This window comes from Felis catus, chromosome F1 (assembly GCF_018350175.1).
Source record: "Felis catus isolate Fca126 chromosome F1, F.catus_Fca126_mat1.0, whole genome shotgun sequence".
Classification (NCBI taxonomy): Eukaryota; Metazoa; Chordata; class Mammalia; order Carnivora; family Felidae; genus Felis; species Felis catus.
The window spans coordinates 20813428-20957606 of NC_058384.1; the positions used below are offsets into that span (position 1 = coordinate 20813428).

At 39.8% G+C, this 144179-nt stretch overlaps 2 protein-coding genes, 2 non-coding genes and 1 pseudogene across 10 annotated transcripts in view; 3 read left to right on the plus strand and 2 right to left on the minus strand.

Moving 5' to 3' along the window:
* Positions 1-20868: 20868 nt before the first annotated feature.
* Positions 20869-103757, plus strand: SOAT1 (sterol O-acyltransferase 1). 3 transcript variants are annotated; one of them, XM_011291018.4, is made up of 17 exons: positions 20869-21046; positions 23915-24007; positions 35189-35314; positions 63436-63494; positions 80320-80468; positions 81312-81371; positions 83959-84066; positions 84948-85230; positions 85942-86020; positions 86531-86612; positions 86891-86936; positions 87599-87728; positions 90235-90332; positions 91464-91562; positions 92864-92999; positions 100630-100775; positions 102006-103757. In XM_011291018.4, exons 3-17 carry the CDS (start codon positions 35197-35199, stop codon positions 102060-102062), a joined length of 1650 nt encoding a protein of 549 aa, XP_011289320.1. In that variant the 5' UTR covers positions 20869-21046; positions 23915-24007; positions 35189-35196; the 3' UTR covers positions 102063-103757. The 3 variants fall into 3 exon arrangements, with proteins under 3 accessions (XP_011289320.1, XP_011289319.1, XP_044904413.1); XM_011291017.4 differs by lacking the exon at positions 23915-24007 and having other exon boundaries at positions 20870-21046; XM_045048478.1 differs by lacking the exons at positions 23915-24007; positions 35189-35314 and having other exon boundaries at positions 20870-21046.
* LOC111558440 lies at positions 74645-74747 on the plus strand. Its single transcript, XR_002739347.2, has one exon. It is a non-coding gene; the product is annotated as a U6 spliceosomal RNA (small nuclear RNA).
* Positions 103758-110981: 7224 nt separating the features above from the next.
* Positions 110982-144179, plus strand: part of AXDND1 (axonemal dynein light chain domain containing 1) — an 83704-nt gene continuing 50506 nt past the window's right edge. Inside the window, exons 1-10 of one of the 5 annotated variants that reach the window (XM_045048685.1) lie at positions 110982-111506; positions 111942-112392; positions 112817-113022; positions 114789-114961; positions 115778-115881; positions 122361-122481; positions 123057-123142; positions 125079-125135; positions 125926-126028; positions 128384-128505. In XM_045048685.1, coding sequence (XP_044904620.1) covers positions 112929-113022; positions 114789-114961; positions 115778-115881; positions 122361-122481; positions 123057-123142; positions 125079-125135; positions 125926-126028; positions 128384-128505 — 860 coding nt within the window. In that variant the 5' untranslated portion in view covers positions 110982-111506; positions 111942-112392; positions 112817-112928. Of the gene's footprint in view, positions 111507-111941; positions 112393-112436; positions 112562-112816; positions 113023-114788; positions 114962-115777; positions 115882-122360; positions 122482-123056; positions 123143-125078; positions 125136-125925; positions 126029-128383; positions 128506-144179 lie in introns of those variants that run through there. The other 4 variants (XM_045048682.1, XM_045048686.1, XM_045048684.1 and 1 more) reach the window with 4 other exon arrangements.
* On the minus strand, positions 119225-119331 carry LOC111558483. The gene has a single exon (XR_002739384.2). It is a non-coding gene; the product is annotated as a U6 spliceosomal RNA (small nuclear RNA).
* LOC102899914 lies at positions 130967-134065 on the minus strand (annotated as a pseudogene).

Here is a 144179-nt window from a genome sequence, read left to right on the forward strand (position 1 = left end):
TCTCGTGGTTTGTGAGTCTGAGCCCCATGTCGTGCTCTGTGCTGACAGCTAAGAGCCTGGAGCCTGCTTCCGATTCTGTGTCTCCCTCTCTCTCTGCCCCTCCCCTGCTTGTGCTCTGTCTTTCTCTCTCAAAAATAAATAACCATTAAAAATTTTTTTTTCTTTTTTAATGTGAAGCCGTTAGGGAAATGTTCGCCTGAGTTTTCAACTCTTACATAGTATTATAGAAAGCGCTTGATTGAGAAACAAAAATCCTGGTATTCAAAACCAGGCTCTTTCATTAGCAACCTGAATGAAATTGAGCAATCTAATTAAACCTGCTAGTTTTCAGTTTCCTCCTAGAATAAAAGGTCTGAGTGATCTCTGACTCATTTAAGCACTATTATCCTGGGTTGTCAGTCACACGTCATACCTTTTGCTCTAAATTCTACCCCAGAATCTTTGATATTGATTAAAGACCTTTCCGACAGTCTCAGCCGGCGTGGGCATTTACCGAAACGACTCCTTGCATGTCACCGCGTTCACAAATTAAGAAGTGACCACGAATCGTACTGACCTATACACGTTATCTTTCTATGAAGAGTAAGGATTAGATTTATGGACTGTATTAGGATCAAGTTTCCTCAGACTGGCCTGAGGCGGGTGGGGCTTTTAAAACCATGGGGTTTGTTCAGGGTAGCCTCTCGCCTCTTTCTTCACCTCCTCCTACTCCTAATGTTGCCTTTGGTCTGATCCCAGCTGTCCCTGCTTTCTCAATACCCCGCAGCTGCCCAACGCCTACCTCACCTCCTTTTCCTAACTTTCTCATGCCCCAGGCTTTGTGTTCATCCTTTGATAGGGTCCCTCATTGTAAAACTTCTGTCATGCTTACAAAAACCGATGTCTCTTCTTAAAGTTCCCAATGCAGCAGATACATTGAGGAAAACTGTAGGATTGAAAGGGTCAATATTAAGTTATAAACAAATCTGCAGCTCGCTTCAGAAAAGGACAGTTGGTGACATTTCAGATTCAGCGGGCCCTCTCAGCCCTACTAGTCAGAACCTGCATTTTTAACAAGAGAAGGGGACTTGTTCAGATGCACAGCGCAGTTTGAGAAACACCGGTTTACAGGACTCCACATAGGTGAATACCTTCTCCCCTCTGTAGTTTAAAGCCGGCCACCTGTTGCTTATGAGAATCGGTGTTCCAAAGGAGATCCATTTTATGCTTCTAAGCAGCCTTCCTTCAGATTGTTGACCCAGGGACATTATCGCCACAAATAATTTTCCACCGCGACTGAATACATTTGGAGAGGAGTAGGCATTACAAAAAGCTCTCATTTCATACAGCTTCGGAGGGAGGTACAGCAACCAGAAATCAGGAAACCACGTAGGATACTCAAGTTGGAGTAGCAAAGTGGAAGCCAATGGCTGACTGAAAGGTTTTGATCCCTGTGACAATCAAAACAAAGTATTCACAAGAAAACAGTCACTACACGATTGCTGGAACTCCTATTGTCTACAGTGGAGAAGAGGGTTAGCTCTATTTGTGCTACGGGTGTTAATTTATGAGGGTAGCCAATCCAACCCAACTAACTTTACAGGGTCCTTTTCCACTTTCGTCTCTCGTTCTCTACACGGCCTTCTCTGACTCATCCTACGACATTGCCTTTGTTAAGGTGACCAACTGTCCTGTTCGCCCAGCACCATCCTGTTTTCTCTCTGAGGGTTCGGCATCCCAGGAAGCCCCCCCAGCTTCCAGCAAAGCAGGACCGTTGGTCACCCTGCCCCCACTCCACGCTAGCCGTTCGGTTCCCTGCTTTGAACTTCTTTAGCTTGCTCAACTCTCACCATTTATGTGGCACCTGCCATGTTTTGCTTTTCATAGTTAATTTTTTGTGTACAAGAAATGTTTCCCAGAGCTCCTTATGAATTACCTAAGGGCAAAACTTGTCTTTTATCATTTCTTTCACTCTACTCACAGCATGAAACTAGTGTCAGATGCACAGGAACCACTTAACATTTTGAGTGAAAGAAACTATTTGAAACAACAACAACAACAATAACAATATCAACAACTATTGCCACTTCGAAGCACAGCTGGCAGTGAATTTCAATCTATGGAATCACAAAAGTGACAATTTAGAAGGGCAAATATTCTTACGTCTGCATTTAAGACTGCTTTAAATGTGACTGCAGCTTAACTTTTTTTTTTAAAGCAATCCCAGTTTTATTTATTTTTTTTTAAATTTTTTTTTCAACGTTTATTTATTTTTGGGACAGAGAGAGACAGAGCATGAACGGGGGAGGGGCAGAGAGAGAGGGAGACACAGAATCGGAAACAGGCTCCAGGCTCTGAGCCATCAGCCCAGAGCCGGACGCGGGGCTCGAACTCACGTACCGCGAGATCGTGACCTGGCTGAAGTCGGACGCTTAACTGACTGCGCCACCCAGGCGCCCCGCAGCTTAACTTTTAAATCTTATCTTTCACTCCTCTGTGTTCTTTCATCCATGATTGATACAAGAATGTCCAGGGGTAAATGAAATCACAGAATGAATATGGTACATTTTCCCAGAGATTAGTGTTTATTTAAAGTGTTTTTCTTCTCTTTTCTTTTCTTTTCTTTCTTTCTTTCTTTTCTTTTTTTTTTTAAGAATGGGGGTGGAAGGGGGAGTGTGAACTTGTGGACAAATAGGTTTTGTCAGATTTTTCATATTGGGTGTTATGGCGGATTAAGCGTCTAGACAAATCCTCTAGGTATAGAATATCTAAAAATGCTAAAACACACACACGCATACACACATAGAGACATATGTGCATAAGTGCATGGGTGCGTGTGTGTGTGTGTGTGTGTGTCTGTGTACGTATAGCTTTCAAATGTATGGCTGGGCCACCTGGGTGGCTCGGTCAGTTGAGCATCCAACCCTTGATTTTGGCTCAGGTCATGATCCCGGGGTTGTGGGATCAAGTCTGTGTTGGGCCCTGTACCGAGTGTGGAGCCTGCTTAAGATTCTCGGACTCTCAGAGGGGAGGAATGAAGATGGCAGAGACGTAGGGGGACCCTGGGATTCCCTTGTCCCCTACACAGCTGTATTGAGGTCAGGTCACTTGGAACACCCAAAAGTCAATCTGCAGAATGACAGGAGGATCTCCACAGTTTGAGGGAGACCGCACGGCAGCTGTGAGGCTAACTTCAGCCACAAATCAAAGCACGCCTAGTTAACGGTCCGAACACTCCCTCACTGCAGGCAAGGAGGAGCTCTGCAGAGGCCTGACCAGTGGGAAAGAGTAGCTAAAAGGCAACAGCAGAGTGCACACAGCATATGCCAGAAACACTTCCTCGAGTGCCAGGCCCCGGACAGTGTACGACCTCTTTTTAACATAGCGTTACTCTCAGGTACAAGAAACACAACAAGCTTTCAAAACACGCAAAAGATAGAAACTGAACCAAAATGACAAGACAGAGGAATTTTTCCCAAAGGAAAAGTCAAGAAGAAATCACAACCAGGGACTTGCTCAAAACAGATGTAAGCAGGAGCGCCTGGATGGCTCAGTCGGTTGAGCGTCCGACTTCAGCTCAGGTCACGATCTCGCGGTCCGTGAGTTCCAGCCCTGCGGCGGGCTCTGGGCTGACGGCTCAGAGCCTGGAGCCTGCTTCTGATTCTGTGTCTCCCTCTCTCTCTGCCCCTCCCCCATTCATGCTCTGTCTCTCTCTGTCTCAAAAATAAATAAACGTTAAAAAAAATTATAAAAAAAAAAACAGATGTAAGCAATGTATCTGAATAGGAATTTAAAACAACAGTCATAAGGCTGCTAGCCGGGCTTGAAAAAAAGCCTAGAAGAAATGCTTGCTGCAGAGATCAAAGACCTAAAACTTAATCAGGCTGAAATAAAAAATGCTACAACTGAAATGCAAAACTGAATGGATACAGTCACAATGAGGATTGGAGAAGGGTAAGAGATAATAAGGGATATGGAAGATAAAACTATGGAAAATAATGAAGGTGAAAAGAAGAAGGAAAGGAAAATATTAGATCATGAGGGGAGACTCATGAGGGGAGGCTTAGTAATTCCATAAAACAAAATAATATCCATATCATAGAAGTCCGAGAAGGAGAAGAGCAGAAAAAAAGGGCAGAAGGTTTACTTGAACAAATTATAGTGGAGAACTTCCCTAATATGGGGAAGGAAACAGGCATCCAAGTCCAAGAGGCACAGAGAACTCCCATCAAAATCATCAAAAACAGGTCAATACCATGACATATAGTGAAACTGGCAAAATGCAAAGATAAAGAGAATTCTGAAAGCAGCTAGGGACAAAAGGTCATTAACCTACAAGGCTAGACACCTAAGGTTAGTAGCAGACCTAGCCACTGAAACTTGGCAGGTCAGAAGAGAGTGGCAGGAAATATTCAATGTGCTGAATGGGAAAAATCTGCAGCCAAGAATCCTTCATCCAGCAAGACTGCCATTCAGAATAGAAGGAGAGATAAAGCATTACCTGGACAAACAAAAACTGCAGGAGTTCATGACCTCTAAACCAGCCCAGCAAGAAATTTTAAGGAGGACTCTCTGAGCAGAGGAAATAAACAAACAAACAAGACCAAAGCAACTAAGACTACAAAGGACCAAAGAACATCACCAGAAACACCAAGTCTACACAATGGCACTAAATTCATATTTTTCAATAACCACTCTGAATGTAAATGGACTAAATGCTCCAGTCAAGAGACATAGGGTATTTGGATGCATAAAAAGACCAAGATCCATCTATATGCTACCTACAAAAGACTCGTTTTAGACCTAAAGACACCTGCAGATTGAAAGTGAAGGGGTGGGAATTATCTATCATGCTAATGGAGGTCCAAAGAAAGCTAGAATATCTGTACTTATATCCAACAAACTAGATTTTATCTTTTTAAAATATTTATGTTTTAAAGTTTATTTTTGAGAGAGAAAGAGAGGGACAACATGAGTTAGCAGGGGTAGAGACAGAGAGCGAGAAAGAGAGAGGATCCCAGGCAGGCTCTTCACCATCAGCGAGAGCCCGATGCAGGGCTCAAACCCACTAACAACACCAAGATCATGATCTGAACCGAAATCAAGAGCCGGATGTTTGACTGACTGAGCCACCCAGGCACCCCAGACGAATTAGATTTTAAAACACAGAGCGTAACAAAAGATGAAGAAGGGCATTATATCATAATTAAGGGGTATACCCATCAAGAATGTCTAACAATTATAAATATTTATGTCCCCAATGTGGAAACACCCAAATATATAAATCAATTAAAAACAAACATAAACTCATTGGTAATAATATCATAATAGTAGGGGACTTTAATACTCCACTTATAGCAATGACCAATCATATAAGCAGAATATCAACAAGGAAACAGTGGCTCTGCATGACCCACTGGACCAGTTGGACTTAACAGATAATATTCAGAACATTTCATCCCAAAGCAGCAGAATACACATTCTTCTCAAGTGCACATGGAACATTCTCCAGAATAGATCACATACTGGGTCACAAATCAGCCCTCAACAGGTACAAAAAGACTGAGATCATGCCATGCATATTTTCAGACCACAGTGCAATGGTCACAAGAAAAATTTTGGAAAGCCCTCAAATACCTGGAGGTGAAAGAACATCCTACTTAAGATTGAATGGGTTAACCAGAAAATTACAGAAGAAATAAAAAAAATACATGGAAGCAAATGAAAGTGAAAACACGACAGTCCAAACCCTTTCAGATGCAGCAAAGGCAGTCCTAAGAGGAAAATGGCAATTCAGGCCTTTCTCAAGAGGTAAGAAAGGTCACAAATACACAATCTATTCTTACACCTAAAGGAGCTGGAAAAGCAGGCAGCAAATAAAGACTAAAGCCAGCAGAAGAAGGGACACAATAAAGATTAGAGCAGAAATAAATTCTGTAGAAACAAACAAAAAGAACAGATCATGAAACTAAATGCTGGTTCTTTGAAAGAATTAACAAAATTGATAAACCCCAGGCCAGACTTATCAAAAAGAAAAGGCAAAGGACCCAAATAGATAAAATCATGAATGAAAGAGGAAAACTCACAACCAACAGCACGGAAGTACAAGCAATTATAAGAGAATACTATGAAAAATTATATGCCAACACACTGGGCAATCTGGAGGAAATGGACAAATTCCTAGAAACTCACACACTACCAAAACTGAAACAGGAAGAAATAGAAAATTTGAGCAGGCCCATAACCAGCAACGAAATTGAATTACTTATCAAAAATCTCCCAACAAACAAGAGTCCTTGGCCAGATGGCTTCCCAGGGGAATTCTTCCAGACATTTAAAGAAGAGTTAATACCTATTCTTCTCAAACTGTCCCAAAAAATTGAAATGGAAGCCAGTATTATGAAGCCAGTATTACCGTGATTTCATTCTATGAAGCCAGACGCATTCTATGAAGCCAGTATTACCGTGATTTCAAAACCAGAGACTCCACTAAAAAGAAGAATTACAGGCCAATGTCCCTGATGAAATTGGATGCAAAAATTCTCAACAAGATACTAGCAAATTGAATTCAACAGTATATTAAAAGAATTATTCACAGGTCACCTAGGCGGCTCAGTTGGTTAAGCGTCCGACTCTTGCTTTCAGTTCAGATAATGATCTCACAGTTCGTGAGTTCTCTCTCTCTCCCTCTCTTTCTTCCCCTCCCTACTCATGCTCTCTCTCTCTCTCTCGAAATAAATAAACAACCTTAAAAAAAAGAATTATTCACCATGATCAAGTGTGATGTATTCCTGGGCTGCAGCACTGGTTCAATATTCACAAATCAATCAATGTGATACACCACATTGAAAGAAGAGAGGATAAGAGCCATATGATCCTCTACATAGATGAAGAAAAAGCATTTGACAAAATACAGCATCGTTTCTTGATAAAAATCCTCATGAAAGTGGGGATAGAAGGAACCTACCTCAACATCACAAAGGCCATATACAAAAGACCCATAGCTAATATCATCCTCAGTAAGGAAAAACTGGGAGCTTTCCCCCTAAGGTCAGGAAACGACAGAGATGTCCACTCTCACCGCTGTTGTTCAATAGAGTACTGGAAGTCCTAGCCTAAGCAATCAGACAACAAAAAGAGATAAAAGGCACACGAGAGAGAGAGAAAAGGCATACAAATTGGCATGGAAGAAGTAAAATTTTCACTCTTCACAGACAACATGATACTCTATGTGGGAAACCTGAAAGACTCCACCAAAAAAGTTCTAGAACTGATACATGAATTCAGCAAAGTCACAGGATATAAAATCAATGTACAGAAATCTATGGCATTTCTATACACCAATAATGAGGCAGCAGAAAGAGAAATCAAGGAATTGATTCCATTTATAATTGTACCAAAACCCATAAGATATCTTGGAATAAACGTAACCAAAGAGGTAAAAGATCTGTACACTTAAAAATATAGAAAGCTTATGCAAGTAATTGAAGACACAAAGAAAGAGAAAAACATTCCATTCTCATGGATTAGAAGAACAAATATTGTTAAAATGTGTATACTACTAAAGTAATCTACACATTCAATGCAATGCCTAACAAAATAACACCAGCATTCTTCACAGAGCTGGAACAAAGAATTCTAAAAGTTGTATGGAACCAGAAAAGACTCCGAATAGCCAACGTAATGTTCAACAAGAAAATCAAAGCCGGAGGCATCATAATCCCAGACTTTAACCTGCATTACAAAGCTGTAATCATCAAGACAGTATGGTATTGGCACAAAAACAGACACATAGATCAATGGAACAGAATAGAGAACCCAGAAATGGACCCACAGATGTATGACCAACTAATCTTCGACAAAGGAGGAAAGAATATCCGATGGAAAAAAGTCCCTTTTAGCAAATGGTGTTGCTAAAACTGGATAGCAACATGCACAAGAATGAACCTGGACCACTTTCTTACACCATACATAATCATAAATTCAAAATGGATGAAAGACCTAAATGGGAGACAGGAAACCATCAAAATCCTACAGGAAAAAACAGGCAGCATTGACCTTGGCTGCAGCAACTTCTTACCAAGCATATCTCTGGAGGCAAGGGAAACAGAAGCAAAAATGAACTATTGGGACCTCATCAAGATAAAAAGCTTTTGCACAACAAAGGAAACATCAACAGAAGTAAAAAGCAACTGATGGAATGGGAGAAGATATTTGCAAGTGATATATGGGATAAAGGGTTAATATCCTAAATGTATCGAGAATGTGTCATATCTAGAGAATGAATAATCCAGTGAAGAATTGGCCAAAAGATACGAACACTTTTCGAAAGAAGGTATCTAGATGGCTAAGAGACACATTAAAAGATGCTCAACATCCCTCATCATCTGAGAAATACAAATCAAAACTACCATGAGATACTACCTCACACCTGTCAGAATGGCTAAAATTAATACCTCAGGAAACAACAGATATTGGTGAGGATGCATGCAGATGTTGGCAAGGAACACATTTGCACTGTTGGCGGGAATGCAAACTGGTGCCGCCGCTCTGGAAAACAGTATGGAGGTTCCTCAAAAAATTAAAAATAGAACTACCCTACAACTCAGCAATCGTATTATTAGGTATTTAACCAAAGGATACAAAAATGCTTCTTCTAAGGCACACATGCACCACAAAGTTTATAGCAGTGCTATCAATAATAGCCAAAGTATGGAAAGAACCCAAATGTCCATTGACTGGTGAATGGATAAAGAAGATGTGGTGTATATACACAATGGAAGATTACTCAGCAATCAAAAAGAATGAAATGTTGCCATTTGCAGCAACATGGATAGAACTAGCATATATTATGCTAAGTGAAATAAGTCAGTCGGAGAAAGAGAAATATATGATTTCACTCATATGTGAAATTTGAGAAACACAACAGATGAACATAAGGGAAGGGAAGGGAAAACACAATAAAAAAAAAAAAACAGAGAGGGAGGCAAACCACAAGAGGCTCTTAAATACAGAGAGCAACTGGAGGCGTCTGTCTACATGGGTGGCCTAGTGCTTGAGTTCTAAAAGGTGTAGTGAGCAGGGGAGAAAATAAAGACTTGTCCTGTTATAGTGGAACACTGGACAGAAACTCCTACGTAACTCTGGAAATCCCCCAAAAGGTACTTTTCTTCAGCATATAAACTAGGAAAAGAAATACTTACTCCACAGGATTTGCCAGTGACTTTTGTCTGACTCAACCCAAGCTTTGTCGGAGGAAAATGACTCTGGTGAATTTCCAAACGATTCAAAAAACAAAATAAACAAAAAGCTCTAGCTAATCATGGAGTTTGAGGTGGTCTTGAAAAAAAAGGAAAGAAAATAAAGTGGTCTTGAACTCTTCCGGCTCCACCTGGGAGCAACCCTGGGCAGAACAAATTGAAATACGCTCAGGAAGGATGCACTTTAAACCTCGGTCTGGGAACCTTCCCCAAGAATATGAGCGTATGTATGGTAACTTTAAGTTTTTGAGGAACTTCCAAGCTCTTTTCCAAAGGGGCTACTCCATTTTACATTGCTACCAATAAGGTAGGAGGACGTCAATTTCTCTACATCTTTGCCAATATTTATTATTTGTCTTTTCTATTGTAGACATCCTAGTCGGTGTGAAATAGTATTCCTTGGTGGTTTTGATTTGCATTTCCATAATGACTAATGATGTTGAGCATCTTTTCATGTGTTACCTGCTATTTATTTGGCTTCGGGGAAATGTCTATTCAAATCCTTAGCCCATTTTTATTGGGTTATTTTTCTTTTTATTGTTGCATTGAAGGTTCTTCATATATTCTAAATACTATTACTTTCTGAAAAAGCACAATTTATCTACTTTTTTCTATTGCTGCTTGTGCTTTGGCTCCCTAAGAAACCATTGCTGGATGTAAAGTCACAGAGATTTACTTTTTTAACTTTTGTTTATTTAAGTAATCTCTGCACTCGACATGGGGCTTGAGCTCCCGACTCTCAAGATCAAGAGTCATGTGCTCTTCTTTAAAAAAAAATTTTTTTTTAATGTTTATTTATTTTTGAGAGAGAGAGAGAGACACACACACACACACACAGATAGACAGAGCGTGAGGTGGGGAGGGACAGAGAAAGAGGGAGACACAGAATCTGAAGCAGGCTGCAGGCTCTGAGCTGCCAGCACAGAGCCTGATACAGGGCTTGAACTCAAGAACTGTGAGATCATGACCTGAGCCAAAGTCGGACGCTTAACCGACTGAGCCACCCAGGTGCCTGGAGTTACATGCTCTTCTAAATGAGCCAGCCAGGAGCCCTGAAGTTCACAGAGATTTAGGCCTGTGTTTATTTCTAAGAGTTTTATAGTTTCAGCTCTTATGTTTAGGTTTTGGTCTATACTGAGTTAATCTATATTGAATTTTTGTATGTGATGTGAGGTAGATGTTCAAGTTCATTCTTCTGCATGTGGATGTCCAGTTGTCTCAGCATCATTTGTTGAAAAACATCATTCCTTTGAGTGCCTGTCTGGCTCAGTTGGTAGAGCATCCAGCTCTTGATCTCAGAGTCATGAGTTTGAGCCCTGTGTGGGGTGTAGAGATTGCTTAATAAAAAAAAAAACAATAATATGGGAAAGCAAGCTGGTGCAGCCACTCTGGAAAACAGTATGGAGATTCTTCAAAAAACTAAAAATAGAACTACCCTATGACCCAGCAATTGCACTACTAGGTATTGACCCAAGGGATATAGGTGTGCTGTTCTGAAGGGACATATGCACCCCAATGTTTATAGCAGCACTATCGACAATAGCCAAAGTATGGAAAGAGCCCAAATGTCCATCGATGGATGAATGGATAAAGATGTGTATGTATATACAATGGAGTATTACTCAGCAATCAAAAAGAATGAAATCTTGCCATTTGCAACTATATCAATGGAACTGGAGGATATTATGCTAAGTGAAATTAGTCAGAGAAAGACAAAAATCATATGACTTCACTCATATGAGGACTTTAAGAGACAAAACAGATGAACATAAGGGAAGGGAAACAAAAATAATATAAAAACAGGGAAGGGGACAAAACAGAAGAGACTCATAAATATGGAGAACAAACTGAGGGTTACGGGAGGGGGTGTGGGAGGGGGGATGGACTAAATGGGTAAGGGGCACTAAGGAACTTACTCCTGAAATCATTGTTTCACTATCTGCTAACTAATTTGAATGTAAATTTAAAAAAATAAAAAATAAAACAAGTTAAAAAATAATAATGAAATAAAATAAATTTAAAAAAGAATGTTTAATGATAAATTTTTTAAAAAAAGAAAAGAGAGTACTCCTTTCTCATTTAAATGATTGGCACCCTTCTCCAAGCGTTTTTTTATGGACTCTCAATTTTATTCCATTGACCTTTATGTCTAAATTTATGTCATAATGTTTTTAATAACGCAACCTAGTGGCATATTATCACTTCTGTCATGTTCTATTGATTACGTGGGTCATCCCTGGTGCAATACAGGAAAAACTACCTAAGGGTGTGAAAAGTAGGAGGCAAGAATGATTTGGAGCCATTTTGGAGGCTAAATACCACAAAATAATAACCATATAATGTACATAAAAATATGCTCTTAGTAATTTAATAATACAAAAGGAGTTCAAAATATGATAAAGGTTACTTTCAGAATACCCTCAACATCATGTTTAATGGTGAAACATTAAAAGTGTTTCCTTTAATGAAGCCTGGGTGGCTTAGTCAGTTAAACGTCTGACTCTTGATTTTGGCTCAGGTCATGATCTCACAGTTGTAAGATCAAGTCCCTCATAGGGCTCTGCCCTGACAGGGTAGAGCCTGCTTGGAATTCTCCCCCTCTCTTTTGCCCCTCCTTTGTACATGATGCACACTCTCTCTGTCTTTCAAAGAAGTAAAAGAAATGTCATTATAAAAGTGTTCCCTTTAGGGGAACCTGGGTAGCTCAGGTGGTTAAGCATCTGACCCTTGATTTCAGCTCAAGTCATGATCTCATGGTTTATGGGTTTGAGCCCCTGTTGGGCTCTGAGTTGACAGTTGGAGCCCTCTTGGGATTCTCTCTGCCTCTCGCCTCCTTGGGCTCTGTCTCTCAAAATAAATTAAAAAACTTAAAAAAAAAAGTGTTCCCTTTAAATCCAGGAACAAGGCAGCAATGCCCACTATGCCCATTCTTCTCTCCAATGTATTATAGGCTCTAGCCAGTGTAATAAGTTAAGGCAAGAAATAAAAAATAAAATATGTAACAATTTGAAAGGAAGCTATGACTGAAATTCTTTGGAGATAATATGATTTTCTACGTGAAAAACTGGAAAAGAATCCATGGATAACTTAATAAGAGCAATTATTAAGATCTCAGATATAAGATGATACCAGCAACAAATAAGAACATTTATTTTAAAATGATAGCCTTATTGTAGCAACAAAAAAGTGTAAAACATTCAGGAATAAATATGACAAAAATGTACAAGATCTTGGTAGAGAAATTTATAGAAGTTTATTGAAAGACATTAAGAAAAACTAAATAAATAGGGAGATATAGCCTATCATGAACAAGAAAAATCAGGGGCACCTGGGTGGCTCCTTCGGTTAAACGTCCGACTTCGGCTCAGGTCATGATCTCACAGTTGATGGGTTCGAACCCCACATCAGGCTCTGTGCTGATAGCTCAGAGCTTGGAGCCTGCTTTGAATTCTGTGTCTCCCTCTCTCTGCCCCTCCCCTGCTCATGCTCTGTCTGTCTCTCTGAAAATCAGTGAACATAAAAAAACAAAAAACAAATAAGAAAAATCAGGCAATAGAGTCATGCCCTACTAGATTAAGAAAAATCTTATTATTCAGTTGTAATAGTTGAAATAGTGTGGTATTGACAAAAGGATTAACAAATAAACTTGATGGAACTGCCAAGAGAGTCCAGAAACAGGGACTCCTGGCAGGTTCAGGCGGTGGAGCATGTGAGTCTTCATCTTGGGGTCATGAGTTCCAGCCCCACATTGGGTGTGGAGATGACCTAGAAAAAAAAAGAGTATATTAAAAAAAAAAAGAAGTAAGCACAGAAACAGATCATTTTATGGCAACTTGATGTACAACAGGGCTTTTGGTTGAGAAAAGATGCTCAATGGGACTTATTTTTAAAAATTTACCTCATGTTGGGACACCTGGCTGGTTCAGTCAGTAGAGCATGTGACTCTTGATCTTGGGGTTGTGAGTTTGAGCCCCATGGGTGGCATAGAGTTTACTTAAAATAAAAAAATAAAATGTATGCCTCATATTGAACAAACAAAAATAAATTCCGAATGGAGGATTTAACACTTAAATGTGAAAAACAAAACTTGTAAAACTCCTCAAATAAATTACAGAAGTTCTCTGTGATGTCATGATGGAAGAATTTAAGACAAAATACTCAAACCATTAAGGAAAATATTACTTGCTTCTGTTCATCAAAATACACTATAAGAAGAGCACAAAAGGCAAGAAACAACCAGAAGTGATATTTGTAATGTATATAACTGACAAAGTATTAGTAGTCATAATATTTTTTATTAAGTTTTTTTATTTTAATTCTAATATAGTTAGCACACAGTGTTATATTAGTTTCAGGTATATAATTTAGTGATTCAGCAATTCTATACTTTACTCAATGAACACCATGGTAAGTGTCCTCTTTAATTCCCATCACCTATTTCACCCATCACCCTACCTACTTCCTCTCTGGCAAGCATCAATTTGTTCTCTCTAGTTATGAGTCTATTCCTGGGTTTGTCAATCTCTCTCTTTCTCTCTCTTTTTTCCTTTGTTTGAATGTTTTGTTTCTTAAATTCCACATATAAGTGAAATCTCTGAGTTATTTCCCTTAGCATTATAGTCTCTAGCTCCACCCGTGTCATTGCAAATGACAAGATTTCATTCCTTTTTCATGGCTGAATAATATTCCAGTGTGTGTGTATGTATGTATGTATGTATGTATATACATATGTATACGCACACACACACACACACAACATCTTCTTTATCCTTTCATCAGTTGATGGATACTTGGGCTGCTTCCATATTTGGTTATTGTAAATATTGCTGCAATAAACATAAGGGGCCTGTATCCCTTTGAATTAGTGTTTTGTATTTGGGTGTAAATACCCAGTAATGCAATTATTGGATCTTAGGGTAGTTCTATTTCTAGCTTTTTGAGGAATCTTCATACTGTCTTCTATAGAGATTGCACCAGTTTGCATTACTACCAACAGTGCACAAGAGTTCCTTTTTCTCCACATCCTCATCAACATTTGTTGTTGCTTATATTTTTGATCTGGGTCATTCTGACAGGTTTGAGGTGATACCTCATTGTGGTTTCGATTTGCATTTCCCTGATGATGAGTGACGTTGAGCATCTTTTCATGTGCCTGTTGGCCATCTACATATCTTCTTTGGAGAGATGTCTGTTCATGTCTTCTGCCCATTTTAATTAGATAATTTATTTTTTGGGTGTTGAGTTGTAGAAATTCTTTGTGTATTTTGGATACTAATCTTTTAGTGGATATATAATTTGCAAATATCTACCATTCAGTAGATTGCCTTAGTCTTGTTTGTTTCTAGTACTCATAATATTTTTAACTCTTACAAAGAAAATCTAACAGAAATATAAGCAAAAGCCTTGATATTATGATAGAAAAAACACAGATGGCCACTAAGTATATGAAAACGCTCAAATTCACTAGTAATCAGAGAAATTTAAACTAAACCCTAGTCATATTTCATATCCCATGTATCAGACATGCAAAAACTAAAGGGTAGTGAAGACACAGAACAGGTGCTCTCATTGACTACTAGCGTAAATTGGTACAACCACTTTGGAAGATAATTTGTTGTTTTTCTGGTATTCTGTCGCTGCATAGGAACCACCCCAAAGTTAGGGACTGACAATAACATTCCAAAGGTTCTATGGGTCAGCAAATTGGAAGTCTTGGCTGGACAGCTCTGGAATCATTCTTTTAGTTACAGTGGGACATCTGGGGGGTGGGGCCCCTGGGAGCTGGCTAGGATCTCTCTTCATGGTGTCACAGGGCCCCTCCTTGTGATCTCTACTCCTGGGTAGCTAGGTTGAGCTCAGAGCATAGTGGCCTCTGGCCTCAGGGTGGCTACAGTGCTTGTAAAGAAGCTACAAGGTGCCTGGGTGGCTTAGTTAAGCGTCTGACTCTTGACTCTCAATTTTGGTTCAGGTCATTATCTCACGATTTCTTGCGTTTAAGCCCCACATCAGGCTCTGTGCTGACAGTGCGGAACCTGCTTGGGATTCTGTCTCTCTCCGTCTCTTTCTGCCCCTCCCCTGCTCCCCGTCTCTGTCTCTCTCAAAATAAACAAACAAACAAAAAAAGAATTTAGCTTCTTTATTATTTTTTAAATTTTATTTATTTGGACAGAGAAGGGCAGAGAGAGAGGGCGAGACAGAATCCTAAACAGGCTATGCATTGTCACGCACAGCCTGATGCAGGGCTTTAACCCGCCAAATGTGAGATCATGACCTGAGCTGAAACCAATAGTTGGAAGCTTAACTGACTGAGCCACTTAGGCACCCCAAGAAGCTAAAGTCTTTTAAGAGCAAGTATCTGAGGGGCGCCTGGGTGGCTTGGTCGGTTAAGCGTCTGACTTCGGCTCAGGTCATGATCTCACAGTCCGTGGGTTCAAGCTCCGTGTCAGGCTCTGTGCTCACAGCTCAGAGCCTGGAGCCTGTTTCAGATTCTGTGTCTCCCTCTCTCTGTGACCCTCCCCCGTTCATGCTCTGTCTCTCTCTGTCTCAAAAATAAATAAACGTTAAAAAAAAAAATGAAGAGCAAGTATCTGAGTTAACAATGTAGAAGATGTGTGGCCTTTTATGAACTAGACTTGTTACTTCTGCCATATTCTATTGGTTGAAACAGCTACAAAAGCTTACCCACTATCACAGGAAGGGAACATGGGCTCCACTTCTTAATGGGAAGTGTGTCAAGGTCACACTATAAAAAAAGCATGGAAGATTTTTAAAAAATTTTTATTTTATTAAAATTTTTAAAAATTTAATGTTTATTTGTTTTTGGGAGAGAGAGATGGAGTGAGAGCGGGGCAGGGGCAGAGAGAGAGGGAGACACAGAATCCGAAGCAGGCCCCAGGCTCTGAGCTGTCAGCACAGAGCCTGATGTGGGGTTCGAACCATGAACCATGAACCATGAGATCATGACCTGAGCTGAAGTCGGACACTTAACCGACTGAGCCACCCAGGTGCCCCTAAAAATATTTTTTTTAATGTTTATTTATTTTTGAGAGAGAAAGGGAGTGAGCGTGAGCAGGGGAGGGGCAGAGAGAGAGAGTGAGCGAGCCTGAGGGAGAATCCCAAGCAGGCAAGAATCCCAAGCAGGCTCCACACTGTCAGCAGTGAGTCTGATGCGGGGCTCCAGTTCAACAACTGTGAGATCGTGACCTGAGCTGAAGTCAGACACTCAACCCACTGAGACCCCAGATTCCTAAAGATTTTCTTTTTAAGTAATCTCTACACCCAACGTGGAGCTCAAACTCACAACCCTGACATCAAGAGTTGCACACTCCACCAACTGAGCCCCAGACGGAAGATATTTTTGTGGCCACCTTTAGAAAATACTATCTGTTGGGGCGCCTGGGTGGCGCAGTCGGTTAAGCGTCCGACTTCAGCCAGGTCACGATCTCGCGGTCCGTGAGTTCGAGCCCCGCGTCAGGCTCTGGGCTGATGGCTCAGAGCCTGGAGCCTGTTTCCGATTCTGTGTCTCCCTCTCTCTCTGCCCCTCCCCCATTCATGCTCTGTCTCTCTCTGTCCCAAAAATAAATAAACGTTGAAAAAAAATTAAAAAAAAAAAAAAAAAAAAGAAAATACTATCTGCCCTAGGCACTATTTACTAAGATAGAAGATGTGTATACCTTGTGACTCACAATTTCGCCTCTGGATATTTACCCTAGGGAAATTCTTTCCCCGGAGCATCTGGACACACATCACTTTGTAATTACATAAAACTGAAAATAACACTGGAATAGATACATAAAAAAAGAAAATGAATGAACTTTAGCCACACCATTGACATGGACTAATCACAAAAACAATGTAGAACTGAAAAAGCAAATTCTAGAATACATATGTTATTGATATTATATTAAAGTCACAAATAAACAGAGCTGTTTGTGCTACTTTGTTATATGGCTTAGGAATATCTATATTTGTGGTAAACCAGCAAATTACAGAGAAAAACAAAGAAATGACTAATATAAAAGTCAAGATAGTGGCTTCAGGAGTGGAGAATAAGCAGAAAGAGGCATATTGGAAGGGGCATATTGGAAGCTTTAAGATTCTGGGATGTCTTACGTTGAGTGATAGTTACTTAGTGTTTAGTTTATTATTAATCTTTAAAACATATGCCTATATTGAATAGGTACTTTTGTAATTATGATAATTCTCACAAAATTAGAAAGATATGCATTTACATAAAAGCCTTTGTCATTGTGTAAGGCAGAGTAAAACCAGTAGGAACCTATTTTTCCAAGAAAGTCTATTGGCCAAGGATAGAAAGGAAACCTGTTTTCTCCTCTGACAACAGATCTTTAAAACATTATTTTATAGGAAACCACTGGTATGATAGACTGGTATGCAATGCAAAATTCTCATTAATTTTAAAGATGACACATGAGACATCAAAGACATTGGGTGAGGATATGGGGACAAACGCCTAGATTTCTTGGTGAGTGGGGCATACAAGTTTATTCTTTCTCTGTCAAGAGATTTTTTGGCAGAAAAGTTTGAGAAGCCCTGAATCTTGATTACTCATTATTTGATGATTCATTATTTCAACGCATAGTGTGTTTTCAGAATTCTATGCTTTTGCTCCTGCCATTATCTCCAATATAAACCTTTCAAGTCCAAAAATTGACTTGGTAAGATGGAGGAGATGACAAGCCAATTTGTTCTTGCCCAGACCCAGCACAATGTTAATTTACATTCTCTGCTCCCGCAGAAGGGAGATAATCCTCTGTTTGTGCAAGTCTGCCTTCTGACATGAAATTTAAAGACCTGCGTCCATTGTTTCATATTGATCCTGTAACAGCATGGGCTGATAGCTGATCAGTGAAATTTGTTGTTGTTTCATATTATTTTTATTATTTAAAATCAATTCAGCCCCAAGAACCTATTAGGACATCTGAGTCAAATTCCTAGTGGGTGGCTAAAATCACCACAGCTATTACTTGAATTTTGACTGATAATTTCTATAAAGTTAGATTCCCAGTGAAAATAAAAGCTGGACAGTTAGAATATTACATAGAGGATCTTATATAGTTTTAGAGAGTTGATTTTATCCCTGAGCATGAGGTTTAACGTTTTCCTGCCCCTCTTTCTAAGTAACATACCAAGAAGGCATAAGTCTCATTACCACTCACTGGCCAGCCCAACTCCGAGTCAGTGAAACTTTCACCTATAGAAGTTATTCACTGTGCCAAAGGATGCATATTAGTGATGCAGACTGAGTAAACTTGTTCTCTATTGCTTATGCTTTACATGTCCTGAGGACAAAAGACTTGACTCTTCATAACTATCCCTGCTTTTGGATTTCTTAAATCTACCATATCTAAAGAAAACCTCTTGAAGTCTACCTCCTACTTCCTATACATGTGATTCAGTTAAATTCCAAACCTATTGATTGGTGCCTACAATCACTGTGATGGATACTATATAGGGGAATCAAGAATCAGTAAAACCATCTCTGTTCTTCCGAAGCAATACAGAATTTTATGTGTGTATTTGTGCGTGTGTGCGGTATATGTGGGAAGTTGGAGAAGGTGGTTTACAGTTATCTATATACTGTAAACAAGGCAGAAGACATATGCTGTATAGGATCACTGGTAACATTTGTGGGGTTGAGGACCAAAGAACAAATTAAAGCTCACATGCCTTAAGTTTAATCCTTTAAAAGTTATAAATCAGGGGCACCTGACTGGCTTAGTCTGTGAAATATGTGATTCTTGATCTCAAGGTTGGGAGTTAGAGCCTCATGATGGGTGTAGAGATTACTTAAAAATGAAATCTTTAAATGAAAGTTATGAATCAAATTTACACAGACTATCAAATAAAACATATCCTCCTACTTCAATAAATAAACATTTATAAGAATCAAATGGGAAAACACCAGCAATGCTATTGTTTTTATAATGAAGTGAAAGGTCAAAAATGAAAATTTAAGGGGCGCCTGGGTGGCTCAGTCAGGTAAGCGTCCCACTTCGGCTCAGGTCATGATCTTGCAGTTTGTGAGTTTGAGCCTTGTGTCAGTCTCTGCACTGACGGCTCAGAGCGTGGAGCTTGCTTCAAATTCTGTCTCTGTCTCTCTCTGTCTGTCTCTCTGCCCTTCCCCTGCTCTCTCTCTCTCTCTCTCTCTCTCACACACACACACACACACACACTCTCTCTCTCTCTCACTCTCTCTCTCTCAATAATAAATAAACAGTAAAAAATGACAATTTAAACATTCCATCTGTCTAGATTTTTGACTGGTGATCTAATGATGTGTGGATAAGAGTAAAATTAAAACACACGTAATTCATATACCATTATGTATTTATTCTGTAACATTTATCTTGCTATTATTTGAACAAAACCATTAATTATTAGAAATAATTATCATTAAGATTATCATTTATTGGGGTGCCTGGTGGCTCAGTTTGTTAAGTGTCAGACTTCGGGTCAGGTCATGATCTCACAGTTAGCACAAGCCCTGCATTGGTGGCAAGGGCGACTTGTACAAGTCCTCTTGGTTTAAACGTTCACAGAGTTGTCACTTCCAGGAAGCCCTATCCATTTGATCAGAGTAGCTTGACAGGGTCATGGGTGGCCCTCTCAACTTGTTTGGAGTGGGTCAAAGTCATTAGGCAGGCTGGGTTGGCTCCTATTGGTTTGCAGGCTCTGAGCGTGGCCCTGGTGTCTAATGCTCTCAGTATTCCCTTGTCACCTACCTTTACTCTAAATTCCTTTGCCTTTGCAAAACAGTCTGATTAACCTTTGCATCTAATCTACGTCCTAAATCTCTCTGCACCATTAGCTTTCTTCTGATTAAGCAGTTCCCTTTAAAAAATTTTTTTTAATGTTTGTTTCCGAGAGAGACACTGTGAGCAGGGAAGGGGTAGAGAGAGGGAGACACAGAATCCAAAGCAGGTTCCAGGCTCTGAGCTGTTAGCACAGAGCCCAACACGGAGCTCGAACCCACGCACCCACCAACCGTGAGATCATAACCTGATCTGGTCTGACGCTTAACTGACTAAGCCACCCAGGTGCCTCTGTCACAAACCCACCAACCGTGAGATCATGACCTGATCCGAAGTCTGACGCTTAATTAAGCCATCCAGGTGCCCCTGAAGTTCCCTTTTAAATTTCTTAATTGTCCCATCATTTCACATATCTCACTGTCTCCTTATCTAGTATAGTTTACAAAGCATTAAAGTATCCCATGATAAACGCTTCTGGCTCGTGCTTCTAATTTGCTCCTAGAGAGAGGGTCGACTCAAACTGCAAAGATCCACAGTTCTAGAGGCGGCTTCTGCGAGTCTCTGGAGGCGGCAACTAGACTCCCCGGTCCCGAGCTACCACGCCGGGTGCCGTTTCGGAGTTGTAGGAAGTTATCTCGGTTCGCTGGAGCAAAACGCAAAGCAAGCTGCCGTAGCGGGTACACGAGCGGCTCGCGCTTAGCTGCTTTCGGATGAGCCCGGGCCAGGTGGGCGCCCGGGGGCCCGGGAAGGGGCGGGGCGGCCGTGGGCGGTGGGAGGAGCCTGACGGCGGCCCGTGCCGCCAATGAGCTCCCGAGCCGGCGCGGGCCGTGCGCGTGACGCTGCGTAGCGGGCCGCTAGGCTGGGGGCGGAGGGGCCGGGGAGTGGGGAGCTTTATCTTCGCTTGCGGCGGGGCTGATTGCGCTGCCGGTCTTGGACCCCGGGAGAGCTGCCCGTAGCCCACCTTCCCGCCAGCCTCGCTGCGAGGGCTTCCCGGCTTTGGCGTTCTCGCCCGCTGTCGGGCTCCGGCCCCAGGTAATGCAGATGCTTCCCCATCCCCTCCCCACTTCCCGCCCGGGTCCACCCGCGTCAGCCTGAGAGGAAGGGGAAAGAGGTGGCGGCTGCACCTCGGCCGGACGGGCCTGGCCTTGCCCTGGGCCAGAGGACGGAGAAGGCGGCCCGGAGCCGAGGGAGGGGGGAGCCTCCGCGAGTCCTGGCGAGTTTGGGAGGGTGGGGAGGGCGCGAAAGTTACGGTGGGCGCCCGCGTGGCTGGCAGCCCTTTGAACCTCGGAGGTTTGTTGCGTGCCTCCCGGATCCCGTGGCATCCCTCGAGCTGGTAGTAAAGAAAGTTATGAATTAGAAGACATTTTATTCTGTAAGAAGCGAAACCAAAAATGAGCCCAGGAAGTTAGCTTTTCATTGATTTAGGATAAAAGTAGAAGGCGGGCACTTCAAGATTCGAAATCTGGGCACCAAAGCCTTTCATCAAGCTCCTATTTTATTTTCAAATATTAAGGTGTAATTTTCTGTCACTGAAATGTTAACAGTCATTCGGTTATATTTAGAAGTCATTTGTAACCGAGAAACAAGTATAAATGCTATTTTTCATATTTATGTATAGATTAAGTTCATTGGTCACTTTCTAGGTCGCTGCCATCGTTTAAACTATTTTTTCAGAGAACCTCCCTTTGACATAGAATTCAGCTTGAATCCACCCCCACCCCCTTATGTGTGTAATATCCATGAATGACTTGTTAGGGAAATTTGTGTGTTGTCTAGGCTTGAAGAGTGGCATTTGTTAGGAGCTCTGATGTATTCAAGAGTAATTCTTTAAAAATGCACCTGTCCCAGTGCATCACGTGATTGGAACTCTCAAACCTTTCACATTCTCTTAAGATAAAGACCAAAATACTGCTGCCATTCTTTCCATCCATCTCCATTTCTTTTTGGCCACTTCCCTCCTGGTTCTCTAGGCTCCAGCCACATGAGTTTTATTTTTGTTCCAAGAAAGCCTCTTTCTCTTTACTGTCTTCTAGTCTTATAGGGGTTTTCTTCACCTCTAATGTGCCATTCTCTCCTTTCCCCAAATCCAACACATTTCTCAAGTGTCATTTCAGAAAACCTATCTCTATTAAGCTGTCATACTACTCTGTTTTCCTTAGCAGTTAATCATCAATTGTAATATGTTTGTTACTTAAGATACTTTGTTTCCTCTGCTAGCATGTACATTTCATGAAGCCTGGGCTAGTGTATCTTGTTTATGTCTGAATTATCAGAGTCTGGTCTAGCACCTGTGGCACAATGAAAGAACAAATGAGCTGGAGAACAGAGGAAGGAAGTTTTCAATGGGAAATATTAACTACATAAAAGTGCTTGTTTCCTTAGGGAAGGAAATAGGAAAAGTTTTTTTAATAAAGGCCAGTTAACAACTTTTTTTTCCTCTGAAATTTATCAACATAGGATAAATGATTATATCGACCATACAAGTGTGAATGAGAATTTATGTGGGTTCCTTAGTGTAGCCAACTGGCTTAATGACGTAGTTCTTTGCTATAGAAGTGTTGTAAGGTTGTACTTGGGTAAACCTTTGCTTGGAGGGAAGGGGGAGGAACTTTAAGTTTTGAATTGTAAATTTATCTGCAATTGTTCTCTTTTCCTCCACTGAATGTGAGAGTGACATAGCAAAGTTGGTCACGTTCTATTTGTTTTATAGATTTATAGGTTCTTTTGAAAGCCTTATTTATTAAAAAAAATAATGTTTATTTATTTATTTTAAGAGGGACAAAGAGTGAGCATGGGAGGGACAGACAGAGAGGGAGAGAGAATCCCAAGCAGGCTCTGTACTGTCAGTGCAGAGCTGGATGCGGGGGTTCGACCTCAGGAACCATGAGATCATGACCTGAGGAGAAATCAAGAGTCAGACGCTTAACCCACTGAGCCACCCAGGTGCCCCTGAAAGCTTTATAATAGGAACACTGCAGGCAGGCTAAAGTTGACATTCTTTCCAACATGGTTCGTTTGTTTCTTAAATCAATTTTTTTCTGTTTTCCTTTCTTAAGGCAAATTAGATATGATGACACTGAACATTATGAAATCAATGCACAGATTGGATTCTTAAGAAATAGTGTCTAGTCTCTGTGTGGTATTTTGAAATAGCTATCTGGTCAGCTCTTTGTCACCTTAGTGTAAATGTTTCCGTTGACACTTACTGGTGGTGTGACTTTGAACAAGTTTCATAGGGTTTCTGAATCTTTTGTATCTTTTAAAATGCAAGTGCTCAGTGAGATGAGATGAGGTTCATCCCACCTGCCCTGCTACCCAGCACTAAATGTTACTGGCTTAGTAAACATTAGTTCCTGGTTCCTTTATGGCTAGACCTCTTGAGAGACTAGTCTTGTGATCACTGCCTTTACTTCCTCAACTCATTTTGCAGCCCAACCCAATAGATTTCTTTGTCCTTGAAATGAACCATACAAGTAAATTGTAGCTATTAATGTCCCCAAATTGTGAAATTTCCTGTGTCCAACCCTCCTTTTTTTATTTCCTTCTTCTTTTTTTTTTTTTTTTGTTTTTTTTTTGGGTCTTACTTGAATTTTCCATGATATTGATCAGATTACTTCTTGAATCTTCTAACTGGGTTTCTAATATTACTTGCTTCTGGTTCTCTAATCTCTCCTAGGCCTTTTCACTGTTCTTTAGGTACCTTATAATATTGGGAAAATGGCTTAATCACCGGGAAAATGGCTTAATCACCTGTAAAATGGGATAATAGTATCTACTGCATAGATTGTTGTGAGGATTAAAGGAACCATAGTAAGTGTTAGGTAAATGTTAGCTTTGATGTTTCCTGGGTAATTTCTTTTTTTTTTTTAAGTTTATTACTATTTTTTTTTTTTATTAAAGAATTTCTGCACCCAGCGTGGAGCTTGAACCCACGACCTGGAGATCAAGAGTTGCACGCTCTTCTGACTGAGCCTGCTAGGTGTCTCCTCCTAGGTACCTTGATTTATGGTCTCTCCCTGGGTGATTTCCTTCCTGTGCTTTGGCCATAGCTGCTGCCACCGATGAATCCAGATCTCTGTCTCCAGTCTCGACTTGTATGTTCACCTGCCTGCTTTTCATTGTCACTGGGCTGACCCACAGGCACATCATGCTGAACTTACCCTCTCCTTTCTCTTCTGTAGTCATGTATCTCAATGGTACACCCATAACCTTAGCCGAATTACAAAACTCTGGATCTACATTTCTGGATGCCTTCTGGATGTAGCCACCTGGATATCATCAATGCCTCAGCTTAATGTTTGTAGATTTATCTCCCTTATCTCTAATTTCTTGAAATCATTTGTTCATTTAATCATCACCTGCCGTCTGAGCCTTATTTCAGGCCTTTATCTTTTTGTGTGTGTGTGTGTGTGTGTGTGTGTACTAATTGTTCTCTCTGCCAGTCTCTCATCTTCTACATTGGTGTCTGAATTCTCTTACTGAAAGACAAATATGAAGTCACCTTCCTGTTTCTTTATTATGTATATATTTTAAATATTTTTTAAAAAGTAATCTCTGCATGCAACCAGGGGCTTGAACTCACAATCCCCAGGTCAAGAGTGACATGCTTCGCTCGCTGAGCCTGCCAGCCTCCCCACCCTGTTGTTTAAAAACCCCTGCGGCTCCTTGTTTTTGTAAGTTGGAAACTCTTTCTAATCAGCCCTAAGGGCCCTTGACCTTTTGTTCTTGTCCTTTCATGCTCCAGCATTATTCCTTCTCTTCCTTTAAGATTTAACCTAGATTTTACTTTTTTCAGGAGACCTTTCCTGATGGCCCCTAAGTCCTGTTGGTCGCCAGGCCTGTATTTCCTTAATACTCTGTGCATCTCAGCTACTACTGTTCTATAATATCACTGGGTGTTATGTTATAATTTAAAAATCTCTAGATTTTTAGTCCTTGAGGGCACAGGCTGTTAGAGTCATCTTTGTATCCCAGGGCTTGGTACCGCGGTAGACCTCAATAAAATACTTGAAATAGTGAATCTGTCACCAAGGTCTCTACTTGTCCATGCTTATCGTAGAATGCTCTCTTCTTCCCATCCTGTTTTGATACATTGGAACTTCTGTTTTTTCTTTCAACTCTGGCTTTAATATCATTTCCTCTGTGAGGATTTGTTTGACTTCCCTAAATGGTTTGTTATACCTTCTCGTGTGTGTGTGTGTGTGTGTGTGTGTGTGTGTGTGTACATAGGGTAATGGGGTAGACCTCTGTATTATTACAACACATTTATCTACCATCACTGTAGAAAGAGATACTTAATCTATCTACATGAATTTTCACATAGTTGGTGTATACTTTCAAGTGTCAGAAACACATTTTTTTCCTTTTTCTATCTTTTTTAACACATTTTTTTCAATGCAAATTAAAAAGCTTTCTTCTTGCCTTCTGTGTTTAAACTAACATAGCCTTTTTAAGGTGCACCAGGGTCATTAGAGCATGAACTTGAAGGTCTGCTTTGACACAGTGATGATTTATGGGACTTATTAGAAACCTAACCCGTTTGATCCTACACTGAAAGACCTGTTCTTGCTCTCATTTTTAATGTTGATTCCTTAAAAACTTTTACAAGTTTTTTTTTTTCTTTACTGTCATCTATAGTTATGCTTCCGGCAGTCACTGCCCTTTTCTGGTTGAGGATGCCGCCAGGATTACCTATTTCCTAGGGTTATTGTTAGGATTAAAGGAGGTAATGTACAAAAAGTCTTATCAGAGAGCATAGCAGGTAGTAACTACCCACTAAAGGAAACTTACTAACCATTATTAATAATATTTTTCTAATTATTTGAATCACTTCAGGAGGATAATCTCAAGTTTAAGAGATTTTCCAGTGGAGCAAAGGGCATGGCATTTGTCAGCAAATTGTTTCTTAGACAACCTGAGTGTAGAATTGGGTCCTGAATAGCAGTTGCTGATGAAGAATCCTGAGCTCTAGAACAGATCATTTTTATGTATGTTTATTTTTATTTATTTATTTAATTAAAAAAAATTTTTTTTAAATGTTTATTCGTTTTTGAAAGAGAGAGACAGAGCACAAGCAGGGGTGGGGCGGAAAGAGAGAGGGACACAGAATCCAAAGCAGGCTCCAGGCTCTGAGCTGTCAGCACAGAGCCCGATGTGGGGCTCGAACCCACAAACTGTGAGATCATGACCCGAGCCGAAGTCGGATGCTTAACCGACTGAGCCACCCAGGTGCCCCATTTTTATGTATGTTTATATATAAATATATAATTTAAATCCCAAGCTAGGTAAATGCCCTCATTAACTTTTATATTTATCTTTTGGTGTTAATAGGTAAAGTTAGAGATAAAAGTGAACACCATTTCAGCTTTCTTGCTGTTTGTTTAATGATCACTTCAGGACATAGGAAGTGGACGTTTGTTTCAGTTCCTTCATTTCCTCTTTATTTAAGTAGTATTTATTCAGCACTTTTTTTTGTTTTTTTAAGTAGGCTCCATGCCCAGTGTGGGGCTTAAACTCACGACCCTGACATTAAGAGTCACGTGCTCTACTGACTGATCCAGCCAGGTGCACCAGTTATTTCATTTCCTTAACACATGTGAAAATACTTGGTAACACTTTATTCGCTTAAAAAATGTGTATTAAGTGCAGTGTATGTGCCAGGCATGGTTCTAGATACTTGGATAAAATAGTGAACAAGACAAAATTCTTTTCATGGGGATTGTCGTCTTGTGGGTTGATAGACAATAAACACTATAATGTGTTGGGTAGTAAGTGCTCTGAAGGAAAGTAAAGGAAGGTAAGGGATAAGAGAGTAATACGGTGCAAGAGCGTTTAGTTAAGGTAGACAGGGGAGACCCCAGGGAGGGGATGTTTGAGCAGATAACTTAAATGAAGTGAAGGAGAAAGCCTTGTATTTGAGGGAGATAGTCCAGGCAAAGGAAATAGCAAAGGCCTGTGAGTAGGAATGCTGTGGCTTATTCCGGGAACAGCAGAAGGCCATAGTCACTAGAGCAGAGCAAGTGAAAGGGTTGTGGGAAGTTGAGGGTGCAGGGGAGGGGCAGGGAGTGAGTGGCAGATCATGGAAGAGTTATTAGACAATGGTGAGGAGTTGGAACAAAATTCAGTGTTTGAAGAGTTTTGATCAGGGGAGTGACTTGCTCTGACTTAACCTTAAAAGGATTAATCTGGGTACTATGTTAAAAAAAAAAAGTAGACCAGAAAGGAGAAAATGGAGAAAGACCAGTTAGGAGGCTACAGTGAGATGAGACAGTGACTTCGACTCTGGTAGAGGTGGAGGATGTGGTGAGAAGACATCGGAGTTGGGCATTTATTTTGAGGGCAGCCTAAAATGGACGTGCTGCTGGATTGGGTAAGGGAAAGTAAAGAATTGAGGATGGCTCCTCGGCTTTGTTTAAAATCTGGGCAAAGACTAAAATGGGGAAGACCATTAACCATTAACTGAGATAGGTAAGGCCGTGAGAAGAATGGCATTGGAGGGAACATCAGTAGTTCACCTGCTGGAAATCAGAATTATGGACATGGTACAGTTGTTGGTTAACAGTGAGGTCAAGGGGAAGGTATGACTGGAACATGAGAACAGCTTGTTGGAGACGGGAGGAAGTCAAGGAGCTGGCGGCCCAGGGTATTGGATGGATCTGTGTACGTGGATGTTGAAGTTAAAGAAGTGTGGAAAAATTAGCGGTGGGGAGAGATGGGGGGAGTGAGTGAGATTCAGATATCCCCTCATAATCTTATGATTTACATGATCTGAGGATTTGATCAACGTTGAGGTGAGCCATTTTAAGTGATTTATCTTTCCTAACATCTGTATGTATGACAGTAATACAATTTGTTAATGTTTTCTTAGAAGCCACACGGTACTTGAGCTGCATTTGAGAAGGTAGATAAATATGGCCCTTTGTTTACCCTCATCCGGTACATCATAAAAGCAAACACTAGAATTTGAGGGATGATGTGGCTTAATGTTTGACTGCCATTTAGCATACAGGAGGTAGATATGTGCGTATCAGATTACTTAGTTAATTTATCAAACGTGGTTGTGAATAATGATGGCACTTTAGTGTGTATTATCTTTTTTTGTTATCGCTCTGTGCAGTAGTATTTATCTTCATTTTCTAGATGAAGAAACAGGTTCCAGAGAGGTTGGAGGATTTAGCGAGGATACCGTGATATGACGGAGCAGGCGTGTAAACTACTTCTTGGGGTACAGATGTCAAATCCTGTGCCTTCGTAGTTCTCACTTCCTGCTAAGTAGGGGAAATCAAGGCCAAAGAAGTTCGTGTGGATAAGGATACAAAGATTTTGTTATGTAAACACCTTTCTTCTTGGGCTCACTTCTAAAATAAGTATTTATTTTAATACTTTAATAAGTATTAATATTTTAATAAGATTTAAATTGTGGCAGAATAATTGTACAGACCCCGTACCTGTGCTTTCGCTTTTGAAGTAAAGCTTTCTTCTCTAGTAACCCGGAAGAACAACCTAATGGTTGTTGGCCCCTGGTCTCTTTACCAAGAACTCTTTTAGTAATGTTTTCATTATTCTGTAGGGTATCCAGGCTTAAGTTTTTTGTTTTTTGTTTTGGTTTTTTTTTTTTTAATTTTTTTTTTTTTTAACGTTTATTTATTTTTGAGACAGAGAGAGACAGAGCATGAACGGGGGAGGGTCAGAGAGAGGGAGACACAGAATCTGAAACAGGCTCCAGGCTCTGAGCTGTCAGCACAGAGCCTGACGCGGGGCTCGAACTCATGGACTGTGAGATTGTGACCTGAGCTGAAGTCGGACACTTAACCGACTGAGCCACCCAGGCACCCCGTTTTGGCTTTTTTTTTTTTTTAATTTTTTTTTTTAACGTTTATTTATTTTTGAGACAGAGAGAGAGAATGAAGGGGGGAGGGTCAGAGAGAGGGAGACACAGAATCTGAAACAGGCTCCAGGCTCAGCTGTCAGCACAGAGCCCGACGCGGGCCTCGAACTCACGGACTGCGAGATCATGACCTGAGCCGAAGTTGGCCGCTTAACTGACTGAGCCACCCAGGTGCCCCTTGGATCTTTCTATCTATGTTGTTTTCTTCCCTGATTTCTTTTCTCCCTGCCCCCCCCCCCTTTTTTAAGGTTATTTATTTATTTTGAGAGAGACAGAGACAGCATGAGCAGGGGAGGGCAGAGAAAGAGGGAGAATCCCGAGCAGACTCTGCACTGTCATCACAGATGTGGGGCTCAAACCCATGAAACCATGAGTTGATCTGAACTGAAGCCAAGAGTCGGATGCTTAACTGACTGAGCCACCCAAATGCCCACTGATTTCTTTTCTACTTCCTGATGTCTCACTCTGAGGGCATCCCCCAGTGGTCAGCTCTTCTCTGATCTTTCTGTTGGAGAGTTGGATGCCCTTCTGGCTTCCTCTGTCACTGTTAACACAAAGCACTTTAATTAAATTCATCAGTTGCCCTGACCTCTTTCCTAGGTTCCTCTGAATTGGCTCTTATGGGTCTCCTAAAATTTCTACTTCATGTATTCATCTGCTGTTCCATAATTTTGTTTCATTTTTTTGATTTCTGAAAAAATTAGAAGGAAATTGATCTAGATTGGCCAGATTTTTACGTTGCTGAGCAGTGATATTTAAGGAAACAATCAAATTCTCCATGTACTGCATTTTGTATGGGAAAGGACATTGTAACATAAAAGTTTAGAAAGGCCATAATATTAGAATTTAAAAATATAAAGCTTTAAAAATAAGTACTTTGTTTTTCTTTTTGCTTCACATTAAGGAAAACACAGTAAAATACTGCTTTGGAGTTAACCTTGTACTGTGTTGATCTGCCTAAAATTTGACTTTGATCATATTTTTCAGTGTTTAGAATGGGCTTACCACTGCCTAACTGAAAAGTAAGTGCTCGTTTCTTAGGCCTTTATAGTTTAGCTCTCCTTTCTAGTCTTTTCCCTCATCACATTTCTCTGTTACCGACTTTAAAAAACCATGCAGATAGTTAATGATGTTTGTGGTTTGGATCTGACCCAGGTTAAAATCTGGCCCTGTGTGGTCCTAGGCAAGTTACTGGGAAGAGAAGGAAAGCCTTGGCATCCCAGAGCTGTGCTGATACTGTCAACGAGGCCGCGATGTTGTGGGCAAGCCTGGCATTTACCATCTGGGTCTTCTTGGTGTCCTTCTGTCGACCACAAACAATTTCACTGAATGTCAGCATCAGACAAGGCTACTCTGTGATCGTGGTGGATCAAGACAGAAACAACATGCTATAATCATGTCTTAACCTAGACAAAATGTGAACATCGTCCAAGTCATAAAATTTCTACCACCCACCTCTCCAGGCTAATGTGAATGATTGTTGCTGCTCTACTGGTTATAGCTTTAGCCTCTCTGTGGAGATTTGTTGATCTACTGATCATAACATTGTTCTGCTTTCTGACTGCACCCAAGCCAGAGTCAACCCCTACTTCTTTGGACTTTTCCAAAAATCATCTAGCCAAGTCCCAAATCTTAAGTCATTTCTGGTATTCTGAGATTCCCCACAGTTTCCCTTCGTGCACATTCTTAATAAACTCAACTTGTTCTACTATAGGTATGTTTCTGGTGTATGCACAGAGGGCGTTGACAGCACTACTCTGAGCCTTATTTTTTCTTATGTGAACTGCGATTAATAATATCTTTTTTGCAGAGCTATGAAGATTGGATGAAAAAACTTAAAGCACCCAGCAGAGTCCTTGAACTTATAGATACTCAACAAGAGCTTGTTTCCTGTCCTCTAGTAAAGTAGTCTGATCAATTTATGATCTCTAACACATCTTATAAGGACCTTGTTTTAATCCTTTCCCATCCATAGAGTGCTCTGTTCTCATCCTTTAGGACTCTGTTCAAATACCTTTTCTATGAAAACTTTGTATCTCTTAATGATCTCTTCTGTCTCTGAATTTCAGGTATTGTTTTTACCATTGAGTTGACTTTTTTTTTATGTTTATTTATTTTTGAGAAAGAGAGAGCAGGGGAGGGACTGAGAGAGAGAGAGAGAGAGTGTCCTAAACAGACTACACGCTGTTCAGCACAGAGCCCGATGCAGGGCTCAATCTCATGAATCATGAGATCGTGACCTGAGCTGAAATCAAGAATCAGACGCCTAACCTACTAAGCCACCCAGGCGCCCCTTGATGTTAAGTGTACCCTACTTTGTGGCGTCTGTGTACTTACCTTCTGTTATTTAATTCTTAATTTTTCATATGCATCTGCCTTGTTCAACTAAATTGTTCTTTACAGATGGGGTTTTTGTGGGGCACCTGGCTGGCTCAGCTGGTTTAGCATCCATCTCTTGATTTTGGCCTAGGTCATGATCTTGTGGTTTGTGGGTTCGAGCCCTGAGTCAGGCCCTGTGCTGACAGCTCAGAGCCTGGAGCCTGCTTCCGATTCTGTGTCTCCCTTGCTCTCTGCCCCTCTGCCTCTCTCTTTCTCTCTCTCTCTCTCCAAAAAAAAAAAAAAAAAAAAAAAAAAAAAAAATGGGGCTTTGTTTAAATAAGGGCCTTTGAAACCTATTATTTTTTTAAGGACTAATTTCTTTAAATTTTTTATAGTATGTTGTACTCAGAAAATGCTTACCCATATGAAGGTAGAACCAAAGGAAGAGAGAATGTCATTTTCCACCTCTCTTAAATATGGTGATACTGTGACATTTGCTTAAGCCAGATACTTTAAAGTGAAGGGGAGCAAATATGCCACCCCAGAATGTGCCACTTTGGCATATTGATTATTTTGAATTAAAGTTACTTAACATCCAGTGCAAGGAAGACACTCCAACCCTCTTTTGTCTGCCTGAAAACAGACCTCTGAAAACAGAGGATACCATGTGAAAGGTATCCTCCCTGTACTAGGAGGGTAGAAGGCATCCCTATCACCAAGGAATTGAGGGCTGAGAAGGCTATTTTTTTTTTTAAGTTTATTTATTTTTTAATTTAATGTAATTTTTTTATTAATTTTATTTTTTTTAGTTTACATCCAAATTAGCATATAGTGCAACAGTGATTTCAGGAGTAGATTCCTTAGTGCCCGTTACCCATTTAGCCCATCCTCCCTCCCACACCCCCCTCCAGTAACCCTCTGTTTGTTCTCCATATTTATGAGTCTCTTCTGTTTTGTCTCCCTCCCTGTTTTTATATTATTTTTGTTTCCCTTCCCTTATGTTCGTCTGTTTTCTCTCTTAAAGTCCTCATATGAATGAAGTCATAGGATATTTATCTTTCTCTGACTAATTTCACTTAGCATAATCCCCTCCAGTTCATCCATGTAGTTGCAAATGGCAAGATTTCATTCTTTTTGATTGCCGAGTAATCCACCGTTGTATATATATATTACATCTTCTTTATGCATTCATCCATCGATGGACATTTGGGCTCTTTCTATACTTTGGCTATTGTTGATAGTGTTGCTATAAACATAGGGGCGCATGTGTCCCTTCAAAACAGCGTATCTGTATCCCTTGGATAAATACCTAGTAGTGCAATTGCTGGTCGTAGGGTAGTTCTGTTTTTAATTTTTTGAGGAACCTCCGTGCTATTCTCAGAGTGGCTGCACCAGCTTGCATTCCCACCAACAGTGCAAAAGAGATCCTCTTTCTCTGCATCCTCACCAACATGTGTTGTTGCCTGAGTTGTTAATGTTAGCCATTCTGACAGGGGTGAGGTGGTATCTCATTGTGGTTTTGATTTGTATTTCCTTGATGATGAGTGATGTGGAGCATTTTTTTCATGTGTCGGTTGGCCATCTGGATGTCTTTTTTGGAGAAGTGTCTATTCATGTCTTTTGCCCATTTCTTCACTGGACTATTTGTTTTTTGAGTTTGATAAGTTCTTTATAGATTTTGGATACTAACCCTTTATCTGATATGTTGTTTGCAAATATCCTCTCCCATTCTGTCGGTTGCCTTTTAGTGTTGCTGATTGTTTCCTTCGCTGTGCAGAAGCTTTTTATGTTGATGAGGTCCCAGTAGTTCATTTTTGCTTTTGTTTCCCTTGCCTCTGGAGACGTGTTGAGTAAGAAGTTGCTGTGGCCAAGATGAAAGAGGTTTTTGCCTGCTTTCTCCTCGAGGATATTGGTGGCTTTCTGTCTTACATTTAGCTCTTTCATCCATTGTGAGTTTATTTTTGTGTAGGGTGTAAGAAAGTGGTCCAGATTCATTCTTCTGCGTGTTGCTGTCCAGTTTCCCCAGCACTACTTGCTGAAGAGACTGCCTTTATTCCATTGAATATTCTTTCCTGCTTTGTCAAAGATTAGTTGGCCATAGGTTTGTGGGTCCATTTCTGGGTTCTCTGTTCTGTTCCATTGATCTGAGTGTCTCTTCTCGTGCCAGTACCATAATGTCTTGATTATAGCTTTGTAGTGTAGCTTGGAGTCTTGGATTGTGATGCCACCTGCTTTGGTTTTCTTATTCAAGATTGCTTTGGCTATTCGGGGTCTTTTCTGGTTCTATACAAATTTTAGGATTGTTTGTTCTAGTTCTGTGAAGAATGCTGGTGTTATTTTGATAGGGATTGCATTGAATATGTAGATTGCTTTGGGTAGTATCGACATTTTAACAATATTTGTTCTTTCTATCCTGGAGCATGGAATCTTTTTCCATTTTTTTGTGTCTTCAATTTCTTTCATCAGCTTTCTATAGTTTTCAGTGTGTAGATTTTTCACCTCTTTGGTTCTATTTATTCCTAGGTATTTTATGGTTTTTGGTGCAACTGTAAATGGGATCGATTTCTTGATTTCTCTTTCTGTTGTTGCTTCATTGTTGGTGTATAGGCATGCAACCGATTTCTGTGCGTTGATTTTATACCCTGCAACTTTGCTGAATTCATGAATCAATTCTAGCAATTTTTTGGTGGAATCTTTAGGGTTTTCCACGTAGAGTATCATGTCATCTGTGAAGAGTGAAAGTTTGACCTCCTCCTGGCCGATTTGGATGCCTTTTATTTCTTTGTGTTGTCTGATTGCAGAGGCTAAGACTTCCAATACTATGTTGAATAACAGTGGTGAGAGTGGACATCCCTGTCTTGTTCCTGCCCTTAGGGGAAAAGCTCCCAGTTTTTCCCCATTGAGGATGATATTAGCTTTGAGTCGTTAATATATGGCTTTTGTAATCTCGAGGTATGATCCTTCTATCCCTACTTTCTTGAGGGGTTTTATCAAGAAAGGATGCTGTATTTTGTCACATGCTTTCTCTGCATCTATTGAGAGGATCATATGGTTCTTGTCCTTTGTTTAATTGATGTGATGAATCACGTTGTTTTGCAGATACTGAAACATCCCTGCATCCCAGGTATAAATCCCACTTGGTCGTGGTGAATAATTGTTGGAGCTGGTTGGCTAATATCTTGTTGAGGATTTTTGCATCCATGTTCATCATGGAAATTGGTCTATAGTTCTCCTTTTTAGTGGGGTCTCTGTCTCGTTTTGGAATGAAGGTAATGCTGGCTTCATAGAAAGAGTTTGGAAGTTTTCCTTTTCTATTTTTTGGAACAGTTTCAAGAGAATAGGTGTTAACTCTTCCTTAAATGTTTGGTAGAATTCCCCTGGAAAGCCACCTGGTCCTAGACTCTTGTTTTTTGGGAGATTTTTGATTACTAACTCGATTTCCTTACTGGTTATGGGTCTGTTCAAATTTTCTATTTCTTCCTGTTTCAGTTTTGGTAGTGTATATGTTTCTAGAAATTTGTTCATTTCTTCCATATTGCCCATTTTATTGGCATATAACTGCTCATAATATTCTCTTATTATTGTTTTTATTTCTGCTGTGTTGTGATCTCTCCTCTTTCATTCTTGATTTTATTTATTTGGGTCCTTTCCTTTTTCTTTTTGATCAAACTGAGAAGGCTGTTTAACAAACCTTGTTACTTCACTAATTTACTACCTCAAGTCCAAGCCCTTTTGTCTTGTCAGTTCTTCACACATTGTTTCTTTGTCTAAAAAGGTACAGGGTTGCCTGCTTTGTTCACTTCTTTTGTCCCCAATTTTTATGGGCTCCCGTACATACAGATTTAAATTTGTTTTTCTCCTGTTAATGTGTCTTATGTCAATTTAATTATCAGACCACCCCAGAAACCTGGAAGGGAAGAAAGGAAGTTTTCCTCCCCTACAAAAGCTTTTCATGTCTTCCTTCCTAGACATTACAATGGTGGGTGAAGAGACAACATCTCTCAGAAAACGGCCGTCAAGGTCCGGGGAAAATTTTGAAGAAAAGGAAGACGAGAGAAAGCCTTCAGAAGAGTCTCTAGGGATATCTAGTAATGGTAAGGGCTTTACTTTTGTTTTGTTTTGTTTTTTTCCCGGCTACTTAAGTTTTATTAATCTTCCTCAGTAAATACATAGACTGTTAAGTAATTTTTATTTTTTTATTTTATTTTATCTTATTTTTTTTCTGATTCTGCTTTCTGTTTATTCATTTTTTTAGGGATTCCACACGAGTGACATCATGTGTATTTGTCTTTCTCTGTCTGACTTATTTCACTTAACATAATACCTTCTGGGTCCGTCCATGTTGTCACAGTTTGTCTTTTTATGGCTGTATAATATTCCATTATAGATATGTATTACACCTTTCTTGTCTGTCCATCATGGACACTTAGGTTGATTTTATATCTTGGCTATTGTAAATAATGCTGCAATAAACATAGGGGTGTGTATATCTTCTTGAATTGGTGTTTTTATTTTCTTTGGGTAAATACCTAGTAGTGGAATTATTGGATCATATGGTAGTTCTGTTTTTACTGTTTTGAGGAAATTCCATACTGTTTTCCCAGTGGTTGTACCAATTTACATTCCCACCAACAGCACATGAGGGTTCCTTTTTTTTTTTTTTTTTGCTTCCTTACCAATCCTTGTCATTTCTTATCTGTTTAATTTTAGCCATTCTGATAGGTATAGGATATCTCATTGTGATTTTGATTTGCATTTTCCTGATGATTATTGATGGTGACCATTTTTTCATATGTTCGTTGGCCATTTGTATGTCCTCTTTGGATTAATGTCTATTCAGGTCTTCTGCCCATTTTTCAATCAGATTATTTGTTTTTTGGATGTTGAGTTGTATCAGTCCTTTATACACTTTGTTTTTTTTTTTTCAATATATGAAGTTTATTGTCAAATTGGTTTCCATACAACACCCAGTGCTCATCCCAAAAGGTGCCCTCCTCAATACCCATCACCCACCCTCCCCTCCCTCCCACCCCCCATCAACCCTCAGTTCTCAGTTTTTAAGAGTCTTGTTAAGTAATTTTTATAGTGAAGATTGCTTAGGACACTGAAGAGGACATTCTTCGTTACCATTGATTCCGGGACCTTGCTGGCAGGGGATGACTTCTTATCTATTGCCTTGATAACTTCAAGGGCCACCATTTGTCTCATGTCCCTAATGGCCTAGTGGTGGGTATTCAGAGAAGGTCTCCACACTCAAGGCCTTGCTGGGGACTGTTTGTACAGTGGCTGCGTCACCAGGCTTCAGGGCTTTCAGTTGTCTTCTGTCTTCTTGCCCAAGTGTTGGTCAGTCTTTTCCCTCAGTTCAGGAGATGTGAGCTGTATGGCTGTCTAGCACTGGGGTTTGGCCAGCACGGATCTGCCTAGGGTGGTTTAAGACAATCACCTGTGCCACAACATTGCCACCTTCCATTGGGGGAGTCGTTCCTGCAGTCTCCACCTACTTTTCTATGAGGAATGTCTTTCACAGACACATTCTTCATGTTGAAACCCACGTTGTCACCAGGCAGGGCCTTAGACAGGCCTCGTGGTGCTTCTCCACAGACCTCTGGTGAGGGTTGGTGGAGACGAGGGTGACCACCGTCCCAGATTTCAGGAAGCCAGTCTCCACTGGCCCCTTGGCACAATGCCTGATCTTTTTCTTTCTTTTTTTTTTTTTTTTTTTTTTAAGTTTATTTATTTAATATGAGAGAGTACACATGAGCCAGTTAGGGAGAGGCAAAGAGAGGGAGAGAGAATCCCAAGCAGGCTCCATGCTGTCAGTGTGGAGCCTGATGTGAGACTTGAACCCATGAACCATGAGATCATTACCTGAGCTGAAATGAAGAGTCAGACCCTTAACTGACTGAGCCCCCTAGGTGCCTGCAGTGCCTTTGATCTTGTACATGTCTTGCAGAGGCAGCCTTAGGACTTATTGAGTGGGTTAGTGGGTGGGAGGGTAGAATCTGGAGACTTCTAGCTGTCACCGGGTGGTGTTTTCATCTGTCCTACTGACTTTCCAGCCAGAGCATGTTGTCGCTGTGCCAGCCTGAGATGGGCACAAAGGCCATGCGGCCGGATTGTAGCTGATCTTCTTGAGGTAGGTGCTCACTTTTAAAGTGACCTGGAAGCGCACAGTGCTATAGATAGGCCTGGTGGAGTCCCTCTTATTAGTGGCCATCCCGAGCCACGGGCTGCTTCAGGCCCAGCATGTAGGCCACAGCATGCGCTCGAAGGTCTGCCCTTATTGGAGATGCCCACTTCAGATTCCTGCATGATACTGCCATGATGAACACGGCGCATTGGCTTCAGATGTCCAGTGATCACATTCTTTTTTTTTTTTTTTTTTTTTTTTTATTTTTGGGACAGAGAGAGACAGAGCATGAACGGGGGAGGGGCAGAGAGAGAGGGAGACACAGAATCGGAAGCAGGCTCCAGGCTCTGAGCCATCAGCCCAGAACCTGACGCGGGGCTCGAACTCACGGACTGCGAGATCGTGACCTGGCTGAAGTCGGACGCTCAACCGACTGCGCCACCCAGGCGCCCCTCAGTGATCACATTCTTGATGAAGTCCCTATGGCCTGGGACATTGATGATGGTGATGTATCAGACTTCCATAGGGATGGGAGTGGTGATGCCATACTCTCCCTTCACCTTAGGCTTGTGTAGCACCTGGGCATATTTGAAGGAGCCCTTGCTTATCTGCTGCCTCCATTTCTTGATGATTCTCCTGTTAGTGGTCCCCCCCCCCCCGCTTGTAGATGAGATGCGTGGCATTGGTGGGCTTGCTGGAGTCCACATGGCCCATGCCGATGATCTTGATGAGGGTCTTCTCTTTGCCCATGGCAGTGGGTTCATTAGTTGCTGCTCTAAAGAAAAAGAAGCAAACCTGATCCGGAGATCAAGAGCTACAGCAGCCTTGAGAGAGGCTTTTAATTTTTTTGATGTGATTTAATGAAATAAGAACAAATTCAGCATTTTAGAATAGGGATTGTTATCTTTCTCTCTCTCTCTCTCTCTCTCTCTCTTTTTAAGTTTTTATCATTTTTAGTAACCTCTACACCCAACACAGGGCTTGAACCCACAACCTTGAGATCAAGAGTCACATGCTCTTCCTACTGAGCCCCCTGAGCACCCTGGGATTGCGGTCTTTTTAGCTCTCTTTCTAAGTGGGTGTGCTGGTAGGCAGTGTGAAGGTACACAAGTGAAAAATAAATTGATAAAGAGAATAGAAAGGAACGCTTGATTTAAGTGCCAGTCACAGCCACTGGTACTGGTGACACTGGTGTGCAAATTGCTGCATATGTCATACAGGTGAGCCTTATTGACGTAAGTGGAGTTGGTGTGTCTAATTTAGGATTTATATTACATGGAGTTTTCTATATCTGGGAACAAAAAATTAGAAAATAAGCCCTTGTTAATTACTTCAGTGAACATTTTTTGGGCATCTACCGTGTTTTAGACACCATTCATCCATTTATTCATTCCTTCAGCCCCTAACCCATCAGTAATTAGTGGTGCCTTGTGAGGTGCTGGGCCTACAGCAGTGATCGGTACATGTGTTTGCCCTCATGGAGCTCCACATTAAGTGAATGAGAACTCCTCCCCCAGTTGCATAATTAGATTACTGCAAATAAGTGCTACTCATTACTCTTAACAGATGTAATGAGCATAGAGTAATTAGCAGAGTACCTAACCTAATTCAGCACAGGGCTATAACGCTTGGGGGAGAGAGAGATTAGGGAGTTCTTTTACTTCTTCTATCCAAGTTTGCTTAACACACAAATACAAAGAGTATGATGCTGGGCTTGTTGTTAAGGTCAAGGCTTATGCTTTAGATGGATAGACCTGTAAACACAACTCCAGCTGATGTCATCTGTTGCATCAGCGTATTTAGTTTCACAGTGACATTTGTATGGGTTTGACTTCAATAAGGATATGAAATTTGAGCCTTGTTTGGTTAACAGATAGGGATGGAACTTTCTGAGACAGTTGTCTTGGGCATCGTGAGACTTCTTTCATAAAAGAATGTTCTTTTGCTTTTCCTCCTTAAATTTAATTGTAAATACAGCAAGTGGATCTCACCAGGAATATAAATGTTGCTGCTTAAGTTTGCATAATGACATTTATTGATTGTTAGGCTCTTAATTAGCCATTTATGAAATATCTCTATTACATATGGCTACTTTTAGTGTGATATAAAATGTGAAATTTGTACACAGGGATGAGCCAACATGGAGTAGAAACGTTCCCCTTCTGTGATTTCGGAATTTCAGATAATGCATGTTGTCTGTCTTAGAGACAGAAAAAGCAACATTCTGTCACCAGATAAAATTTTCTCTTTATGTCCCAATTTGTAAAAACCTTTTAAATGACTCTAATTTCTACATGTTTTCAGTATTCTCTATTGTCAGTTCATTAAGGTTTAAAATTCTGGGTTCTAGGGGCGCTTGGGTGGCTCAGTCAGTTGAGCGGCTGACTTCAGCTCAGGTCATGATCTCACGGTCTGAGAGTTTAAGCCCTGCGTCGGGTTCTGTGCTGACAGCTCAGAGCCTGGAGCCTGCTTCAGATTCCGTGTCTCCCTCTCTCTCTGCCCCTCCCCTACTCACACTCTGTCTCTGTCTCTCAAAAGTAAATAAATAAAAAAATAATAAATGAAAAATTAAAAAAATAAAGTTCTGGGTTCTAAATCAGATACTAAAAATTGAATTGTTTAACTTAAAATAGGAAGTATGACTTCCTCCTTGGTTATGATGCTGATCTGAAAATAGAATGTGTTTCTGCACTTGTTTTAACAATTGTTCACTTTGAGGAATAAGCAGATGGGTAAAATGTGGCCTCTGAGTAGCAATCCATGCCAATCATTGTGGCCTCCCAAGCAGGACTAGGGTCATCTGCCGCATCTGAGAGCTTGTTAGAAATGCCTCGCCTCATCTTCCCTGAATAAGATTTTTTTAATTTTTAATTTTTATTTTTTAAGATCTTACTGTAATAAGATTATCAGGTGATATGTAGGTTCAGGTTTGAGACAGCGTTCTTTTTTTTTTTTTTTTTTTTTTTCAACATTTATTTATTTTTGAGACAGAGAGAGACAGCATGAACGGGGGAGGGGCAGAGAGAGAAGGAGACACAGAATCGCAAACAGGCTCCAGGCTCTGAGCCATCAGCCCAGAGCCCGACGCGGGGCTCGAACTCACGGACCGCGAGATCGTAACCGACTGCGCCACCCAGGCGCCCCGAGACAGCGTTCTTAAAGTGGCAGCATTCAGTTGGTGTGTGCATTGAGGTCCTACAGACAAGTGGAACCAGTCGGGTACGTAGAGATACACAGAAAGGTTTATTATGAGGTATTGGCTCAGATGGGGACTGAGAAGTCACACAATCTTCCATCTACAAGCAGGAGTCCCCAGGAAGCCAGTGGTGTGGCTCCAGTCCAAACCCGAAGTCTGCAAAGGCCTGAGAACCAGGGAAGGAGAAGATGGATGTCCCAGCCCAATCAAGAGTGCAAATTTGTCCTTCCTCTGCCTTTTGTTCTCCTCAGGCCCTCGTGCACTGGGGAGGGTGATCTTCTTTACTCAGTCTGATTCAAATGCTTATCTCTTCAGGAAACACCCTGTACCTAGAAGTAATGTTTTATTAGCTATCTGGACATTCCTTAGCCCAGTCAAGCTGACACTTAAAATTAACATGTAGAATGAAAAGAAATCACTCAACAAACAAAAACAGCTTATTGGATCCCATTATAGACCTACTAGTTAGAATCTCAGGGGAAGGTCCAGGAATGTTAAGTTTGAAAAAGTTTGCTGGATAATGCTGACTGGCATTGCTGATTGAGACCCACTGCTATCAAGAGCTGACATCTAACTGTCTTGTGATCCGATCATTTTGACATAGCCCTAAGGATTTTTTCCTTACACTCAGTTTGCATAATTCTTTTTTTTTTTTTCAGGATTTCTTTTTTTTTTTTTTTTATGTTTATTTTTAAGAGTGAGAGAGGAGGGAGCTTGGGTGCACAAGCAGGGGAGGGGCAGAAAGAGAGAGAGAGACAGGATCCTAAGCGGACCCTGTACTGACAGCAGCGAGCCCATTGTGGGGCTTGAACTCATGAACTGCAAAATCATGACCTGAGCCAAAGTCACATGCTCAACTGACTGAGCCACCCTGGTGCCCCGACCTAGAGGACATTGTACTAAGTACAGTAAGCCAGTTACAGAAGAACAAATACTGTATGATTCTACTCATGGGAAGTATCCAAAGTAGTCAAACTTGTAGAAACAAAACTGAATGATGGTTACTAGAGTCTAGAGGAAACGGGGAGTTCTTGTTGAAAGGGTGTGAAGTTTCAGTTATGAAAGATGAATAAGGTGTAGAGATCTGATGTATGGCATTGTGCTTAGTCAACAGTACTGTACCATACACTTAAAATTTAAGGTGACTCTCCCGTAAAGTGTTTTTATCACAGTAAGAATTTCCATTTTAAGGCCTTATTTATTCATCCATTGATGGACACTTGGGTTCCTTTGGACTTTTTGGTTGTTGTGAACATGAGAGTACAAATATTTCTTTGAGACCCTGCTTTTATTTCTTACGGGTATATATCCAGAAGTAGAATTGTTGGGTCATATGGCAATTCTGTTTTTATTTATTATTTTTTTAAAACTTTTTTGGGGCGCCTGGGTGGCGCAGTCGGTTAAGCGTCCGACTTCAGCCAGGTCACGATCTCGCAATCCGTGAGTTCGAGCCCCGCGTCAGGCTCTGGGCTGATGGCTCAGAGCCTGGAGCCTGTTTCCGATTCTGTGTCTCCCTCTCTCTATGCCCCTCCCCCGTTCATGCTCTGTCTCTCTCTGTCCCAAAAATAAATAAACGTTGAAAAAAAAATTTAAAAAAAAACAACTTTTTTAAGCAGTTTATTTATTTTGAAAGGGGGAAAGCTTGAGTGGGGGAAAGGCAGAGAGAGAGGGAGACAGAGAATCCCAAGTAGGCTCTGTGCTCCCAGCACAGAGCCCCACGTGGGGCTCCAACCCACGAACCATAAGATCGTGACCTGAGCCAAAGTCGGACGCTTGAACAACTGTGCCACTCAGGCCTCCCTTGAATTCTGTTTTTAATTTTCTGAGGAACAGCTATAGTGTTTTCCATAGCAGCTACAACATTTTACGTTCTCACTTGTTCTCATAAGGGTTCTCATGAGGGTTCTGTCTCTTTGCATCCTCACAAACCCTTGTTATTTTCTGTGCTTGATAGTAGCCTTCCTGTCAAGTGTGAGGTGATATCTCATTGTGGTTTTGATTTGCATTTCCCTTATGATTAGTGAACGTTAGGCATCTTTTCATATCTGTTGGCCATTTATATATCTTATTTGGAAAAACGTCTGTTAAGTCCTTTGCTCATTTAAGAATTATTTCTTGGGGCACCTGGGTGGCTCAGTCGGTTAAGCATCCAACTCCGGCTCAGGTCATGATCTCACAGTCCGTGAGTTCGAGCCCCGCGTCGGGCTCTGTGCTGACAGCTCAGAGCCTGGAGCCTGCGTTGGATTCTGTGTCTCCCTGTCTCTGACCCTCCCCTGTTCATGCTCTGTCTCTCTCTGTCTCAAAAATAAACAAACATTAAAACAAATTAAAAAAAAGAATTATTTATTACATTTTAAATTTCTTATTGTGGTAAGAATATGTCTAACAATATTTATCATTTTAATCATTTTTAAGTGCACAGTTTGGTAGCATTCAGTATATTCACATTGTTGTGCAACAGATCTCCAAAAGTTCTTCATCTTGTAAAACTGAAACTATATCCATTAAAGAACTCCTCATTTCCCTCCATTCCTGCCACCATTCTCCCTTTTCTGTTTTTGTGAATTTGACTACTAGATGTCTTTTCGTTTATTTAGATTGTCTTTAATTTCTTTCAACAGTGTTTTATATTTTTCAGAGTAGAAGTTTTGCACTTTTTTGTTACGTTTATTCTAAGTATATTGTTCTTTTTGATGCTGTTGTAAATGGAGTTGTTTTTGTTTTTGTTTTCTGAAAGTAAATGGAATTCATTTTCTGAGTGTTGCTGCTGTAGACAAATGTCGCTGGTTTTGTATATTGATGCTGCATCCTGCAGCCTTGCTGAATTCCTTTATTGGCTCTAATAGTTTTTGCCTGCGTGGTTTTTGTAGTATTTTTTAATGTACAAGATGATGCTATCTGCCAAGAGTTAGTTTTACTTCTTTATTTCCAGTCTGCATACCTTTTCATTTTGTTGCCTAATTGTACTTGCTAGAATTCCAGTACAGTAGTGAATAAAAAGAATTGGCAAGAGTGAACAAACCTGTCCCGATTCTGATGTTAGGGAGTAAGCCTTCAGTCTTTCCATTAATTATGATAGCTGTGGGCTTCTTTAAATCAGGTTGAGGAAGTTCTCTACCTTTCTTCTAATTTACAGATAGTGCTTATTCTTCACTACCTTTGATTTTGCTGTTTTGTTCCCTTTTATAACTAATTAATCTACTACTACGAGCCACTAACATTGGTTTTATCATGTGCCAGGCACTGTTTTAAGTGTTTTACAAATAACAGCTCAGTGGATATATTTTAGTTCTACTCAGTTTCAGTATTTTTGATACATGTCTGAACATTGGAGAGCATGCCTTTCGTAACAAGTTTTGAGACTCCTTTGGCAAAAATATATGAAAAAAAGTTTTAAATATTGTTATTCTGTAATCATTCCCCTTTGTCCAGTAGATGCATCTAATCATAAAACTGGCCAGTCCACACAGAGCTTTGATCAACTGAGTAGGTTGAGAGCACATTTTGTTGTTGCTGTTAAGATAAAAGCAAAACATGTTTACTTTAGAAAGTGCAGATAAGCAAAAGTTCAAGTGTGTGCGATTTTTCCTTGGGTGCGTTCCTAGAAATTGTTTCAGGTCAAAGGAATACATTTTTCTGAGGTTGGTGTGGTAGGTATTGCAAAATTGTTCCCTGAAAATAATGTACTCCTAGTAGAAATCTGTGAGTGCCTGTTAGCAACTTTTTTCAGTCATAGATGATACGAACTTTGGAATAAATTATATGGATTTTGAGAGATGAAAAATTCCACTTGAAAAATGCTTTGATGAGACATAACAGTTGCCATCAGCAATAAGTTTATTGAATCTTAATTAGTACTTTTTTAAATAGCTTTTAAGGTCAAAGGAGTAAGTTTGAAAGCCTTAATTCATTACATGAAGATTAGGCAAAAGAAATGGAAAATACTAGCTGAGACTTTCTCTGACAGCTTTTTAACTTAAAAAAAAAAAAAATCATGCTAAACATAGTCCTGAAAAGGTTTCAAATTCTAAGAGGGCAAACAAAATATTGTTAGTGATTATTCTTTTCTGAATTATAATGTATTTGAGGCAAATTTGTGTTTGAGAAGAATTGCTAAAAATCATTTGAATTACAGTTTTGCCTAGGTAGGATAGTACATACATTTTTAAATAACAAGATATGAAGTATAACTTGACTATTTTGAAAGAAAAGGTGGACTATAATTGTCTTTTGCTTCTAATGAGGTAGTCGGTAGTCTTCCTGTCTTCCTGGTTCTACTTCTATATGTTGCTCAACGCTGAAACTGGAGTAGAATTGCAAATTGTAACAGTGTACTGATGGGGAAAATATACAGTCAACAGTTTTGTTTTTTTAATTCTTTTTAATGTTTAGTTTTGAAGGAGAGAGAGAGAGAGAGACAGACAGACAGACAGAGTGAGGGGGGAGGGGCAGAGAGAGAGGGAGACACAGAATCTGAAGCAGGCTCCAGCCTCTGAACTGTCAGCACAGAACCCGACACGGGGGCTTGAACTCACAGGCTGAGAGATCATGACCTGAGCCAAAGTCAGAGACTTAACCGACTGAGCCACCCAGGCCCCTACAATCAACAGGTTTTTAGGGTGTGGTTGCTAGAGATGTGTAAAGTTGAAGTTTGTGGGAAGAGCTTGCGTTTTCAAATCTTTGTTCTATGAAGAACATTCTGGTATCTAGATTGTTTTAATAATATTATTAAAAGTTTCAGTCTTGAAATTCTAGGTTCTTAGAATAAGAATTACTCTTTGCAGTCATTTATTTATTTTTATTTTTTTAATTAAAATTTTTAGTAGCCTCTAATCCAACATGGGGCTTGAACTCATAGCCCCGAGATCAAGAGTCACATGCTCTTCCCACTGAGCCAGCCAGTCGCCCCAGCAGTCATTTGATTATGCTCTCCTATGTAACATACATCTCAGATTAAAGTCTGGTTTACTGCCTTTCAGTCAACAGGTTAATCAAATGTTGGTTTTGATTTCAAAGTACCTTTGTTCTATAAATAAGGCGTTATACCAGGTTTGCTAATTAGGGGAGTTTGGGTGAATAAGATACTAAAACAGAAAACAATCCTGTGTTGTAAATAATAATTAAGTAAATTAGTAGTAACTAAGTGGTGTAGGAGACTGACGGAGTTGGGGATGAGGCTTGGTTTAGAATGGAGGGAAGTGTCTCACAGAAGTAGAATTTGAGTTTGGTCTTTGAAGAAGAGACTGGAGGAGGGCTTCCAAGCCAGAAGAAAGGTGTGAGTTTGCAAAGGCATGGGGTTGAAGACCGTACAGTGTTAGGTGCTTGCTGTTTGGATTGGTTGGGCAAGGTGGGGAGGTAGGTAGTATAGATGGATTTGTGGTTTGTTTTCATGGATAGGAAGCCAAATGGAAAGGCAGGAGGAAGTAAGAAAATGTGGCTTGAAGTCTTGCTGTGTAGTCATTGACTGACTACCTATGTGGATGATTTCTAGCCTGTCAGTACTTAGATTTCCCCTTACTGCAAAACCAAGGAGAGCAAATAGCACTAGGTTTGTTAAGGTATTTTATCTTCTCGTTGATGCTGTGGACTCTTCGGTCCCAGATACTAAGGAAACTTGGTAATTCCCCGTGATGTAATATATAAACTGAGAATTGTAATCTGGATGAAATCTTGTATTTTTTTTTTTTTTTTTTACCGGAAAGTATCTACTGATTTTAAAATAAGGTCATATGGAGTTGTGAAAATTTAATGATAAACAGGCTAGTTCTCTTACTGGGTGTGGCAGTCCACCCACACAATTGATAACAGGTGTGGTGATAAAAGAAAAATAAACCAAAGTTAACTCTAGTTGAGTAATCAGTTTTTAGGTTATTTTGATTCTAGAATAGAAGCCTGTTTATAACTATAGAGGCGCCAGGTGGCTCAGTTGGTTAAACGTCTGATTTTACAAAACCACACTCAGATATCACCTCACGCCAGTCAGAGTGGCCAAAATGAACAAATCAGGAGACTATAGATGCTGGAGAGGATTGTGGAGAAATGGGAACCCTCTTGCACTGTTGGTGGGAATGCAAATTGGTGCAGCCACTCTGGAAAACAGTGTGGAGGTTCCTCAGAAAATTAAAAATAGACCTACCCTATGACCCAGCAGTAGCACTGCTAGGAATTTACCCAAGAGATACAGGAGTACTGATGCATAGGGGCACTTGTACCCCGATGTTTATAGCAGCACTCTCAACAATAGCCAAATTATGGAAAAAGCCTAAATGTCCATCAACTGATGAATGGATAAAGAAATTGTGGTTTATATACACAATGGAGTACTACGTGGCAATGAGAAAGAATGAAATCTGACCCTTTGTAGCAACGTGGATGGAACTGGAGAGTGTGATGCTAAGTGAAATAAGCCATACAGAGAAAGACAGATACCATATGGTTTCACTCTTATGTGGATCCTGAGAAACAACAGAAACCCATGGGGGAGTGGAAGGAAAAAAAAAAAAAAGAGGTTAGAGTGGGAGAGAGTCAAAGCATAGAAGACTCTTAAAAACTGAGAATAAACTGAGGGTTGATGGGGGGGTGGGAGGGAGGGGAGGGTGGGTGATGGGTATTGAGGAGGGCACCTGTTGGGATGAGCACTGGGTGTTGTATGGAAACCAATTTGACAATAAATTTCATATACTGAAAAAAAATTTAAAAAAAGTGAAGTATGAACAAAAAAATAAAAATAAAAATAAATGTCTGATTTTAGTTCAGGTCATGATCTGATGGTTTGTGAGGTTGAGCCTGGCATTGGGCTCACTGCTGTCAGCATGGAACCGGCTTCAGATCCTCTGTCTCCCTCTCTCTGCCCCTCCCCTGTTCGCTGTATCTCAAAAATAAACATTAAAAAAAAAAACCCGTTTATAGCTTTAAAAAAATTATAGACCAGTTGTGATTGGTATGTCCATTTATTGCTTTTGTAGATCACCCATAATACACCTTGAAAATCTCAATCTTCTGTCCTCATGCTAAATAATTTGGGGCTATTAGTCTTTCATTAGAAATGCAAGATAGTCTAGGGGCACCTGGGTGGCTCAGTCGGTTAAGCGTCCGACTTCAGCTCAAGTCATGATCTCCTGGTTCGTGAGTTCAAGCCCTCCGTCAGGCTCTGTGCTGACAGCTCAGAACCTGGAGCCTGATTTGGATTCTGTGTTTCCCTCTCTCTCTGTCCCTCCCCTGTTCAGGCGCTCTTTCAAAAATAAATAAACATTAAAAAACATTTAAATACAAGATAGTCTGGTTTCATTAAAAAACAAATTGCTGGAATATGCTTATAAATATTTAAATTTAAAGTAGTGTGTTCTCATGGGAAAAAATCAAACACTGGAGATGGTTATAAAGTAATAACTCTCTTTCCCCTAGGTAATCATTTTCATTTCCCTACATGTAGGATCACATTTGGGATCTCTCCTGTAATTTGCCTTTTCTAAAGTTAGTAAATATTAGATGTTTTTTTTTATTCAGAACATGTAATACTTTTATTTAAGTGTAATAAATACTTCTAAAAGTATTTATTACACCAGTATTTATTCGCCACCAGGGAAGCCTTCAGGCATGCCTCCTGCACTCTGGTACAGCTTTGTAATGATGGGATGGCAGACTTTCTCCAGCTCTTTCTGCTGATGTTCAAATTCTTCTTTTTCTGCGGTCTGGTTCTTATCCAGCCAGTTGATGATTTCATTACACTTGTCCAGAATCTTTTGTTTGTCCTCGTTGTTGATTTTACCCTGAAGCTTTTCATCTTCAGCAGTTGCTTTCATGTTGAATGCGTAAGATTCAAGGGAATTCTTGGAGGACACCTTGTCTTGCCACTTCTCATCCTCAGCTTTGTACTTCTCAGCTTCCTGGACCCTGTGCTCAATGTCTTCCTTGCTCAGGCGACCTTTGTCGTTGGTGATGGTGATCTTGATCTCTTTTCCGGTACTCTTATCCACAGCAGAGACATTGAGAATGCCATTAGTATCAATATCAAAGGTGACCTCAATCTGAGGAACGCCATGGGGGGCAGGACATATGCCTGTGAGTTCAAACTTGCCAAGTAGGTTGTTATTCTTGGTCATGGCATGCTCACCTTCATAAACCCGAGTGAGCACACCAGGCTGGTTGTCAGAGTAGGAAGTGAGGGTTTGGGTCTGTTTGGTAGGAATGGTAGTATTGCGCTTGATGAGAACAGTCATGACTCCACCGGCAGTTTCAACGCCAAGAGAAAGACGAGTGACATCCAACAGCAGCAAACCTTGAACATTTTCATATTTGTCTCCAGAAAGGATGGCTGCCTGGACAGCTGCACCATAAGCGACAGCCTCATCAGGGTTGATGCTCTTATTCAGTTCCTTCCCGCTGGAAATGTCTTGTAGAAGTTTCTGAACCTTGGGGATATGTGTAGAACCACCCACCAAGACAATAGCGTGGATCTGAGACTTGTCTAGCTTGGCATCCCGAAGGGCTTTCTTTACAGGGTCCAGGGTGCCACGGAACAGTTCAGCATTTAATTCTTCAAACCGGGCATTAGTAATAGAGGTATAGAAGTCGATTCCTTCATATAGAGAATCAATCTCAATACTGGCCTGGGTGCTGGAAGAAGGTGTGCGCTTATTGCGCTCCCAAGCAGTGTGGAAGTGACAGACCGCCCTGTGGTTCTCGCTGATGTCTGTCTTAGGTTTGCGCTTGAACTCTGCAATAAAATGGTTTACCATTCGGTGTCAAAGTTTTCTCCACCTTAGTAGGTGTCTCGAGCAGTAGATTTGACCTCAAAGATCCCATCTTCGGTAGTGAGGATTGACACATCAGAAGTGCCACCTCCCAAGTCAAAGATCAGCACATTCCTTTCGGCTCCAACCTTTTTGTCTAAGCCATAAGCAAAGTAGCAGCAGTGGGCTCAGTGATGATTCAAAGTACATTAAGACCAGCAGTAGTTCCAGCATCTTTGGTAGCCTGACACTGAGAATCGTTAAAATAGGCAGGTACTGTGACTACAGCATTGGTTAACAGTCCTCCCAAGGTAAGCCTCTGCGATTTCCTTCATCTTTGTCAAGACCATAGAAGACACCTCCTCTGAATAGAAACTTTTGGTCTCTCCCTTGTATTCTACTTGGACCTTGGGCCTGCCAGCATCATTCACCGCCATGAAGGGCCAATGCTTCATATCAGATCGGACAACAGCATCATCAAATCTACGTCCAGTCAGGCGTTTGGCATCAAAAACTGTGTCGGTGGGGTTCATTGCAACTTGATTCTTTGCAGCATCACCAATCAATCGTTCTGTGTCAGTAAAGGTGACATAACTTGGGGTGGTTTGGTTTCCCTGATCGTTGGCAATTATTTCCACTTTCCCGTGCTGGAAGACACCCACACAGGAGTAGGTGGTGCCAACTGCAGGTCCCTTAGACATAGTTGCTTCAGTGTGGGCCCGGCCTGGCTTGTAAAGAAGACAGCTACCTGGAGAGCTAATGCCACGTTCAATGAGTGGAAATTGAGCCTTTGAATGTAGTGTGAATATTAAAAAAATTTTTTTTAATGTTTATTCATTTTTGAGAGAGTGCACACGTGAGGGGGAGGGGCAGAGAAAGAGGGAGACGCAGAATCTGAAGCAGGCTGCAGGCTCTGAGCTGTCAGCACAGAGCCTGATGTGGGGCTCAAACTCACGTACTGTGAGATCATGAGCTGAAATCAGATGCTCAACTGACTGAGCCACCCAGGTGCCCCACTGTGAATATTTTGTAAACTAGCTGTTTGTTTTTTGACTTTGCTTATGGTGTGCCTTGCCATACTTAGTTTTTATATTGTCAAATATTCTTTTATTGCTTTAAGATTTCTTGTCATGTTTAGGGATTTTCCAAGATGAAAAAGGAAAACAGATGAAATTTTTTGCAATAATTACTCTTTAGGTTTTATAATTTATTTAAATATTTTATCCACCTGAAATTTATTTTGAATGAGGGATCTGTGTAGTTTTCCAAAATGGCTAGTCAGGTTTTTCAACATTATCTATTAAATCACCTTTTCTATATGAATATATACCGATCCTCATTTCTAGTTCATATTCCATTTCTGTGCAGTTAGTACAGACCTGTAATAATTGGTAGTTCTAGAAGATTTTTGAGGTCAATGGAGCAGTAGCAGGTGATAGGTGGATTATACTATCTTATCTCCCCTTTTGCTTTTAAGATTGATAAATGATTGATTCTCTCAAGGGATGCTCACCACAGCCATCCTATGGACTTAAAGTGACTCTTAGATTACTTCTGTCTCTGTGGAGAAGGAAGTGAAGCTGCGATGAAGATCTTCTAAGTCATGGTCAGTGAGAGTTTTTTTTAGAAAATAATCAGGATTTCGTTTTATTTTTTAATTTAATTTTTAATTATTTACTTTTTGTTTATTTTTTTATTTTTGAGAGAGAGAGAGACAGTGTGAGCAAGGGAGGGGCAGATAGAGAGGGAGAGAGAATCCCAAGCATGGAACCTGATATGGGGCTCAAACCCAGGAAACCGTGAGATCGTGACCTGAGCAAAAACTAAGAGTCAGATAAGCTTAACTGACTGAGCCACCCAGGTGCCCCTAATTTAATTTAATTTTTAAAGTTTTATTTATTTCAGTAATCTCTATACCCCATGTGGGGCTTGGACCCATGACCCCCAGATCAAGAGTGGCACGTTCTTCTGACTGAATCAGCCAGGAGCCCCATGATTGGGATTTTAAAATGAGTTGAATTTCTCTAGGCAATAAAACCCTGCTAGTCAGTGCCTGTCTGTTAGCTAATTCTGCACTTGCCGCAAGGAGGCAAAGAAAATGTTTATTAAAAGAATTACAACTTGAAAAAATGGTTTAGTCATTGCTTATTGCTTAGAACTCTACTTTTAATGTAGTCACTATAAGTAGGCCTTGATTCCTTTTTTTTTTTTTTTTAATTTAAATTTTATATTTTGTGCTGCTTGTTGCATGACTAGGGGTTAGAAGACAGGTATTCATTCGGGCTTAGTTACTTACTGGCCAGGCCATGTGACTGTGGGCCAGATAGTTAATTGCTTTGAATCTTATTTTAAAAATAAAATAACCATCTTGCTTATCATACAGGGCTGTAAAGAATATATATTGTTTAATGTGGTGTCTGGGTGGCTCAGTTGGTTAACCAACTGACTCTTGATCTCAGCACAGGTCTTGCTCTCAGCCCTGTGTTGAACCTACTTACACACACACACACACACACACACACACACACACACACACACATTAAATAAATATGTAACACTTGATGAATGTTGGTAAAACCCCAGATTTAATTTTGTGTACCACTGGGGACATCCATATCATAATTTCAGAAACAATTTTTAAGGAGTAGGTTGGCTCTGAATGTAAATGTGGACAATATAAATGATTTACTGTGTTGAGAGCAATTTGAACAGTCTCTCTAAGGATATGGAATGATCAAGGCAATAGTTTGAAGAGTTACTATTGAAAAAGAGATGGCCTTTGCCGTCCTCTGACATGGGAACAATGGAGAAGAGGGTTGAAGATTGTGAAAAGTAAGAAAGAGAAAACATTTAAGGACTTTGTACCCAAGGGATCAACTGGAGGTTGCTTGGTACGGCTGGACTTGAGGAAGGTAGAAAATGTTGAGAGCTATGGTTGTGAGGGCTGTTAAATTCATCAAGAGATCAAGAAAAGATTTCATTATTCTTTTGCGGGGCTGGTTAGGACTTGACAGCATCAGTTTGGAGCGAGCCCATTTTCTTAATACTCTCTGTAGTGCATGACCATTTGGAATCGGAGAGAGCAGATAGACGGTATCTGGGTTTGGAATATGGCGTGGTGGGTCCAGGAAATTGGTGGCATTGAGGAGAGAAGAGTGGAAATAATGACAGAGGATTAGTAACTCCAGGGTGGGTAAGAAAACTGGTAAAGCAAACAAACTAAAAAACAAAACAGTCTCTGTCAGAAGAAGAGAAACGATTTCCCTAGGTTTCTCTTTAGAACAATGAAACTTAACTAGAAATTCCCCAGCAGACTTCTTATGTCTCATCGGCCATAATTAGATTACAGGTTATGCTGGATATCTTCCTTTTGTCTCTCTACTCTTTTCTACCCTATTTTGTGTCCTGGGAGGCTGACCTTACTGGACTGTATCCATAGGTTCCCATGCCCTATGGTTTCTGGTAGAGTTTGGTCATGGGGGTTGGGGTCCGGCTGATGGGGAGGGAACTGACAGATCCAAGGGCAGAGAGAGTAAGGTGAGTGTGTTTATAACTTTCGTTATAAAGTTTTCCCTTTATTTAAAGTTACTTTCCTCCGTCTGGGTAACCACTCCTGTCTGATAGTTCTCTTAGAAATTCTCTTTGGGTTTCCTTAACCATCTCCCTCCTTTGCCCTTTGAAGTCTAAGGATAGCTTCCCTGGTATTTGTTACTAGCCCTAGAATTCCACACTATCCTTTGTTGCTTTTCTTAAACTCTGCCCGCACATGTATAAAAGGGCCCTCTTTGAACTCCTCTCAGTAAACTAGCTTGAGTGAGTCATTTTTATGCTGTCCTTGCTCTGACAGATACTCATGCCCAGTCTTAAATCAGTCTGGCAAGGGGAATGAAACACATGCCCTTATTGGGGAAGCAGCCAACAGCATTCGCCATAGTTAGGTTAACTTAACAAAAAGTCGTGTACATACCTATCAGTTTTGTCAGCCAGATTTACAGTAAATTAGCCATCTAGAACAGGAGTTGGCAAACACAGCCATGTTTGTGTGTGGAGCGAATGGACCATATGGCCCGCAAAGCCTGAAATACTTGCTCTGTGGCCCATTGCAGAAAAAGATGTGCTGACCCCTCATTTAGAGCTACACCGTTCATGGGACACCTGAGTGGCTCATTAGGTTAAGTGTCTTGACTCTGGATTTTGGCTTAGGTCATGATCTCACGGTTTGTGGGGTTCCTTTTAGGAACAGCACAGAGCCTGCTGGAGATTCTCTCTTTTTCTGCCCCTCTTCCTCTGTCTCTCTCAAAACAAATAAACTTGAAAAAGAACCATGCTGTTCAGTATGGGAGCTAGTAGACCTACATTTCAGTATCGTCTAGTTTAGCATTGGAAATGTGACTGGTCTGAAATGAGATAACACTGTAATTATAAAATACCACATTTCAAGGACTCACTTATACCTGTTGTGGCTCCTAGAAAAGTTAAAGTTACGTATGTGGTTCACATTATATTTCTGTTGGACAGCACTCATCTGGAAAGTTGGTCATTTAGCAAGTAAGTAGATAAAAAGCTACCCTTAGGCAAAAAGCTTATTAAAATCAGTTTTATAAAGCAAAGCAAGCATGGCACCCGGAGAGACATTTGACCCAGGTTCAAGTCCCAAAAAAACCCAAGTTTTTATAAGTCTTTATGCTCACTCTTTCCTCTATAATGATCTGTCTAGCACCTGTTCAGTATGATTTTTCTTTATCATCTGGGACTCAGCTCAAATATTGACTTCCTCTGCAAAAGCTCGCTCCACCCCACAGTCATCTGTATGTTGAAATTATCTACATTCGCACATTTCTCCTGAGATTCTAAAGGAAGGGTTTAAGATATGTGTGTACTACCCTTTATATATTGGGTACTCGCTGGGTTTTTACTTAATGAGTTGAATATATAATTGAATGAATAAATGAGTTACCTATTTAACGAGCTTGGTCATGTGTCTTTTCCTTCTGGGTAACCTTGGCAATGGACTTGGCATAGCAGTGTAAACATAGGATTATTAGAGGAAGCGGATTTGACACAAAGCCATGAAGAGACCGCCCCACCGAAAGGCACAGCTCCTTGGAGTTGTTTGGTGTAGTCCTGAGTGCTCTCATTTCAGTTTTACTGTAGGTATTGATAGCATAGTACAATAAATGATCGCTTTTACTGGACATAAAAAGTATGTGGGATACAGTTGGGTTTTTTTTTAAGGTGGTATATGATAAGGTGGCATGTGATAATTTTAGAAAGTTCTTCATCACAACTGGTTAAAATAAGATTTTTGATATTTCAGGGAATAAACTTTAAATATTCCCATTAAATAAATATAGACTTCACAAGGGTTAAGTAGTGTTCACAAAGGTAAATGTTGCAAACCTGGTTTATTTGTTGGAGATGAGAGTGCTAGGAGAAAACAAAATGTAGAGTAGTTTGTTTGTTTTGTTTTTTTTTAAGGGATTTATCCTTGGGTCTGTTAATTAGATGTTATCAGTTAATGATCAGTTTTCAAGGATATTAATGTTACAAGTTGGTGATATCAGTAGACCTAGGAAGATCTTACAGAAATTGCATGACCAATGTTTTAGAAACCTAGAAACCTTGAGTTGAGTTATATGGTTGGAAGTCTGTGCTTTAAATCATTGCATGTTAGAAGGGCACCTGGGTGGCTCAGTTAAACATCTGACTTCGGCTCAGGTCATGATCTCATAGTTCGTGAGTTTGAGCCCCCGTGTTGGACTCTGTGCTGACAGCTCAGAGCCTGGAGCCTGCTTGTGGATTCTGTGTCTCCCTCTCTCTGCCTGTCCGCCGTTCGTACTTTGTCTCTCTCAAAAATAAATAAAAAATGTTAAAAAAAATTTTTTTTTAAAATTTTTTTTCAACATTTATTTATTTTTTGGGGGACAGAGAGAGACAGAGCATGAACGGGGGAGGGGCAGAGAGAGAGGGAGACACAGAATCGGAAACAGGCTCCAGGCTCTGAGCCATCAGCCCAGAGCCTGACGCGGGGCTCGAACTCACGGACCGCGAGATCGTGACCTGGCTGAAGTCGGACGCTTAACCGACTGCGCCACCCAGGCGCCCCCAAAAAATTTTAAGAAATCATTGCATGTTAGCTTTAAGGGCATTATTCTTCTGGCTTTTTTGACATTTAATTTTTTAATTTTTTGGTAGTAAGAAAGTAAATCTTTTGAATATGTGTGAAGTTAATTTTAAGGTGAAAGAACACGAGTAGAATTGGCTTTTTAATATATTTTTCTTCCACTGTGTAGCTTTAATGTCATTGAGGGAGGCTTTCAGAGGCTAGTCTAGCTGTGAGCAAAAATACTGCCTATTTTCCAGTTCCCAACTAGTCAAAACCAGTTTGTAATGGTGGTTATGTTATTTGTGGATAAACAGATGCCTTTTGGAAGTGATGTACAGGTAGTGAGAATTAATCTTTTACAATGATTCTCTCCCCATTCCCCCATGGTAGTTGAATTAGTTGAAGGGAAGAAGCTTCAGTATTCATTTATTTATGAAATAGATTATTTATGAAACCATGGTCCGATTGTAGATGGTAGAGAACTAAATAAAAAAGGTGTTATAATTGACAGAAAAATCAAATTAATATTTGTCTTAGTCATATTTCTTGCCTATTTAAAGTTTGTGACTATCTTCAAAATTTATCTTCTCCTACCTACCCTCATTGCCACTTGTTTTGGTTTGTGACCTCATTTCTTGTCTGAATTTATTCCATTTCTCTCTTCTGTGGTCCTTTTCATTCTGCCAGAGTGGACTTTCCCATATCAAATCAGTTATTTTCCTGCTTAAAATTCTTAGTTTCCTCATAGCCCTTGTTAAAATACACCCAGGCTCTTCATGACATGATCTCTAGCCTCCTTCCCAGTTACAAACTCCACCACTGTCGAAGGTTGAAGATACTGATCCACTGTCTGGTGGCTTCTGTTGTTGGCATTGGTAAGTCAGGCATAACTGCAATTCTTTCATAGGTGGTACTTGCTTTCTGGCTGCTTTTAAGAGGTGTTTTTTAAAATAAACCTGTGTGTTACAGTTTCACTAGGATATATCTTTTTTTTTTTTTTTGAGCATGTAATTTATTTTATTTTATTTTATTTTATTTTATTTTATTTTATTTTATTTTATTTTATTTTATTTTATTTTATTTTATTTTATTTTATTATTTTTTTAATATGAAATTTGTTGTCACGTTGGTTTCCATACAACACCCAGTGCTCATCCCAACAGGTGCCCTCCTCAGTGCCCATCACCCACTTTCCCTTCCTTCCCACCCCCCCATCAATGCTCAGTTTTTTTTTTTTTTTCATTTTTTAAGAGTCTCTTATGGTTTGCCTCCTTCCCTCTCTAACTTTTTTTTTCCCCTTCCTCTCACCCGTGGTTTTTGTTAACTTTCTCAGGATCCACATAAGAGTGAAAACATATGGTATCTATCTTTCTCTGCTTGACTTATTTCACTTAGCATAATACTCTCCAGTTCCATCCATGTTGCTACAAATGGCCAGATTTCATTCTTTCTCATTGCCAAGTAGTATTCCATTGTATATATAAACCACAATTTCTTTATCCATTCGTCAGTTGATGGACATTTAGGCTCCTTCCGTAATTTGGCTATTGTTGAGAGTGCTGCTATAAACATTGGGGTACAAGTGCCCCTATGCATCAGCACTCCTGTATCCCTTGGGTAAATTCCTAGCAGTGCTATTGTTGGGTCATAAGGTAGATCTATTTTTAATTTTTTGAGGAACCTCCACACTGTTTTCCACAGCGGCTGCACCAGTTTGCATTCCTAGCAACAGTGCAAGAGGGTTCTCGTTTCCCCACATCCTCTCCAGCATCTGTAATCTCCTGATTTGTTCATTTTAGCCACTCTGACTGGTGTGAGGTGATATCTCAGTGTGGTTTTGATTTGTATTTCCCTGATGAGGAGTGACGTTGAGCATCTTTTCATGTGCCTGTTGGCCATCTGGATGTCTTCTTTCGGGAAGTGTCTATTCATGTCTTCTGCCCATTTCTTCCCTGGATTATTTGTTTTTCAGGTGTGGAGTTGGGTGAGCTCTTCATAGATTTTGGATACTGGCACTTTATCGGATATGTCATTTGCAAATATCTTTTCCCATTCCATCGGTTGCCTTTTAGTTTTGTTGATTATTTCCTTTGCAGTGTAGAAGCTTTTTATCTTGATGAAATCCCAGTAGCTCATTTTTGCTTTTAATTCCCTTGCCTTTGGGGATGTGTCAAGTAAGAAATTGCTGCGGCTGAGGTCAGAGAGGTCTTTTCCTGCTTTCTCCTCTAGGGTTTTGATGGTTTCCTGTCTCACATTCAGGTCTTTCATCCATTTTGAGTTTATTTTTGTGCATGGTGTAAGAAAGTGGTCTAGTTTCATTCTTCTGCATGTTACTGTCCAGTTCTCCCAGCACCATTTGCTAAAGAGACTGTCTTTTTTCCATTGGATATTCTTTCCTGCTTTGTCAAAGATTAGTTGGCCATACTTTTGTGGGTCCAATTCTGGAGTCTCTAAGTGTAGATTTTTATTTATCCTGCTTGGGATTCTTTGACCTTATTTCATTTGAGGATTGGTCTCCTTCCACAATTCTGGAAAGTTCTCAGCCATTATTACTTATTTTTTTGTCTCCCATTATAGACCTTTGATGGGGTGCATTTTGGACCTTCTCATTCTCCATGCCTTTTTTCCAAGTGAAGTATTGTAAAAGGGTATAAATAATCTAAATTTCCAATGGGGGATTAAATATAGTAAGTTTCAGCCATAAAAACAGAATAATAGGCAAATAAAAATGATACAGAGGCATATGTAGTGACATGGAAAGATATTCACAATATATTAAGTGAAAAAAGCAAGTTCCAAAACTATGCATGAGTCCACTTTTATAGTATGTATATTTGCCAAAGTAGAAGGACAAATGGTATCTACCAAAGTACTAATATTAGTTACTTGAACACTATAGGACGTAGGGTAGTTTTGTTAGAGCTCTTTTGGGAGAGAGCATTTGGGATTTTAATTTCCTGTAATGAAGATTACTTTTAGAATAGGGAGAGAGAGTTATTAAATTTAAATTAGCCCAAATATGGGGTGCCTGGGTGGCTCAGTCAGTTAAGCATCGGCTCAGGTCACAGTCTCATGGTTCGTGGGTTCGAGCCCTGTTTTGGGCTCTGTGCTGACAGCTCGGAGTCTGGAGCCTGCTTCAGATTCTGTGTCTCCCTCTCTCTCTCTCAGCCCCATGCACGCTCTCTCTCAAAAGTAAACATTAAAGAAAAAAAAATTAGCCCAAATTTGCCTCCAACATTCATTCTGGTGTTAAAGCACAAAAATTCAACTGGGTGAATTTGAGGATCTAATTGGCTTTATTAATTGATTCATGAATCGGACATCAACCCATCAGGCAAGTAGAGGGGAGCTCAGAGGAGCTGTACAAACTGGAAAGATTTTATAGGTAGAAACTGGGCAGGACGATTAGTAAAAGAAAGGGCAGGAGTCTTATTGGGTGGATTACCTTCTCTTCCTTTGGGAGGGTGTGGGATGTAGAAGGCCACGTGACTGATGACCTCATTGATACTGACCAGAGAATTCCTGATTGGGTAAAACTGCATTTCAGGAAGTGGTAGAAACTTTAATTAGGGGGCGCCTGGGTGGCGCAGTTGGTTAAGCGTCCGACTTCAGCCAGGTCACGATCTCGCGGTCCGTGAGATCGAGCCCCGCGTCGGGCTCTGGGCTGATGGCTCGGAGCCTGGAGCCTGTTTCCCAGTCTGTGTCTCCCTCTCTCTCTGCCCCTCGCCTGTTCATGCTCTGTCTCTCTCTGTCCCAAAAATAAATAAACGTTGAAAAAAAAAAAAGTTAAAAAAAAAAAAAAGAAACTTTAATTAGGTTAGGTTCCTAACCTAATGACTTGGCCTGGCATATGTGACTCCCATTTTTGGCCTGCGGTTTTCTTTTTTAACCTGCAAAGTAAGTATTTCTGGGAAGTTACTTATAACTTAGAATGCCCTTCACTCCTTCTTTTAAGTTAGAATATACAGTAGCAATTGTTGATTCTGAAACAAAAATACTCAGGTAAATTTTGCCAAGGAAAATAGATAAGAAAATGTAAATTCTCATTAAAAGATACTACTAAAATGATACAAAGTTACATTATAGGTTTTTACAAAGACAGCAAAGAGAAGTGGTGGTCTTCCTATGTTTCAGCTCGCATTCTGTTCTGTTCTGTCCATTTATTTGTGTGGAAAATCTCTCTACACATGATGATGTCTGATATTATTGGTTCCTATAGTAGAGTAGACACCTTGACATTTCAATTAAAAAGATAAAATAGGAGCGCCTGGGTGGCTCTGTCCGTTGAGTGCCCGACTTTGGCTCAGGTCATGATCTCATGGTTTGTAAGTTCGAGCCCCGCGTCAGGCTCTGTGCTGATAGCTCGGAGCCTGGAGCCTGGTTCGGATTCTGTGTCTCCTTCTTTCTCTGCGTCTCCCCACTCATGCTCTGTCTCGTTCTGTCTCTTTCTGTCTCTCTCAAAAAATATTAATAAACATTAAAAAAATTTTAAAAAGATAAAAGAGCATTTAGTATCAGATTATAAAATTCCTTTTCTGGAAGAAGATACTATAATATCTGAAGGTATGCTTTGAAAAAAATACAAAAATGAAAAAGGTACCATTTCAAGATCACTAAGTCTATGTTGAACTTAAGTGAATTTCAGTAAAACTCTAATTCAAAGGAAAATCTAACGTTAACAAGAGGTTCCAATAACATTATTTTAGTAAGCAAAATGAGCAGTATATGCAACTGTTAATGGGCACAAAGTTCAATAGAGTAGACATTAGCTTCTGCATTGATATTTTTCAAGTTATGTTAAAAGTGTTGCTTTAAGCTGTGACTCTTTTGCCAAAGAAAAACTTAAAAAAATTTTTTTATTTAAATAATTTTATTTTCTTTCTGTAGATAGGAAGGATACAAGTTAGAAATTTTACCAAGAAAACTTAAATGTTTAATAAAGATATCAAAAGCTAAAACTTGGCTAAGCTATTATGCAAGATACTGTGTGTAAAGACAGACTCATGAATGGAGGCAAATTTCATTCAAAATGAACTCTACCCTTATTTTATTAAAAGGGCAGACAGGTGCCTGGGTGGCTCAGGCGGTTAAGTGAGTGACTCTTGGTTTTCGTCTCAGGTCACGATCTCATGAGGTTGTGAGTTTGAGCCCCACGTTGGGCTCTGTAGCTAGTAGCACGGAGCCTGCTTGGGATTCTCATTCTCTCCCTCTCTCTCTGTCCCTTCCCTGCTCACAATGTCTCTTTCTCAAATAAATGAACTTTAAAATAAAATAGAAAGAATAAAAGAGCAGACAGTCCGCCTGCTTGCTTAAATTATAGTAGTACTGTGATTCACTGTGAAGTTAAGGAACTGTCTTTGAGTCCATGACCGTTATAAATCACAATGTACGGTGGGTATGGAAGTCATAAAGAACAACAGGTTCTCATAAAAAACAAATATTTTAAGACCTTGAAAATCAACTTTTCTTGAAAATCATGAAGAAGGTGCTCAGGTTAGATTAATAATAGACTAATAACCTCAGTTAAATTAAACATTAGGGAGCTACATTAATGCGACTTAATATACAGAAAGGAATCTTTCAGAATAAGGAGATTAGAATGAAATGAATTTTAGATTATTCCCCCCCCCCAAAAAAAACCCCAAAACAACCGTGTGCGCATTATGCAGGCATTCCCTATTCCTCACCCTCCTGCCCCTGACCCCTGGACAACCACAAACCTTCTGTCTCTGTAGAATTGTCTATGCTGGATTTCATGTAATGGAGTCCTACAACGTGTAAATCTTTTGTGACTGACTTTCATTCAGCATGTTTTCAAGTTTCATCCATATTGAAGTGTGTATGAGTGTTTCTCCTGTTATTGCTGGGTGATATCCCATTCTGTGGCTCGACCACATTCTGTTAATCAGTTAATGGATATTTGAGTTGTTTCACTTTCTGTTAATATGAATAATGCTTCTATAAACATTCATATACCAGTTTTTGGCTGGGCATCAGATCGTGACCTGAGCTGAGACCAAGAGTTTGGATGTTTAACCTACCGAGCCACCCAGGTGCCCTGTTACAGGTGTTTATAGACACTTCTCTAATTGTATCCTAGAAGAGCTGTCACATCCAGTCCTTAAGTAATACTGTTCTCAGAATTTCCTACACGTACAGCTCTTTTCTCCCCACCAGCATTATTGAGATAAAACTGACGCATTAACATTGTATAAGCTTATGGTATACAATGGCCAGCACTTGCTATTTTTGATGATAGTCCCCTGGTGGGTATGAAGTGGTATTTCTTCATGTTTTGATTTGCATTTCCTTGGTGGCCAGTGATGTGGACCATCTTTTCATGTGATGTTGGTTATTTGTGTATCTTTCAGGGAGCAATGTTTGTTCAGATACTTTGCCCATGTTTAAATTGGATCACTTGTCTTTTTATTATTGAGTTGTAAGAGTTCGTTATATATTTTATTTTTTTTAAATGTTTATTTTTGAGAGAGAGCAAGTAGGAGAGGGCAGAGAGAGAAAGTGAGAGAGAATCTGAAGCAGGCTTTGCACTGTCAGCGCAGTCTGACGTGGGGCTCAATCTCACGAGCCCATGAGATCATGGCCTAAGCTGAAATAAAGAGTCGGCACTTAACCGACTGAGCCACCCAGGTGCCCCAATATATATACTTTAGAGTACTCTATACATACAAGTTCCTGATCAGATTTGCAGATTTTTTTTGTCTTATTTTGTGTGTTGTCTTTCTGCTTTTCTCATGTTGTCCTTTGCAGCAAAAAAAATTTAAAAAATTTTTGATGAAGTCCAATGTATCTAATTTTTCTATGGTTGCTTGTGCATTTTAGTAGTTACAGTTGCAAGATCCATTCACAGAGTCTAATTTCTCGTACTGTCAGTATTGGATCTTATAGCATCATATGATTAATGTTGTGAACATTGTATGTACATACAGTAGTTGTTTTTTCTCCTTTAACTTTTTTTTTTTTTTGAGAAACACAAGGGAGGGGCAGAGGGAGAGAGAACCTTTAAAAAAATTTTTTTTAATGTTTATTTTTTTTTACTTAAAAAAATTTTTTTTTAACATTTGTTTATTTTTGAGACAGAGGGAGACAGAGCATGAACGGGGGAGGGGCAGAGAGAGAGGGAGACACAGAATCGGAAGCAGGCTCCAGGCTCTGGGCCATCGGCCCAGAGCCGGATTCGGGGCTCGAACTCACGGACCGCGAGATCGTGACCTGAGTCGAAGTCGGACACTTAACCGACTGAACCACCCAGGTGCCCCTTAATGTTTATTTTTGAGAGAGAGAGAGAGAGAGAGAGAGAGAGAAAGAGACAGAGCATGAGTGGGGGAGGGGCAGAGAGAGAGAGAGGGAGACACAGAATCCGAAGCAGGCTCCAGGCTCTGAGCTGTCAGCACACAGCCTGATGCGGGGCTAGATCTCAAACTGCAAGATCATGACCTCAGCTGAAGTCGGACACTTAACTGACTAAGTCACCCAGGTCTAGAGAGAGAGGGAGAGGAAGAGAGGGAGACTCTTAAGCAGGCTCCACTGACAGCGCAGATCCTGATGCAGGGCTCGATCCCATGACTGTGGGATCATGACCTGAGCTGAAATCAAGAGTTGAATGCTCAACTGACTAAGCCACTCAGGCACCTGTCTTCTTATGTATAAATTATGTATAAATTTCCTTCTACTGATAGTGCCCATGCTTCATTTTTTAAGAGTTGTCATGTTTTGTGGTTTTACCGTAATTTACAGTCATCCTCTTCTGCTTGATTTTCAGCTTCATGATTTAAATAGTGCTGGTTAGGGGCACCTGGGAGGCTCAGTCAGTTAAGAGTCTCTCTTTGGCCCAGGTCATGATTTCATGGTTCGAGAGTTTGAGCCCTGTGTTGGGCTCTGCACTGACAGTATGCAGTCTGCTTGGGGTTCTCCCTCTCCCTGCCTCCCCTCCCCAAAATGAATAAATAAACTTTAAAAAAAAGAAAAGAAAAGAAATTGTGCTGGTTAGCTGTATCCATCAACTTAAAAGTTACCTTTTTTTCTTTCTTTAGGTAGGATTGACATAAAACAGTTGATGGCAAAGAAGATACGGTTGACAGCAGAGGCAGAGGTAAGTAGCTCCATGTTTTAGAAACAAGAGTGTAGAGTTAGGGTGGGGAGCTCTGTTTCCTAAAGTTTTTAATGCTCACTTGCTTAAGGATTAATTTACCTTTCTTATCAGTTGACACTAGCCTGCTGTGGAACAGGAAGATAAGGTCTGCCACTTTGCATCCTACATTTAAAAACCAGATTGCTTTTTTCTCTTCCATCCTGTCCATCACTCTCACTTCGTGGCTTTTGCCAGCAGAACTTGATTTTTGTGAACCACGATATAGTTGAATGTGTGAATGTCTGTGCAGGTACTTTATGAAAGGATCTATTGTGGTTCATAGTAAATAATAAGTCTCCAGTAAGATTCCTTGTTAGGGATAAAGAAGAAATACCAAGTCAAAAACAACATGGAGCCATTTCAAGTGAGGCAGACTGTTCTACAATTCAGAATTCAGCGATGCCCTCAGGAAATGCTAGAAGACAAAGAACATTTTTTTTTTTTTTACTCTGAACTAATACTGTATGTGCCTAAATGTAATGTGACTTCGAATCCAAGGCAGTGTTTTTTCCAATGAGAAGATCACTTCCAAACCTTATTGGGTCACCTTGAGTGTGTACACATCCATTAATGATGAAATAGGCCTGTTTTTATTTATTACTTTAGTGTGCATATGTGCCTTTATATAGGATAATTTAAATTTAGATATTTTTGTAATCATATTTCATAAAACACTATGTGCAAGATTATTTACATCCGCTTTGGTATTAGTGTCTTGTAATTATAAGTGCTCGTTTTCCAGTTGTTCTCTAGTCCGGGACAGAAAGCTTTTCCTTTTGTCTAATCTTTTGGAAGTAGAGCACTTTTTCAGTCCAGGGATGATGCTGGCACTGGAAGTTTTAGTACCAGTACCTATTTGCTTAACATTAACAGACCTCTCTCTACCCCCACTCATCCGTTCAGTGTATTTGTGATTTCTACAGTGTAATGACTCACTGTATTTTTTGTTTGTTTGTTTACTCAGTTTTTGAGAGAGCGAGCGAGCGAGCGAGCGAGTGGGGGTGCAGAGAGAGAGAGGGAGAATCCAAAGCAGGGTTTAGGCTCTCAGCTTTTGGCACAGCCCAACACAGGGCTCAGATTCACCATCTGTGAGATCATGACCTGAGCCTAAGTCGGGCACTTAACTGACTCAGCCACCCAGGCGCCCCTGACTCATTGTATTTTTATGAAGTAGGATTCAGTGGTGTATTTACTATGCTTGAAACCGTGAGTCTAGACTTCGAGGTAACAGTGTGTTAAGTTTTTGTTTATTTTTTCTGATTTTATTGGGTTACCTGTATAAGCCTTCACGACTGCAGTGATCAAGATCATTTCTGGTGCATGTCTTTTCCATTTAATAATTTGTTCCGTTGTGAGTGACTGTTTAAAGAGTTGATTATTAGGTAACCTTCACTTATCTAAGGGATGATTTATAATTTTGGCTAGCAAAAGAAAAATCTTTAAGGGCGCATGTGCTGTTTTTAAGGGCTTATTCTTGCAAATATAGTGATAAAAGAAATTTTGTTTTTGTGGCAGGCTAGAGTATTTCTGACCCTTATTCCTCTAGACTGGCTGGACACACCTGGGTTTATGTTCTGTTACTTTTCTAATTCCCCTTCTGTTCCTCTTGTTCCTTCTCCACCGCCCAGCAAGAACACAAAGCCCTTATCTGTTCTGTTTGTGAGGGAAATTTTCAAATAAGTGAACCGGCCGTCGTTACTGTTTCTTTAAAAAAAAAATCTGAAGTGGGAGAGCAATTCTTTTTGAACGCAGAATCTCAAATCCAAAGAGGAAAGGGAGGGAGTGTGGAGTGGGAAGCAGAGGTCAGGGGAAAGCCGCATGGTGGGCAGAGGGGGGAGGTTTCAAGGATTTAAGCTGCAAGCTTTGTTATGAAGAGAATATCCTACTTATCCGCTTTACATATTAATCAGTGAATAAAAGTATTACGTTTTTAGTTTGGTCAGTTAGGATCTGAAGGAGAGAAAGAAAGGAATGAAAGAATGGAAAAGAAACTGAGGGGAAAGGGAAGGTGGATATTGGTTAATCTAGTATTTATTACTCTGTGTTGTACCAGTGCGGGTGACATAGTGGAGCAAGATTCGCTCCCTGTTGTTGGGGAGGATGTAGGCCGAGCACAAGTGTGGAGGTAAGAGGCTCACGCCGCCGTCTATCAGAAATGACACTTGATCAGCATCTGCGCCCCTGTTGGGGCAGGATAGAAAGAAAAATACAGTTGCAAAATTGTAGAGCTAGATTGTAAAGCATTTGCTTCTCTGCCTTCATGCCCTGTTCCGAAAGCTCCTTCCACTTGAAACTTGCTTTAACTTCCTGTTTCACCAGTCAGAATACTGTCTGTCCTTGAAGTTGTAGTTCCTGTTGCCGCTTCCACAGTTTTCTAAGTACCAGCTTGAAACGATGTCCTCCCTCCTTTATACTTTATACTTTACACCTAGTGTGTACCCTGAGTCTATACTCTGCCTTTATTACACAGTGCTTTCTAAGTGAAATCACTAAAATTCTTTTGGTGAACTTTTGGTGATTTGACTTAGGAATGTTTTTATTGGCAATTTGATATCTAAAGAGATAGAACATCTTGCATTGTTTATTAATTGGAATGCTTTTGAGGGAGATGTATTAGGAATGCAGTGCTGATCTGAAGTTGAAGATGATATATAGAGTTTGGAGACAAAAAATAGGAAGCTATTGTGATACTTTAGTATTACTGAGTAAATAGGCAGGGAGGAGAAGGGAACTACATTTAGATGTCTTGTTATGGGCCACAGCTTGTACTAGGTGTTTTACGTTTTACGTGCATAATTTCATTAAATTACCCCACTTACAAGAGCGATTTGTTAACTGCTTATATTTTGTTGTTTTGTTTTGTGACTTCATATTTACTAATGTGAAATGACCATTGAGGTGACAGATATGTGAATATTGGTTGGAGCCATAAAATTGACTTCTTTTCTCTTTTGGGTTTTTAGAAATAATTTTTAAAACAAACGAAAATTAAGAATCTTTGTAGTTATTTGTAATTTGGAGTCCTGCTCTAACCCATTTGGTCACTCAACTACATTGGACCATCTTCCCCTAATCTTTAAGGTGAGGACATGGGGCTAGCTACCTCCAGGGCCCCCTTCAGCTCCAATAGTCTGTGTCATTGTGTCGCTCACTTAAACTTTTGTTCCTAATTCACTGTTTTTGTGGTGTGAAGGGAATGGGTAGTCTGTAGATTTTATGGGGCGACTCTTTCCGCTCCACAGAAATGGAGTTGTCAGATAAAGTACAGTAGGCTTACATTTATTTGTTGTTTGTTTATTCCAGATAAACAACAAATGGTTTTTTAGTCATCATGCAATATTTGAGACATAATTAGGCCAAAAAAGTCCTTTGTGTCAAGTTCACATTTAACTGGGTGTACTGTATGCTCATTTGCTAAATATGACCGACAAAGAGCTCTCTGAAAGATGGAAGAGCTCATGTTAAAGAAAGGTGTGCAAAGGGTTGTCAAGTACTGAGCAAGCTCTTCAGTCTGAAGGGAAGAGGAACAAAGAGATGATGAAACTAGTGGTTGAACTGATTGAATCTCTTAAGGTCACATCTAGGTCCAAGTGCTGTCATCAGAAAGTTTTAGGTACTTAATTACAAAAAAAAAAAAAAAAAAAAAAAAAAAAAAAAAAAAAATCCGGTGCTGGTGGGATCATACAACATTGTGTAACCCCGAGTCGTGACCTTTTGAAATGCTCAGAATTATGTTGTAATCAGACTTAAAAGCGCTTGGACTAGTCCAAGAGAAATTCAAGTGATGAAGTCCCAACCAACTTATGTTAATAAATTAGCTTCGTTTTAACATTGTGTTAGTGAAACTATCAAATTATTTCTTTGGTTGCAAGTAAAAGAAACCTACTTTGGCTTATTTAAGGAAAAGAAAATACATTTGAAAGATATTAATGTATCTCTGGGAATCCTAGAAGTTGAACACTTCAGCTTTTGAAAATGGAAAAGGGCTTTAGTAGCAAGAGTTGAGTTATTTCTGAATTTTTCAGTTAATAAGGTTTTTGTCCCTCTTTTTAAGCTCAGAGTTGTAGATCTTTGAGAGAGAGAATTGGGATTTTGGCCAGAAGGGCAGGGCCGTATGGTACAGCCCTGGCCTAGACACTCAGTTCCTGTCTTTACCCTTGAGGACAGTTTCCAGAGAAACGAGGATGAGAAGAGTTAAAAAGGGAGTGCCTTGATGCCGTTGATTATCGTGGAGCTTTTATTAATGTAGACAGCTTTGTAGAGGGAATGCTAGGTCTCATGTGAGGGGATGAAAAATTACTTCCTGTTTCTATTTCTTAAAAACACATATTGCAACATATTTCATTTCCTTCTGTTGTAGCATTTCCATTACTGTTTTACACATCAATACCTTATGCTATTGCCTAACTATTATAAATGAGCAAACTGTCATGAGTAAGGCTGGATGGCATGTCTGCAAATGAGGACTTCCTTTCATGGTTTATTGCTCATCCAAGTAACCTCTTCCAAAAAAGTTTTTGGAGAGTGCCAGTCTATTTGATATATTGGCAAGACTGCTGGAGACGTAAGTAAGTCTGAGTCTTTTCGGCCTAGAAAGTCTTTGATTGTTGTATACTTTGAGGTTAGGTTGTGCTCACACAAGATAAACACAAGAGAAACACAAATAATTGTGGCTTAAACAAGATAGATGTGTATTGCCCTCTCATGTAAATGATCTAGAGGTGGGAAGTCTAGGACGGTTATGGTGACTCTGTGTCCCTCCAGGACCCTGGTCCCTTCTACCTCTGTGCTGTACCATTGTAGGCTGTGATCCTCTTTTTTGTTGTCCAAATGATTCCAGCCATTTCATCTAAGTTTCACGGAGCAGGATCGAGTTAGGAAGAAAAGTAGGTTGACACCTAACAGCCTCTATTACAACTGTCCATTCTACTTTCCTTCCCTTGACCTTCCGGTCAAATCTTTTGGCTGTGTGACTGTAGCCTTCTGATATTTCCCTTTCTCATTTTGCCTAAATGCGTAGATGAGTCAGTCTCTAGTCTCCTTTGACGAACCTTGGGAAAATCAGTTTATTGTTCTTAGGATTTCGTCGGTTATAAAATGCAGATAGGTGCCTGTTATGTTGCCCTCTCAGGGAATGTTCAGTAATCTAGCTCCTTGAATTACCAACTAGTCGGTTCTTTTGTCAGGCAATATGTTAGGTGCTGGGATTCTGAAGAAGTCATGTTTTCTGTCCTCATGCTGGCTCAGAACGCTCTGTATAGAATAGGTTAACAGAGGAACAACAACTGAATCAGACACTTTAAAAATGCTCTTTGAAAGCTATAAAGCGGTGTCAGTGTAAGTTGCTACTTGTGGTAAGAAGTTACATAATTTTAGAGCTTTATTGAAAACCTTGTAGGTGGTAGTTACTCCTTATTTTACATTAGTGAGAATCCAAAGCATCGAAACTAGTCAGATGGTAATGTTCTGCATATCACCGAACATTCTGGTTCTGCTCTACCCCCCAATATTTTGTTTTCTTTCTTCCAGCATACACACAGATCCACGCAGACAGTGTAGACACATGTAGGCGTGTACAGCATAGATACATCGGCAAAATAAGCAACAATTTATATGTTCAGTTATATATTTTTGAACATTTTGTGGGTTCTTTTTGTGTGTTAAAATGTTCTTTGACAATGTGATATAAAATGATTTCATGATAGTCATTTGTATGAATGTATCATTGGTTAACTATGACACTTTCTGGTTTTCTAGCGTTTAACAATGGCTTAGGAAGTTGGTAAAAGATGATGAGAAGTAGCAAAATACATCATTTGGATAAGATGAGGGAGCTGCTTAAGCAGATGAAGATAAATAAATGTGTTTCACCTCAGTTTAGATTGATAAAAATAAGATATCAGGAATATCATGGTCTGACTTAAGTTGGGAGACAGCTCAGGATGAATTTTATTTTAAATAAAAGGGATTATAATTTAGAGCTCTAATTTCATTAGCCACTGGGTTATCTTGAACCTTTGGCTTCTTGTTTTAAGGATTATGCAGTAGTTACACTCAAGACTTAACTCGCAAACAAGCGTTTCTTTTTAAATATGGAGGAGGAATTTATTATAATACACTATGACTGTAAACCTCTGTTACGTTAATGTGTTGAAATGAAATGCAAATTTCATGAAATTTTGTGATAGGATTAATTTATTAAATTACCTACTATTTTCAGGCTACATGTACATTGTTCCCTTTTTTTTAGGTTTTTGCTTTTTTGGTTTATGGTGCTAATCATAAAGAAAATATTTTAGCTCCACTATGGTAGAAAGTGATATAATGCCATATGATGTCTAAGGTCATCTAGACTGGGGGTTCTAATCCTGGTTCTCTAGTTTACAAGGTCTGTGACCTTGGGCAAGTCACATTACTTGATTTGTTCGAGCTTAGATCTCTCCTGTGTAAAGTAGGAATTATGTTGCTGATTTTGCAAAGATTGTTTTAAGACTAATATATAAAGGCCCCTAACACAGTATCACAGACATTAAGTCACAGCCATTACTAACAATAGCAACAGTAGTGATTTTTAGTCCCTTTTCCTTCATAGCTTTTAGTAAGAAATCAGGGTGAGGGAATTCTTCTAGACAAGTACTTTCTGCTTTGTAATAGACATTGAGTAGTCAGCAGTGGTATGAGTAGGAGTTTCAGTGCTAGGGGTTGGTTTCCAAAGCTGTTTGGAAATACACTTAACACGTAAACAGTCTTGCAAGTTGCTTTGCTGAGAGCTAGATGTACAGTGGTTAACAAGAAGACATACTGTTTAAAGTCAGGCGGGGGAGGCAGACATTAAGACACCAAAAAATAGAAATGTATATAATGTTAGATGATATTAAGTGCTATGAAGGAAACGAATAAGGTACAGTAGCTTTAGTGTGAACCGTTAGGAGAAACCTCTCTTGAGGAGTTAATTTAGTTTAAGACCCAAACATTATATTACCTATTCTACTGTCTTATCTGTTTTGTTCAGAAAGGTCAGGTTTCTGGTTCCATGCCACTGTGAGATTAAAAGTTCTCTGTGCAGGGGGCCTGGGTGGCGCAGTCGGTTAAGCGTCCGACTTCAGCCAGGTCACGATCTCGCGGTCCGTGAGTTCGAGCCCCGCATCGGGCTCTGGGCTGATGGCTCGGAGCCTGGAGCCTGTTTCCGATTCTGTGACTCCCTCTCTCTCTGCCCCTCCCCCGTTCATGCTCTGTCTCTCTCTGTCCCAAAAATAAAATAAAACGTTGAAAAAAAAAAAAAAAAGAAAAAAAAAAAAGTCCTCTGTGCAAAGCCGGGCATTGAGTCAGAGGCATAAGTTCACGGACTAGCAATATGACCTTGGAGTCAGGGTGTAATTTTTTACACACCGTCCTCAGTATGTATTTGTACTTTGTATTTCTTTCTCTGTTTACTTTTTTATTTTTTCCATGCCTCTGTGCCTTTGAAGGGGTGATTTTATCTATCCATAAATGACCCTGCTCTTGTCTCGTTTTAAAACTCAGTTCAGGGTAACCTGTACTTGGAAGGCTTTTTAGAAGAATTATCTCTCTAAAATGCAAATCGGAACATGCTTATAAAACGTGTTTAAAACCTCATTATGGGTCACCTGGTTAAGCGCCGAAGGCTTGATTTCTGCTCGGGTCATGATCTCACGGTTGTGAGATTGAGCCCTGCCCATCCAGCTTGGTGCTGAGCCCAGATCCTGCTTGGGCTTCTCTCTCCCCTTCTCTCTCTGCGCCGCCCCCCCCTCCCCCCCGCCACATGCACTCTCAAAATATATAGACATTAAAAAAACCAAAGCAAAACATCATTGGTTTCCTGTTGCCTTTATGATAAAACGAACAATTCTTGTAATGGCCTGAAGGTCTGTCACAGTCTGGCCCCTTTGCTTCTTCAGCCCCATCTCTGATCGCTCATGCGCGCCTTCACTAAGTGGACCATAGGATCTTTGCTTCATGATGGTTGTTCCCCATTCTTAGAATCTTAGAGGTTGTCCAGTTCAGCTGCTTATTTTTAAAAATGAAGTTTCTTTCAGAGGGGGTCTGGTGGGGGGATGGGCAAAATGGATGAAAGGGAGTGGGAGATACTGGCTTCAGTTAATGGAATGAGGAAGTCATGGGACTTAAAGGCACAGATTAGGGAATATAGTCAATGGTATATTGTAAAAGTGTTGTATGGTGACAGATAGTAGCTGCCTTTGTGGGCACAGCATCACGTATAGAGTTGTCGAGTCACTGTGTTGTACATCTGAAACTAATGTAACATCATGTGTGAACTACACTCAAAAATCGTTTTTAAAAAATGAAGTTTCTTGGGGCTCTTAAAATACAGTGATTCTGTTTAAGTAGATGAAGCACTCTGCTTTTCTAGTTTCTCATTAACTGCCTGCCTCCTTCCTTTGGTCGTCCTTCCGTCTGTCATCGTGCTGGGACAATCATGGGCCATGGGCTGGGTGAAATTAATAGAGGTGAAATTGAGAACATAAGCAAGTTAGGAAGCCTGTAACACCCCAACCTCCCTTTCAGGTTGCTGAAACCAGCTATTCAGATTTCTAGTGATCACATTGTGAAGTTCTGTAATTAGTGACAGTCTCATGTTCTGGAAGAACTCCAAAGGCAGAAGTGGAGCACTGTTTGTACTGTATTTTTCTATATTTGCTCTTATAAGGGGAGTGACAGTAACAAGCAGTCACTATTTTCATCAGTATTTGGATCCATGAAATGAGGAGGCTGAGGAAACTCCGTGTCCACAACAGAGTTCTTCCTTGTGTCTGGGTGGCCCCAGCTTCTGTTAACTTTGATTCCTCAGAAAAAGGACAAATCTGGGCATTAAGTAATGAATATTAGGCATCTTGTGGATACGGTGCTGTGTATAGGAATGTGGTAGATTTGAACCTTTCAATAGTTACAGTGCAATGTCGTGGATACGGCTAGAGGGTATGATGCCAAGTGAAATAAGTCAGAGAGACATTGCACTCATGTGGAATTTTAGAAGCAAAACAAATGAGCCAAGGGGGAGAAAAAGAGAGAGGGAGAGGCCAACCAAGAAATGGACTCAACCTTAGAGAACAAACTGATGGTTACCAGAGGGGAGGGGGGGTGGGGTCGGTGTAAATAGGCCACGGGGAATTAAGGAGGGCCCTTGATGTGCCGAGCACCGGGTAACGCTGAAACACTATATTGTATACCTAAAACGAATATTACCCTGTATGTGAGCTAATTGGAATTTAAATAAAAAATGATAAATCATTACAGCACGATTTTTATTTTACATTGGTTTTGTTTGTCTGTCTGTTTTTCCTTCCCTGGTTAGCTCTGACTGGGTTGGAGCAGGAGATGTCTGTCTGTAGGGTGGTAACTATGTCAGATCCTGTGCTGGGCATTTTTTGCAGGGGCTTTTGTTTCGGGACTTTTTTTTTTTTTTTCACACCACAGTTTAGCAAGTTAGATGTTTTTTGTCTGAGTTTTGCACATGAGTAACTGTGGTAAAAGTGAAATAGCTTGCCTGAGGCCACACTCAAATGGTGGAGGTAGAATTTGAACCCAGGTCTGCCTAGCTGAAAGCTTGTATTTTTCTATTTTATTACTCAACACTAAAGATATCTTTTTCCTACCTGCATATAAACTCTACCTCAGGAAAAGGAGACATAAGTTAATCATATTAAAATAATACCTTTTGGGGGCGCCTGGGTGGCTCAGTCGGTTAAGCACCCGACTTCAGCTCAGGTCATGATCTCACGGCTCACATGTTCGAGCCCCGCGCCGGGCTTTGTGCTGACAGCTCAGAGCCTGGAGCCTGCTTCGGATTGTGTCTCCCTCTCTCTCTGCCCTCCCCTGCTCGCGTGCTCACTGTCTCTCAAAAATAAATAAACATTTAAAAAAAAAAAAAAGGTACCTTTTTAGCTCAGCATCCCCAAGAAGTGTTCTGTCCTGTCCAGGGTATGAGCAGTTGAGGTCATATGTGGGGGGGAGGGGATTGTGAAAGCAAGTTACAAGGAGGCTTGACATCTGTCACCACCTTCTACTGGCCCTCACGCTATTGGGATGACTGATTTAATTCTTTTACCTTGTCTCTTCTCTGTTTCTCGTCATTCTCAATGCCACTTTGTGGTATTCCCTGCACCATTAATAATTTATGTCGTTCCTCTTTGGACGGTGAGCTCAGCGAGAGCAGGGCTGTGTCTGTCTTGTTTATCACCCTAGGTGCTGAGTAAGGTGCTCTTTGTCCTCCAACTGGGTTTGGTTCTGGGGATTGGATAGCGGGTTGGGAGAGCAAGGGGACGCTCTTATTTGTGGAGCGACTGGAAAAGAAGAAAAGGTAGGAGTTTTGGAGTATGGAGAAAAAAGGGATAGAAGGAAGGGGAAAAGAAGAGGGTACAGTTGATGAAGAGGGTGAGGGTTGGGAGATTGTACTTTGCTCACTACAGGACCAGAGGCTGCAAGTTCTTTGGAGTGTAAGGCAAAGGCTTGTCTGGGAGGGTGTAGTGTGTAAGGCCAAGAGCTTGTGACAAAAGAAGCTGGCTCTGTACCCTATTCACCTTGAGTTGGGTGGGTTAGGACCTGATTTTAACGATTCTTACTGACATTTATGTAACATTATGATTTTTTTTTCTTGCTTCCGGTCTACTTAAGCCAATACTTAATTGGGAAGGGGACTGGTCCCAGAATATGAGGAATCCTAGCTAAAAGGAACAGCTTGACTCCCTTTGCCACATTTCAAGATTCCAGGCTTTTTTTTTTTCTTCAATTTTTTTTTAAAGTTTATTTATTTATATTTGAGGGAGAGAGGGAGAGAGAATCCCAAGCAGGCTCCTCACTAGTGAGGCTCGAACTCATCCATGAACTGTGAGATCATGACCTGAGCTGAAACCAAGAGTTGGATGCTTAACTCACTGAGGCACCCAGGTGCCCCCCGCCTGACTTTTTATTTATTTATTTATTTATTTTCGAAGTTTATTTATTTTGTTTGAGCATGCACCTCTTGATCTCAACGGTTGTGAGTTCAAGCCCCGCATTGGGTGTAGAGCCTACTTAAAGGAGTTGTTCTAGCAAGGGCCGCACAGCATCCTGAATTTAAATGGACAGACGGTGTGCTCGCTTTGGCAGCACATATACTAAAATTGGCGCGATGCGGACATCAGCATGGCCCCTGCGCAAGGATGACCTGTGGACTCAGTGGACAGCCACATTGTAGCAGGCGTCTGCATACCCTGCTGCAGGTTTGACTCTCTAAGGAAAGTCCTTGCAGAGCCCGGCCTGGGGCTCAATCCCACGAACCACGAGAACCCTGAGAACCTGAGCTGAAATCAAGAATCCAGCACGGAACTGTAACCGACTGAGCCTCCCAGGCGCCCCGCAGGTTTCTTTTTTTAATGCTGAGCAAAATGTCAGTGGTCTGATTTGAACAGAGAGCAGAGTGTTAAGGCCTTATGCTGGGTAGCCCCTCGTCCTGCCTCCCTCTCCTCCTTTTCTTGTTTCAGGTAGGCTCTGCGTCCTCCGTTGGGCTTGAACTCATGACCCTGAGATCAAGAGTCACGTGCTCGACCATCTGAGCCAGCCCCACCCCTCCTTCTTTCTGACCTCAACTCTTATCACTCCTCTTCAGCTGTGACATCCTGCTTCCTTAATATTTCTCACATTAGCTCAGGGTGTTCCCGCCTCAGGGTTTTTTGCAATGATCCTTTTTTCTTCCTGATACTTTTCCCACAGATACTCACTAACTTGTCCTCTTACCTCCTTCACATCTTCTCCAGTGTACTACTGTCTTCGAGGCGAAATTTCCTTGACCTCTGTGAAAAACACCTTCCCCTGCCTCCCCCCCCCCCCCCCCCCCCCCGGTCCCCAGTACCTTTGCATTATTCCTTTCCCAAACACCTGGCCTGCATTCTGTTATGTCCTGTCTACCCTCGTTGGAATTTTAAGCTCCATGAAGACAGGGACTTGGTTTTGTTCATTGTATCTCTAGTGCCTGGAACTGCATGGGACAACATTTTCATACGAGTTGGAAAAAAAAATCTTTATTAATCAGTCCAACTCTAGAGATTAAATGAGAACGCACCTTTTTTGTTTGCCACTTTTTTTTGGTTTTGTTTTGTTTGTTGGGGAAGCATTCTATTGAAAAATTTCAAAATATGAGGATGGACATATAATTGAAATGGAACAGGCAAAAGAACTAAAATAAAATACTAGGAGGTAACCTTCATATGAAAAAATAATTCTATAAAGCTTTTTATTCTTTCTTCCAGGGAACATAGGTCCTTAATAATATTTTGTTCTTAAAAGCAGCCTGTGTGGTTCACTTCTGCTGTTTTGGCTCATACTTTCCTATCTCTCTCCATTTCATCACATTGTCTCCTTCTGGCACTTTTCCTTTTTTTATTTTATTTTATTTTATTTTATTTTATTTTATTTTATTTTATTTTATTTTATTATTCTATTCTATTCTATTCTATTCTATTCTATTCTATTCTATTCTATTCTATTCTATTTTATTTTTGAGGTTTCAGCTCAGCTCCCAGTTCAAAAAAGACACTTCCAGTCATCTCCTACTTGCTTTCTTTGCTGATATCCTGTATGTTGCTCAGGTGACACTTAGGTGGTCCACTGTGTATTGTTTATATGTGTATATCTTCTATTTTCCATCTCTGTCTGCTGTCTTGTGGCAGCTGGGATTTTATTGTAATCTCACTGCTCAGGACCCAAAAGGCATTTGGGAATTGCGGGAGCAGTTTTGATGCAGATGGACTGGGTCTGAGGACCCAGAGAGAGGAGGTGTCCCAGAGGACCAGCCAGGAGGGTCCTTGGCTTTGTGCAAGATGGAAATCCAACACCCACTGAGAGGAAGTGAGAACAGAGTTTATTGAACACCAAGAGTGAAGATAAAGGAGTGTCTGGGAAACTTGGAAAGAGGAGTGAGACTTGTCTTTCCTTGGAGTCCAGGTTTTTTATTGAGGATTGTGGTCTGGTGACATGTCTTCTCAGGCATTCGGAACAAAGACACACATTTAGGTGTCCTTTCTAAGTCACTTATGCCCTGGAGCCCAGGGGTCTTGGAAAATCCGTCATGACCACCCCACCTGGTCACTTTTAGGTGTTCTCTCTTGTGCTGCAAGACTCCAAAGAAATCACTAACTCCTTGACCTTTATAGGGAGGACTTACATTATCTGATCTGTAAGGTGTATGTAAGACAGGGGTAGGAGTCCTAGCAAGAATAGAAGTGGGAAAAGGAACAGAAAAGCAGTATTTCATGGGATCCCTTTAGTTTCCCTGTCTCAGTTTGAAAGACCTTCATGTGCTTCCATTAGATACATTGATATTTTTAGGCTTACTTTTAAAGACTTAGTCAAGCTCTTAGTATAACACAACCTAGAAAAATGCTACTTGTGATATTTTAGGCTCAACCTAAACAGTTTAGTTAGGGGAATGAGCATTTACTTCTTGAAACAATTGTAAGACTTTTTCCTTTATGTGTATGAGTCCTACCAATTTAAAAATGCTCAGATTTACAATTTGAATACCTATAATAGGTGGCCCGTTATAACCTGAAGAATATGTTTTTGGTTCACACTTTTTAAAAACAGTGGATATGTAAGTTTTAAGATGGTAAAAATAGTTTGAGAGCAAAATATATAACAATTTTATGTTATGAAAGTGTATGTGTGTTACGGTTAGGTAAATATATAGTTGGGGAGGTAGTAACAAATATTATCGTATAAATGTTGATATCCTGTGGAAATGACATGACCTAAAATACAAACAGTGGGTCTTTGTGGGTGTAGGGGTGGCTTGAGAGGAAAAGGGACTTAAATTATATAATGATGCCATAATACTGACTTTTTACTTTTTGTTATTTTCCACATAAAAATTGGAAGAGAAATAGATTGTCATTTTTATCATTTCTGTTATTTTGTTTTTATACATCTTTTGTAGAAGTTCGTTTAGTAGGGGATTACTTTGATATTTTGATTGTTGCATAAAAGGGTTAAATTTTTAAAAGACATAAATTAGCATGTTGCTTTTTCAATAGCCATTTCTGCATTTGCAGCTTGGCTATGGAAATCAGTTTTCTGTTTTTACTTCTGTGAGCTCACTGAACATGGATTTCTTTTCTTTTTCTTTTTAATAATTTATTGTCAAATTGGTTTCCATACAACACCCACTGCTCATCCCAACAGGTGCCCTCCTCAATGCCCATCACCTACTTTCCCCTCTCCCCCACCCCCCATCAACCCTCAGTTTGTTTTCAGTATTTAAGAGTCTCTTAGGGTTTGCCTCCTTCCCTCCCTATAACTTTTTTTCCCCCTCCCTTCCCCTCCTCCATGGTCTTCTGTTAAGTTTCACAGGATCCTCATAGGAGTGAGAACGTACAGTATCTGTCTTCCTCTGCCTGACTTATTTCACTTAGCATAATACTCTCCCGTTCCATCCACGTTGCTACAAATGGCCAGATTTCATTCTTTCTCGTTGCCAAATAGTATTCCGTTGTATACATAAACCACAATTTCTTTATCCATTTGTCAGTTGATGGACATTTAGGCTCTTTCTATAATTTGGCTATTGTTGAAAATGCTGCTATAAACATTGGGGTGCAAGTGCCCCTATGCATCAGCACTCCAGTATCCCTCGGGTAAATTCATAGCAGTGCTATTGCTGGGTCATAGGGTAGGTCTATTTTTAATTTTTTGAGGAACCTCCACACTGTTTTCCAGAGTGGCTGCACCAGTTTGCATTCCCACCAACAGTGCAAGAGGGTTCCCATTCTCCACATCCTCGCCAGCATCTATAGTCTCCTGATTTGTTCGTTTTAGCCACTCTGACTGGCATGAGGTGATATCTCAGTGTGGTTTTGATTTGTATTTCCCTGATGAGGAGTGACGTTGAGCATCTTTTCATGTGCCTGTTGGCCATCTGGATGTCTTCTTTCGGGAAGTGTCTATTCATGTCTTCTGCCCATTTCTTCCCTGGATTATTTGTTTTTCAGGTGTGGAGTTGGGTGAGCTCTTCATAGATTTTGGATACTAGCCCTTTGTCTGATATGTCATTTGCAAATATCTTTTCCCATTCCATCGGTTGCCTTTTAGTTTTGTTGATTATTTCCTTTGCAGTGCAGAAGCTTTTTATCTTGATGAGGTCCCAGTTGTTCATTTTTGCTTTTAATTCCCTTGCATTTGGATATGTGTCGAGTAAGAAATTGCTGCGGCTGAGGTCAGAGAAGTTTTTTCCTGCTTTCTCCTCTAGGGTTTTGATGGTTTCCTGTCTCACATTTAGGTCTTTCATCCATTTTGAGTTTATTTTTGTGCATGGTGTAAGAAAGTGGTCTAGTTTCAATCTTCTGCATGTTGCTGTCCAGTTCTCCCAGCACCATTTGCTAAAGAGGCTGTCTTTTTTCCATTGGATATTCTTTCCTGCTTTGTCAAAGATTGGTTGGCCATACATTTGTGGGTCCAATCCTGGAGTCTCTGTTCTATTCCATTGGTCTATGTGTTTTTGTGCCAATACCATACTGTCTTGATGACTACAGCTTTGTAGTAGAGGCTAAAGTCTGGGATTGTGATGCCTCCCACTTTGGTCTTCAATGTTACTTTGGCTATTCGGAGTCTTTTGTAGTTCCATACAAATTTTAGGATTGCTTGTTCTAGCTTCAAGAAGAATGCTGGTGCGATTTTGATTGGGATTGCCCTGAATGTGTAGATTGCTTTGGGTAGCATTGACATTTTAACAATATTTATTCTTCCAATCCATAAGCACGGAATGTTTTTCCATTTCTTTGTACTTCTTTAATTTCCTTCATAAGCTTTCTATAGTTTTCAGCATACAGATCTTTTACATCTTTGGTTAGGTTTATTCCTAGGTATTTTATGATTCTTGGTGCAGTTGTGAATGGGATCAGTTTCTTTGTCTTTCTGTTGCTTCATTATTGGTGTATAAAAATGCAACTGACTTCTGTACATTAATTTTGTATCCTTCAACTTTGCTGAATTCATGTATCAGTTCTAGCAGACTTTTGGTGGAGTCTGTCGGGTTTTCCATGTATAATATCATGTATGTCATCTGCAAAAAGTGAAAGCTTGACTTCATCTTTGCCAATTTTGATGCCTTTGATTTCCTTTTGTTGTCTGATTGCTGATGCTAGAACTTCCAACAGTATGTTCAACACCAGTGGTGAGAATGGACATCCCTGTCGTGTTCGTGATCTCAGGGGGAAAGCTCTTAGTTTTTCCCCATTGAGGATGGTATTACTGTGGGCTTTTCATGTATGGTTTTTATGATGTTTAAGTTTGTTCCTTCTATCCCGACTTTCTTGAGGGTTCTTATTCAGAAAGGATGCTGTATTTTGTCAAATGTTTTTTCTGCATCTATTGACAGGATCATGTGGTTCTTATCCTTTCTTTTATTAAAGTGATGTATCACATTAATTGATTTGTGAATATTGAACCAGCCCTGTAGTCCAGGAATGAATTCTATTTGATCATGGTGAATAATTCTTTTTATATGTTGTTGAATTTGATTTGCTAGTATCTTGTTGAGAATTTTTGCATCCATATTCATCAGGGATATTGGCCTGTGGTTGTCTTTTTTTGCTGGGTCTCTGTCTTGTTTGGGAATCAGAGTAATGCTGGCTTCATAGAATGAGTCTGGAAACAGGGATTTCTTTTGATCTAGGTCTGTGTAAGAGAATCCTTTGGAAAAATGTTAATAACCTGCAAGCATGTGCTAGTTCCTAATGTGTTCTTTTTTTTTTTTTTAATTTGTTTTAAAATTTAGGAATTGAAGCCATTTTTTATGAAGGAAGTTGGCAGTCACTTTGATGATTTTGTGAACAATCTCATTGAGAAATCAACATCATTAGACAGTGGTGGGTGTGCCATCACGAGCTTTTCTGTTCTTGAAGGAGATAAAAACTATAGAGCTAAGTAAGTATGAATATTAGTTTCTTTTAGTGCAAACATGTACTCTGATCATGCTCAGTAGTCAGAATATGGACCGCAGGAAAAATGCCTGGATTCACATGCTAATACCACTTTTTATTAGCTCTGTGTTGTCTTGGGCAAATGAACCACTGGAAGGGTGGGTTTCTTCGTCTTAATATGAGGATTATAACAAACATGTACCTCATTTAAGACCATGCCTTTTTTTTTTTTTGAGGGAGAGAGCGCGCAAATGAGCAAGGGGCAGAGAGAGAGAAGCTGGGCTCACCCAAAGTGGGGCTTCTGTTTTTTTTGTTTTGTTTTTACCCAAAGTGGGGCTCATGCTCACCTGAAGTGGGGCCTGCGGTCGCCCAAAGTGGGGCTCAAAATCGCAAAATGTGAGATCATGACCGGAGCCGAAATCAAGAGTCAGATGCTTAGCCAATAAGCCACCCAGGTGCCCTGGCATCATGAATTTCAGTGCAGTTTCAGAGGACAGGCCAGTAACAGCATGTGAACTGGAGCAGGGCTAGAAGCCTGTTAGGAGAAGAGAGTGGCTGTCTGTGTGATGGCAGGCATGCATTTCCATAGGGGCTGGGCTATGGAGAGCCTTTGAACCCTGCTCTAGTGACATGTCTTCTTTCCGAACCAGATAGGCCTGTATATAGCTCACAGCATTGTTCAACATTAAATGATACAACATGCATAAAACCCTTAACATGGTGCCTGGGTCATAGGGAGAAGCTGCTTTATTAATGTTATATGCTATAGTTTCTCTTATCTATAGGTTTACATTTCTTAAAATACTTGCTGTATTTATATTTTAATTTAATTTTTTGCTCTTTCCAGAGATCTCAGAGCACCTCCAGAACATGGAAAGATTTTTGTTGTAAGGCGGTCTCTCTTAGAGTGAGTATTTTTAGTTGCTTTTATTAAATTCTTAGTTTGAATTAAAAGTGTTCTGATTATTAAAATCACTGCTTAATCTACACATGTTTAGTGAGTTCTGTATTGATATAAATCATTGGTTTTGATACTTCTTGTACACTTGCTGTGTCTTTTCCTCCTCTGTGATCTTCTGGTTCTATGTCTAGTTTTAAAGGAGGAGTTAGCGGTAACAATGGTTAACTGTCCTCTGATAAATTCCTTGAAGTTGTGATGCAGAGAACCTATTACTGAAGAAGCTAGAACAAAAGTTTTCTGATTAGGTAAACCCCATTATGAGAGTTCTGGTGTTGCTGCCTTCTTGGTATATTATGTATATTTTTCATGTCTTTGGCTAGCCAGCCAAGAGACTTGATAGTTTTCTCAGATTTACTTAGTTTAGAATCCTGATTGTGTGAATTTTATGGAAAAAAAAAAATCAAGCAATGTATATTAATCATGGCGACCTCATTTGTGAACTGCAAATTAAAGGTGTACTTTGGGTAGATAATGATTGTTTCTTTTATAGTATTCTCTGAGTAGATCATTTATTTATTTACTCAGTCATTTATTCATTAACAGACTACTATAATTTCACCTGCATTAGTACAGGTCATCTGAAATAGTTGGGCTGGTGAAAAATTACCTTGAGTGTCTTAATGTGCTTTTTAAAACCAATACATCTTCAGGGTGCCTGTGGCTCAGTTGGTTAAAGCATCTGACTCTTGATTTCAGCTCAGGTTATGGTCTTGGAGTTGTGGGATTGAGCCCTGCATTGGCCTCTGAGCTGGGCGTGGAGCCTGCATGAGATTCTGTCCCTCTCCCTCTGCGCCCCCCCACATACACCACATCCCATGCACGCTCTCTCTCTCTCTCTCTCAAAACAGAAAAAAATAACCATCTTCTACTTACCAAAATTTGCTTTCTGTGAGCCAACTTGATCTGTATTACTTAATTTTGATGAGAAGAAAAGAGGGGTACAGAGGATCTGAAGCAGGCTCTGTGCTAACAGCAGAGAGAGCCCCATGCAGGGCTTGAGCTCACAAACTGTGACATCATGACCTGAGCCAAAGTCGGACACTTAACCAACTGAGCCATCTAGGCACCCCAAGAAGGCCAGTTTTCTGGACCTGTTATATTATATAGAATACAGTTTCAGTATTTGCCACACTGTTGTTTGAAGAAATTTATCTTTTAAAATCTGTGTCTGGGGGGAAATGCAGGCTTTTCACATAAAAGGGAAAATAAATGATTTTGAACATTGTAATGAAGGTTTTAATGATAGAATTGTGCTATATAAAAAAATAAAATTCAAGTATCCGATAATTATAAAACATTTTTCTTTAAGTTTATTTATTTTTGAGAGAGAGACAGAGTGTGAGTTGGGGAGGGGCAGAGAGAGAGGGAGACACAGAATCCGAAGCAGGCTCCAGGCTCTGAGCTGTCAGCACAGAGCCTGACGCGGGGCTCGAACTCACAGACCGTGAGATCATGACCTGAGCCGAGGTCTGACGCCCAACCGACTGAGCCACCCAGGTGCCCTTATAAAACATTTTTGTAACCAAGGAAATAAATATTTTATGGCTCAGGTGGGTTTTTATTAGAATTTGAAGATTCCTAATCCAGGGCAATCTAAAATATCATCGAAAAGTTATTTAGATGATGAGCACACATCTTTGCAAAAACAAAGCTAAATAAACTTGTTTTAGTCAAATATAAAAAATACCTATTTAAGAAGGTGTCATCTAGAAAGTCATTGCTGTATTTTAAAAGTAGCCCTATCTTAAATGAAAAGATCAATGAGGATAGAAAATAAAAGCATTTGTAAATGGTTAAGTTTATAGATATGTAGGGTAGTGGTTGATTATCATCGTTATAGAAATGCATACATATGAATTTTTTTATGTTTTTTAAAAATGTTTGAGAGAGAGAGAGAGTGCAAGCAGGGAAGGGGCAGTGAGAGAGGGGGACAGAGGATCCAAAGCAGTCTCTGCATGACGGCAGCGAGCCACATGTGGGGCTCGAACTCCCAAATGGTGAGATCACAACCTGAGCCAAAGTTGGATGCTCAACAGACTGAGCCACCCAGGCTCCCCACATGTATGTGAATCTTAACATGTTGGAAATAGATAGCACTTAATATAAGTTAAGTGTAGGGAGTGGAATGTAAGAATAAGATTAAAAAAAAAAACTTGTAATCTTTGGAATAGTTTTTGTGTTTCCTGTTTTCATTGCCTTTTGCCTACTTACAAAAATAGCCACTTCTGCCAGGTTTTCAAGAATGCCCATCATTTGTTTTAAATGTTTGATATCCATGCTATTTCTAGAAGGCAGGATCATTTTATTAGACAGAACTTTATGCTAAGCTTTTACATTAAGTTTTTACCTTGGTCATGTCATTGACTATCTCTGCTTCAGATTTAATATTCTGTGATTACTACTGGAGATGTTTGCTCATGATTACTATTCAAGGGTAGATTAAACCTCTGCCCAACTGCCTTAAGTGTTTAATATGTGGTGTTTTAAAATTAAATACAGACAATTAATGTATTGGTTTGAACTGCATTTACAGCGAGCTGTTTGAAGTGGACCACATCAGAACAATATATCACATGTTTATTGCCCTGCTCATTCTCTTTATCCTCAGCACACTCGTAGTAGATTACATTGATGAAGGAAGGTAAGGCAAGAAAACGAATGTTTGGCTAGTTCCTGCATGGGGTGTTGGGAGCTTTTGTGACATTTAAATTTTGGTAAATTTTGGTGATTTGGTTAAGTTTGCTCCAGGAAATCCCAGAGCAGCTCACTGGAGGATGAGATTCCTCTCTCTCAAGAGCACAACTAAATGGAATATTGGAAGTTTCATTAGTTTTATTTTTCAAATGGTCTTTTTTAGTACATTTTAGCAGTTTCTAAATAATTTTCCTAAATGGGAAAATTTTGTATATACAGTTTATCAGTTTTCTACTATGGTATGCATTTCAGGTTGTTACTAAAAATAAGTAGCTTATTGGAATTATGCTTGAAAAACATTTCTTTTTAATGTAAGAATGAAATTGTAACTTTAAAAATGATAGGGTGGTAATCATACATTGAATTATGTGCATTATTAGAAAGTCACATTTTGACATAATGGTTTAATAGTATATTAGTAGAGTTTTGAATTATTCCTATTCTTAAAAATCATCTTTTGGACGTAACAGTGATTGCTATTTCAATACTTTAGATATTAACTTTATAATATCTTAGAACTGAAAATTTATGAATGTTAGAATCTAATCACAAGAAGTTTAAAGTTTTATTCTTTTAGGTTATCTTGGGTACCTTATGTTCAAAAACTATATTATGTTAGGGCTTTTAGAAAATTTGTTGTTGGGATACATTGTGAAGCAGAGGCTTTGGAGCAGTTCTCTCTCTAGCACAGCTCTTACCTCCACAACTAGAGTAGATTAATGTTGTTGTGTTTCCTAAGGTTCAGAGTTTTAGGTCTGAAAGTTTGGGATTCTGTGAGTCAATGCACATTAAAAATTTGTGTTCTTTCTCTGTGCTTCTTCTCCCTAGGCTGGTGCTTGAGTTCAATCTCATGTCTTACGCTTTTGGCAAATTTCCTATTGCCATGTGGACGTGGTGGACCATGTTCTTGAGTACACTTTCAATTCCCTATTTCCTCTTTCAACATTGGGCCAGAGGCTACAGCCGGAGTTCTCATCCAGTGGTCCATTGTCTCATCCATGGCTTCCTTTTCATGGTCTTCCTGATAGGAGTTCTAGGTTTGGGACCAACATATGTTGCATTAGCTTACACGCTCCCACCAGCTTCCCGGAGCATTGTCATACTTGAACAGGTAAGGTTTTGAATGTTGCCCAGTGCAGTGCAACTTAGTTATTTTAACTTAGTTAAAATAATACTGATGTTCTGTTATTTTTAGTTGTATTAGTTGGATACATCTCTTTATCTGGTTCTTTGTGCTATTGTGTATAAAATTAAAGTGGTAAACTAGATCATCTCCTATCTTAAAATTCATACTAGTTTCAGTATCCTCTGATTCTTGGTAATTATATTGAACTGTGCTGGGTGAATTCAAATTTTGTTCTTGAGCACATGTAGAAATCATTTAAAGTATAAAATATTTTTGTAATTAAAAACTCTATCTTTGAGGTGTCCGATTCATTGTTCTGTCATATAAACGGTTCCCATCTGAATAAAGGATTTATTTTGTTCATACACCCTTTAGAATTTTCTGACTTACATTGGCTGTTTGTAATGTTCTGTGTGACTAATGGGAAGGACTATTTCAGGAAACTTTGTTTGAATAGGTTTTTTGTTTCTTACCGTAATACGGTTGTAATAGATAATGCTGTTAGATGCAAAATAATTTGAGTAATAACATGTGAGTTTGTTTTTCATTTGTTTTATTCCATAAAAGTGAACTTGAGTTGGTGTATGCAAAATTAGGAAGTTCTTTATATGATTACAATCTAGTGATGTTCTGGGGTTGCTTATGGAGACAAGACGATGGTAGAAAATTCATCTTTTCCCCCCCCTCCTTTTGTAGATTCGTTTCATAATGAAGGCCTATTCATTTGTCAGAGAGAATGTGCCTCGGGTACTAAATTCAGCTAAGGAGAAATCAAGTATGTAATTTCATTAGGTCAAGGATTATTCAATAGAATATTTCAACCTTTGGTATTTAGTGGGATGGCTTATTACATTCTGTAGACGTTATGTTCGATTTCAGTTATGTAGGATCCATACTGATTTGGAAGACTGTCTTACTGTTTCCTGATTGTTCCCATTTTGCCTTCGTACGTACAATTGGAAAACATTGATCACCAGCCTCTTACACTTGGTCTTATTTTTATAGGATGTTAATAGACTCATTACACCCACGTGTGCTTCCCTTTGAATTGCTGCTTCAAACTCTAGAAGGTATTTCTAAGTCACAGGAATAACTTAGTTTAGACAGATCGGTAATATTGAATCCGTATAAGAATAAGAAGTCTTCATCTGGGGAGATCAGGAAGAAGTGACGTGGGCTAAGAGAAGTCATTTTATTCTTCCCTATTGTGTGCTTTCTTCTCCCTTTTAGTTTTGCCAGGAGAAGTTGAAGAGTGTCTGATCTAACCACAGTTTTCCTTTTGCAGAGATTGTTCCAGTACCCACAGTCAACCAGTATCTGTACTTCCTGTTTGCTCCTACCCTCATCTACCGTGACAACTATCCCAGGTAATGGTAGCGTGAGGTTCGAAGAGTGTTGAGCACCAGAAGTGTAGCCTGAGTGAGGTGGGATAGTAGGCAGGGGCCAGGTCATATAGGGTTATAAAGAGTATAGGATGAGTTTTAATTCTCATGCTGGCATGGGAAAGCCCCAAATGGTGATTCTGGCAATCCGATTCGATTGCAGTAATTCTGGACAGAATTACACAGGCATTTCCTATGCCAGAAATGATGTTCTGTGTTCATTAGCTTTCTTTAGAAAACTTACTTTGTTTCTTCCTTTTTAGGACTCCCACTGTAAGATGGGGTTATGTCGCTATGCAGTTTTTACAGGTGAATTTTTTCTTTAACCACCTGAGGTTTGTTGATTGGTGGGAGATGGGGATTCAAATTTATAATACTAATTTAATCTATTGAAGCTGTTGGTAAATTCTTGTCATCTGGGGACTCTAGAACGCTTTTTGAAGTCTTTTAAAATGTTACCAGTACAGTAAATGGTATTTGTTTTGTCAACATCAAAAGTCATTTCTTTCAGTAAAAGAATTTATTTTAATTAAGTCATTTCATTTGGTAACTTTAGTAAGCCTTTACATTTATTTCTCCCTCCCCTTATGGTTTTTTGTTTTGGGAAATATATGTGTGGGTATAGTTTGAATGATAAGAATCATAAATCCCAGAAGTTTCCATTTTAAAATCTTGTCTCAACCAAATACCCATTTATGAAGTAAGTTCTTCTGTTCTGGGTTTTATGTAGCAGGATAAGCAGGTTCCAAGGGTTTGGTATGTAATTTGGTAAAGGCTTGAGAGAAGGTATGATAGAAACTAGGCTTGAGTAATACCTGTGAAGGATTGTAGGTTGGCAACTTTATGTAGTAGCACTAAATGGAACATAGATGGAAACATCAGTCTGAGGGTCACATTTCTCTTCTATTGAAGGAAAAAAATCCCCGTCTTTCCTTATCAAGCCATGATTAGTATGTCGTTTTATTTTCCAGGTTTTTGGTTGCCTTTTTTATATGTACTACATCTTTGAAAGGCTCTGCACCCCCTTGTTTCGGAATATCAAACAGGAGCCCTTCAGCGCTCGCGTTCTGGTCCTATGTGTATTTAATTCCATCTTGCCAGGTAACATGGGTACTAGTTAATGTGGCTATTGATGCAGGAAAAAGAGGGCTATTGAATATGCACTTTTTTGATTTACCTGCTTTTTGCTATGAACTCATCTGTACATCTGTACCCACGTCACCCTCTTTCTGTCTGTCTCCTAAGTAAGTATACTTCCAGTTTCAGCCCAGTCTTCCCGTTTGTCTTCTGACTTCCACTCAAGTTTTGCTTTCTGTGACTGTGGATAGTCCATATTTACACCTGATCTTCCCGTTCACTGTCCACTTCACTGTAATCTTCCTCCGACTCCATCCAGGCCGCAGACATGGCCTTTATTGAAATCACTGGTAACCTCCTGATTCTAAATCCGGTAGATGGTTTAGCCTTTATCCTGTTTCCTCTCCAGGAAGCATTTGTTGGATGCTGTCGACCACGTTTGGAAACCTCTCGCCGCCTGTTCTTACTCTCCTGTCTTTCTGGCCATACCTCTATCTCCTAACTTCATTCATTCCACTTAGTTCTTTTTTTAGAGATGTAGGAGTACCTATTATGTGCCAGGTGCTGTGGACCTAGTAATGAACTGGACACACATACTCTACTCTCTGGAAGCTTGCATTTTAATTATATTTACAGTTTCCTTTACTTTCTTTTTTCTCTACCTCTTAAATGTTGGTTATGTCTTTTATTACCTTCCTTCTTCCTTTCCCTCTCCCATGCTCCTAGGTAATCCTTTATGATTGTCCCCCGAGATTTACTCCAATAAATTATTTTATCTGTCCCTCTAATAGAATATGTATTAAATGCATATCTTCCTCACTAGGCTGCAAATTCCTTGAGATCAAGGATTGTGTCTTACAGCCCGTCAGCCAATCACAGTCTTTCCGATATTGTCTAATACATAATAGATGCTCCATAAATATGTTTTGATATTTTTTTAATAAACAGGTGAATGAAAGGGGTAGGCATATAAACGGATATTTTACAATATAATGTATAATATATGTTACAACGTAATATATATTAACTGGGATGAACAAGGTGCTGATGAACTTCGCATCACATCGGACATGACATTTGATACTGAGTTTTGAAAAACAGCTAGATGTTTGGCAGAACTGGTGGAAATGTGCTTTTAGGGGGTGGGATGGAAGCAGAGGCATACGGAGGATTTTAGGACGGCAGGAGTCCAGTCATGGACAATGTTTACAGCAGTGCGAGTAGAGTCAGATCGGTTAACTTGGTCACTTTGGACATTTTGCTGGATAACTCCGTTTGGGGAGGCTATCTTGTGTATTGTAGGATATTTAGCAGCATCCCCACCTCTCTAATTAGATACCAGTAGTACAGCCCGTATCCCTTGAGTCGTGACAATGACATGTGTCCAGAATTGTCAGATGTTCTCTGAGGAGCAAAATCTCCCTCCGTTTTTGTTTTTGTTTTTGTTTATCTTTATTTATTTTTGAGAGAGACAGAGTGTGAGCAGGGGAGGAGTAGAAAGAGAGGGAGATACAGAATCCAAAGCACACTCCAGGCTCTGAGCTGTCAGCACAGAGCCCGATGCAGGGCTCGAACTCGTGAACCGTGAGATCATGACCTGAGCTGAAGTCGGATGCTCAACCCACTGAGCTACCCAGGTGCCCCCAAATCTCCCACAGTTTTAAGCAGTTGGTTTAGAGGAATGCATGAGGGCCAGATTTTAAAAGGCCTTGGGTACCAAGTTAAGCCATACATCTAGGCATTTCTTTTTTTCTTTTAACATTTTTTTAATTTTTATTTTTGAGAGAGAGAGAGAGTGTGTGTGAGCAGGAGAGGGGCAGAGAGAGAGGGAGACACAGAGTCTAAAGCAGGTTTCATCTAGGCATTTCTATTAAAAACAGTCTGGGTCATGGGGTACCTGGGTGGCTCAGTTGGTGAAGCGTCTGACATTGGCTCATGTCACGATCTCTTGGTTTGTGTGAGTTTGGGCCCCGCATTAGGCTCTGCACTGACAGTGTGGAGCCTGCTTGGGATTCTCTCTCTCTCCCCCCCCGCCTCCCCCTCCCCCACTAGCATTCCTTCTCTCTCAAATCAGATAAACTTAACAAATGACCTAGCCTGTTTTTTTTTTCTTTTTATCTTGAAACCCACTTGGAAGGTAATTATTGCTTTCTAAAATTAAAATCACTTTCAAAAGAACATTCTGTCATCACTTGAATGGGTAAGCTGGAACAGTAACTTTTATTTTATAGAAAATTACGACTAATCAAATGGTGACATAAAATTAATTGCTGGGGGGTGCCACGGTGGGTCAGTCCGTTAAGCGTCCGACTTTGGCTCAGGTCATGATCCTGTGGTTCGTGAGTTTGAGCCCCACGTTGGACTCTGCTGTGAACGCAGAGTCTGCTTCGGATCCTCTGTCCCCCCCTCTCTCTGCCCCTCTCTCATTTGTGCATGCACTCTTTCAAAAATAAATAAACGTTAAAAAAATTAACTGCTAGGTATATGAACTATTTGGAAAGACTCTTAATATTGTTCATCTTATTTTTAGGTGTGCTGATACTGTTCCTTATGTTTTTTGCCTTTTTGCACTGCTGGCTCAATGCCTTTGCTGAGATGTTATGCTTCGGTGACAGGATGTTTTATAGGGTAATGTATACTTGCACTTCTCTTTCTTTTCCCATTTTTCTTAAGTACTTCCATCTTCATTGTTCAGTATTTGAACATTGTTGGCTACTAGCTTTCTAGCATAAACGTTGTGAAATTTTTTTTCCATAAGTTTTACCAACATTAAGTCCGAAATTCTGATACTGATGCAGTTAGCACAGCCTCACAGCCACATCTTCTACCTCTAATATCTGCTCCCTTAATAAAGTGTAAAGTTTCTGCTGGTACCTGTGTGGGTGATGAAGTGGGAAAGCAAGCGTCCAGAGGGCGTCATGAGACTTTGCTGATCCTTCATCCGAAATTGGCTCTCTGGTGCCGGAGGAGCGATCTTCTTAGCAAATTGTGTAGGATTGTGTCATAGTTCATAAAGGAAATCACTTTTCCCTCCTTTATTTTGAAAGGCCTCAATTATGCTTAAGATAGTATTCTTATACTTGCAAAGTTGGAATTAAGCTTCACACAGGAGCGGGGTTGCTCACAGTGTTCTGTGACCCTGCCTAAAGCCCTCTGGAGTTTTGTTTCTTCGTGGTTCATCTGGCAACACCCAAAGCCTTGCACTCCTTTCTGAAAGAAACTGGGATTGTGGGTTGTAAATTGTAGCTTTCTGATTCCATTGGTTTGATCTGAAAGTAGGGAGCAAGGTGTGTTAAGGCGCACCGGGACTTGCAGGTAACCATTGTCTCACTCCCTTGTGCAACGTAAATTTTGTCACTTGTGGTACCAGTGGACGTTTCTTCAGGTTTGCACACTAAGTGTACATGACCTTAGAATTCTCTCCCTGTGTTTTAGCAAGGTAAGGGGATTTGCTATTTAGATGAACCTTAGATTTAATAATTCTGTATGTTCTGTATCTTCCATCGTAACTTCTTTAATAATGAGACAAAATGAGCTTAGGGACTTCAGAACCAGAATTCATGTCTTATTGAACACTAATAACCAAAATGCCTTTTAAGTTTTTTCTGACATCAGCGTATGGACTAACAAATTATAACACACTGGATATTATGTTGTGTGCGTGTGCCCTTTAGGAACGTTCAGGGTGTTTTACTTTGGTTCTCTGTGTATGTGTGTGTGTGTGTATGTAGTTCTGAACCTTTGCTTTTTTTCCCTCAGGATTGGTGGAACTCTACATCATACTCTAACTATTACAGGACCTGGAATGTGGTAGTTCATGACTGGCTATATTACTATGCTTACAAGGACTTTCTTTGGGTAAGCAGCAAGAGTTAGTTGATGTTCAAAAAATGGAGATTCTTTTCCAGAAGGTATTAGTATTGTGCTGCTGGAAGAAGTTATACTTAGTTGTCTTCAGTTTGCTGTGGGCCATTTAGGTCTATATGTCCAAGAAACCTTATGCTTTGAACACTACTCCTTAGAGACTAGTATGTACAATTACTAGATCTAATACCATGGTTTTGCTTTGGGTTTTAGTTTACATGGTTACAGTAAGAACGCATGGAGGCATTTGGAGACGTTGAAATCATCTACCAATAATGGATCATTTCTTTGAATCTGATTGCCAACAAATAATCTAGCTTCTTGGTTTTTGTTTTTGTTTTTGTTTCTTTGCGAAAAAAGGGAAACATTAATGTTTGGTGTATCTCCAGTTGGTGATATGTGTCTTTGAGACCTTCTTTAGAGTGGAATCTATTTAGATTGATGAAGTGTAATCTTGAATCTTGTGATTGATTAATGCTGGTATCTCTGGATTGCAGATTTTAGTTGTTAAGTAAGTGACTCTTGGGTTAAGCAATAGCATGATGTGCAAATAGCGCTATAGTCGAGTGTTCTTTCATTTGTAAATATAGTTTCACTTGTGGACAAGGCATGTCGCTTCCTTCCAAATAAATCATAATTTAGTTACCTGTGAAAATGGGGAGGATGCCTGTCCTATCTATCGTACAGTGTTACTCTAAAGGTTGAGATTGGATGTGATGTGTCCATCTATATATGAAAACTGTGGTCTGTGGTAGTGAATTACAAATTGAAGTTACAAATAAGTTTTTGAAAATATGCCCAGATCCTTTGACATTAATGGCTTTGACAATGCCTCATTTTACTAAAATAAGGATTCTTAAGCATTAGATGTTTTTTGTAATTATTTCACTACATTTCATTTAATCCAAAGAGTAGATTGGAAAAATCAAATACAAACATAATTAAATAGGTGCCTTTAGCATGTGATAATTTTAAGTCTTATATACAGTTAACTCTTGAACAACGCAAGGGTTAAGAGTGCAGACCCTCCCACACAGTCAAAAATTCGCATATAATTTTTTGAGTCCCCCAAAACTTAACTACTAATTACCTACTATTGGCTGGAAGCCTTACTGATAACAAATAGTTGGTTAACACATGTTTTGCGTGTTACACGTATTATTACATACTATATTCTTACAATAAAGTAGGCTAGAGAAAAGAAAATGTTATAAGAAAATCAAGGGTCAGCTGTATATAGTTCATGCCTATTACTTTTTAAAAAATGACTTTTTCCTATTCTCCTTTTATCCTAGTTTTTCACGAAGAGATTCAAATGGGCTGCCATGTTAGCTGTCTTTGCTGTGTCTGCTGTAGTGCATGAATATGCCTTGGCTGTTTGCTTGAACTTTTTCTATCCAGTGCTTTTCGTGCTCTTCATGTTCTTTGGAAGTAAGTATCTTGGCACGCTGTGAGTACCGAGTATCAAGGTAAAAGAGAAATTGAGAAAATACAAGGCAGCATAGAGGCAAGGAGTTAAGATGGTGGAGAAGTAGGGGGATCCCTAGGCTTCCTCATCCCTCAAACATAGCTAGTATTGAGATCAGATCACTTGAAACACCCAGGAAATTGATCTGCGGAGTGGCGGAAGAATCTCCACAGTTGGAGGAAGAGAGCTTGGCAGATACTAGGCGAGTGGAAGTGAATTAGGGGAGAGGAAAATGGCAATACCATGGAAGGGAGGGAACCCTTTCTGTGAAGAGACAAAAGGGAGAGAGAGAAAGAGAGAGGGATTTAGAAAGTGTGGCACTGAGTTAGCACAAGAGGAAAACTTCTCTGGACCATGGACTGGGGAGCGAGAAGCACCGAGTGTCTAGTTCTGTTTGTGTGTTTGTTTGCAAACTGCATTCCGAGCTCAAACTCTTGAGGTTTTGGAAGTGCGCAACCTTCTCTGGATTGGAGCTGTTGGTGTGCGCTCCTGGGGAGGAGGGAGTTGGTCCTGGAGTGTATAGAGTGGGGTAGAGATCTCTGGGGCGCATCGGGAGGGAACATTCTCCTTCCTGGAGTACTCTTGGAAGAGGGTTTCTTGCCTCCCCAAGGACAAAAGACCCAGTAGGTGCCAGCCAAAGGCCTTTCATCATGAAGGTAGAGAGGCTCTACCCCAGAGGAGGGGAGCGGATCTGTATGATGCTGGGTCCTTTTAGACGCTGGGTTTTGGATCCCAGCTGTCTGCAAGGAGAAGGTGCAGGATAGTTGTAGCACAGGGCAAGCTGACTGCCCTCGCTATTCGGTGAGGACTGCCTGAATACCAGGAGGTATGAGATCCCCGGACTAGGGCTGAGAGATTGGGATGGCACCATTTCCCCCCCCAACATCAACACTGTGGGACTTCAGAGAACAACACAGCTGCCCCCAGTGGAGGCAGGACTTCCTTACACCAAACCCCACCCCTTCGTGCCTGGCAACTGCTTATTTACTGGAGCAAGACTGGCTGACCCAACTCAACCGCAACTGGCCTCTCCTCCAGACCAGCACAGCCAGCACCCAGCATGCACCAAGTGCACTGAAAATCGAGTGCTTGACAATGACACCTACAATTCTTGGCACCTGGCACCTGGCAACTGCTTATTTACTGGAGCAAGACTGGCTGACCCAACTCAACCGCAACTGGCCTCTCCTCCAGACCAGCACAGCCAGCACCCAGCATGCACCAAGTGCACTGAAAATCGAGTGCTTGACAATGACACCTACAATTCTTGGCACCTGGCACCTGGCAACTGCTTATTTACTGGAGCAAGACTGGCTGACCCAACTCAACCGCAACTGGCCTCTCCTCCAGACCAGCACAGCCAGCACCCAGCATGCACCAAGTGCACTGAAAATCGAGTGCTTGACAATGACACCTACAATTCTTTTTTCTTTTTTTCTTTTGGAACCAGGCTTATAGTTTCTTGTTTGTTTTTTTCATTTTCTTTTCTCTTTTTTTTTGGAAGGGGCTTTTTTATTTTTTCTTCTTTTTCTTTTTTTTTTTTCCTTTTTGTTTGGAATCAGCCGTATAGTTTTTTGATTCTCTGTTTGAGAGTTTTTTTGTTGTTATTGTTCCCTTTTGTTTCCTTTTCTTTTTTTCATTTTGGTGGTGGTGGGGGGGGGGGGGATCAGGCTTTCCCTCTCTCCTCCTGTTTTCCAGGGTTACTCCAACAAACAAATCAAAACACAGCTAGTTAAAGGTCCAAACACTCCCTCACTGCAGACAAGGAGGAGCTCTGCAGAGGACTGACCAGTGGGAAAGAGCAGCCAGAATGCAACAGCAGAGTGCACACAGCATATACCAGAAACACTTCCTCGAGTGCCAGGCCCCAGACAGTGTACAGCCCCTTTTTAACAGCATTACTCTCAGGTCTAGGAAATGTAACAAGATTTTAAAACACACAGAAGACAGAAACTTAGCCAAAGTGACAAGACAGAGGAATTCTCCCCAGAGGAAAGGTCAAGAAGAGATCATGGGTAGGGACTTACTCAAAACAGACAAAAACAATATATCTGAACAAGAATTGAAAACAAGAGTCGTAAGACTACTAGCTAGTCTTGAAAAAAGCCTGGAAGACACCAGAGAACTCTTGCTGCAGAGATCAAAGACCTAAGAACTAGTCAGGCTGAAATAAAAGATCCTATAACTAAGATGCAAAACAAACTGGATACAGTGAAAACGAGGATTGAAGAAGCAGAGGAGAGAATAGGTGATATAGAAGGTAAAATTGTAGAAAATAAGGAAGCTGGAAAAGGGAAAGGAAAGTGTTAGATCACAAGGGAAGACTTAGGAAACCCAATGATCCCATGAAACGAAACAATATCTATATCATAAAGTCCCAGAAGAAGAGTGGGAAAGAGGGGCAGAAGGTTTATTTGAACAAATTATAGCTGAGAACTTCCCTGATCTGGGGAAGGAAACAGGCATCCAAGTCCAAGAGGCAAGAGAACTCCCACCAAAGTCAACACAAACAGGCCAACAGCATGACATATAGCGAAACTTGCATAATACAAAGATAAAGAGAATTCTGGAAGCAGCTAGGGACAAAAGGTCCTTAACCTACAAGGCTAGGCACCTAAGGTTAGTAGTAGACCTGTTCACTGAAACTTGGCAGACCAGAAGTCATTCGCAGGAAATATTCAATGTGCTGAATGGGAAAAATATGCAGCTAGGAATGCTTTATCCAGCAAGACTGTCATTCAGAATAGGAGAGATGAAGAGTTTCCCAGACCAGGACACCTGGGTGGCTGGCTCAGTTAAGTGTCCGACTTCAAGCCATGCATTGGGCTCTGTGTTGATGGTACGGATCCTGACTGGGACTCTCTCTCACTTTCTGCCCCTCCCTACCCCTCTCTCATTAAAAATAAGTAAACTTAAAAAGAAAAGCTTTCCCAGACAAAAACTAAGGAGTTCACGACCACTACACCACCCTGCAAGAAATGTAAAGGGGGTCTGAGTGGAGGAAAAAAAGACCAAAGCAACAAAGACTACAAAGGACCAGAGAACGTCACCAGAAACACCCGACTGTACACATCACACAATAGCACTGAACTCCTGTCTTTCAATAATTACTTGGAATGTAAATGGACTAAATGCTCCAACCAAAAGACATAGGGTATCAGAATGAATTAAAAAACAAGATCCATCTGTATTCTGCCTACAAGAGAGCATTTTAGACCTGAAGACACCTGCAGATTGAAAGTGAGGGGATGGCAAACCATCTGTTATGCTAATGGAGGTCAAAAGAAAGCCGGAAGAGCCATACTTATATCAAACTATTTTAAAGCATAGACTGTAACAAGATGAAGAAGGGCATTATATCATAGTGGGTCTGTCCATCAAGAAAATCTAACAACTGTAGCAACACTTACAATGTGGGAGCACCCAAATATATAAATCAATTAATAACAACATAAACTCATTGATAATAATGCCATTATAGTAGGGGACATTAATATCCCACTAATAGCAATGGACAGATGATCTGACAATGGACAGAAAATCAACAGTGGCTTTGAGTGACTCACTGGATGGGTTGGACTTAACAGATATATTCAGAACATTTCATCCTAAAGCAGCAGAACATACATTCTTCTTGAGTGCACATGGAACATTTTCTGGAATAGATCACATACTGGGTCACAAATCAGCTCTCAACAGGTAGAAAAAAATCTATATCATACCATGCAAGTAAACCACAAGAAAAAATTTGGAAAACTGTCAAATACATGGAAGTTAAAGAATGAGTTAACCAGGAAATTAAGAAATAAGAAAAAAACAAAAAAACATGGAAGCTGTTTAAAATGAAAACATGACACCAGTCCAAACCCTTTGGGTTACAGCAAAGCAGTCAGAAGAGGAAAGTACATGGCAATTCAGGCCTATCTCAAGAGGCAGGGAAGGTCACAAGTACACAACCTAACCTTATACCAAAAGGAGCTGGAAAAGGAGCAGCAAATACAGCCTAAAGCCAGCAGAAGAAGGGACATAATAAAGACTAGAGCAGACATAAATGATACAGAAAAACAGAGTAACAGATCAATGAAACTAAATGCTGGTTCTTTGAAAGAATAAACAAAATTGATAACCCCCTCGCCAGACTTACCAAAAAGAATGAGAAAGGACCCAAGTAGGTAAAATCATGAATGACAGAGGAAAAATCACAAGCAACAGCACAGAAATACAAGCAATTATAAGAGAATACTATGAAAAATTATATACCAACACACTGGGCAATCTGGAAGAAATGGACAAATTCCTAGAAACCCACACACTACCAAAACTGAAACAGGAAGAAATAGAAAATTTGAGCAGGCCTATAACCAACAAAGAAATTGAATCATTTATCAAAAATCTCCCAACAAATAAGAGTCCTTGGCCAGATGGCTTCCCAGGGGAACTCTATCAGACACTTAAAGCAGAGTTAATAACTATTCTTCTCAAACTGTTTCAAAAAATAGAAATGGAGGGAAAGCTTCCAAACTCATTCGATGAAGCCAGCATTACTTTTATTCCAAAACCAGGTAAAGACCCCACTAAAAAGGGGAATTAAAAGGCCAGTATCCCTGATGAACGTGGATGCAAAAATTTTCATCAAGATACTAGCAAATCAAATTCAACAGTACATTAAAAGGATTATTCACCATGATCAAGTGGGATTTATTCCTGGGTTGCAGGCTGGCTCCATATTTGCAAATCAATCAATATGATATACCACATTAATAGAAGAAAGGATAAGAACCATATGATCATCTCCATAGATGCAGAAAAAGTATTTGACAAAGTACAGCATCTCTTCTTGATGAAAACCCCCAAGAAAGTAAGGATAGAAGGAACTTACCTCAACATCTTAAAGACCATTTATGAAGATCCCACAGCCAATATCATCTTCTATGGGGAAAAACAGAGCTTTCCCCTAAGATCAGGAACACAGCAGCGATGTCCACTCTCACCACTGTTATGTACTGGAAGTCCTAGTGTCAGCAATCAGATAACAAAAAGATAAAAGGCATCCAGATTGGCAACGAAGAAGTCGAACTTTTACATTTTGCAGATGACGTGATACTCTACATGGAAAACCTGAAACACCCCACCAAAAAACCGTTAGAACTGATATATGAATTCAGCAAAGTTGCAGGATATAAAATAAGCGTAGAGAAATTGGTTGCATTTCTATACCCAAATAATAAAGCAGCAGAAAGAGAAATCAAGGAGTCTATCCCATTTACATTTGTGCCAAAAACCATAAGATACCTAGAGATAAATAACCAAAGAGATAAATGATCTGTATGCTGAAAACTATAGAAAGCTTATGGAAGAAATTAAGGAAGACACAAAGAAATGGAAAAACATTCCACGCTTATGGATTGGATGAATAAATATTGTTAAAATGGCTGTACCCCCCAAAGCAATGTACATTCAATGTAATCACTATCAAAGTAACACCAGCACTCTTCACAGAGCTAGTACAAACAGTTGTAAAATTTGTATGGAACCAGAAAAGACCCTGAATAATCTAATGTTGTAAAAGAAAACCAAAGCTGGAGGCATCAAAATGTTGGCCTTCAAGCTTTATTATAAAGCTGTAATCATCAAAACAGTATGGTACTAACACAGAAACAAACACATAGATCAATGGAATAGAATAGGGACCCAGAAATGGACCCACAAATCTATGGTGTACTAATCTTCGACAAAGCAGGAAAGAGTGTCCAATGGAAAAAAGATGGTCTCTTCAGCAAATGGTGCTGGGAAAACTGGACAGTGACATGCAGAAGAATGAAACTGGATCACTTTCTTACACCATATACAAAATTAAATTCAAAATGGATGAAAGACGTAAATGTGACACAGGAAACCATCAAAATCCTAGAGGAGAAACCAGGCAGTAACCTCTTTGACCTCAGCCTCAGCAGCTTCTTACTAGACATTTCTCTGGAGGCAAGAAAACAAAAGCAAAAATGAACTATTGGGATCTCATCAAGATAAAAAGCTTCTGCACAGTGAAGGAAACAATCAGCAACCCCAGAGTCAACTGATGAAATGGGAGAGGATATTTGCAAATGATGTATCAGATAAAGGGTTACTATCCAAAATCTATAAAGAGCTTATCAAACTCAACACTTAGAAAAGAAATAATCCGATGAAGAAATGGGCAAAAGACATGAATAGACACTTTTCTAAAGAAGACATCCAGATGGCTAACAGACACATGAAAAGATGTTCAACATCACTCCTCATCAGAGAAATACAAATCAAAACCACAGTAAGATACCACCTTACACCTGTCAGAATGGCTAAAATTAATAACTCAGGAAACAGCAGATGTTGGTGAGGATGCAGAGAAAGGGGAACCCTTTTGTAGTGTTGGTGGGAATGCAAACTGGTGCAGCTACTCTGGAAAACAGTATGGAGGTTCCTCAAAAAATTAAAAATAGAAATACCCTACCAGCCAGCAATTGCGCTACTATGTATTTATCCAAAGGATACAAAAATGGTGATTCAAAGGGGGCACATACACTCCAGTGTTTATAGTAGCGCTATTAACAGTAGCCAATTATGGAAAAAGCCCAAATGTCCATTGACTGATAGATGGATAAAGAAGACATGGTTTACATATACAATGGAATATTACTTAGCGATCAAAAAGAATGAAATCTTGCCATTTGCAACAACATGAGTGGAACTAGAGTGTATTCTAGGCAAAAAGTCTGTCATAGGAAGATAAATATCATTGATTTCACTTGTGGAATTTAAGAAACACAACATGGACATAGAGGAGGGGAAGGAAAAATAAGATAAAAACAGAGAGAGAGGCAAACCATAAGAAACTCTTAACTACAGAGAAGAAAGAGGGTTGCTGTGGAGGGTGTTGGGTGGAGAGATGGCCTAAATGGGTGATGGGCATTAAGGAGAGCACTTGTTGGGATGAGCACTGCATGTTATACGTAAGTGATAAATCATTGGGCTCTTCTCCTGAAACCAGTACTACACTGTATGTTAACTAACTTAAATTTAAATAAATTAATTAAAAAAGAAAAAAATCTATAAGGCAGTCTAGAAAACCAGAGGTTAGTTAATACCATTTCGAGGCAGTGTTTGTGAGATGCTTACAACATTGATTTTGAGTAATTTAAACACACACTGTTGCAGGGTGCTTAAATTTGAAGTAGAGAAATGGACATAAAGAGCCTTGAAGACTAATGACAACAGTAATTTGGGAGGTCATGAAAACTTTAAACAATTCAGTGTTCTCTCCCTGAAAAACATGGACCCTTTTTTGGGTGGGTGGGTGGAGGGACAAGGTTAAATATGAATGAGTCCATGAAATATATTTTCACCTGTCCTGAATATTATTTGATTTCCAATTAATCACTGATAAATTTTAACTCTGAAGTTTCATTTTCACCTATAAGACCTGTATACCTGTATAAATAAATAAACAAACCTGAATGCCCACAGTTGATGCTCATTGTGATGATGATCAGAGCATATATCTGAAGCCACTTATTTCCTGACAGATTGTTACATTTTTTATCATCTTTCTGACTTCAGTGGCTTTCAACTTCATTGTCAATGACAGTCGGAAAAGGCCATTTTGGAATGTTATGGTGTGGACTTCCCTTTTCGCGGGCAACGGAGTCATCCTGTGCTTTTATTCCCAAGAGTGGTATGCACGTCAGCACTGTCCTCTGAAAAATGTGAGTCCTCATTCAGGTTGGAGCGGAAAAGCAATGTTTTCGCCCCCTGGTTGTGAGGGGTCATGGGCAATATTAAGGAGAAGAGTAGTGGAGATGATGCCAGATTAATGTTAAGGGGAGGGAGGTCAAAGGGTTAGCTTATTATTTGATCTTACTGCACAGTCTTTGAAATTTTTCTTTTCTCTGGTTTTGTTTACACTGAGCACTCCTAGTTTTCGGTTCTCTCTCTCTTTTTTTTTCTCCCCCTTTCACTGCTTTTTCTGTAGTGTTTTCTGATTTTCTTCCTGAAAATTTTCGTCCTGAAAATGTGGTGTTCTGCAGTCTTCTCAATGGCACGTGTGCCCCTCCTGCCACCACTTCATCCCAGAATAGTGAACTGTTTGTGAAAAAGTCCAGCTACACTCATATGCCTAGGACCCCTTTTCCCTTGATTTTGTTGTTGTTGTTTGTAATTATGTACGATTCTCATTTTTAGAGCCTTCCCTTTTAGTTGTGTATGGAGAACTCCCGAATATTTAATGGTGCCTCCTTGATCTGTCCACTTGAGTGTCTCTCACGGGGACCTATGACTGAAGTTGCCTAGAGTCCAGTTAATCAGCTTCTCTCCCAAAGCTTCTCCTATGGCCTTGTTTTTGTTAGGCTGCCCCAATGCTCCCTCCTTATTTCCTGTTAACCCCCTTTTTACATCTGAACTAGCTGCTTTGGGCTGTCTCTGGTTATGGTACTCTCTGCACTCCAGATCCACCTGTCAGATTTTCTTTTCAAATCCGGTTTGGATGCAATATCTTCCAGCTTTTTCAGATTCTTGCTCCGGTCTTTTCCCATTTCTGACCTTTCACGGTGCTTCATCTGTTCTCATTTAGTCATTTCAAACCTCATATTATAGTAATTTGTGTATATATCTTAGCATCCTCACCCTACCACCATTTAGATTTTAGACCACCAAAAGTAGGCCTGTGCTAAGATCAAATGCAAGATACAGAAAAGAGGTAGTGCCTCTTTGGAATTTGGTCAGAAGCTTTGCGTAAAACTTGTAAATCGGTATAATCTGTGTTGCAGATAAAAATCTTTTGAATTAGTGAGCTGCTTACAGCTTAGAGGTTGTGGAAGTGCTGGGAGGCATTGTAAAACTGTGCGGTGTGTAGCATTAACACCCCTATCTACCCTGACACCTCGTGCTCACAGTGCCTGCAAATAAGCCACTCTTCCCTTCTTTTTTCCCCATCGAAGCCCACATTTCTGGATTATATCCGTCCGCGTTCCTGGACTTGTCGGTACGTGTTTTAGAAGCTTGGACTCCCGTTTCATTCCTTGACACTGAAGATGGGATTTCTGCCTGATTTGGGGCCAGCATCTGTTTCCAGCTGTTGCTGAAGTTATCTGTGCTATTTGGACCACTCCAGGCTTTACAGATGGCTTGCTCCATTCCTAGGTCAGCTGAGATGTTGGAAGTTTACTGGAATCTTGTGCACTTGAAGCAGTACTTTTTTTTTTTTTCCCCCTACCTTTTTGGGAGAAGGGAGACTGATAGCTGACATAATGACAGATTTTTGCTGGCTTTTCGTTTTTTGACTCCATCTAAACATCATGACTAAACATGTTTTCTTGGCCACTGAATTAGCCAAAACACGAAGGAATCATTTAAATATTTTAGGCTTAGAAATTTTTTCATGCACACTGTTGGAATGTATGCTAATTAACTGTGTACTTGGGAAAGAAAAAATAATGTGGAACATTTTGCTGTTTTTAGTAGAGGGGAAATAACTAGTTTCCAAAGATAATCTTGTTATATATCTTAATTGTATTTTTTTTTTTTTTCGGAAAGAAGTACATACAGTTCTATTCAGTTTTTGCCTTGTTTCTCTATAAGGTGTAGGTCATAATTTCTGTGAAGCAAAATTACACCGTTCATTTTGAATTCCTGAGTTTACATCCGACATATTATAAACTGAGGGGGACAGAAGTAGGAAGGGAAAAAGAAAGAAGTGACACAGGACAAAGAAAAACGCTTCCTTGTACAGTTTCCAAAGCAATTTTTAAAGACTTGCTGAATCAATCGTGTGTTTAAATTATTTTATCATGGAATTTATGTGGAAGGTAACTGCTTTGTTTAAACTTTAGGGTAATAACTTTTTGGAAGTTATTTAGAAGTACCCTTTGGTATACTTATTGTTTAATAAATACTGACTTGAAACATTTTGCACACTAATAAGTCTGTGACATATAAGTATTAATCACCTCCATTAATATTAAAGTGATTTTTAAAGATCCAGAAGCTGGCTTCTGCATTGCTCAATTATGGCATTTTTAACGGTAGTATGCTTTAGGTGAAACAAATTAATATGTGATCATTTTGAAGAAAAGGTACTCTATTATGTGATGTTTCCATGTTATAAGATGCCCATTGCTGATAAAGTGTGGTGTGCAGGAATTGTTTTGTTCGTACTTATGAGGTGTGATTATGTTTGTAAAGACCAAGCATTGAACGGGATATCCGCGACCATGTAGTTGAAGTTTCCACTCAGTGAAGTGAGACCGAAGAATTACTCAAAAGAGGATTCTTACTTGGAGTAGCCACCTTGAGAAGTTATCTTGGTGTTATAACAGCCCTACTTCCATCCAAAAAGTTTTGGGACACCTTTTTGGAATTGTTTTAAAGTCTGTTTGAGTCTAAGAAGGTAAATAGACTTTGTTAGTAAACACACTTGAATTTGTACCACAAGTATCCAGCCTCATTACCAATTTTATTCCAATACCTTTGATCCATATGAGTTCAGGCCATTCCCAAACACCAAATCCAGCTTTTTAACAGACAAAAGTGCATGTGAAAAGAGGTTATTTTTTAAAAAGTAACTCCCATGTTCCCAAGCGGTAATTGTCTATACAGTGGTCTGGTAATTGTAATGGAGCCATAACCTCCACAGATTGCTTTAATATAGCTTGTACTTTCTGGCATTTTTATTAAAAATTAAAATGAGTCAATCACTTGAGTTGATAACTCTTTTTAATATGACGAGGGAGTTAAGAAAACCAGATTGATCTAAGACTTATGCATAAGTCATCTACTTAAGGAGTGGTAGATCTCTGAGACCATGGAATTCTTAGATCTGTATTTCTGTTAAGTGCTGTGGATGTTACACTCTCATTGACGAGGACTTTGTTGCTTTGTACTGATTCTGAATACTGTATTTGTTGGACTGACCAGTGCTGTTTTTTTTTAAGCTCTCTTCTTCCTTTTATTGGTGATTTTGTTTTTCTGCCCAAAGACTTTGATGTGACAACAAATAATGTGCTTAAAACTAAAGACTCTAGAATGATAAGAATGCTCTAAGAAATTTTCACAAACACTTAAAAAAATAGCTGCTTTCTGTGAGAGAAACTAGTTTGGTAGCTGTGGCCTTCCTGCTAGCTGCTTTCAGCAAAAGTCTTTTTCTTTAAATCAGTACTGTGGTGCCTGGGTGGCTCAGTCAGTTGAGTGTCTGGCTCTTGATTTCGGCTCATGTCATGATCCCACAGTATGTGAGATCGAGCCCCGCGTGGGGCTCTGCGCTGACAGCACGGAGCCTGCTTCGGATTCTCTCTCCCTCTCTCTCTTTCTCTGCCCCTGGCCCCCACTCGTGTGTGCAGTCTCTTGCTGTGTCGCTGTCTCTCAAAATGAATAAGTAAATGTTAAAAAAAAAAACACTACTTACACTCCTAAATAAATTAAAACCTCTGTATGTTTTAGGATGGTTTATTGATTTTTCCTCTTGCTAATAGGGGTCAAAGTTAGTTACGGGACAATACTTTTTTCCTTATGAACAGGGAAGAGTTTCAAATTTTGTTCCTGTAAGAAGTATTTTAAGTTTGTTTATTTACTTTGAGAGAGCAGAGAGGGTGTGCGCATGCGTGAGTTGGGGAGGGGCAGAGGGAGAGGGAGAGAGAATCCCAAGCAGGCTCTGCCCTGTCAGCGTGGAGCCCAATACAAGGCTCAATGTCTGGAGGGGGTTTGATCTCACAAACTGAGGTCATGACCTGGGCTGAAATAATCCAGTCTAATGCTAAACCTGCTGAGGCCCCCCAGGCGCCGCCCCTCTTCCTGTGAGAAGTATTAATGATAGCAGCCATTTTTGTGTTTTTTTCCAAAACAACAGCTAAATCTCAACCTTTGTCATATATCTGTTAGATGCTTTCATTTTTCAGTTCTGGATAGTGAAGGAAAATGGGTTTTGTTTGTTTTTGGTGGATTAATCTCCTGCAATTGCCTAAATAAAGTTGCTTGCTTTATGTTAGAACTTAATCAGAACAATGAGGCTGCTTGTGACCTTTCAGTAACTACTATTTTTATTTGTTTGTTTGATAGTGGACTTCACTGGGAAAAATTAGTGTAAAAAACATTCAAATGCATAAAATTTAAAGAAGACCATAAAATTATACCTTTTAGCTATAGTAGTCACAACAGCAATCACAAATAAGGTAAACCCTAAATTATTGCCTAAGCAAACGCTATTTTGTCAGGCTTGTATTGCAAAGCCCGAGGCAGGAAATACTGCAGTTACCAGAGGTGAGCCCCAATGACGAATTTGCATTTGAAGCTGAAGAAAGGAAAAAAAAACCCAACATGACAGTAACTACTTTTTGCTTTTGGAAGCATAAGGAGTGGGGAAAATGTTGTTTTCCTTTTAGTTGTAGGGTAACATAGATGACGTTGGCAGGTTAATAAGGTGTAGGGTGTAAATACTCTGTAATCGCAAACACAGCATGTTGCACAAGTAATTCATTTAGGATAGGCAGTTTTCATTGAATTTTAAAATTCCACTTGCCTGAAAAATGGAATCCTGAAGTCTTTGTAGAAAGCCTAACAGAACAGTGCGTATTTAAAGATTGGTCATGTGGACTATGTAGCCTAAAAAGATACAATTTATGAATCGTTGAGGCCCTTTATGCAAAAAGATAGGTTTGTTTTGTGTGGCCACAGGTAATTTTGCATAAAGTTTATTGTTTTGCATGGCGAAAAATAACGAAGATAAACTACTACAACTGTGGTAACCAGAGGCCTGATGTAGCATTTGTTTTAATTATGAAACCATTAAAAAAAGTAAGTTGTTACACATAAGCCCAGCATGCAAAACAGATAAAATATAGCTGCTTCTGGTTGAGATTGGGATGGCTGGCTGGAGCCCTGTTCTTTGGTACACCTGTTCTCTCCTACCCAAAATACCCAGTCAGAGCATCACGGGTGCAGCAAAAAAGCGTGCACAGGCATTTGATGCAGACAACCCCATGCTTACTAGCGGCGTGACAGTGGGCACAGTTGCTTCATTTATCAGAGCCACAGTTTTCCTCATCTATAAATGGGGGTGATAACTACCTCATAGGTTTGTTGCAGAGCACTAGTTCTGGCCAAAAAAGGCCTCGTTATCCTCTTACCCTCCGTAAAGTCTAAATCTGAATCCTTATTATCTTGTTGGAATCTTTTAAAAATGTGAATATTTCAAATGCTGCACACTCCCGAGAATATGTGCTTTCACACAGACTCGAGATGATGTCAGTCCCCGTCATACCTTGACTGATTTATAAGCTCTCCCGAAATGGAACCGACAAGAATTGAACAAGATTGAGTGGCACTCATGTTTCCGCCTCCAAAATTACTTTCATCTTTATCTTGTTTAGCATAGGGGTAAGCTGCTAAAAAGAAAAGTATGTCTGCTTTTACCTAGGTATTTCAGTCAAGTGTTAGAACTAATGTGTGTATTTTATAGTTAAATTTTAGAATTTATGGAGAGGAAGGCACTTAATGAGGCCTTACTTTTGCCAGTGTAAAGAATGCTTATCGTCTTGGAAGGGAAAATTCTTAATGGAAGACATAGTTCATACTTTTGTTAATAATGTGTAACGGGCTTGCTTACTAATCTTGTGCAAAACTTTATGTGACTTAGGTAGTTTAATATAAGACAGTTTATATATGTATGCATATATACTATCCGAGAAAGGCCTTAGACATTGCTTTACATATCTTATCTCCAGGCTTTATGTTTATGGCTCAGAAACCGAAGAAACTGGGACATAAAGGTTTTGAGGAATAAAATGAGTATTAGTAAAGCTCACATAAGCATTTGAGTAGTTTCTAACATCACTAAAGTTTCTATCCGGTATACCAGGTAATAGAATGTTGGAACCCAGTTTATGAAGGAGGTAAAACACGGCTTCAACTCTGGTTGAAATAGGGAGAATAAAGGCCTTCCGGCTTGCCACCCCCCAATGCTCTTCTCACCATAACTTAATGCTCTGTTTGAACATCAAGAATGATAAAATTGATCAGCTTTACATTAGTAGGAATGCTGTACAATCTATATAATCTACAAAGTTCTTAATAAAGTTTCCATTTTTTGTGTGCGTAAAGCATAAAGACTTTTTTTTTTGAGAGAGCACGTGCAAGCGGGGGAGGAGCAGAGAGAGAGAGAGAGAGAGAGAGAGAGAGAGAGAGAGAGAGAGAGAGAACTAACAGGTTCCACGCCCAGCACAGAGCCCAAAGTGCAGGGCTCGATCTCATGACCCTGAGATCATGACCTGAGCTGAAATCAAGAGTTGGATGCTAAACTGACCGAGCCACCCAGGCGACCCCATAAACCATCAAGGCTTTTAAGCAGCTAATTTGGACTTGAGAGAAAGAAAGGGTTAATCTCAGAAGTAATGGTTTGTTTGTTTTTTTTTAATTCCAGATCGCCTCTTCTGTATTCCTTCTTTCTAAATGCTTTCTTCTTGCTTCTACATTACAACATTGCATTCCCATTTCTGCTGTCAGGATGCCCATCCCGGTGGCGTGCTTTCAAGCTGGCAGAGACTCCACTGTGCTTCGTGGTGGTCATGTTTTAACAAAGTGGCAGATGTACTTTTCACATTGTTTTAAATAATTCTGAAACAGGAGGAAGTCTGTGCGTCCAGTCGATTAGGGATACAATTCAAATTCCCATGTGCGAATGTGCCAACTCTTGGGTGAGAGGAGAGAGCTCAGGCCCCAGCCAGCCAGCACTCTGTCCTTCCTGGGTCTCCACCTGTCCAGCTTGTGCTTTAAATCTGTCTGTCGTGTTCTGAGCACAGCGGAAGGGTCATGGAGAACCCAAGGTCTTTCTTTTTTTTTTTTTTTTAATTTTTTTTTTTAGCGTTTATTTATTTTTGAGACAGAGAGAGACAGAGCATGAATGGGGGAGGGGCAGAGAGAGAGGGAGACACAGAGTCGGAAGCAGGCTCCAGGCTCTGAGCCATCAGCCCAGAGCCCGACGCGGGGCTCGAACTCACAGACCGCGAGATCGTGACCTGGCTGAAGTCGGACGCTCAACCGACTGAGCCACCCGGGCGCCCCCCCAAGGTCTTTTCTAATTCAGTCGTGTTTACTCTTTTTCTGAGTTTCCGATTCAGGAGCCCCATCTCCTCGTCCCCTTCCTTGGTTGTCGAATCACCGGTACCATCACTTTCTTTAGTATGCACTGTCTTAATGTTAACTTAAAATCTACGTTCAAAAATGGTAACCTGTTGCATATTTGAAGAGTGTGGGGAATAGATATATTTGGAGAAAACCTAGTCTCTGTTGTTTTCACCGTAACTTCCAAGTTTATTCCATATCATCTACATATTTCATAATTATAAATGTTTTTCATCTCCATGTCAGGCAGCTTTATGTGCTGAAGATAGCCAGAGAGAAGGCAAAGAACAATTTTCTTATCCAGAATGATAGAGGAGGAGCCAGGTTACAGATGCCAGGTTAATAAATAACAAGGCCCAGTTGTGACAGTGACACTTGGAGCCTCCTCTTTATTGTGGTCTTTGCTTGTTGCTTGCTTGATTCCTTTTGCTCTGGGCCTCTTAGAACTTGTGAATGGCTGTTTCTGAAAATGCATCTACCCCCTCCCCTAATGGGCAGAAATGGACTTGGTTTTCTAATGAGAGGTGGAAAATCTGTTGGTCAAGAAGCGTGTCTTTTCAGACAAGACTTGGGGAAACTGATTTTGAAGCGAGAGACATTGCTTTCCTTCCTCCAAAGAATCTCCTCCTAATAGAAACCTATTACGACCAGGATTGGATATCACAACACTCTTTCCATAAAAGCATTTATCATGCGGACAGCCAAGAATTTCTCTAGTCTTCCATGGTCTAGCTCTACCCACCTGCCTCTGCAGGACCAGAGGAGTGGGAAGGGGGAAGTCCCTTCCCCCTTAGGTGTCCCCCTCCCGCCCTGTTTCTTGGACCACGTGAGTACTGATTGGCACTAGGGGCGAAGCCACAGTGTGGTAGTTTTCCTTGATGAACTTACCGAAGTTGAGGGTGCTGACCTTTTAGGCTCAGCCTGCATTTGGACTCAACTACCTATGGTCATGGATCTGGTGAATAAAACTGGCATACCGGTTTGTACATGGACCACGAGAAATCACACATGGATGGGCATACTCAGCCCAGCACGGTTGCTGACTGAATTTGCTCTGTAGAAGCCCACTTTATGGTCTGATGAGAAATACGAGTTTGTTCTAGACTGCATCAATCATGTTCCGGTACTGTGGTCTGCACTGAAGATAATGCTTGTGAACAAAGCCGAAAGCATAGTTCTTCCTGTAGGCACACCCACGGGGAATCAGAAGGAGGGTACTTAAGTGAATTGAATGATGGAACTAAGACCGGCTGACGTTCCGCTTCCCCTGAGAAGTGCTTGGCTGGGCAGTACTTTTCCTAACGTCTTGATTTCTTTCCCTCACATCTCTTTCACAACATTCATTGGTAGCTTCGTTCTTTACATTAAGTACAAACACTGGCCTACTTCCCACTCAAACTCCCTCCTGGAGCCATGCATGCGACATGTAAGTGCCCGCAGGTGGGTGTCCAATCCCTGCCCACACATTTAGAAAATGAATTGGTACAAAGGAGATGGGTGCAAACACGCTCCCACTGTTTGTAGTTTCTTTTCCTAGTTGAGGGCATGTTTAGTGATCACACTGACTGGTTCTGTTCTGAGATCACGTCCACTCGAAGCCGGAGGACCCTCCTGCTGAGTTGGTGTTAAGCTGCCACCGAAGTCAGCCGATGCCAGCCAGCTCAGTTAGCCCTGCTTCTACCTTGGGCTGACATTTTTACTATCGTGAGGTTTTCTATTTAGGAAAATTATTAGCTGCTCATCTTGGATTTTGCTGTGATCCATCCTTCCTTCCTTCCTTCCTTCCTTCCTTCCTTCCTTCCTTCCTTCCTTCCTTCAGAGAGCCAGAGAAGCAAGTGGGGGAAGGGCAGAGAGAGTGAGAGAGAGAGAATTCCAAGCAGGCTCTGCACTGTCAGCGCACAGCCTGATGTGGGGCTCGAACTCATGAAACCATGAGATTGTGCTCTGTGCCGAAACCAAGAGTCAGACACTTAACCGACTGGGCCACCCAGGCACCCTTTGCCGTGATATTTTCCATCAAAGACCTCAATAATACTTTACCTTTGTCCGCTTTAGGTTCCCTTGCTAGCATTCAAAATTACAAGAGGAATTTCCCAAGAGTAGCAACTGTATTCTTCGATAGCTATGGTCTTACTGTAATTTTTTTTTAAATTTTTTATGTTTGTTTTTGAGAGAGAGAGACAGAGTGAAAGTGGGGGAGGAGCAGAGAGAAAGGGAGACACAATCCAAAGCAGTCTCCAGGCTCTGAGCTGTCAGCACAGAGCCTGACACGGGGCTCGAACCCATGAACCGGCAGATCATGACCTGAGCCCAAGTCGGGTGCTTGACCGACTGAGCCACCCAGGCGCCCCAATTGTGATGTTCTTAAATTCTCATCTGTTCTTGTGCTTATTACTCCATACACTTCTACAACTTTGCTCAGGACACAGCCTGTGTAATCACCACACCCCTGCACAGGACAGAAAATGAGAAGTTAACCTTTGCTGTAGAGCGAGTGCATGGAGGAGGAACAGAAACAGAGGGAGAAAGAATCCAAGCAGGCTTCAGGCTGGCAGCCAAGAACCCGAGGCGGGGCTCAATCCCAGGAGCCCTGATAGGACCTGAGCTGAGATCAAGAGTTGGACGCTTAACCCACTGCACCACTTAGGTGCCCCTGGATTATACTTCTATGTATCTCTTGAATCTGTTTGCGGGTCTTCACCTCTTCTATCAATGTCCTACTGAGATTTAAAAAAAAAAAAACAAAAAAAAAAAAACAGGTTAAGAATGTGTAAGATGAATTGTTTTGTTCTTCCAGTACCCAAAGGCTTGATAAACTGTATAAGCCGAGAGCTGTAATTTTAGGGCCTCTGAAGTTCAGTCTTCTTATGGTTCCAAACTAGAAATGTATAGTCACAACACCGATGAAGATGGAGAAACACAAATACAATTTGCAGGAAAATTACTGTCCCCCTGCTTCTGCATTGTTTCTGCCCTTAGCCGATTTTGGTGACTGCCAGTTCATGTGTGCTCTACGAGTGCTATGTGTGTATTTTAATTGTTGGGAAATCTAGAGAAAAACTAGGGTGATGGGATAGGGTTAAAGGCTAAAATGCTCAGACAGCCAAGGTGGTTGCCTAGGAGAATTAGAAGGGACCACAGGGATTGTGCTGTTTTTATTTTCAACACTTGCTCATATTTTTCATTGCTATTACCCTGAACATCAAAAACCAAATCCGTCAGCACAGGACAGTAGAACGGTCCAGTTGATTTTCAAATACCATGGACTGAAGGTGTTTGGGCCGGGCTTGTACTGTGCTTGGTACTAAGGAATGGGGCTGTTGAACAAGGTAAATTCCCTTTCCTTTTAAAGTTTATTTGCTAGACTGGAGTCATCCAGACACTGGGATTCCAGCCATCATTGTTTAGCATTAAGGCTCCATCTTAACAGAAAATGATCCTTGGGGGCGGTAAGGGGCTGGGATCTCAGTTCCTCCTCTCAGTTCCCCGAGAACAGGGTTTTAAGAAGACCCAACGATGTTACTTGGGTTGGTTTCGCCTCAAGTGTAGTCTCCTTCCCTGCCTCCAGCCTCAACAAGCCTAGACCTAAGAATGCTTTCAGTGTGCTGGGTCGGTTATGGGGTGGGGCAGAGGGCTGTGCTTAAGGGCCCAAGGAAGACTTGTTGGAGATGTCAAGGCCAGGGGGCAGCATCGGCAAGGAAGCCTCAACTGCTGGGGACCCAGAGCTTTTGATTCCCTAATTTCTCCTTGAATTTGGCTTTTAGAAAAATATGCAAAACAACATAAAAGTGGGAGAGATCGATGGAAAAACAAATCTCTTACGGGACGCTGGCTCCAACTCATCGATACCTGCTGTCGGGAGCCACTGAGGTCCTTCCCGGGGGAGGGGAAGAGCGACCCCGGCCACTGCTAGCGCCTGCGCACTGGCGACGACCTGCGGGCGGAAGCACCGGGATCTAGACACTTTCGCACTCCGTGAGAACGGCCCGATTAAATATTTCTGTATTCTGTTGCTGCTGAACCTATGCCGCGGTGAAAACCCCCGAATCCCCGAGTGTTGGGATTGTTAGCTGTCTCCCCGCTCCGCAGGCACCGCCCAAGACAGCCCCCAGTGAGCGTTGCGAAAGCTCGGGGTCCTGGGTTTCTATGACAACACGCAGGCGTTCCGGGAAAGGGCGAAGCGACCAGATGTCTGGCGGGAAACACAATTCACAGGTACCGGCTCCAAGTGCGTGTTTCCCATCACGTCCATTGCCGCCTGGGCGCGCCCCTTGCCCAGCCCGGAGTCCGCGGAGGCGGCGTGCTCAAGGACGCTGCGTGTCGGGAGGCCGGGGACCGGAGCTCCCCACCTGGACCGAGGGGCGCCCTTCGGGTGGGGCCCGTGGTAGGTGGGTGGGCCGAGCGTGCCCTTCCCGGCCTGGACCCAGACCCTGACCCACCCGTAGGCTTCAGTCGCGTCAGGTGATGTGAGAGAACCCAGAAGTCTCCCCAAAGAAGGAAAACCCACGCCACATGTATTATAAACTCTGATCTTAAGACTCAAAACTCTGATCTTTGCATATTTTTCTAAAATGCGTATTTTTGCATATTTTTCTTAAGCACTTAATGGGACCCCCCCCCCCTTTTTTTTTGTCTGCAGGACAGTGTGGCAAACCTGCCAAATCCCAGGACGCCGAGGATTTGTTTCTAAGTTAGCTTTTTGGAGGGACGTTCCAAATTACTAAAGAAAGTGGTAGGAGGCATTGTTGATTATGTCTCTTCCAAAAACGCCCTCCACATTGCTAACCTCCGTGTCAACGGCAGAGGGCAAAAAATTAAAAGTCTCTGCATCCAAGGAAGAGACAGGTAAAGTTCTTCATGGATCCCGCAGACATCAGTGATCATGGCCGTAGTCGGAACTCACAATCCACAATCCATTCACCTTTTTCCAGAATCTGAGATACCAGGCTACCTTAATTAGTTGCATTTTCCAATTCACTCGTTTCAATAAAATAAAAAAAAAAAAAAACATTCCTTTTATAGTATTTTTGAGTCAGAGTCCTGCCTCACTACTCCACCTAAAGACTAATTTTTGTTTTCAGATGTTGAGTTTTTTGTTTGTTTTATTTATTTATTTTGAGAGAAACAGCACAAGTGGGGAAGGGAGAGAAAGTATCCCAAGCAGGCTCTGCGCTGCCTGCACAGAGCCTGATGCAGGGCTAAAACCCAGTAAACTGGGAGATCATGACCTAAGCAGAAACCAAGAGTCCCACGCTTAACTGACTATGCCACCCAGGTGCCCCAAATGATGATGAGCTTTATATTGTGTTATTATTTAAAATTTTTTATATTTATTTATTTTTTAGAGAGAGTGAGTGAACAAGCACAAGGGGGGAGGGGCAGGGAGAGGGGGGGATCTAAGGATCCATAGCAGGCTGTGTGCAGCGATGCCCAATGAGGCAGCGATGCCCATGCTGTGAGATGATGCCCTGAGCCCAAGTCTGACGTTTAACCAACTGAGCTGCCCAGGCTCCCAGTTTTATATTGTTTTAAATTCACCCATTTTAGGTACCAATAGTTGCATGGAACTATTTTTTTTGGTACCTGGTCTCTGACTTTAAGGAACCAGTTTGTATCGGGTTTTAGTAATTATTCTAAAGACAAGAATTCCTTATTTATGAATTTTCATTCATATACAGATAATGCAGATCTGTACTAGAATAATAATCAGCTAGACTCATTCCTACTCCCATGCTAAACTCCCTCCAACACTTTAATCTTGTTTTTAGGGAAGATTTCGCTAAAGCCCTACCCAGCATTTTTTTTTTCCTGTTGTGATATTCTAACTCCTTTTCAAACGTTCAAGAGATAAAGAGATTTAGTCATGTGAACTTGAGAAGTTTTGTTGGTGAACCAGGAAGGTGTGACCTCCTTGTAGAAATTAACAGAAGCCATACTTTGTGAGGGATGCAGATCTGTTAAGAGTGACAGCCCAACCCTCCTTGACTGACTTCATAGGAAGCCTTTTCCTATTTATCCCCTCCCATTCCCCATCTTCACAATCCCTCTGCCCTAGTCAGGCTGAATGGAACGTTCGTACTGTTCCTGCTCGGCCAATTTTCTCAGATGATTCCACTCTTCATTGCCAACAGTCCTAATCCTGCTTTTCCTCTTAAACCCGATTCTGATCCCTTCCACTCTACAAATGCCCCAATTTAATGTCGGTTATTCTCACCTTTGACTTTACACAGAAATAATTACTCAATAATTTGACAGTTTTGAGGAGAGATCTGTCATTCTCACATCGAAGGGGAAGTAGACATTTCCATCATTTTAAGACTATCCCGTTTCATTGAGCAAGTGAAGTGAGTTTAATTTTCAATTTGGAATGTGGAATAATTGTGCATCAGTTTTTGAAGCTGTGTGTGGTGTAAAAGTGAGGGGGGCAGGCAATTTTTTTTTTCCCCTTGACAAGATGATGTTCAGTGTTGAAAATATCGTTGTGTTTCTGGCAGCTAGAAGCAGTGTTTTCTCTGTTGGAAATATACAGATGGTATTGAGGCAGCGTGGGAACCTCCGAACTAAATCTACAAAAAACTACAGCAGGTTTTTCTTTCCCATTACTTTCTTAGGACTGCCTGAACTAAAGGAGAAAAAAACTATGGTGGATCGTTCAAAACCCCTTCCTTCATCCCTTCAGAATGAGTTCATCCCTGAGGAAGTTCTTCTTTCTCTGGCCTCTGCAGCCAATGCTGGTCCTTGTCCTGAAAACTTCCTGCCTCCTAAGAAGACTAAAACCCCAAAGGTGAACATACACATACATCGAGTACTTGGGAACACATGTCTTCTTGGTATCCAGCTCATTAAGTATTTATTGAGCGTGTTATTGTTGAAAACCAAAATTCAACCGAGTAAATTTGAAGACCTAATTGGCTTTCTTCAGCAATTCATGAATCAGGCAGCATCCCATATGGGAAGTGGAAAGGAGTTCTGAGGAACTGTACAGAATAGAGGGCTTTTACTGGTAGAAGGGGTCAGGGACAAGGAAGTCATTAACAAAAGAAAGGATTATTTCAGGCAAGGTCATCTTCCCCCTGGGGGAAGGGTGGGAGCCTATCAGGCTGATTACCTCACTCGTGCTGATCAGGAACTTCCAGCTGATGGGCTGAAAACGCCCCTTTGGGAGGTGCCAGAACTGCGGTTAGGTAAGATGTTACGGAAATGTTGGTTTGCTGATGTGGGGCTTAGCACATCTTACTCCATTTTGGGCCTGTTGTTTCTTTTTTTAGCACTACGTTATTCTTGATTGTCTTTCAAAATACTTTAAAATTAATTTCCTAGTTTGAAAACTAAAATCGTTTGTACCAGTGTTGCCAAGGAAATGCTTTTTTAAATGTGATTTACCTAAGCGAGCATTACTACTCTTAGTCTTGATATTTTCCTTTCACTTTGGAATTGTCTTAGTTTCACTTTTCCTCCACAGTATTGAATGAGAATTCTTTTTCTCCTCAGACTATCCAACTGCCCTTAACGTAAACCTTGGAAAGGATTAAGGATTGATTTCATTTGACTACAGCGCCCTCTGCTGTGTATTCATATATTTGCTTTTTTTTATCCCCAGGGCACTCTTCCGCGTCCGACTGACCAAGTCTGGCATCACCCTATTCGAAGAACTAAGTTCAAGTACCTGATTGACCATCCCGTTTCCCTAACGGGTGCTGGAAGGTAAAGAGGCAGATGCAGATGAATTGAATCATTTTCTCATTTTATCTCATTTCTTTGGGGGCATCACAGTTGGAAAAATCATAGAATCAAAGATTTTAAGTTTAAAGCCTGCACTGCAGTATATTTGATGAAGCAGAATACAATCTGAAGAAGGTACAGGACCATCCTTCTGTGTGTCTGGTTATTATCTCTACCTACTTTTGGTTTGTTTAGATTTGCTTTTGCATGCCTTTCTGTACTTGTCCTCACTCTTCTGTCCCTTGTCGTCCCCTAGTAAAAGAGACCAGATCTGATAGAGTGCCTTTAGGGCCTCTTCGCCTGTTCATTTAAGAAGAGTGAGGTAGCATAGCTTCATGAAAACCTTGAAAAGCAAGTGCTTACTCCCTGGTTTTCCTCAAAGTGAAAGCTTAACTTTTACACTGTTTCAGATCAAACCAGCAAGCACTATTTGTTGTTTTTATACCATTCCTAAAAATATTCTAAATGTCACCATTTTCCCTGGGAGGATTGCGACCTGCTCATTTTCTCTGCCTGGTCCATTTATCAGTTGTATGCCCCTCATGAGACCGCTTCATCTGAAAGAAATGTTGCGTAGGTTATTTAGTCTGAGTTCCATTTGCTCATTTGTAGAAAGAGAATAATGGACTTACTCCATTTTGTGTGCTTCCCAGGGATATTGTAAAAGAAGGTATTATAAAGGGGATAATGGACAATGCTGTCTAGCTAGCTAGCTAGCTATCAAGCTCTACACCCAACATGGGGCTTGAACTCACGACCCTGAGGTCAGGGGTTGCATGCTCCACCAACTGAACCAGCCAGCTGCCGGTAAATATAAGCTGTTATTACCCAGCTATGTCTCAGTGCTAGAAAAAGTGGCAGGAACTTGGGCTATTAACTTTTATGTCCTGGGGCTTTAGTGTCAAAATATCTGTACTTTATACCTTCAGATCATGGTTGTAATTATTAGTAGTAATAATTGGTAGTTACGAGATGTTTGAAGTACTTTGAAAAAAATAATAAGCTATATCTGAATGTGGCAATAACCCAACATTAAAGTTCTAATGTCAAATGGCTTCTGACTTGGAAGTTTTAAACCATGAAGATCTTCACTGTAGTAAAAAGGATAATGGCCTTCCCCCAGATGTTCTCACTGTAGCTCCGGACCTGAGTGCATACCTTACATAGCAAAAGAAACTCTGCAGATGTGATTGAGGTTAAGGACTTTGCGGTGGAGAGATTACCTGGATTCTTGGGATGGCCCAATCTAATTGCCTCAGTCTTCAGAGTGGAGAAAGAAGGAAGTTGAGTGGTTGGAGAGATGAGGTGGAAGGAGGACAGATTCCAAGTGCGAGAGGGAAGGGATTCAGCCTACGATTGCTGGCTTTGCAGATGGAGGAGGGGAGGATACAAGCTAAGAATTGCTGTCGGCCTCTAGAAGCTGGGTATGGCCCTCAGCTGCCAACTTTCCAGGAAGCAGGGACCTCGGTCCTAGTACTGGAAGAAATTTGAGTTAACTCCAGTGGACGTGGAAATGGGTCTTCCCCTAGAGCATCCAGAAAGGAGTGCAGCCCTGCAGGCACCTTGATTTTACCCCGTGAGACCCATGTTGCACTTCTGACCCACAGACTGTAAGATAATAAACCTGTGTTGTTCAAGCCGCTAAGTTTGTGGTGATTCATTACGGCACCAGTAGAAACCTAGTACATGTATGCACGTATGACATGAGAAAGCTTGTACATGTATACATGTATGACATGAGAAAGCTTGTCTAGCAACCTTAAATATTTAGAGCACAGCAGTAAAATAGAAAACAACCCAGCAAATAGCCTCTGAGTAATATTTTTCAACAGCTTTATCAGTCAGAGTTCAGGGCAGAAAATAAAACCTATTTTAGGCAGCAAATCAACTATTTACAAAATGGTTGGAAGGGCTAAAGGAGCAGGTGTGAAGCACTACTTTTGGGAATAAGGCTCAGAACAGAATGGAATTCACCCCTGGTGCAGGCTACTGACCTCCAAGGCTGCGAGAAGAGGGCCCCTTGGGGCCCCTGTCAGTTAAGCATCTGATTCTTGATTTTAGTTCCGGTCATGATCCCAGGGTGGTGGAATCGAGCCCTACATCAGGCTCAATGTGAGTGTGGAGACTGCTTGAGATTCTCTCCCTCTCTCTGCCCCTCTCACCTACTCATGCATGCTCTCTCTCTCTCAAATTAAAAAAAAAAAGTGTCTGCCCCCTTGAACAGACATTTGTCCAAAGAAGATAAAACGAGCCAATATGCACATGAAAAGATGCTCAACATCATTAGCCATAAGGAAATGCAAATCAAACCACGAAGAGATGCTATTTCACACCTGGTAGGATGACCATAGTCAAAAAGCAGACGATAACGGGCATTTATGAGGATGCAGAGACGTTGAAAGTGTCAGACGTTGCTGGTGGAAATGTAAAATGGAGCAGCCTCTTTGGAAAACAGTTTGGCAGTTCCTCAAAAAATGTAAACATAGGCCCCTCATATGACCCAGCAATTCCACTCCTAGCTGTGTACCCAAGAGAATTGACAAGATATGTCTGCACAAAAACTTGCATGAGTGTTCATGGCAGTATTATTCGTGCAGCCAAAACGTGGAAACAAACCAACTGTCCATCAATTGCTGAAAAAATAAAATGTCATCTACCATAGAATATTATTCAGCCATAAAAAGGAATGTAGTACTGATACGAGCTACAACATTGACGAACCTTGAAAACACGCTACGTGAAGGAAGCCAGTCATAAAAGGGCACACGTGTGTTTCTGTTTCTATGAAATGTCCAGGATAGGCAAATCCGTAGAGAGAAAATTAGATAACTGGTTGCTGGGGGTGAGGCTGGGGAGGAGAGTGGGGAATTATTGCTAGTGGGTAAGGATTTTTTTGGGAGATGATAAAAATAGTCTAGAACTAGATTCTGGTGGTCGTTATGCAACTTAATGAATATATTACAACTTGTAAATTGTGAATATAGGAAAAACTTGTGAATAAACTAAAAACTTGTAAATTGTACTCTTTAAAAAGGTGAATTTTATGGTATGTGAATGATACTGCAATAATAAACAAAAAAAAGTCCTCTTAACTGTGATCCAAGAATCAGGAAGCTGAAATCATAAAGCTGTTACTGCTGTCACTGTACTGCCCCTCTGGATCTGGGTAGCTGGGGAGTGGATTCTGGCATGTTGCTTCAGGAAAACCACTTTTCCATGGTGTTGCTGGCAAAATCCACTAAAAGCATGACAAGAAAATGGCTTCTGTCTCACTTCTACTTCTAAAATCTTGCAAAAGTGCATCTACTGTGGAACTTATTTATTTTTAAATACAGAATGCTTCATGAATTTGCATGGCATCATTGCACAGGGGTCATGCTAATCTTCTCTGTATTGTCCCAATTTTAGTATATGTGCTGCCGAAGTGAGCTCTACTTATGGAGCTTAATTCATGCCCAGAACCCTGGCTGCAGGGGTGTCTGGGAAAGTGCTTTCCAACCCTTCCAATCCGAAGAGGGTATCCTCCCCACCACCCCCCCCCCCCAACCCCCAACATCAGTGCCTGCCATATTCCGGTACTGACCTAGGTTTCAGAAACATAACCAGACTGTCCTCAAGACACTTCTAGCTTAAGAAGTCATTACCTGAATCGTCAAGAAAAGATTATATTGAGTTACACATATTGTGTTCAAGAAAGCCACAGAGTTTTAAGTACATTTTAGAAAGACTTAATGTTTTTCAAAAAGCATACCGCAGGGATTTGGAAAATCACTATCTCTGAAATACCTCATTCCCTGACAACTTCAGATAAAAAATGTGCTTATTTATGAACATAACCAGTGATGATTTGAAGAAAATATTTGAAGGATGAATTTAGTTTGATAATCTGGGGGACCCAGTTTTTATATTGTGGCTCAGAATCAAAGTTGTTTTTGTTTTTTGCCTTTTTTCTAAATAAAAATAGGTTTTCCAGAAGAGTGGAAGCAGGTGATTTTCCACAAGAGTTTTATGAGAAATAAAACATATCTCTATTTTTTAATGAAAAGTTATATTCCAACAAATAGACCAAATGTTTCCTCTAAAAATAAAGATAACCAATAATTTAATAGAAATATAAAGCCTCCTAAAATTACTCTTAGAAAATTTGAATGACATTTACCAAACCAATATTTCCCTTCAAAAGATGTATATGTGTATATATATGAACCATTCATTGTTTTTAGCTAACAAAGTTGTATTGGCCAATCTCTGGCAGTTACTGGTGTAATAATGACTAATGTCCCATCATCCTGAGAGCATCTTTCTGAAAAAACAACTCTATTGAGATATCTTTGGCACAAAAATTGTGTATATTTAAGGTGTACAATTTGATGTTTTAATAAATGTATACATTGTGAAAAGATCACCATCAAGCTAAATAACTTATCTGTCACCTCTATATAGTTAGCATTTATGTGTGTGTGGTAAGAAGATTAAATTTAAGATATATTAGCACATTTCAAATGCACAATAGAGTATTGCTAATTAACATCACCATGCTGTACATTAGATCTCCAGAACTCATTCATCTTGCATAACTGAAACTTTGTACTTTTTGACCAACATCTCCTCATTTCTCCCCCTCCCTTTATACCCTCATTTGACATATGAATGAAATCATACAGTATTTGTTTTGTCTGGCTTATTTCACTTGGCATAATGTTCTCCAGCTTCACCCATGCTATCACAAATGGCAGGATTTCCTTTTTATTTTTATTTATTTATTTAAATGTTTATTTATTTAAATGTTTTATTTATTTTTGAAAGAGAGAGAGAGAGAGAGAGAGAGAGAGAGAGAGAGAGAGAGAGAGAGAGAGAGAGAACAAGTGGGGGAGGGGCAGAGAGAGAGGGAGACACAGAATCCGAAGAAGGCTCTAGGCTCTGAGCTGTCATGTCAGCACAGGATTTCCTTTTTAAAGGCTGAATAACATTTCAGTGTGTGTGTGTGTGTGTGTGTGTGTGTGTGTACGTGTACATTTCTTCATTCATTCGCTAATGGACTTTCAAGTTGTTTCCATATGTAGGCTATTGTGAATAATGCAGCAGTGAACATGGAAGTGTAGATATCTTGTCAAGAACCAGGTTATTTTCCTTTGGATATAAACCCAGAAGTGGGGTTGGTAGATCATATGGTAGTTCTGTTGTTTATTTTTTAAAGGAAGCTCCATACTATTTTTCATAATGGCTATACCAATTATAATTGGAGGGACAGAGACATGTGAAAATCACGTGCAGTAAGTGACATGATTATAACTGTGCTATAGGACGATGAATCTGGAAGAAGTGTGTAGAATATACTAGAGAGACTTGAGAATCCACATTAAAAAGTATGGACAGCTTGGACTAGTGATTTGGCATTGGCAAGAGACAATAGGATCAAATACTAGAGTGATAATGAGGGTGACTGTAAAATTAATGAGTGTTAGTGATATATGGAAATTAGGGCAATGGATGGGAAGGAATCAACTATATATGCTGAGATTTTGATGAATGGAGTGGTGGTACTTCCTGACAGTGAGGATAGGAGGGTGAAAAGTTAGAATGGAGCGAGAATTATCCAGTGGTATATATTGAGAGAGGTAACAAATGTGATAAGGTGAGATTTGATGGCATTGCTTAGAGAGAAAGCATAGGGAAAGAAGACAGAGGGATGAGGTCAGAATGTTGCAGAACATTTCCCTTTAGTAGGCGGGAGGTCATAGAGAAGTCCAAGAAGGAGTAGTTAACGGCAAAAGAACAAGGAGAATCCAATAGCACAGAGGATAGAGGAAAGGAGAGTGTTTTTAAAAAGAGAGATGATCAACCCTGGGAAATATTACAGGGAAACAGTGGAAGGGAAGAACTGATGACTTAGCAGTGGAAAGTCATCAGCTTTTTAGAGTGGTTTCAAAGAGATGGAGATGGAAATCAAGATTGCAAGGAAATTTCAAGGAATCTGATGTTTAACAGAGTGAGAGATCCATTGATCAATAAATAGGTCGTGATAACATGACAGCAGTGCATGGTCAAGGGAAGATTTTTAGAAGGGGAAGAGACTTGAGTTATAGACCAAAGTTATATTCCAAGAGAAGGGGAGACACACAGAAAGCAGACTGATGGAATGAGATCCCAAAGGATGTGGCTAAGGATGAAATCAAGGACATCAATGGAGGAAATAACCCTGGGGAAGAGAATGTATCTTAGCCTGAAGTTGAAGGAGGGGAAAGAATTTGTGAAGTGAATGAGAAATGTGAGGTGGAGAAGAGGAAGAGTGGGATGGGGGTGGGGGTGGTTCATGTCTAATACCTCAGCTGTCTTAGTGACGTATGAGGACAGGAGACTGGTTCTGTGCCCCTTTTCATGCACTAGAAGGACCTTACCTACTCTTATCCAGTAGCCAGACAGAGAATTTATTTTGTGAATATATTTTTCTTATTTTTTAGGGATATTTCTTTTCTGTATGATGTTAAATATGTTAAAGGAGAGACTAGGGAGAGTTCGCTTTGTCCCCCACGTTTGGACCGTTCATTACAGTCAAATGATGGTGTCATTGTGCCTCATAAGGTAAATAGAGTATTTGACAAATAATTTCCTCTTTCTGTACTTAAAAAAAATCATTTCCTTAAAATATAAAGCAATGTTGTACTATAACTGTATTGCTTATTAGTTTTGTAGCACTTTCTAATTATTTCTAGGAAAGGATATTTAGTGTGAAAAGATCTAGAATACCTTATTTATCTAAGTGGATAACTCTATAACTATAGTTACAGAAATCTAGAAAATACAGTATAGGAGACTGGATTTTTTTTTTTTAATTTACTGTTTAAGGCTGTAGAATTCTTATTTTTGGCATATTGCTAAGGTGAATTTTAGAGTCAGTGGGTTACTGAATGTAGGGACATGTGTAAATAATACTAAAATCAAGGCTCTTTAATTTATGGTTATTTTTTTAATGTGTGTTCTGCTAACAGTTTTTTACTACTTGCCATGATCCATATTAGTTACTGATACTGTTCTCTCTGTAATCAAAATCGCTTAACTTAATAAATAGTATCCCTTTGGGATAGGAGTGTTGATTTATGCAATTCGGTTTTTTTCATTTACTAATGTTTTCGTTCTTGTCCATCTTTCTTTTTAAGCCAAAGAAACTAACAGACACTTTGATTCCTGAAGAATTTCATATTGTGTCAAATACAGGAGTTTCAGGTTTGGAGTGTTATGATGAGTGAGTACTGTGATATGCACACACTGCCTATCTGACGGGTGGAACTGTTTCCTCCTTCCCAGACACAGAAGAACCTGAGAACGGTGCACCCATATCTACATTGAAATAGGGAAACATTTGGCTTTCCTTCCTAAATTTAAGAAAGGTGTCAAAAACTAATGAAAAAGTTTTATTGAAAAAAGTTTCGGATTTCACTGGTCAAATTGTTCTGTGTCTTTCCCTACTGTTTAATTTCGAAATAAACAATTGATCTTTAAAGAAAAGAAAAAGGAGCTTTGTTCTGAATGCTTGCCTGTGCCTCTTTAGCAATGGGTTTTGAGCCATGGCCATGGAGACAAAGGAAAGTAGCCCTGTGAGCTGACATCTCATAACTGACACACCCTCGATGGCTTCGCTCCAGCCTGTGCACTTGTCATCTCCAGTTTTCTTTGTCATCCTGCTTATGGGGTGAAAACTGGGATCTTGCTTATATTTGCTGAAACAGTGTGTGAATGTTTCATAGTTTAAACAACAAGAACTTTGGACTAAGGTCTTATAACAAAATCTCCAGAGGCTGTCTTGCCAGTTCATGTTATACGGCATGTCCTTATGATAGTGGCTTTCAGAACAATATTTTGCCAAAGAGAACTAAATGGAATTCATTTGGGGGGGGGGATTTTTTATTTTTATATAATTTCAAAAATTATATAAAAGTTATAAAAATAGGAAGGACAAGGAGCTCTCATGTACTCTCTATTTTAACTCACTGAGTATTTACATTTTGCCTTATTTGTTTTAAAATACACATATACATAAACACGTTAAAACTATTCAAAAGTAAGTTGGAGATGTCATGACCATCATCAAATATTTCATTGTAAATTTCCTAACAACCCACCAGCTGTAGATGTTTTTGATGACTTTTTTAGCGTCATCATTTCTCATCTGTTTGTTAGTTAGCGTTTTACTGTATGGACTCAAGGATTTCTTTTTTTTTTTTTTCCCCCAGGGAGTTATAATTCTTTACTGCGATTATTTTTATGTTCAAAACTTCTTTGATTTGGCCAGTGTTAGCTCCTTTGATCTGGCTTGTATTCTCTTTGGACATGTCCCCATCATTCTTTGAGTGTTTCCTTATTTTCTGATTCAATAAGATTTCCAGGTTCACCCTGTATTTCCCAACTCAGGCTGTGGAATGAGCTATGTCGCTTCTCCTGGGAGTACTGATTCCTTTTGGTGGAGAATGGTACTTAGAAATCACGATCTGGATAGTGGGTGTGTCCATTGCTCCTGGGGTATCATTGCTTCTGGTTTCTCTCACTCATTTTTGAAACTTTATTTTGAATTTTTATGTTCTCTGGAGATTTTTCACTGATCTAAATTCTGAAAGTGGACCTTATTAACCAACTTGAGTTCTGGTAAGGGGCAGAACCAAAGAAAATGCTTATTAACTAGGGGAAGAAAAAGATACATAAATAATAATGAATTAGATGAATTACCATGTGGTTCTCATTGTGATATTCATTTAAATGTAAATTTAAATGTGATACTCATTTAGATATGGTTGGGAGTTAGGTAGACTGGGTTCTAGTTTCATCCTTGCTTATTTATTTTATAACCTGTTTCATTACTTAACTTTGTTGACTTCGGTGTCCTTAGAACACCCTTCCACCTTTGAAAAGGCATTTAAAAAGAAGAATCAAGAAAGTTTTCATATTTTAACATATGAAGAATGTGATTAAAGCTCCTTTAGTGAAAATATTCCAAATATGATAAATATCATTACATCTGTGTCTGTAGATATGTAGGTATGATCTTGTGTGTAAAATGATGCACTGTTTTGATTGCCTCCAAGCTTCTCCATTTGATTAGGTTTTAGGTTCATCATGTTGTCATATGTGATAAACAGGCCAGTTAATTTTCTCCCAGTAATATTGACCCGTTTTATTTATTGCAGCAAATATACTACTCTCCTCACAGATCATGAAAACAGGCTATTGCTCTTCCCATCCATGTAAGTATGGTTTATATTTGAAAGTATTTCTTAGAAGGAAAATATGCATATTTTTATTTTTCATAGTACTTTGTTATACAGAAAATATTAAAATTGTAGCAGAAACCCAATAATTGTCCACAATTCTATCATCTAATCAGTGTTTTCATTTGTCCAATTGCATATTCAATTTTACATATTTATAATATGTAAGTACTGTAAAATACTTTTTTCACAGTTTTAAATTTCTTTCTTCTAAAATTTTATTTTACTGTGGAAGGAACACTTAACATGAGATCTATCTTCTTAACAATTTTTTTTCAATACAGTGTCAATGAGTCTAGGCAACGTTGTACAGCAGACGTCTGCTACTATTGTCTCCTTTTTCCTTCTTCTTACCTCTCCTTTTCTTCCTATCTTCTCTCTTATCTTTCCTCCCTTTTCTTTTCTTACACTGTGAAGTAACCAGTATTAACAGCTTGGTATTTACCTCTCCACATTTTTCCTCTGTTCTTACAATCCTACACAATAAGTGTAGAGAATTTTTGGAGGGAACTATTATTTTCTTTACAAAAAAGAGGGTCATACTGTTTACATTTTCTTTTTCCTTTTTCTTCTTCTTTTTTTAGTGTTATTACTGGTATAACCCACTAGATCAGTACAAGCGCTACTAGATGTAGTAGGGCTAATGCTTTAAAATATCACAAATATTCAATACTGTATACGTTTTCTGTATATTATATTCTTTTTGTCAGTTGAGGATGACCTGTTATAACACTAATATCATAAGTCTGCCGCCTTAATCTTTTAGGAAACCTAATAAAAGAGTAGAAGTTGTCCAACTGAATGATGTGATGGACGCCATGCTAGAGAGGGCTGGTGTGGAGAATCAGGAATACACAGGGCCAACCAAGGTAATTGCAAAGATCATTGTAACCTAGTGGTTAAGAGCATACATTCTGAGGGGCGCCTGGATGGCTCAGTCAGTTGAGCGGCCGACTTTGGCTCAGGTCATGATCTCATGGCTCGTGAGTTAGAGCCCCGCGTTGGGCCCTGTGCTGACAGCTCGGAGCCTAGAGCCTGCTTCCCTTTCTGTGTCTTCCTCTCTCTCTGCCCCTCGCCCTCTCATGCTCTGTCTCTCTCTGTCTCAGAAATAAATAAACATTAAAAAAAAAAAAAAAGCATGCATTCTGGGAGCCAGAAAGACTGGATTGAAACCCTGCCCTGCCATTTATTAGCTAGTGACCTTAGACAAATTATTTAATGTATTTGTGCCTCAATATCTTCATCTTTACATTAGAGGTAATATCTCATGAAGCGAAAAATAGAACTATCCTACGGTTCAGCAGTAGCACTATTAGGTATTTACTGAAAGGATACAAAAATACATATTCAAAAGGGTACATGAACCCCAAGTTTATAGCAGCACTATCAACAATAGCCTAACTATCGAGGGAGCCCAAATATCCATCAACTGATGGATGCATAAAGAAGATGTGGTATATATACACAATAGAATATTACTTAACCATCAAAAAGAATGAAACCTTGCCATTTGCAATGGCATGGATGGAGCTAGAATGTATTACACTAAGTGAAATAAGACAGACAAATATCATATGATTTCACTATTATATGGAATTTAAGAAACAAAACATGATGAACATATGGGAAAAAGGTGGAAAAAAGAAAAGAGGGAAACAAACCACAAGAGACTCTTACCAATAGAGAACAAACTGAGGGTTGAGAGAGGGAGGTGGATGGGAGATGGGCTAGATGGGTGTTGGGTATTAAGGAGGGCATTTGTTGGGATGAGCACTGGATGTTGAATCACTGAACTGTGCTCCTGAAACCAATATTGTGCTGTATGTTAACTAACTAAAATTTATATAAAATAAAATAAATTACAGTTAATAATAATATCTACTTCATAGGACTGTTGAGATTAAATAGCATATGAATATAAAAGGTTTAGATAGTGCTTGGCATGTAATAGACACTGTATAACTGTTAGTATTATTATTACCGTATTTCATTGACTATAAGGTACCACTGATTATAAGCCCCTTATTATTTTATGTACCATTACCAAACATTGCCAATTAAACCATGCTTTCTTACCACTTAAATTTTTATTTTGTTAATGAAAAGAGCTCTTTCAATCTTACATAGTTATAGATATTTTTCTTTATGCAGGGCCTTTCTGTTTTGTAAATTTTGATTTTTACAGAATTTGAAACTTATAGACAAATTCAGTATAAGACATTTCTATGTAAGCTTTACCCAAATTCTCTAGTAGTTTACATTGTGCCCTACTTGCTTATTCGTTCTCTCTTCCCCCCTTCATACATATCTCTATATGTATAGTTTTTTTCTGAACTATTTTAGAGTAAGCTGGTGGCATCATGCCTCTTTATCACCAAACATTTCAGGGTGTATTTCCTATGGATAAGGACATTCTCTTACATATGCATAATACAGTTGCCAAGTCAGGAGATTTAACATTTATGTGAGAGTATTATCTGTCCATATTCAAATTTCAGATTTTATCAATTCTCCCTATATTGGTTTTTATAGCTATTTACCCCTCTGTTTCAGGATTCCAGGATCACATAGTGCTTTTATTTATTTATTTATTTAAAAACTTTTTTTTAATGTTTATTCATTTTTGAAAGAGAGAAAGAGAGCACCAGTGGCGGTGGGGCAGAGAGAGAGGGGAGACACAGAATCTGAAGCAGGCTCCAGCCTCTGAGCTGTCGGTACAGAGCCTGACGCGGGGCTCAAACCCAAGAACCACGAGATCGTGACCTGAGCTGAAGTTGGACACTTAACTGACTGAGCCACCCAGGCGACCCCTCACATGGTGCTCTTAGTTGTTGTGTTCTTTTAGACAATTTATAATCTGAAACAGTTTTTTTGTTTTTCTTGACCATGATATTTGAGCAGATACCAGGTCATCTGTAGAATGTTCTTCAGTTTTGGTTTGTCTGACATGTACTTATGATTAGATTCAGGTTATATACTCTTGTCAGGGATGATATAGAAGCAATACTGTAACCTCAATGCACCATATAAAGAGGTACATGATTAAACATAGATGTTTAAAAATAATATATCATTTGTGTGTATATATTTATAAGGAAAATATAAGTGACATAAATTATCAAGGTGTTTCTTAAACATTCACATTCAGAGTGTTTACCTCCTAAAATGGGTTTTTACTGACAAGACTGTAATAAACACTGATGATACTCCTTATCTTCTGCCAGATGCACAAACTACTGCATATGCTGAAGAAGGAACAGACTATTTACAATACAGTATTTCATGAACTTATTCGACAAGTCAGTGTGGACTGTGCAGATAGGGGAGAACTACTGTCCAAAATCAGGTTAGAGCCGTTATTGGAGTATCCTGGTTTCCTTTTGAGTTTTATGTTACAATTATGTTTATATCTGTTTTTGAGCAAATCACAAAAGTTCCCTTCTTTATCCTGTTGGTAACAAGGAACTGAATTGCATTTCTGTTATTTTTTCTATAGTAAAAATATAATAGTTGAGAACTTCTTTAAGATGATTTCTGTTGGGATGTTTGATACCATAGTCTTTTATGATTAGGAGTGAAGTGCTATGTGAAATACTAGAAAAAGTATAGATTTTGGAGACAGACTGATCTGGTTTAAATCATCACGTAGATGTGTGACTTTGGTAAAAGTGTGAGCCTTAGTTTCCTCATCTGTAAATGCAGGTAATAACTACTGTGAACATTTTCTTTGCCCATTTGTTCATTCATCACTCAGTGATGTCTATTGAGTGTCTGTGTCAAGCCTTAGGATGCTTCATAGGATTGTCACGAGAAGTAGATGCTCAGTACATATAATTATTACAGATGATCGTGATAAATACTATTGTCGTATAATGCTTCTTATGACTGTGGTACTTTACAAAAAGCTGGAAGGAATAGTGGAATTAGAATACTGGGTTCAAATTTTGTATCTACAGTTTACTTGCCATGGAACCACAAGCAAATTATTAGCTCTCTCTGAATGAGAATTAATAACATAAATTTGCCCTATTTGCCTGCTGTCTGATTTATGGAAGCTGAGTCCTCCTATCTGATGGTGCTGAGAAACGAAGAGCAAAGCCGTTAATAAGAGACTGGTCAAGATTAGATACTAAGGAGTAGGTTCTTAGAGCACCTCAACAGCTGGAGAATGCAAATTAGAATGAAGAAAGGGACAGCTGAAGTTTGAGTTGTCATTCTAAGAACAAAGCCTGGGATAGATGAGGAAGCACGGTAAAGGAGCTGGATGACTCAGAGTGGATCCAGACTTGCCCCTTATCAGGAGTAGGGATGAGTGGGACTCTTCCAGCTGATTTCAGGAATTAGCTTCTAGGGGCCCAGATCAGGTGGGGTTCTATCCCAGGAAGTCTGACAGAAAGAGACAGGCAGGCAAGCCAAAACCAAAAATCCCCACTTCTTTCAGGTTTTCTTAGTAAAATATACTGCGTGTGGAAAGCACACTAATTAGTCAATATTGATTTTATGCCGTATCACCGCCATTACAATGTCATAAAGAACAGTTTCATGCCCCCGAGCCCCCACATGTCACCTATTCATTCCTTCTCCATTCCCATTCCCTTGAACCTGTAGCAACCACTGACCCTTCTACTGTCTCTATACTTTTTTCTCTTGCAGAATGTGACATAGTTGGGATCATGCAGCACATAGTCTTTCCAGACTGGTTGCTTTACTCACACCTGAATTTTAACTGCTGACATATTTTCTGATCATTATTTTGTGGAATTCATTAAGTTGTGAGCATCGTATCATTGCTTTTGAACAATTTGATTATGATGTGCCTCGGTATAATTTTCTCTATGTTTCTTGTGATTGGTGGTCATTGAGCTTTTTGGATCTGTGAGTGTATGTTTTTCATCAAATATGGGAATTTTTTAGCTAGTTTTTCTTCTTCAAGTATTTTTTTCTACCCTCTCCCCTTTTCAGGAGAGTCCATTTACTCACATATCAGCCCACTAATAATGACATAGTCCTGATAATGTTTTGAACATTTTTTCTTTTAAAATCTTTTTCATTTTATATAGTTGTTCTACTGCTTGATTGCTTGATTTTGGAGAGAGAGAGAGAGAAGAAAGTGCAAGCAGGGGAGAGGGGCAGAAGAAGAGAGAGAATCTTAAGCAGGCTCCATGCTCAGCACAGAACCTGATGTGGGGTTCTATCCCATGACCATGAGATCATGACCTGCACTGAATCAAGAGTTAGACGCTTAATCAACTGAACCAGCCACCCAGGGGCCCCTCATTTTGTATAGTTTCTACTGTTCTATCTTCAAGTTCACTAATCTTTTCTTCTAAAGTATCTAATCTGCTTTAAATCCCATTCAGTGATGTTTCCAACTCAGATATTGTAGTTTTCATCTCTGAAAGCTCAATTTGGGTCATTTCAAAAATATTTGCCATGTCTCTACTTAACATTGCAAACATACAAAATATAGTTATAGGTTTTTTTTCCCCAAAGCTGATATATCTATTTTATAATGGAAGCGAGTACTTTCAGTATTTTTAGTTGCTGCATTTTAAAAACATCTAAAGCTATTTGTGTGGTTCTTCCCAAACCCTCAATCCTGCCATGGGATCCCAGGCCAGGAGGCTATAGGAAGGAATATTGAATTTCTGAATGCAAGAAAATGGTGTCCCTTGCCCAAAGTTTCTCCAAGCAGAGCCAATCGCTCCTCCAAACAGGGCTGATGAGGCTGTCTCAACACCCCTAGGAAGTGGTAATCCTGAAGGCAGTACTTGGAGGGGCGCCTGTCGGATGGGAGAGGTCTCAGGCTAGCCTTCCCCAGATCCCTAACCAGGGTGATCATCACTGGCTACTGTAAGGATCAGGCTGTAAAAATATTTTTGTAGCTCAAGCAGGGACCAGAAGTAATGGGAGATGACTTTCTTCTCTTCTCAGCTATGGGCATCTCTGCGTACGTCTGCTTGTATCCATCAGGCAGGGGTCCTAGCCAAAGTCCTAGCAGCCTCAGAGCACCACCATCTGGCCCCAAGCTCTGGCCCCTGGACGGGCACACTGGCCTGCTGGGGTCCCTGATGCTGAGCAGAAATGTGCAGAGCACATGGGCAAAGTCTGTCCTGGAACCCAGCCAGGAGCTGGTTCAGACTTTTAGGCTTTAACTTTTCTGGAAACCACTGTATATAGGGGCCAGGGAGACCCCTGAAAGCGTTGAAGCACAGATTTGTGTCCTCCACCAGTGCAGGCGTCTGTACCTGTAGAGCCGTCTCCTGACGCTTCTATATGGAAATCTCATCAGGTCCACCCTGAGACTTTGGCAAGGCAATTTTCTGTGCCACCAAAGTACATGAAAACTTATCTCCTAGTATCTGAATGACCTCTTCCAGCTTTGAATGTCCTTGTCTGTTAATTCTAACATTTATGCCAGTTCTGGGTGAGTTTTTTTTCTCCTCATAGGTGTGTTCTCTGCTTTCTTTGCATGCCTGGTAAGTTTGATTGGATGGCAGACATTGTGAGTTTTAGCTTATTGGATGCTGTGTATTTTTGCATTTCTAAAAATATTCTTGAACTTTGATTTGTGACATGATTAAGCTACTTGAAAACAGTTTGGTGCTTTTGGGCCTTTAGGAAGAACAGAACAGTGCTTAATTTATGGCCAATTGTTTGTAAATACTTTGGCAAGACTCTTCTTTGAATCCTAAGTTTTTCCAGACTGGCTGGTTAGAACCAGCACCATTTCTAGCAGTGTGTGAGTGCTGGGTGCTCTTACCTCCCGATCCTTTCAGATAGTTTCTTCACATTTATGATCTTTCCTGATCTTGATGATGATCCTGATCTTTCCTTAGCTGATTACTTGAGAAGGACCCTCTGCAGACCTCCAGAGGATCTCTTGGAATAGCTCTTTTCTCTCCAGTACCCTGTCCTCTGAACTCTTGTTGCTTTCCTCTCCCTAGGCTCTTAGCTCTGTCTCCTTAACTCAGAGAGTCCGCTGGGCTTCTCCAGCGTTCTCTCTCCTTGTGCTTTGGCCTGGAAACTTTCAAGTCTGCAACTTGGAGCAATCATAGGGCTTTATTTACTTCTAGTCTCTCACTGATTACTCTCTTTCATTGCCTTGTATTCAGTGTCTTGAAAATTTTTGTTTCACATGTATCTTGAAAATTGTTTTACATACTTTGCCTTTGTTGTTGTCGACGTCTTCATTGAGGTTATTTCAGGCAGGAGAATAAATTTAGTTCCTCTGGATTTATTTTTATTTTTGTACCTATATCTATACCACAATCCTATGTATAGGTTAATATCCTTAATAAGTTTTAGAAAATTACCAGTGGTGATCTCTTTGGTAAATATCTGTTCTCCATTTTCTCTGTTTTCTCTTTTTGGAACTCTGATTAAATTTATATTAGACATTTTCATCTGTGCTTTTTGTCTCTTGATCTCTTTTTCATAATTTCCAACACCTTGTCTCTGTACTATATTTTGGGTGGTTTTTTCAAAGATATTAATAAGCGCTTTAGCTGCATCTTTTCTGCTAAAACCCATCTTTTGAGTTTTATAATCAATAATTGTATTATCCACCTAAGAGTTCTGTTGTTTGTTTTTGTATCTGTCTCATCATATTTAATATTTTTTATTGCTCATTTATTTTTAGATTCAATCTTTCATTTCTCAAACATTTCATGGATGGTTGCATATTCTAAATCTCATATTTCTAATATATGAAACTATTAGTATCTAGAATTACTATTTGTTGTTTCTTCTTGGTCTCATTTATGATGGTTTATTTACATATTTTGCAATATTTGCTTTTATAGCTAACATTTGGTTAATCTTAATCATGAAATCCTCAGAATGTAAATCATGGACGCTTCCTGAAGAGAGGATTTGTATTTTCTTCCTTCTGGAATCCTGACCGTATGTGATAGTCCAGTACTCAGGTCTCTTACTTTGAAGCCAGTCCAAGGCTTAGTGTCAGACCCAACGTTGGTATTTTAAAAAATTTATTTATTTATTTTTAATTGAAGTGTAGTTGACATATAATATTATATTAGTGTCAGATGTACAACATAGTGATTTGACATTATATACATTACAAAATACTCACCATGATAAGTCACCATACAAAAGTAATACAATACTTTTTACTGTATTCCCTGTGCTGTATTTTACAGCTTCATAACTTATTTATTTTATAACTGAGAGTTTGTACCTCTTAGTCCCCTTCAACTACTTTGCCCAGCCCTTTATCCCCTCTCCTCTGGCAACCACCAGTTCTCTGTACTTATAAGTCTGCTTCTGTTTTGTTTTCTTTGTTTTGTTTTTGAGATTCCACATATAAGTGAAATCAAAATGGTATTTGTTTTCTTTGTCTAACTTATGTCTCTTAGCATAATACCTTTAGGTCCATATCACAAATGGCGAGATTTTTTTTTAATGACTGGCTAATATTCCATTGTTTATATATACAACCATTTCCTTATCCACTCATCATTGATGGATACTTACGTTGCTTCCATATCTTTGTTATTGTAAATAATGCTGCAATAAACACAGGAGTGCATTTATCTTTTCAAATGAGTTTTTTTTTTTTTATTTATTCTTCAGGTAAATACTCAGAAGTGGAATTACCGGATCATATGGTATTTTTATTTTTAATTTTTTGAGGAACCTCCGTACTATTTTCATAGTGCTGCACCAATTTACATTCTCACCAATAATGCATGAGGGTTCCTTTTTTTCCACATCCTCACCAATACTTGTTATTTTGGACCCCCTTTTTTTTTTTTAAAGATTTTATTTGTAAGTAATCTCTACACCCAACGGGGTCTTGAACTCACAGTCCACAGACCAAGAGTCGTACACTCCACTGACTGAGCTAGGCAGGTGCTACTTTGGGTCTTTCTGATTCCAGCCATTGTGACAGGTATGAGGTGATACCTTATTGTGGTTTTGATGTGCATTTCCTTGATGATTAGTGATGTTGAGCATCTTTTCATGTGCCCGTTGGTCATCTGCATGTATTTTTTGGAAAATTATCTATTCATGTGTTCTGCCTATTTTTAAATCACACTGTTTCATTGGTGTTAACTTCTATGATTTCTTTATCGATTTTGGATATTAGCCCCTTATTGGATATATCACTTGCAAATATCTCCTTTTCAGTAGATTGCCTTTCGTTTTGTTGATGGTTTTCTTCGCTGTGCAAAAGTGTTTTATTTTGGTGTAGTCCCGCTTACTTATTTTTGCTTTTGTGTGGCCCTTTTCTGAAGAGAGGGATCCAAAAAATATTGCTAAGACCGATGTCAGAGAGATTATGGCCGATGTTTTCTTTTAGAAGTTTTTTGGTTTCAGGGCCCACATTTAAGTCTTCATTCCATTTTGAGTTTATTTTTGTATATTATATGATGTAAGAAAGTGGTCTAATTTCATTCCTTTCATTATGTTCATCCAGTTTTCTCAATGCCATTTATCAAAGAGATTGTCTTTTCCCTATGCTATAGTCTTGCCTCCTTTGTCATAGATTAATTGACTATATAAGTGTGGGTTTATTTCTGGACCTCTGCTTTATTCCATTGATCTATGTGTCTGTTTTTGTGTGTGTACCACGCTGTTCTGACTACCAATGCGTTGTAGTATAGTTTGAAATCTGGGAGTGTGATACCTTCAGCTTTGTTCTCCTTTCTCAAGATTGGTTTGGCTCTTAGGGTTTTTAAGGTTCCATATGATTTTAGGATTATTTGTTCTAGTTCTGTGAAAATTGTTGTTAGCATTCTGATAGAGATTGCATTGAGTCTGTGGGTTGCTTTGGGTAGCAAGGACATTTTAATGATACTAATTTTTCTGATCCATGAGTAGGGTATATCTTTTCATTTGTTTGTGTTATCTTTAATTTCTTACATCAATATCTTACAGTTTTCAGAGTATAGGTCTTTCATCTCCTTGGTAAAATGTATTACTAGATATTTTATTATTTTTGGTGCGATTATAAAAGAGATTTTTTTTTCCTTTTTTTAATTAAAAAATTGTTTTTGTTACTAAATGGGATTGTTTTCTTGTTTTTTCAGTTTATTCATTTTGAGAGAGAGATCGAGAGCTCAAGGGGAGGGGCAGAGAGAGAGGGAGAGAGAGAGAATCCTAAGCAGGCTCTGCTCTTGTCAGTGCAGAGCCGAACATGGGCTTGATCTCACAAACTGTGAGATCATGACCTGAGCTGAAATCAAGAGTCAGAGGCTTAACCGACTGAGCCACCCAGGCACCTCAGATGGGATTGTTTTCTTAATTTTTCTGTCTGCTAGTTTGTTATTAGTATATAGAAATGTAACATTTCTATATATTAATTTTGTATCCTGCAAATTTACTGAATTCACTTACTAGTTCTAATGGTTTTTTTGGGGGGAGTCTTTAGGGTTTGCCATATATAATATTATGTCATATGCGAATAGTTGACAGTTTTATTTCTTCCTTACCAATTTGAATTCCTTTTATTTTTGTTCCTTGTCTGATTGCTCTGGCTAGGACTTCTAGTACTATGTTGAATACAAGTGGTGAGAGTAAGCATCTTTGTGTTGTTACTGATGTTAGAGAAAATATTTCACCTTTTAACCATTGAGTATGTTAACTGTGAGTTTGTCATAGATAGGCTTTATTATATTGAGTTATGTTCCCTCTGTATCATTTTGTTGAGAGTTTTATCACGAATGGATGTTGAATTTATCAAATACTTTTTCTGCATCTATTGAGATGAGCATATGGTTTTTATCCTCTATCTTGTTAATGTGGTATATCCCACTGATTGATTTGTGGACATTGACTCATTCTTCCATCCCTAGAATAAATCCCACTTGATTGTGGTCACTGATTCTTTTAATGTGTTGTTGAACTTGGCTTGCTAATATTTTGTTGAGGATTTTGGCATCTATGTTCCTTAAGGATAATTGACTTCTAATTTTCTTTTTTGTGATGTCTTTGGTCTTGCTATCGGGGTAACGCTGTCTTTATTGAATGAATTTGAAACAATTCTTCCTTTTCTATTTTTTGGAATAGTTTGAGAATAGGTGTTAACTCTTCTTTAAATATTTGGTAGAATTCACCTTTGCAGCCATCTCATCCTGGCTTCTGTTGGTTTTGAGGTTTTTGTTTAGTGATTCAATTTAATTACTAGTAATTTGTCTGCTTAGATTTTCTATTTCTTCTTGATTCATTCTGCTAAGGTTGTATGTTTCTAGGAATTTATCCATTTCTTCTAGGTTGTTGGAATTTGTTGGTAAATAATTTTTCCTAGTAGTCTCTTGTAGTCCTTTGTATTTCTGTGGAGTCATTGTACCTTCTATTTCATTTCTCATTTTATTTATTTGAGTACTCTCTCTTCTTTTCTTGATGAGTCTGGCTAAAGGTGTATCAAGGTGTTATTTTCAGAGAAATGCCTTTTAAGTTCACTGATCTTTTTTTTTTTCAGTTTATATATTTTTTTTTAATTAAAAAAATGTTTAAGGTTTATTTATTTTTTGAGAGAGAGAAAGAGAGAGTGACAGAGTGCTAGCAGAGGAGGGGAAGAGAGAGAGGGAGACACAGAACCTGAAGCAGGTTCCAGGCTCCGAGCTGTCAGTACAGGGCCCGACATGGAGCTTGAACTCACGAACCGTGAGATCATGACCTGAGCCGAAGTCCTATGCTTAATCAACTGAGCCACCCAGGCACCCCATATTTTATTTATTTCTGCTCTCTGATCTTTAGTATTTCCTTCCCTCAGCTAACTTTGGGCTTTATTCTTCTTTTTTCTAGTTCCTTTAGGTGTAAGATTAGATTATTTGATATTTTTCCTATTTCTTGAGGTAAGCTCGTATCACCATAAACTTCCCTCTTAGAACTGCTTTTGCTGTGTCGTATATATTTGTAAACAATGTGTTCCCATTTTTATTTACCTCAAGGTATTTTTTAATTTTCTGTTTGATTTCTTTGTTAACCCATTTTTTTCTTTTTAGTAGCATGTTGTTTAGCCTCTAATTTCATACTCTTGTGATCAGAAAAGATGCTTGACATGATTTAAATCTTCTTAAATGTATTAAGACCTGTTTTATGGCCTGATATATGACCTATCTTGAAGTGTTTCAGATATACTTGAAAAAAATGCATTCTGCTGTTTTTGGATGAAATGTTCTCTATATATCTCTTGAGTCCATCTGATCTAATGTCATTCAAAGCCACTGTTTCCTTATTGATTTTCTGTCTGGGATGATCTATCCATTGATGTAAGTGGAGTATTAAAGTCCCCTACTATTTTTGTATTACATCAATTTCTCCCTTTATATCTGTTAATACTTACTTTATAAGTTAGATGCTTCTATATTGGGTGGATAGATATTTACAATTGCTATATCCTTTTGCTCCCTTTAGCATTATGTAATGCTGTTCTTTGTCCCTTGTTATGTTTTTTGTTCTGAAGTCTATTTTGTGTGATATAAATATTGCTACCCCAGCTTTTTTTCATTTCCATTTGTATGGAATATCTTTTTCTATCCCTTCACTTTCAGTCTGTATATGTCTATATGTGAAGTGAGTCTCTTATAGGCAGCATATAGATGAATCTAGTTTTTTTGGTTTTGTTTAATCACTTAGTCACCTTACATCTTTTGATTGGAGCATTTAGTTCATTTACATTTAAAGTAATTCTTGATATTTGTGCTTATTGCCATTTTGTTCATTGTTTTCTGGTTCTTTTTATAGTTCTTCTCTGTTCCTTTCTTTTCTTGCTTTCTTGTGATTTGATGATTTTCTTTAGTGTTATTATTCTTGGATTTCTTTGTCTTTAAAATTTCTTGTGTATCTGTTACAAGTTTTTGGTTTGTGGTTACCATGAGGTTTATATAGAACACCCTATGTATTTAATAGTTTGTTTTATTTTATTTTATTTTCAAATTTTTATTTAAATTCTAGTTAGTTAACATACAGTGCAATCTTGGTTTCAGGAGTAGAATTCAGTGATTCATCACTTACATACAACAGCCAGTGCTCATCATAGCAAATGCCTTCCTTAGTACCCATCACTCATCTAGCCCATCCCCCACCCACCTCCTGTTTGTTCCCTATTTTTGGAGAAGAGACTCTCATGGTTTGTTTCCCTCTCTCTTTCCCTGCTGCCCCATATGCTCATCTGTTTTGTTTCTTAAGTCCCACAAATGAGTGAAATCATATGGCATTTGTCTTATTTTGCTTAGCATAGTACATTCTAGCTCCATCCATGTCATTGCAAATGGCAAGATTTCATTCTTTTTTATGGCTAAGTAATATTCCATTGTGTATATATACTGCATCTTCTTTATTCATCCATCAGTTGATGGACATTTGGGCTCTCTCCCTAGTCTGGCTATTGTTGATATTGCTGCTGTAAACATCAAGGTGCATGTACCCCATTGAATCCATATGTTTGTATCCTTTGGGTAAATGTCTAGAGTGCAATTGCTGGATCATAGGGTAGTTCTATTTTTAACTTTTTGAGGAACCTCCATACTGTTTTCCAGAGTGGCTGCACCTGTTTTCATTCCCATCAATAGTGTAAGAGGGTTTCCCTTTCTCTGCATCCTTGCCAACACCTGTTGTTTCTTATGTTGTTAATTTTAACCATTCTGACAGGTGTGAGGTGGCATCTCATCTTGGTTTTGATTTCTATTTTTTGATAATACGTGATGTTGAGCAGCTTTTCATGTGTCTCATAGCTGTCTGGATGTCTTCTTTGGAAAAGTATCTATTCTTGTCTTCTGCCCATTTCTTCACTGGATTATGTGGTTTTTTGGGTGTTGATTTTGGTAAGTTCTTTAGAGATTTTGGATACTAACCCTTCATCTGATATGTCATTTGCAAATATCTTCTCACATTCTGTCAGTTGACTTTTAGTTTTTTTGATTGTTTCCTTCACTGTACAGAAGATTTTTGTCTTGATGAGGTCCCAATAGTTCATTTTTGCTTTGTTTTCCTTGCCTCTGGAGACATGTCTAGTAAGAAATTGCTATGGCTGAGGTCAAAGAGGTTGCTGCCTGTGTTCTCCTTTAGGATTTTGATGGTTTCCTGTCTCATATTTCGGTCTTTTATCCATTTTGAGTTTATTTTTGTGTGTGGTATAAGAAAGTGGTCCATGGGGCACCTGGGTGGCTCAGTCAGTTAAGCATCTAATTCTTGATTTCTGCTCAGGTCATGATCTCATGGTTTCATGAGTTCGAGCTTCGCATTGGGTTTTACACTAACAGTGCAGAGACTGCTTGGGATTCTCCCCCTCTCTCTGCCCCTCCCTCACTTATGTTTCTCTGTCTCTCTCAAAACCAATAAATAAACTAAAAAAAAAAAGGAGGCCCAGTTTCATTCTTCTGCATGTTGCTGTCCAGCTTTCCCAACACCATTTGTTGAAGAGACTGTCTTTTTCCATTGGATATTCTTTCCTGCTTTGTCAAAGATTACTTGACCATATAGTTGTAGGTCCATTTCTGGGTTTTCTATTCTTTTCCATTTATTTATTTATTTATTTATTATACATTTTTATTTATTTATTTTTTCTGTTCCACTCTCCTCTGTTCCATTGATCTATATGTCTGTTTTTGTGCCAGTACCCTAGTGTCTTGATGACTGCTGCTTTATAATATAGCTTGAAATCTGGAATTGTGATGCCTCTAGTTTTGTTTTTCTTTTTCAAAATTGCTTTGGCTCTTTGGGGTCTTTTCTAGTTCCATACAAGTTTTAGGATTGTTTGTTGTAACTCTGTGGGAAATGCTGGCGATATTTTGTTGGGGATTGCATTAAATGTGTAGATCACTTTGGGTAGCATAGACATTTTAACAGTGTTTGTTCTTCCAATCCATGAACATGGAATGCTTTTCCATTTCTTTGTGTCCTCTTCAATTCTTTTCGTAAGTCTTCTATAGTTTTTAGAGTGTAGACCTTTACCTCTTTGTTTAGGTTTATTCCTAGGTATCTAATTGTTTTTGGTGCAATCGTAAATAGGATCGCTTCTTTGATTTCTTCTGCTGCTGCTTCGTTATTGGTATATAGAAATGTAATAGATTTCTGTATGTTTATTTCATATCCTGCCACTTCAGCAATTTTTTGGTGGAATCTTTCGGGTTTTCTTCAGAGTATCAAGAAATCTGCAAATAGTGAAAGTTTGACTTCTTCCTTGCTGATTTGGAGGCCTTTTATTTCTTTTTGTTGTGTGATTGCTGAGGCTAAGACTTCTAGTACTATTTAACAGTCTATTTTAATTTGATGTTTAAGTTTAAATACATTCTAAAAGTAGTAAATTTTACTCCCCATACAGCATTTTATGTACTTAACATATTTTACATCTTTTTACTTTATGTGTCCCTTAGCTAATTATTGTAGATATAATTGGTTTACTGCTTTTGTATTTTAACCTTTATACTACTTTGTAAGTGATTGATCTATTACCTTTATTACATGTTTGCTTTTACCAGTGAATTTTTTTGTTTCATAAGTTCCTTCTACTGGTGGCCTTTCCTTTTCTGCTTAAGAAGTTCCTTTAACATTTCTTGTTAAGGCCAGGTTAGTGGTGATTAACTCCTTTAACTCTTATTTGCCTGGGAAACTCAGTTCAATCTGAGTGAACTCCTTTAATTCTGAGTGATAGCCTTGCTGGGTAGAGTATCCTTGGTTGTTGGTTTTTTCCTTTCAGCACTTAGAATATATCATGTCATTCTCTTCTGGCTTGCAAAGTTTCTGCTGAAAAATCAGATGATACTCTTACATGTGTTTTCTTGTACATAACTAGTTACTTTTCTCTTGCTATTTTCTTTAAACTAGTTTGCTTTCTCTTTTTTTTAGATTTATTTTTATTTATTTATTTTAGAGAGAGAGAGAACACAGCTGGGAGAAAGGAAAATAAGGAGAGAGAATCTTTTTTTTAAATTTATGTTTATTTTTATTTATTTTGAGAGAGAGATAGAGAGCAAACAGGGGAGGGGCAAAGAGAGAGGGAGACAGAATCCCAAGCAGGCTCTGCACTGTCAGCACAGAGCTTGATATGGGGCTCAAACTCACAAACTGTGAGATCATGACCTGGGTCAAAGTTAAGAGTCAGACGCTCAACTGACTGAGCCACCCAGGTACCCCTTCTCTTGCTATTTTTAATATTCTCTCTTTATTTTCAGTTTTTGGAATTAAAATGCCATTAGGCATTAATATGTGCTTTGATGTGAACATCTTTGGGTTCATCTTGTTTGGGGCTGTCTATGTTTCCTGGACCTGGATGTTTGTTTCCTTTTTCAGATTAGGAAAATTTTCAACTATTATTTATTCAAATAAATTTTCTACCCCTTTCTTTCTCTCTTTTCCTTCTGAGACCCTATAATATGAATGGTTGTGTACTCAGTGTTGCTCTGGTGGTCCATTACCCTATCCTCATTTTAAAAATTCTTTTCTCTTTTTGCTGTTCACCTTAGATGATTTTCACTACCTTGTCTCTAGATCATTGACCCATTCTGTATCCTCTAATCTTTTTTTTTCTTTTTTGCATCCTCTAATCTGCTCTTGATTCCCTTTAGTGTATTTTTTATTTCAATTATTGTATTCTTCAGCTCTTATTGGTTCTTTCTTACATTTTCTATCTCTTTATTGAAATTCTTACTAAGTTCATCTACTCTTCTCTCAAGTTTGGTCAGTATCTTTATGATCATTACTTTGAACTCTTTATCAGGTAGGTTGCTTATCTGTTTCATTTAGTTCTTTTTCTGAGGTTTTGTCTTATTCTTTTATTTGGAACATATTCCTCTGTCTCATTATTTTGTCTAACTTACTATGTTTGCTTGTATGTATTAAGTAGGTCAGCTGTGTCTCCTGGCCTTGAAGAAGTGTCTTTGTGGGGCCCAGTAGCACATGGGGCCTGCTGGTCTCCCGAACCACATGATCCAGGGATGACCCGTGTGGACTATGTGTACCTTCTTGTTGTGATTGGGCCACAACTGCTGTGGGTGCACTGGTAGGTGGGGCTGGTCCCTGGCACGGCCAGCTCTGAGGCCCAGTTGGACTATTGTAGACATGGCGATGGGTGGGACTGGCTCTCCCTGGAGAAGGAGTCACTTTAAAGGAATGTCTGTGCTGGCTGAGGCTAGCTGCTGGGTGTGACAGAACAGTAGTTGCTTAGGAAGACACTTGTCAGGGTAAGCAGGTTGGGCAGGGTGGATCTGGAAGGGGAGGCTGGGATAGGTTCAGTGGCGCTAACAAGGTAGATGGAGGGTGCCAGAGCCGGCATCCCCCAGTGTCAGGCCATCTCACCTGAACGAGCGGGGAAAAAGGGTGCTTCCAGCACTTCTCTTCCTGGAGAAATTTCTTACAGACCCTTGTCCCTCTATCATATACCCTAAAATTTGTCAATAAATCTTTACTACATTCTAGGTGCTTTTCAAACTGCTGCCTTTGTGTTGGATCCTAGAGTAAGTGATATAATGTGGCAGCCCTTTAAGAACAGAGTCTCAGTTCCTATAACACTCTAGCTCTTCCAGAGTTAAACCCTGCTGATTTTCAAAGCCAGATGTTATGGGGGTTCATTTTGCCAGTGCAGATCCCAGGGCAGGAGTTGCCCAGTGTGGGGCTTGAAGCCCTTGCTCCTTGGTGAGGGGACTTATCACACTTGTGATATCCCGCCTGCCTGTGGGGCTCTGTACCAGGGTTAGTTCCTGATGGCATCTTTGCCCCTCCTACCTGTTTATTTTATTTTATTTTATTTTATTTTATTTTATTTTATTTATTTATTTATTTATTTATTTATTTAATTTGTTTCTATTTATTTATTTTAGAGGGGGGGGGAGGGGAGAGAGAGAAAACAAGCAGGGGAGGGGCAGAGAGAAAGAGAGGGAGACACAGAATCTGAAGCAGGCTCCAGGCTCCGAGCTGTGAACGCAGAGCCTAATGTGGGGCTGGAACCCATGAACCATGAGATCATGACTTGATCATGATCAAGCACCCCTGTGTGACTTTTTATTTATATCTTTAGCTGTGAAAGTTCTGTTCTGCTGCTTTTCTGGTCTTTCTCAGAGGAGGGTGGCACTGTATGCAGTTGCAGCCTTGGTATGTCTATGGGAGGATGTGAGTTCAGAATCTTCCTACTCTGCCATCTTACCCTCTTCACGCAGTGTTGTTATTTTTACTGGGGCAACCATGACTTTGGGTTTGGTAGTGAATACTGATTACCATCTCCCACTCCATTCTTAGCTTATTTTGTTTATTGTTTTTCTTTGTTGCCCCTAGAGATTTCTATTTTTTCCTGCAAACCCAATAATGCTTCAGAAAGTATGCTATGTCATGGATGTAGTTGTATTGTAATAAGAAGACCCTTCAGGGATGACTGGGTGGCTCAGTCAGTTAAGTGTTTGACTTTTGATTTCGGCTCAGGTTATGATCTCATGATGGTTCATGGGATTGAGCCCTGTGTTGGGTTCTGTATTGACAGTATAGAGTCTGCTTTGGATTCTCTCTCTCCTCTCTCTGTCCCTTCCCCTCTCATGTGCTCTGTCTCAAAATAAATAAACTTTTCTTTTTTTTTTTTAAAAGCAGACCTTTCAGACTATTTGGTTCCTCTATTTCAGGAGGAGAAGTCTTAAAGAAGGTGTTTTTTTTTTTTTTTAATTTTTTAAAATGTTTTTCTTTATTTTTGAGAGAGAGAGAGAGAGACAGAAACAGAGACAGACAGAACTAGTGAGGGATGGGCAGAGAGAGAGAGACACACACAGAATCTGAAGCAGGCTCCAGGCTCTGAGTTTTCAGAACAGAGCTTGATGCAGGGCTCAAACTCACAAATTGTGAGATCATGACCTGAGCTGAAGTTGGATGCTTAACCGACTAGGCCACCCAAGCACCCGAAGAAGGTGGTTTTTAAAATAGACACTTCCCTATGTGTGAACTGCATAAGGGTTTAAGCAACGGCTGCATAATTCTTTCTGTTATGGGTGAGAGATTAAATGGCCATTCCAACTGAAAGATATAACTCAGTGGTCTCAGGCTTAGGATATAACACCTAGGTCACTTTTTTTT

Excerpts from the sequence above, each read along its gene's own strand:
- SOAT1 (XM_011291018.4), top strand. The coding sequence starts at position 35,197 with ATGGTGGGTGAAGAGACAACATCTCTCAGAAAACGGCCGTCAAGGTCC. Across the intron at positions 81,372-83,958 it reads GTAAGGCGGTCTCTCTTAGA|CGAGCTGTTTGAAGTGGACC; the intron begins GTGAGTATTTTT and ends CTGCATTTACAG. Across the intron at positions 86,613-86,890 it reads TACCGTGACAACTATCCCAG|GACTCCCACTGTAAGATGGG; the intron begins GTAATGGTAGCG and ends CTTCCTTTTTAG.